A 133,245-nucleotide genomic window follows, 5' to 3' on the forward strand; every position below is an offset into this window, starting at 1 on the left:
ACCAAATTCAAATAGATATTAATTAAATTAACTAATTAAATGTCAGTGGAGAAAGATTGTTCAGAGCGTGGCCAACCTCCGGAATGAGGACAAATGAAAGACAAGACACCTGTAGTGGTCAGAAAATAGAAGCAGGAGGAGGCCATTCGGCCCTTCGAGCCTGCTCCACCATTCATTCTGATCATGGCTAATCATCAAATTCAATACCCTGATCCTGCCTCCACTACCCCCGGATCCCTTTAGAACTAAATCTAATTCCTTCGTGAAATTAAACAGCGTTTTGGCCTCAACTACTTTTCGTGGGAGTGAATTCCACATATTCACTACTCTCTGGTGAAGAAATTTCCCCTCACCTCAGTTCTAAAAGGTTTACCCCTTATTCCCAAACTGTAACCCCTCGTTCTGGACTCCCCCACCACCGGGAACATTCTTTCTGAATCTACCCTGTCTAATCCTGTTGGAATACGATTCTATGAGATCCCCTCTCACTCTTCTAAACTCCAATTAATATTATCCTAACCATACTTAGTCTCTCCTCATATGACAGTCCCACTATCCCAGGAATCAGCCTGGTAAACCTTTGCTGCACTCCCTCCATAGCAAGAACCTCCTTCCTCAGATAAGGACACCAAATCTGCACGCAATACATCAGGTTTTGTCTAACCAATGCCCTGTACAATCACAGTAAAACATCCCTATTCCTATCCTCAAATCCTCTCGCTATGAAGGCCCACATACCATTTGCCTTCTTTACTGCTGTTCCTGAGCACTTACTTTCAGCGTTTGATACATGAGGACACCAAAGTCTCGCTGAGTACAGTATCCACCTCTCCCAATTTACACCCATTCAACAAATAATTTGCTTTCCTGTTTTTGCTACCAAAGCTGAAACCTCACATTTATCCACATTATACTGCACCTACCATGTATATACCCACTCACTCAGCCTGTCCAAATCCTGCTGAAGCATCTCTGTATCCTCCTCGCAGTTCACCCGTTGCATCATTTATTTACTGTGTTACTGATACCGGCTCAGACCCCAATTTATATTAGGAATCCGGATGAGACCCCAATGTTTTTTAATTTATAAAACCGTGAGGAAAAGATACTTCACTCCCGGAGTGATTCCACTGACTAACAGCGATCTTTTATATTAAAACAAACTTTATTAGTAACACAATACCAACTAAACTAACATCACAGAGAATAGCTGCAATTAACAGTTAAACTATTCTTAATTACTACCTTAGACCTTTTATTCTCCAATTAACCAAAGGCCATTACTGGTCAAAAGCCACTTGGAAATAAAGTTAGCAAACACAGGGATCCTTGCTGTCCTCTGTGTAGAGTTGCTTTCAGTAAAAGTGAGACACCTTTCAGGTTTCCGTCTTTGACTCATTGGTTACATTTCGCTACCCCACTAACTGTCTTATTGCCATTTTAATAAGGCTAAACACAATTCCTCAATTATCTTAAACCCCGGTGGACCTTTCTATAAACTAGATTTCATTTGCCCAATTTAGAGAAACAATTAAATGGTTAGATTCAATGATTATCCCATTTTTACATTTTAATTGCATCTTTTGCAAACATACCATCTGCCTGTATGTTAGATTTATTGTCACGTGCAGAGATACAGTGAAAAGTATTATTCTGCATACAATCCAGGCAGATCGTTCCATGCGTGAAATAACATAGGACATACGATAAATACACAATGTAAATGCATAGACATAGGGTGACGCAGAGTACAGTGATACTGTAAATGTGCATTTTCAAAAATATTACTGCAATATATATAAAATTGTATATGTATAATAATTTCCTACATTCATCAGAATTGTCCAGGATAAAATTAATGCATTTCATCTGCTTCTGTTGATCATTTCAGTGGAAATGTGCCCTCGCTCAGAGATTCAGCCGACAGAAATTAAAATTGGGACACTGGCCAGTGCAACAGAAACCTCCCCCGACCCTCCCACTTCACCCACTGTCAGAATGAACGTGGGTCAGTCCTGGATGGGATTAACAGCAGCCACAACAGCAGAATCCAACCCCTGTAATGACTTGTGAACTCGGTGATGTTTCTGCAAGTGGGCTGTACTTCTGAATCCTTTCCCACACACAGAGCAGATAAACGGCTTCTCATCAGTGTGAAGTCGCTGGTGTGTTAACAAGTTGGATGAATTAACAAATCTCTTCCCACACACAGAGCAGGTGAACGGTCTCTCCCCAGTGTGTACTCGCTGGTGTGTCTGCAGGTTGGATAACTGAGTGAATCCTTTCCCACACACTGAGCAGGTGAACGGCTTCTCCCCAGTGTGAACCCGCTGGTGTCTCTGCAGGTGGATTGAATCAACAAATCTGTTTCCACAAACGGAGCAAGTAAACGGCTTCTCCCCAGTGTGAATTCGCTGGTGTCTGCTCAGGCTGGATGGATCTCCAAATCCTTTCCGACACACAGAGCAGGTAAATGGTCTCTCCCCAGAGTGAACTCGCTGGTGTCTCAGCAGGCTGGACAACTGAGTGAATCCCTTCCCACAGTCAGAACAGGTGTATGGCCTCTCCCCAGTGTGAACTCGGGAGTGTGTGTGCAGGTTGGATGAATCTCCGAATCCCTTCCCACACACGGAGCAGATAAACGGCATCTCCCGAGTGTGAATTCGCTGGTGCCTCAGCAGGCTGCATAACTGAGCAAATCCCTTCCCACAATCAGAACAGGTGAACGGCCTCTCCCCAGTGTGAATTCGTGAATGTGTGAGCAGTTTGGATGAATCTCCGAATCCTTTCCCGCACACAGAGCAGATAAATGGCATCTCAGTGTGAAGTTGCCAGTGTGTAAGCAGAATGAATGAAAGGACAAATCTCTCCCCAGTGTGAACTTGCTAGTGTTTGCGTAGACTGGATGAAGTAGTAAACCCGTTCCCTCACGGAGCAGGTGAACTGGGTGACCCCACTGGTGTGTCAGCAGATTGGATGAAGCAGTAAATCCTTTCCCACACTGAGAGCAGGTGAACGGTCTCTTGTGTGAGTGAGTCGATGAGTTTCCAGCTCAGATGGGGAAGTGAATCCCTTCCCACAATCCTCACAGTTTCCCCCTGGTGCGGGAGTCTCGGTGCTTTTCCAGTCACACTGATGGTAAAATGGCCGACTGTGTCAGATCTTGATGTGAAGTTTGGTTTGAGATTTCTTGCTGCAAATCCTCCCCTTTGAATATCCTGTTAAAGGAGTTTACAAATATCATCACGGTCAGTACAGCTCAGAAATTCAGAACAGACAATTCTAGTTACTGTCACACACACTCTATCTCTCTCTCCCTCCATTCTCACTCTGCTGTATCTAAGGTACACACTCCCTATTCTCCAGAAGTTGCTAATTCCCGCTGATCGACAGATCGACACTCAAGGTTTCCTGTTCTCGACCAAAAGATCTTATATCCTCAGAGATAAGAGTAGACCATTCAGCCCATCAAACCTGCTTTTCTATTTAATAAGATCATGGCTGATCGGATTGTGACCTGAACTTCATTTTCTTCCTATCACCATAATCCTCGACTCCCTTTTTGATCAAAACTCTAACTGGGCCTTGTATATATTTAATGATGCAGCCTCCACTGCTCTCTGGGGAAGAGAATTGCAAAGACTAACCCGCCTCTGAGGGAAGACATTGCTCCTCATCTCCATCAGAAATGGGGACCCTTTATTTTGACAATCTGCCCACTCGCTCCTGTATCCCCCATGAGGGGAAACATCCTCTCTTCATCTCCCCTATCATGTTACCTCAGAATCTTATATGTTTCAATATGATCACCTCTAAACGCCAATGAGTCCAGGCCCAACCTTTCCTCACAACACAGCACCTTCATCCCAGGAATCAGCCCGGTGATCCTTCTCTGATCTGCTCCCAATGCAAGAATCACCCTCCTTAGTGAAGGAGATTAAAAGTGTGCACCGTACTCCAGGTACTGTGATCTGATAGTCATTACAGAGACACGGCTGCAAGATGACAAAGGCTGCGACCTGAATATTCAAGGGTGCGTGACGTTTCAGAAGAACAGGAAACTGGGAATATGCGGAGAGACAGCTCTGTTAATTAAGGAAAACATTAGTACAATAGAGAGAGTTGACCTCAGTTCCGGAGATCAAGATGTAGAATCAGGTTACGATCAGAATCAGATAAGAAATGATAAACGTAGGAAGTCGCTTGTGGGAGTTGTTTCTAGGCCCCCCGAACAGTAACCACACTGCAGGGCGGAGAATACAGCGAGGAACAATGGCTTGTGAGAAAAGTACTGCAATAATCATGTGATTTTAATCTACATACAGGTTGCGCTAATCAGATTGGTAAAGGTAAACAGGCAGATGAGTTCATTTGAATTTTAAATTTAGAGTACCCAATTATTTTTTTCCAATTAAGGGAAAATTTAGCATGACCAATCCTGCGTATCTTTGGGTTGTGAGCGTGAAACCCATGCAGACACGGGGAAAATGTGCAAACTCCACACGGGCAGGGAGCCGGGGCTGAGATCAAACCCAGGTGCTCAGTGCTGTGCAACAGCAGTGCTAACCACTGCAACACCGTCCCGCACACAGAGGGAGTGTTTTTGGGACAGTTTCTTAAGTCTGCTGACCTCAGAGCAAACTAGTCTTGATCACTGAATCACTGAATTGTTAGGGTGCAGAAGGCCCATTGTGTCTGTACCGACTCTCCAAATGTGGATGACTTAGTGCCGTTCCCCGTACCTCCCTTGACAACTTCACATCTGAAATGATTGCTCAATACTGGGTTACAAAGTCCTCAGGGTTAAACCCAGCAGCTTCTCCTGCATCTCCATTCCAGCCAAACTGACACAACAAACCAATGGGAATTGGACAAAACCTTGGAAAGAAAAGATGCTGCAAGGAAGTGAAGAAAGGACAGGGCAATGGGATGAGGCAGCATGGGTATGATGGGCTGAATGGCCTCCATCTATATTGTAATCATTCAATGATTCTGCGACAAAGGACTGTAATTGGAGGCCAGATACTAACCTCCACAACCAACCCTTCCCAACACAAATCAGTTCTTAATTGGTCTATCTCTGCTTCTAGACTCGGTTCCATGAGAAATGCCTGTAACAGAATAAGAGCAAAATACTGTGGTTACTGAAAATCTGAAATAAAAAGAGCAAATACTGAAAATACTCATCATATCAGCAAGTAACTGTGGCAAGAGAAACAGAGTTAACATCACCGGGTGACAGAATAAATAAACATATGAACAAGGAGCAGGAGTCGCCATTCAGCCCCTCAAGTCTGCTCCACCATTTAGTAAGATCATGGCTGGTCTGATAGTAATCTCAAATCTTCAATTGCAGGGAATAAATATGGAGCAGAATTTGATGGTTAATATCAGCTGATCAGCAGAAGGAAAATGATCTCTGATGCTGGAAAAACAATTCCTGACCATGGGAAAATAAAGATGGTAAATCAGCAGCACATAGCCAAGCGATGGGCAGCAGTTAAATCTTTATTCAGGCACATTGGAAGAAATAACAGTAAAATACCAAACATGGTTAAAATAAATCCACTATTAGAGGCAGAAGACATTAGACAATGGCAGAGAGGTGATGAGGGAGGGCAGAGCACAAACAGAGCAACGGGTGAACATGGATTCATATCCACAGTGAAAGACCAAACCTGCCCCAGAGCCCTGGAACCAGAGCACAGATAACAAAACACACTAAAAAGTCTAAATTACAGATGAATGCTCAATAATACTCACCTCTGGAACTATTTCACTGTGTTAAAATTTAAACACTGCTGTTGGAGCTGCAGCTGGAAAGAATTCAGCAGCACTGGAATCAGAGAAAAATTGCAGTCTTCAAATCTTCCGGAGTGTGGCGGCTCGGGGCTTTTCACAGTAACTTCATTGCAGTGTTAATGTACACCTATTTGTGACAATAAAAAATGTGCTTATTATTAAGGTGTGCCCTGCAGCACCTTTCCCCCCTCGAAAGAGGGTGTCTGTAAACCAGACCTTTCAATCAATGAGTCATACATTTTCTCTCCTGGCCACTGGAACCCCGGCCCGGTGGCAGAGTGGTTTGCACTGCTGCCTCACAGCACCAGCGACCAGAGTTCAATTCCGGCCTTAGGTGACTGTGTGGAATTTGCACATTCTCCACGTGTCTGTGTAGGTTTCCTCCAGTGCTATGGTTTCCTTCCACAGGTCAGGTGGGGACAGGGTGAAGAGTGGGCCTAGGAAGGGTCTTTCGAAGGGACGGTGCAGTCTTGACAGGCCGAATGGCCTTTCTGCACTTCAGGGATTCTCTGATCAAAGAGGCCAGGATGAGCACGCATGCGCACTGCTCCCCGCCGAATGAAGATGGCGGCGGTGGAACTGGGCCTGATCCGGATAAATTCCCCGCAGCTGCAAACTCGGGAACTGAAGGGTTTTATTCCGGCCGTGGACCTTCACCGGGCGTTTATGAAGCCTCCTCTCCCTCACCACCCCCGACTCCCGGCTCCATTCCGCCCTCCGTCCCAATGACTCACCCGCCCAAACAGTCGCTCCCGCACTCGCAGACCTCCATGCAAAGTGACACTGCGCATGTTCCAGTTAGATCTCCACGCCTGCGCACTAGGCTCATGCGGAGGGAATAGAGCACATTCACATCAAGGGCACTGCTGGGTAATATCCGCACCATTGCAACATCCCAGTAAATACAATATAACTTTTTTTAAAAAACAATTTTTATTCACATTTTCACAAAAAAGAAAACAATAACAGAAAATTCTAAGAACAAAAAAAAACAGAACCCCCCCCCCCCCGCCGTAAATACAAAAGAGAAACAACAAATTAACGCCGGTCATTGGCAAATAACAGATATTCAACCCAAAACAAAAACAGAGAGACAACCCCCCCACCCCCCACCCCACCCCCCGTTGCTGCTGCTGCTGACCTTTTGTTTTTACCGTTCTGCCAGGAGATCTAGGAATGGTTGCCATCTCCTGAAAAACCCCTACACTGATCCCCTTAGGGCAAATTTCACCCTCTCCAATTTAATGAACCCCGCCATATCGTTGACCCAGGCCTCCACACTTGGGGGTCTTGCACCCTTCCACTGAAGTAAAATCCTCCGCCGGGCTACTAGGGACGCAAAGGCCAGAACACCGACCTCTTTCGCCTCCTGCACTCCCGGCTCCACTGCAACTCCAAATATTGCGAGTCCCCAGCCTGGATTGACCCTGGATCCTACCACCCTCAATACCGTCCTTGCTCCACCCTTCCAAAATTTCCCCAGCGCTGGGCATGCCCAGAACATGTGGACATGGTTTGCTGGGCTCCCTGAGCACCTAATACACCTGTCCTCGGTCCCAAAAAACCGGCTCATCCTTGTCCCGGTCATATGAGCCCTATGCAGTACCTTAAACTGTATGAGGCTAAGCCTCGCACACGAAGAGGAGGAGTTCACCCTTTCTAGGGCATCCACCCACGTCCCCTCCTCAATCTCCTCACCCAGCTCCTCCTCGCATTTATCTTTCAGCTCCTCCACCGAGGCCTCGTCTACCTCCTGCATCACCTGGTACACTTCCGAGATCCTCCCCTCTCCAACCCATACCCCCGAGAGCACCCTATCCTTGACCCCAGGCGGCAGCAGCAGGGCCCCGCCACCTGCCGCCTGACAAACGCCCTTACTTGCATGTACCTAAAGGTGTTCCCCGGGGGGAGCCTGAACTTCCCTTCCAGCTCACCCAGGCTTGCAAACATCCCGTCTATGAACAGGTCCCCCAGCCTCCTGACACCTGCCCTGGGCCAATTCAGGAACCCGCCATCAATTCTCCCCGGAACAAACCGGTGGTTCCCCCGTATCGGGGACCCCATCGAGGCCCCCACCTCCCCCCTGTGCCGCCTTAATTGCCCCCAAATCCTGAGGGTAGCTGCCACCACCGGGCTTGTGGTATACCTCGTTGGAGGGAGCAGCAGCGGAGCCGTTGCAAGCGCTTCCAGGCTCGTACCCACACAGGATGCCATCTCCAGCCTCTTCCATGCCGTCCCCTCCCCGTCCATTACACACTTATGCACCATCGCTGCGTTGGCAGCCCAATAATGCCCACAGAGGATGCCCCCCCCCCCCATCCCCATCCTTGCCCCGCTCCAAGAACACCCATCTCACCCTTGGAGTCCCGTGTGCCCACACAAACCCCGTAATGCTCCTGTTAGCCCGCCTGAAAAAGGCCTTCGGGATAAGGATGGGGAGGCACTGGAACAGGAACAGAAACCTCGGGAGCACCGTCATCTTGACTGACTGCACACTACCCGCCAAAGACAGCGGCAGCATGTCCCACCTCTTAAACTCCTCCTCCATTTGCTCCACCAGCGTTGTGAGGTTTAGCTCATGCAAGGACCCCCAGCTCCTGGCCACCTGAACCCCCAAGTACCTGAAGCTCCTCTCTGCCCTTTTCAGTGGGAGCCTCCCAATCCCCCCCTCCTGGTTCCCCGGGTGTACCACAAACAGCTCGCTTTTCCCAAAGTTAAGTTTATACCCTGAGAAACCCCAAATTCCCAGAGAATCCCCATCACCACTGGCATTCCCCCCACCGGGTCCGCCACATACAACAATAGGTCATCCGCACAGAGCGACACTCGGTGCTCCTCCCCACCCTGGACCAGCCCCCTCCAATCCCCCGACTCCCTCAGCGCCATAGCCAGGGGTTCAATTGCCAGCACAAAATGTAGGGGGGCAGGGGACACCCCTGCCTTGTCCCTCGGTATAGTCGAAAATACTCCGACCTCCTCTTATTCGTGGCCACACTCGCCATCGGGGCCTCATACAACAGCCTCACCCAACTGACAAACCCCTCCCTAAACCCGAACCTTCCCAGCACTTCCCACAAGTACCCCCACTCGACCCTATCAAAGGCCTTCTCCGCAACTAGCGCCACCACTATCTCCACCTCCCCTTCCACCGCTGGCATCATAATAACATTCAAGAGCCTCCGTATATTAGTGTTCAGCTGCCTCCCCTTCACATATTCGTTTGATCCTCGTGGATGACCTGCGGCACACAATCTTCTATCCTCGTGGCTAAGATCTTTGCCAACAACTTGGCGTCCACCTTAAGGAGTGAGATCGGCCTGTATGACCCACACCGCAGGGGATCCTTGTCTCGCTTAAGGATCAAGGAGATCAGCACCCAAAACATCATCAGGGGAAAAGCCCCCCCCCCCGCCTCGTTGAAGGTCCTAACCAACAGGGGGCCCAGCAGGTCTGCATACGCCTTGTAAAATTCAACCGGGAACCCATCCGGCCCCGGCGCCTTCCCCGACTGCATGTTCCCTATCCCTTTAACCAGCTCCTCAAGCTCAACTGGCGCCCCCAGACCCTCCACCCGTCCCATCTCCACCCTCGGGAATCTCAGCCGGTCCAAAAAGCACCCCATCCCCCCCTTCTCCGCCGGAGATTCGGACCGATATAGTCTCTCATAAAAGTCCCTGAAGACCCGGCGAAGTATTTTGCTACAGTGGAAGGACGCGAGGCCCCCAAGCGTGGAGACCTGGATCAATGACATGGCGGGCTTCATTAAGCTTGAGAAGGTTAAATTCGCCCGGAGAGGATGGGTGCAAGGGTTCTTTAAACGGTGGCAACCTTTCCTCGACTTTCTGGCTCAACGATAAGGTACTGGGACAGTAGCAGCAGCAACCCGGGGGGGGTGGGGGGGACATTGATTATGTTTGCTTATTTTATTTAAATTTGATTTATTTAATTTTAATTTATGGTTAAGTTCTCTTGTTGGGGGGCGGGGTGGGGGGAGTGTGATACATGTGATGTTACAGTATGGGGGGAATTGTGGGTGTTATGGGGCTGTTAGTTGCGTATTACTGCTCGTTGCTATACTTGTTATATTTTTATATTTTCTGTAAAAAATTCCAATAAAATTTATTTAAAAAAAAAAAAGTCCCTGAAGACCCCATTAATGTCTACCCCCCTCCGCACCACATTTCCTCGTCTGGGCAGAATATGATGTCTAGTGTTGTGTTCTGTGATCTATTCTTGCAATGACTCTACAGAATTGCTGATGACGTTGCCAGAACGATGATTTATTAATGTACACGTGGTCAGGTAATTATCAGAATGCTATACAGACCAAGTCATCACAGAGTTACATTCAACACTCTTGGAACTACCCTTATGTGCAACTGGCCTTGTGCACACTTTACAACCTTCTGCTGGTAGTTGAATGTCACCTGACTGATGCCTGACGCCACCTACTGGTGGGACGTCACACTGCTGAGTACATGTAATATTATATACAGGCTTTATCATCACATCTCGTAACTTCTCAAAATTATCGAGCAATTTATTTTTTTCAAACAAATTCTGATAGCTCTGCAGTTTCTGGAAACATTTTGGTTGATCGTGTTATTTTTAAAAATAAAGATCTAGTCTTTGCAATATAATTACCCAATACAACAATTCACTAATGATAATCAATGTTCACTACTGAATAATCATGAATATAATGATTGTTTTTTTGCTATGAAATCAATACATAGTTAATATAGAAAAGGTACAGAAGGTGAAATGGCTGCAGGAGGCCACGTGTTTGAGGTATAAAAGGGTTTCCTTGACCTTGTGAATACACTACAAAAATTACAATTTTAAAACTAAATGTGATTACACATGCGCATTTACAGCTTCCTACATTACAACAGTGAATATGTTTCAAAAGTACTCCATTGGCTTTAAAACACTCCAGGACGTCCAGTGGTAGTGCGAGGTTTTATAGAAATATACATTTATTCTAATTGTCCACAAGCTAGGATATATTATAGTTGGCGTCCTCACCAGAATCATTGATGAAGACTGAGTCTTAATTTTGTGTAATAACCACGGCGCTGACACCATTTTGAATACTCCGTGAAACTCCAGACACACCATAAGCACAATTATTTGTTGTAAAACACAGCGAATTGTTGTGATTTGGAATACACTGTCTGTAAATGGTGGTCGAGCCTCATTGGACTGTCATTTGATATATTCCGAAAAAGAAAACAAAATAGTCGATCTCTGGGATTAAATGGTTCGCTGAACAAAGAGCTGGCACGAGGAAAATGGGCCAAATAAACTCCTCTGTGCTCTAGGAGCCTTATGTCCATGTAAAACAAGTGGTAACAACCTGGAACCTACTGACTGTGAGGGTAGGACATACAGAGACGACAGAAGGATTTCAACAGGAAATTGGATGCGCACTGAGAGAAATAAACCTGCACAAATTTGGGGATAGAACAGGGCAATGGACAGACTGACTTCCTCCACAGGGAGCCAACATGGTCTCAAAGGGCTGAATGGCCCCATTCCCCACCCTCCAGATGTTGTGATCTCAGGAGAGAAATTCAGCTGCTCTAGACACGCCAACTAACTGGAGTCACTTATCCCTGGTGCCATTCTAGCACAATGGTTAACACTGTTGCTTCATAGCACCAGGGTCCCAGATTCGATTCCTGGTTTGAGTCAATGTCTGTGCGGAGTCTGCACGTTCTCCCCATGTCTGCGTGAGTTTCCTCCAGGCGCCGGAATGTGGCGACTAGGGGCTTTTCACAGTAACTTCATTGAAGCCTACTCATGACAATAAGCGATTTTCATTTCATTTCATTTCCTACCACAAGTCCCGAAAGATGTGCTTGTTCGGTGAATTGGAGATTCTGAATTCTCCCTCGGTGGAACCGAACAGGCACAGGAGTATGTCGACTAGGAGATTTTCACAGTAACTTCATTAATGTAAGCCTACTTGTGACAATAATAAAGATTATTATTATTGTAAATGTCCTCTGCACCCATTCTAAGAACTTTACATGTTTCTTGCAGTGTGAGGCTCATATCCAGGGTTCCATTCCAGAGGGATAGAATTGAAAAGCATGGAGGAAATGTTCAACTTGTTTAGAATTAGGGTTAGACAACACTGGGAGCACTGTCAACATTGGTGATCTCCATTTAGAAAAGGAAAATAGAGGCACTGGATAAGGTGCAACAAAGATTCATAATAGACAGAACGGAGTGCATTTAACACTCATGATGTGGAGATGCCGACCATCAGGAGCATAGAGACACAGAGAGATCTGGGCATGCAAGTCCACAGATACTTAAAAGTGGCAGCACAGGTGGAAATGGTGGTGAAGAAAGCAGACAGCACGCTTGCCTTCATAGGACGGGGTATCGAGTATAAAAACTAAAAAATTACGTTACAATTACACAGCACGGCAGCACGGTGGCACAGTGGTTAGCATTGCTGCCTACGGTGCTGAGGACCCGGGTTCGAATCCCGGCCCTGGGTCACTGTCCGTGAGGAGTTTGCACATTCTCCCCGTGTCTGTGTGGGTTTCACCCCCACAACCCAAAGATGTGTAGGATAGGTGGATTGGCTATGCTAAATTGCCCCTTAATTGGAAAAGAAAATTGGGCACTAATAATTTTAAAAGGGCAGCAGGGTAGCATGGTGGTTAGCATAAATGCTTCACAGCTCCAGGGTCCCAGGTTCGATTCCCGGCTGGGTCACTGTCTGTGTGGAGTCTGCACGTCCTCCCCGTGTGCGTGGGTTTCCTCCGGGTGCTCCGGTTTCCTCCCACAGTCCAAAGATGTGCGGGTTAGGTGGATTGGCCATGCTAAATTGCCCGTCGTGTCCTAATAAAAGTAAGGTTAAGGGAGGGGGGTTGTTGGGTTCCGGGTATAGGGTGGATACGTGGGTTTGAGTAGGGTGATAGCGGGTGAGGGCGGATAGGTTCAGTGGAGATGTCCGTGTGGAGTTTGCACATTCTCCCCGTGTCTGCGTGGGTTTCGCCCCCACAATTGCCCCTTAATAGAAAAAATAATTGGGTAATCTAAATTTTTTTTTTAAAAAGCTATGAGGAGAGATTGAATAAGCGGGATTGTTCTCCCAAGAGAGACGGAGGCTGAGGGACAACCTGAAGTTTATAAAATTATTAGGGGTATAGATAGGGTGAACAGTTGGAGTCTTTTTCCCAGGGTGGAAATGAGAATTACAAGGGGCCACAAGTTCAAGGTGAGGGCGGATAGGTTCAGTGGAGATGTGCGGGGGAAGGGTTTTGCACAAAGGGTGGTGGTGGCCTGGAATGCGCTGCCAAGTAAGGTGGCTGAGGCAGATACGTTAGCGACCTGAAAGACTTATCTGGATAGGCACATGAACAGACGGAGTATAGAAGGATACAGGCAGTTGGTCTAGAGAGAACACGTGATCGGTGCAGGCTTGGAGGGCCAAAGGGCCTGTTCTTTGTTCTATACAGGGCCTTGGCTAGGCCATAGCTGGAATATTGTGAGCTGTTTTGGTCTCTGAGGAAGGATATTCTTGCTCGAGAGGAAGTGCAGAGCAGGTTTACCAGACTGATTCCTGGGATGGTGGGACTGACGTACGAGAGATTGAATCAGTTGGGATTGTATTCACTGGAGTTCAGAAGAATGAGGGATCATATAGAAACCTATAATATTCTAACAGGACTTGACAGGGTAGATGTAGGAAAGATTTTCCCGATGGTTGGAGTGTACAGAACCAGAGGTCGCAGTCTGAGGATACAAGGTTGACCATTTAGGACAGAGATGAGTAATTTCTTCAACCAGAGAGTGGTGAGCCTGTGGAATTTGTTACCACGGGAAATAGTTGAGGCCAATACATTGTATGTTTGCAAGAAGCAGTTGGATGTAGCACTGAGGGCAAAGGGGATCAAAGGATATGGAGGGAAAGCGGGATTAGGCTATGGAGAGTTGGATGATAAACTATGATCAGAATGAATGGCAGAGCAGGTGCAAAGGGCCAAATTATCTCTTCCTGCTCCTATTTTCTATGTAATCCCTTCCCACATTAAGAGCAGGTGAATGGTCTTTCCCCAGTGTGAACTCGCTGGTGCGTCTGCAGACTGGATAACTGTGTGAATCCCTTCCCACAGAGGGAGCAGGTGAATGGTTTCTCCCCAGTGTGAACTCGCTGATGTCTCTGCAGGATGGATGGATCAATAAATCCCTTCTCACACTGAGAGCAGGTGAACGGCCTCTCCCCAGTGTGAATTCGCTGGTGTGTCTGCAGACTGGATAAATCACTGAATGTGTTCCCACACAGAGAGCAGGTGAATGGCTTCTCCCCGGTGTGAATTTGCTGGTGTGTCTGCAGACTGGATAAATCACTGAATGTGTTCCCACACAGAGAGCAGGTGAATGCCGTCTCCCCAGTGTGAATTCGCTGATGGCTCCGCAGACAGGCTAACCGAGTCAATCCCTTCCCACACTGAGAGCAGGTGAATGGCTTTTCCCCAGTGTGAACTCGCAGGTGTCTCTTCAGGATGGATAACTGTGTGAATCCATTCCCACATTGAGAGCAGGCGAATGGCCTCTCCCCAGTGTGAACTCGCTGATGTGTCTTCAGGTGAGACAACTGAGTGAATCCCTTCTCACACTGAGAGCAGATAAATGGCCTCTCCCCAATGTGACTGCGTCGATGAGACTCCAGCTTAGATGGGCATCTGAATCTCTTCCCACAGTCCCCACATTTCCACGGTTTCTCCATGTTTTGGGTCTCGCCGTGTCTCTCCAGATTGGACAATCAGCGAAAGCCTCGTCTACACACAGAACATGTGCACTGTCTCTCCTCACTGTGAATGGTGTGATGTTTTTTCAGGCTGCGTAATAGTTGAAGCTCTTTCCAATCAGTTCACTGGAACACTCTCACTCGGGTGTGTATTGTGTGGGTTCTGGTGCTTTTCCAGTCACACTGATGTTTGAAATCTTTTGAAGCCGGTAGATCGGACAAACATTTCTCCTTCTCGCGATGATGTTCAGATCAGAAGGAATCGAGTGCGTTTGTCATATCGAGATGTGAAGTTTGAGATTTCTGTCTATAATTCCTCCTCTTCCAATATCCTTTAAAACAATTTACAAAAAATCATCATTGTTAGTTCAGGATAGAAATTCAGAATAGACAATTCTAGTTCCTATGGAACATTATTTCCTCTCTCGTTCTCCAAAAGCTGTAAATCTCCATCCCACACACTCTCCCTCCATTCTCACTCTGCTGTATCTAATATTCACCCTCCCAATTCTCCTGAAGGTGCTGATTCATGTTAATTGACAGATTCCAAGCTCAGCTCACTGCTTCCCGATCAGGACCAAGAGATTATAATAGGAACAAGAGTTGGCCATTCGGCCCACCGAGTCTGCTCAACCATTAAATGAGATCCTTAGCCAATCTACCTCAGCACCATTTTCCCACACAATCCCCATATCCCTCAATATCTTCGATATCTAGAAACCTGTCAATATTTGTCTTGAACATACCCGATGACTGAGGCTCCACATTCCTCTGGGATAGAGAATTCCCACAGACCCTCCTCTATATCCCCCCCCCCCCCCAAGCTCCTCCTCCCACGTATGCTTCAGCTCTTCGGTCTGCGTCTCCTCTGCCCCCATGAGTTATTTGCAGATGTCAGAGACGCTTCCCTCCCCCATCCATCCTCTGGAAACTACCCTGATCTGGATTCCCCTTCGTGGCAAGAGTGGAAGGATGATACCTGCCTACGCAGAAAGTCCCGCAGCAGTAAATATCTAAAATTATTCCCCCTCGCCAAACCAAACTTCTTCTCCAGTGCCCACAAGCTAGGAAAGCTCCCTTCTAAAAATAGGTCCCCATCCTCTGAATTTCTGCTCTCCTCCATATTTGGAACCCCCCAATCCAAGCTCCCCGGGTAAACTGGCGATTGTCATATATTGGGAACCAGATTGATGCCCCCATTGCTCCCCTCCACTGACCCCAGACCCGCCACCACTACAGGGCTGGTGGAGTACCGCGCCGGCGGGAATGGCAGATGCGCAGTTACCAATGCCACCAGACTGGTGCCCCTACACGATGCTGCTTCCATCTGCTCCCAGACCGACCCCACCCCCCCACCACCCATTTCCTTATCATGGCTATGTTGGCCGCCCAATAATTGCTAAAATTCGGTAGCACAAGCCCTCCTTTCCCCCGGTTCCGCTCAAGCATCACCTTCTTCACTTGCGGGGACTTACCTGCCCATACAAAGCCCAGGATAATTTTATTGACCCTCAGGGCAGCACGGTGGCGCAGTGGTAGCACTGCAGTCTCACGGTGGCGAGGTCCCAGCTCTGACTCACTGTCCGTGTGGAGTTTGCACATTTTCCCCGTGTTTGCGTGGGTTTCGCCCCCACAACCCAAAGAAGTGCAAGGTAGGTGGATTGAACATGCTAAATTGCCCCTTAATTGGGAAGAAATGAATTGGGTACTCTAAATTTATTTTTTAAAATTTATTGACCCTCATGAAAAAGGAATGCGGAATGAAAATGGGGAGACTGAAAAACGAACAAAAATCTCGGAAGGACCGGCATTTTAACCGTCTGCACTCTCCCAGTTAACAACAATGGGAGCGCATCCCACCTCCGAAACTCGCCCCTCATTTGTTCAACCAACCGGGACAGGTTCAACTTGTGTAACTGGCCCCAGACCCGCGCCACTTGTATCCCTAGATATCTGAAGCTGTCCCCAACCAACCAAAATGGCAGCTCCCTTAGCCGATCCTCCTGATCCCTCGCCTGGACTACGAACATCTCACTCTTTGCCATGTTCAATTTATACCCCGAAAACTGGCCAAATTCCCCCAAGATCGCCACGATTTCGCCCATCCCTGCCACCGGATCTGAAACGTATAGAGCAGGCCGCCTGCGTACAGCGAGACTCTATGTTCCACAACCCCCCCCCCCCCCCCCCCCACCAGCCCTTTGAAGCACTCAGAGCAATTGCCAGTGGCTCTATAGCTAGCGCAAACAGCAGTGTGGAGAGGGAGCACCCCTGTCTTGTCCCCGGTACAGTCTAAAGTAGTCAGAAGTCGTCCTATTCGTCCTCACACTAGCCTCCGGGGCCTGGTACAACAGCCTAACACAGCCGATAAAGCCCTTCCCGCACCCAAAACGTCCCAGCACCTCCCATAAATAGTCCTACTCTACCCGGTTGAACCCCTTTTCCGCATCCGTCGCCACAACTACCTCCACCTCCCTTTTTTCCAGGGGCATCATGATCACATTGAGCAGCTTCTTATATACACCACCAGCCCTCAACAAGCCCGGTTTGGTCCTCCATAATAACAGTCCATTATTAATGTAATTGCCGTGAAATGTCAGCCTTCACCTCAGCCAACCCACCCCTTTAATTGTGAACATTAGGAAAGAGGCAATCCTTTTTTGAAATAAATTTAGAGTACCCAATTCTTTTTTCCCCCGATTAAGGAGTAATTTTAGCTTGGCCAATTCACCTACATGCATATCTTTTTGTATTGTGGGGACCAGACCCACGCAGACACGGGGAGAATGTGCAAACTCCATACTGACCGTGACCCAGAACCGGGATCAAACCCGGGTCCTCGGCTAACCACTGAACCACCGTACTTGCCCCTACTGATGATTTTTGGAAACTCCTTTTACTGGACATTACAAGGGGAGGATTTACAGATGGAAACTCAAATCAAACTTCACATCAAGATTTAACAGAGTCGCTCCATTCATCAGAACCTGCATATCAGTGGCCTGTGAATGTGGAAGAAGAAATGTTTGGCTGTTCTGTCTGTAGGAAAATGTTTTCAAGATCTGTGTGACTGAAAAAAAAAAACCCAATACACACATGACTCGAGTGAGAGTGTTCCAGTGAACTGACTGTGGAAAGAGCTTTAACCAGTTGCACAGTCTGAAAAAACATCACACCATTCAGAGTGAGGAGAGACTGTACACATGCTCTCTGTGGGGACTTCAACTGATCGTCAACGTGGAAAGCAGCAAGGTCACCAGCAGCATGCTGAAAGCCTGGAAATATGGGGACTGTGGAAGGGATTCAGATCCCCATGTGAGCTGGAGACTGATCCCCAGTCATACCGCCGACAGACCATTCAGCTGTTCTGAGCGTGGGAAGGGATTCACCCAGTTATTCCAGTGAGGATTTATCCTCGAAGTGGGCAATATCATTGTTCTTTTTGTTCTGAGAGGGGTTGCCCTGCCAGGAGTAAGCTGGTGAATGAGAGTGAGATGAGGGCTGCAGCTGTTGAACCAGTTTCGGCTGGGTCAGGGCCTGGGGGGGGGGGGGGGGGGGGGGTTGGGTTGGTTTCAATTTCGTTGGTTGATTAGAGATCAGACCAGGGTGGCATGATGGCGCAGTGGTTAGCACTGCTCCCTCATGGCGCTGAGGTCCCAGGTTCGATCCTGGCCCCGCATCATTGGCTGTGTGGAGTTTGCTCATTCTCCCCATGTCTGCATGGGCTTCGCTCCACAACCCTAAATGGACTGGTCCAAGCTGATTCAACCGCTACAAAAACATGAAAAAGGAATGAAACCAGACGGACCACCCGGCATCGGCCCAGGCATCAGAAACGACAACGGCAAACCCAGCAAAAGATTTTTTTAAACTGTTCCCATCAGCAGATTGTAAAAGGGACACAGATTTAAGGTTGTGAACAAGATCTACAGGGGAGATAGGAGGTAGACATTTTGTACAGTGACTGATAATGATCTGGAACTCAATGCTTACACACAAAGGTTGATAATCTCCAGGTCCTGATAACTCAAACAGTGGTGTTAGAATTTGATGTGAGGATTGGTTGTGAGTTTCCTTTCTAAGTCCCTGTGAAAGAAGTTTACAAAGGCATCCCTGTCAGTCCAGAAATGTAATTCAGGAAAGATAAATATTTCTCCTGGTTTGAATTTGCTGTGTGTAAATCCTCCCCTACTAACCCACTTTAAAAGGAGATTCCAAAATTAATCACTGTCAGTCCAGGATAGAAATTCACATTTTCTTCTGCCCCCTGGTCCACAATGACCACTCATGCCCCGCCCCCGCTGCACACTGACCCTCGTCATCAGCAGTCCCCGGATTTGAGGGTGATTTTGACTCAGGGTTGCGAGTTTCCGCCCTGGGTCTTCATGTGGCTGAACAAAGCCGCAGAGCTTTGGACACACTGTACTGAATGATCTGTTGAGCTGCTTGCAGAAAAATACTTTTCACTGTACCTCGGTACACGTGACAATAAACAAATCCAATCCAATCCAATCCATAGGCAGGATGTCCAATGAGACAGTGAAATCCGGAGAGCAGGATTGGCTTCCTTTTCTTTCCATCTCTGCCACCGCTTTGCATCATCAATAAGACATTGGGACTGAAAGACTAATCCAGTTTGATGGACAAGTTGTCTCCATTCTGAACAATGGGGAACAAGCTCCTCCCACTCATTGAAACATCGGCCCGACAAAGATTAGAAACGCGCATGCGCCCTGATGCACATCCAAGAAAGATGGCGGCCGTTAACACGAGCCGAACATGAAGACTTGCAGTTCAGCTCGGTACAAACGGGTTCCGGGATCTCTTTCCCGCGATTTGCGGCTCCCAACAGCTTTGTACAACGTTTCCGCCCACCCCCGCGATCTCTCGCTCCCTCCATATTGTTAACAGCCTCTTACCACTTTCCGATCTGAAAAATACGTCCTTCTCCTTCGCCATTATCCACACTGCGCATGCTTCAATCACAGTCTGGCCCCGCCCCTCATTCACTCCGATTGGTTGGAGAACCAGCCGCCTTCATTTGGTCCTTCAGCCCCGCCGCCTCTTTCTATTGGTCGGGAGCCGCCATCAATCACTCGGTCATTGTGATGGTGAGAGCGGCCACTCGCTGATTGTTCCTGTCTCTGCCCCGCCCCTCCCCAATCCTGCTGCCCTCTGACCTCCCGCCCCTCTGCCTGAGGTGGGACCACCTGGGACTGCAGACCCTGCCCTCTGTCCTCCCACCCCTCTGCCTGAGGTGGGAGTGAAGATCAAGGGCTTTGTTTTGTGCCCCACAGGGTTGAAGACCGCCGTCCGCCTGCCTTTGACCACCTGTGGTGGGTGTGGGGCAGCCTGAGGCATTGTTTTAGGCCCCTCCAGGGCTGAAGAACGCTGCCCCGCTCTGCTGTTGCCCTGCAGCACCTTCCCTTGTGGCACCTGCTGTTGTGGTGCCACATCCACCCTCCCTCCCCCCCATCCTTGCCCTATTACCCTGGCCTTAGATACATGGCCGGCCAAGAACCTATGCAGGGACGGGAGCCTCTCGACCCTCCGCGGCCCCCTCACCTTTCTGCCTGCTAACACGGCAACTTGGGGTAAAATGTTATGCCCACCCCACCATGACCTTCGAGGTGGGCACTCGTGCGATGGCCGGGCTCTTTGGCCCCTCGGCCATCGTAGCCGCCTCCAGGATGTACGGCAAGGTCGTGTTTTTCCTGCGGGCCAAGCAGACGGTCCACCACGTCCTGGAAAGGGGGCTCACGGTGAGCGGGACACACGTGGCGGTGGACCCGCTGGAGGCCATCGCCGAATGTGTGGTTCTTTCAAACGTCCCGCCCTACCTCCCCACCAAGCTCCTCCTCCCCCATCTCAACCTACTGGGGGAGGTCAGTTCCGGGTTGGCACCACTGATACTCGGCCTGCGGGACCTCCCCCTCCGCCATGTATACTCCTTCCGGCATCAGGTTTTTGTCCGCCTGACCCTGGAGGAGGTCACAGAGGGAGGCTTTGTGGTCTCCCACCAAGGGGAGGACCGTAAAGTGTTCTGGTCTGCAGATGATCTGCGGTGCAATGCCTGCAGAGGGCTGGGGCATATTCGCCGGAATTGTCCCACCCTAACGGCTGCCAACAACACTACCTCGAGGGCGACCGCGGCTGGCACTGCCACCCCTCTCCTCTGCCACCTCTTTGTCTGCCCAGCAGCAGGCCCCTGGCAACACCGCGGCTGCTGGCAGCGGGGGGTGGGGGGGGGGGGGGGGCTCCGCTAGACCAGAGGCAGCCTAAAAATACCAAACACAAGACGGCACGCGGTCAGACCGGGCCCATCCACACCTTGGTCCCATCATGGGTACTGACCTCGTGACTGTCCCAACCAACTCAGAGGCCGCAGCCTCACCACAGGACACCACCGCCACCTCGCAACAACCTGAGGTGCCTGGAGAGACCTCTACACGGGCTCCGGAGGGTGGTGGGGAGCCTGTGTTTGTCCCCGGGCTGGAGGCTGTTCCCGCCTTGCCACAATCCCAGGGGCTGGCCGATGCGGGGGGGGGGGGGGGGGGGGGCGGAATGCTGCCGAGGGCCCTCCAGCAGTGGAGGCCCCGCAGCGAGATGAGCCTGCCCCCCCGCAAGCGCCGCCTGCCTGGGCTGGAACAGGTGGTGGATCTCGCTACGCCCTACCCAGGCAAGTGGGGTTGGTATCTCCTGTGTTTGTCCCCATCACCCTGACGCCCAGCCCCGTTAAAAAGAAAGTCAAGGCGGCCTCTGAGGCAGCCAAGGTGCCTGGGCTGCCATCGTCCGCCCAGCAGGGAGACCCGGGGCCGGGCAGAAACGTGACCCCCGAGGGCTTGTTCCGCCCGGTAGTTTTACTCCCCGGTCACCTCCTTTTGTTCGTCGCCGGGAGCTGGCGGCATCCACCAGTGTCCTTATATATTCGGGTCATGGGCGGGCGACGGCGAGGAAGGCTCCCCGCTCACAACACCCAAGCAGATGATGCCAGGTTCCCAGGGGTCTTCCGGGGTGTCTCCGAGGGCCCGGCATCGACGCCGGAGGGGGGCGGTCGGAGACGCTGCCATCCACGGACCCTGAATCGTGGGGGGACCTTGCAAGGAACCCACCTGAGGACGATCCTGGGGGTGGGATGAAATGAAAATCGCTTATTGTCACGAGTAAGCTTCAATGAAGTTACTATGAAAAGCCCCTAGTCGCCACATTCCGGCGCCTGTTCGGGAGCCTGGTACAGGAATTGAACTGTGCTGCTGGCCTGCCTTGGTCTGCTTCATAAGCTAGCTATTTAGCCCTGTGCTAAACCAGCCCTGGATCAACTCGAGGGCCGAAGGGCCTGTTCTGTGCTGTACTGTTCTTAAAAAAAAAGTAACTACATAAGCATTGGCATCGGTTGAAGCATATAGGGTGTAGTATTAATGAGGTCAGTCAATAAGAGGGTCATTTAGGAGTCTGGTGACAGTGGGGAAGAAGCTGTTTTTGAGCCTGTTCCTGTGTGTTCTCAGACTTCTGAATCTCCTGCCCGATGGAATAAGTTGGAAAAGTGAGTAAGCCGGGTGGGAGGGATCCTTGATTATGCTGCCCGCTTTCCCCCGGCAGCGGTAGGTGTAGATGGAGTCCATGGATGGGAGGCAGGATCGTGTGATGGACTGGGCAGTATTCGCGACTCTCTGAAGTTCCTTGCGGTCCTGGGTCGAGCAGTTGTCATACCAGGCTGTGATGCAGCCTGATAGGATGCTTTCTGTGGTGCATCTGTAAAAGTTGGTACAGGTTAATGTGGAAATGCCGAATTTCCTTAGGTTCTTGAGGAAGTATAGGCGCTGTTGTGCTTTCTTGGTGATAGTGTTGACGTGAGTGGACCAGGACAGATTTTTGGTGATGTACACCCCTAGGAATTTGAAACTGCTAACCATCTCCACCTCGGCCCCGTTGATGCTGACAGGGGTGTGTCCAGTACTTTGCTTCCTGAAGTTGATGATCAGGTCTTTTGTTTTGCTGGCATTGAGAGAGAGATTGTTGTTGTTACACCACTCCACTAGGTTCTCTATCTCCCTCCTGTATTCGGACTCATCGTTATTCGAGATCCGGCCCACTATGGTCTTATCGTTAGCAAACTTGTAGATGGAGTTGGAACCAAGTTTTGCCACGCAGTCGTGTGTGTACAGGGAGTATAGTTGAGGGCTAGGTACGCAGCCTTGCGGGGCACCGGTGTTGAGGACTACTGTGGAGGAGGTGGCAGAATGTCTAATTCACCTAACAACCATGTCTTTCAGGACTTGTGGGAGGAAACCCATACAGCCACTGGGAGAACATGTAGACTCTGCACAGACAGTGTCCCAAGTGGGAATTGAACCCCAGTGCTAAACACTGTACTGCCGTAAACAGTGCAGCTCATTGTTCTCAGATTAAAGAAGCTGAAGCGCCCATCGTCGGTCTTGAACCCACATCCCTGGGATTAAGAGTCCCATGCTCTACCGACTGAGCTAGCCGGGGTGATTTTCAAAATTTCATTTTGATCTCCCCTCAGTCTTTTCTGTTCCAAAGAAAACAGCCCCAGTTTATCCAAACTTTTCTCAGAGCAAACATTGTCAATTTCTGGTTGATGTTCTTAAATCCACTCTGTGCTCTCTCTAGTGCAATCTTCCTGTGCACAGGAATTTAGCTCTGGCCTAACTAGTCCTGTCCTGCCATTTATCATGAAATCCTTTGCCTTGTTTTCCCTCCAGCTTTCTTCCTCACTATCAAGTGTTCAATCATTTTTGTGTCAGAGGTAAACTTCTTCCTCATGTTCCTACATTTACTTTCAAGTCAATGATATAAACCAGGAGTGAAGGGACCAGTACTGATTCCTTGGAAACCGGCACTGGAAACAGCCCTTTGATTTTCTCTGTTCTTTATGGGATGTGAATGTCACGGGCAAACCAGCTTGGATGCCCATTCTTAATTGTCCTAAAACTGAGTGGCTTGCTAGGCAATTCAGAATTAACCATATTTCAGTGAGTTGGCCAGATCAGGTGATGCCGGTGCAGACTCGATGGGCTGAATGGTCGCCTTCTGCGCTGTAGATTCTATGATTAATTCCGACCTTGGGTCACTGTCTCTGTGGCGTTTTCCTGCATCTGCGTAGATTTCCTTTCTGGGTGCTCTGGATTCCTCCCACAGTCCAAAAATGTGCACATTAGGTGGATTGGCTGTGCTAAATTGTCCCTGGGAGATGTTACGGGGAGAGGGTGGGGAATTCCCCAAGGTCGGGTGCTCTTTCAGAGTAAGAAGTCTTACAACACCAGTTTAAAGTACAACATGTTTGTTTCAAACACGAGCTTTCACCTGAGGAAGGAGCAGTGCTCCGAAAGCTCGTGTTTGTAACAAACATGTTGGACTTTAACCATGTTTAACATGTTTGGACTGGTGTTGTAAGACTTATTACTGTGCTCACCCCAGTCCAACGCAGGCATTTCCACACCATGGCTCTTTCAGAGGGTTGCTACAGACTCAATGGGCCGAATGACCTCCTTCTGCACTGAGGGAATTCTATGATTCTACATTGGATCCAATTATGTGTTCACTCACACATTGCAGTCTGACTTATTATTGGAACATACACTGTGTTTGTTACTCTGAAAGTGAGTGAATCCTTTGTTGTTTCTCCTCTGGGCCCCATCTCCACTATTATTGTCTGATTGTCCCACTGAGACTCTCACTGTTATTATTGGACAATCAGCCAGTCAGCCTGAGCCTGTGGCCGCTCTCACCATCTGGAACCGTCACAATGCCCGGGTGATTGACGGCGGCTCCCGACCAATAGGACGAGGAGGGGCGAGACTGGAGGACCGACCAAGAGCGGCTCGTCCTCCAACCAATCGGAGTGAATGAGGGGCGGGGCCCGCTGTGATTGAAGCATGCGCAGTGTGGGTAATGGCGAAGGAGAAGGGCTGCGTATTCAGATCCGGAATTGGTAAAAGGCGTTTAACAGCATGGAGGGAGTGAGAGATCGCGGGAGTGGGCGGAAACGTTCTGTAAAGCTGTTGTAAGCTGCAATCCTCGGAAAAGAGGTTTCCGAATACAGTTTGTACTGAACGGGGCTGCAGTTAATGTTCGGCTCGGGTTGACGGCCGCCATCTTTATTGGATGTGCATCAGGGCGCATGCGCGTTTCTCATTTTTGTCGGGGCGACGTTTCAATGAGTGGGAGGAGCTTGTTCCCCATTGTTCAGAATGGAGACAACTTGTCCATCAAACTGGATTAGTCTTTCAGTCCCAATGTCTTATTGATGATGCAAAGCGGTGGCAGAGATGGAAAGAAAAGGAAGCCAATCCTGCTCTCCAGATTTCACTCTCTCATTGGAACTCCTGCCCCATGTGTCCAAAGCTCTGCGGCTCTGTTCAGCCACATGAAGACCCAGGGCGGAAATTCACAATCCTGAGTCAACATCACCCTCAAATCAGGGGACTGTTGATGACGAGAGGATCAGTGTGCAGCGGGGCAGGGGCAGGGGCAGGGGCAGGGGGGGGGGGGGGGCATGAGCGGTCATCCTGGACCCGTGAACAGGAGGGGAGAATGTTGTGAATTTCTATCCTGGACTGACGGTGATTAATTTTGGAATCTCCTTTTACAGGGGATTAGTAGGGGAGGATTTACACACAGCAAATTCAAACCAGGAGAAATGTTTATCTTTCCGGAATTTCATTTCTGGACTGACAGTGATGCCTTTGTAAACTTCTTTCATAGGGACTTAGAAAGGGATTTGCAGACAGGAAACTCACAACCAATCCTCACATCAAATTCTGACAGCACCATTCGAGTTATCAGGACCTGGAGATTATCGACCTTTGTGTGTAAGCATTGAGTTCCATATCATTATCACTCACTCTGTAAAATTTCTTCCTCGTATCCTCCCTGTAGATCTTGCTCACAATCTGAAATCTGTGTCCCACAATTCTTTTACAATCTACTGATGGGAACAGATTGATTTATCTTTTTTCCGGGTTCGCTGTTGTCGTTTCCGGTGCCTGGGTCATGTCAGATGGTCCGCCCAGATTCCACTCCGTTATTGTGTATTTATAGCGGTTAAATGGGCTTGGACCAGTCCATTTCCAGATCCAGTACACAAGTGAAGTCTCCGCCAAGCATTGATTGATGTGTATCCAGGTCTGGGATGGATCCCAACAATTTTTTTTACAAATGCCACATCGTCCCAGTTAGGGACTTAGCCATTCACCAGCACCACCAATGTACCTGCCAACGACCCACTGACCACCACGTATCTCCCATTAGCGTCCGCAATGATCCTAGTGACTGAAAGAGGGATCTGTTTATTGATTAGAATTGCAGCACCTCAAACCCTTTGTCAAAGCCCGAGTGAAACACTTGGCTCACCCCTCCGCAGTCTGGTCTGATCTCTAACCTGCAAATGAGTCTCCTGCAAGGATACCACACCAGCATTTTGATTCTTTAGGTGAGCGAAAACCCTTGACCTTCACTGGTCCACCCAATCCCCTTGCGTTCCAGATGACCAGCCCTGAATCAAGAGTCTCCGCACCAGCCCCCATCACGGAATCAGCCATTTCCACCGTGAGGGACTATCCAGCAAATCTTCAAAAAGTACAGGCCAAGGGTCCACCCAAGATGACTGCCACGCGCACACATCTTCAGAGTAAAACAAAAACAGTTTTATAGTCATCATCAGCAAACTAACCCCCCTGCCCCAGTTTTCACCAACGCCTCACCTAGACACACACATTGAATCCAAAACCACCCTCCCCCCCCGGCTCCGGCCCTGACGCTGAGCTTGTTGAACCAGCCAAAACTGGTTCACCAGCTGCAGCTACACCCCCCCCCAATCTCACTCCCATTCACCAGCTGACTGCTGGTAGGGAAACTCCTCTCAGGACAACAAGAAAATAAAAACAACAATATTGCCCACTGCGTGAATAAAACATATTTCAGAATGCAGTCCCTTACTAGACTCAATTTCCAATGGGGGCCGTCCTCCCCCCCCCCCCCCCCCTCCCCCCACCACCCACCCACACAGATCTGCGTTGTGCTTTGTAAAGAAAATCTCTCTTCATCCCCACACAGAAAAATAGATTCTATCAGAAAATGTCAAAAACTATATCGAGGATATCACAACACCCATCCCACCCCACAGGAATGTAGATCTTGTCCAATACAGATAACTAGACTCAGTCCATGCTTTACAATAAAGGCATTCGCCTCCACTAGTATCACGAAATGGAAGTCTTTGGACTGATTTGTAACCCGCAGCTTTGCTGGGTATACCGCCCCGAATCAAACTCCTTTCTTACATAGAGCAGCCTGAACCTTATTAAAGGCCGCTCGCTTCCTCACCAGCTCAGCTTCCATATCCTGGTAAATCCTCACCTCGGATAGCTGAGTGAATCCCTTCCCATACTTAGCAGGTGAATGCTCTGTCGCCGGTGTGACTACGGTGATGAATCTCCAGCTCACATGGGGACCTGAATCCCTTCCCACAGTCCCCACGTTTCCAAGTTTTCAACATGCTGCTGGTGTCCTTGTCCCTCTCCACGTTTGACGATCAGTTGAATACTAAATAGTAAACTTTATTAGTGTAACAAATGGGCTTATATTAACACTGCAATGACGTCACTGTGAAAAGCCCCAGTCGACACACTCTGGCGCCTGTTCGGGTACACAGAGGGAGAATTCAGAATGTCCAAATCACCAAACAAGCATGTTTTTTGGGACTTGTGGGAGGAAACAGGAACACCCGGAGGAAACCCACACAGACACGGGGAGAACGTGCAGACTCCGCACAGACAGTGGCCCAAATCGGGAATCGAACCCAAGTCCCTGGCGCTGAGAATCAACAGTGCTACACACTGTGCTACCGTGGCGCCCTTATCTCCACAGAGAGCACGTGTACGATCTCTCCTCTCTCTGGATGGTGTGATGTTTTTTCAGACTGGAACTGATTAAATCTCTTTCCACAGTCAGTTCAATGGAACACTCACTCGAGTCGAGTGTGTATTGGTTTTTTTTACAGTCACACTTATCTTGAAAATGTTTTCCTACAGACAGAACAGACAAACATTTCTTCTTCTACATTCACAGGCCAATGATATTCAGGTCCTGATGAATGGAGTGATTCTGTTAAAACTTGATGTGAAATTTGATTTGAGTTTCTATCTGTAAATTCTCCCCTTCTAATCCCCTATAAAAGGAGTTTACATAAGTCATCACTGTCAATGCAGGATAGAATTCGCAAAGAGACAAACCTTTCTGTTGGGTTCAGTTTGTTGTGTGCAAATTCTCCCATTCTAATCCCCTGTAAAAGGAGTTTACAAAAGCCATCACTGTCAGTCCAGGATAGAAATTCTGAACAGGCAATTCTAGTTTCTCTGGAACATTCTTTCCTCTCTTGTTCCCCCAAAGCTGTAAATCCTCGTCGCACACACTCTCCCTTCTCCCTGGGCTGAAATCCAAACCCATCTCACCATCTCACTCCCAGTTTTCTCCCTCCCTCTCCTCTGCCTGGGTTCAGTTCTCCAGCTCCTGTCTGCAGACTGACAAAATCAATGGATCTTATTGGGGGTTTGGGGCCTCCAGCGGGTGTTTGTGAATCCTCCCCGCCCACCTGCCAGGGTTCACTTCCTTGCCATCGGAGAGACCTCTGATTTATTGTTCTCCCTTGTCGTCCAGGTCTCCCCCTCAGCTTGACATATTTATTTGTCTGGTTAAAAGGATGGTTTCTTTCCTAATGTTCACAATTAAAGGGGTGGGTTCCCTAGGAGATGGCTGCCATTTCAGGGGACATTAAATTAACAATCGACAGAGATGTGTCTGGTGTTGTTACATGGTACAGATTAGATATATTATTTACCGTTCTGTAATAAAGCAAATGTATTATTATTTCTCGCCTTGTAATATAAGACTGTGGCTACGTTATAGATTTCCAGTCATCTCTTCCCTCAGAGGGTTGTTAGTCTTTGGATTTCTCTTCCACAGGGACCAGTTGTATCTGGGGGTCATTGAATATATTGAAGCACAAGTTTGACAGATATTTTATTGACAATGGAGTTAAGGGTTATGGGAAACGGGTAGGAAAATAGAGAGAAAGCTGAGGTGAGGAGGGATTTCTTCACTCGAGGATGTGGTGAAGCTTTGGAATTCTCTACCCCAGAGGAATGTGGAGCCTCAGTCATCAGATATGTTCAAGACAAATATTGATAGGTTTCTAGATATTGAAGATATCGAGGGATAGGGGATCGTGTGGGAAATGGTGCTGAGGTAGATCAGCCAAGGATCTCATTGAATGGTTGAGCAGACTCGGTGGGCCGAATGGCCTACTCTTACTCCTATTTTAATCCCTGTGTCCTGGTCAGGAAGCAGTGAGCTGAGGTTGAATCTGTCAATCAACGTGAATCAGCACCTTCAGGAGAATTGGGAGGGTGAATATTAGATACAGCAGAGTGAGAATGGGGTGGGGGGGTGGGGGGGGGGGGGGGGGGGTGGAGATTTACAGCTTTTGGAGAACGAGAGAGGCAATAATGTTCCATCGAAACTAGAATTGTCTGTTCTGAATTTCTATCCTGTACTAATTGATGACTTTCGTAAATTGTTTTTAAAGGATATTGGAAGGGGAGGAATTATAGACAGATTTCTCAAACTCACTCGATTCCTTCTGATCTGAATATCATCGGCGAGAAGAAGAAATGTTTGTCCGATCTGTGAGCTTCAAAAATTTTTTAATGTGAGTGTGACTGGAAAAGCACCGAGACCCACACAACACACACCCGAGTGAGAGTGTTCCAGTGAACTGACTGTGGAAAGAACTTCAACCAGATACACAGCCTGAAAACATCACACCATTCACAGTGAGGAGAGACAGTGAACATGTTCTGTGTGTAGCCAAGGCTTCCACTGATTGTCCAACCTGGAGAGACACGAGGAGACCCAAAACATGGAGAAACCATGGAAATGTGGGGACTGTGGGAAGGGATACAGATTCCCATCTAAGCTGGAGATTCATCGCCGCAGTCACACTGGAGAGAGACCGTTCACCTGCTCTCAGTGTGAGAAGGGATTTGCTCAGTCATCCACCCTGCAGACACACCAGCGAATTCACACTGGGGAGAAGCCATTCACCTGCTCTCGGTGTGGGAAGGGATTCACTCGATTATCCACCCTGCAGTTACACCAGCGAATTCACACTGGGGAGAAGCCGTTTACCTGCTCTCAATGTGGGAAGGGATTTATTGATTCATCCACCCTGCGGAGACATCAGCGAATTCACACTGGGGAGAGGCCATTCATCTGCTCTCAGTGTGTGAAAGGATTCATTGATTCATCCACCCTACTGAAACATCAGCGAGTTCACACTGGGGTGAAGCCATTCACCTGCTCCCTCTGTGGGAATGGATTCACACAGTTATCCAACCTGCAGAGACATCAGCGAGTTCACACTGGGGAGAGGCCATTCACCTGCTCTTAGTGTTTATAAGAGATCGGATGTATAATCATCTGGAAAGGAATAATTTGCTTAGAGATAGTCAACATGGTTTTGTGAAGGGTAGGTCGTGCCTCACAAACCTCATTGTGTTCTTCGAGAAGGTGACCAAACAGGTGGATGAGGGTAAAGCAGTTGATGTGGTGTAAATGGATTTCAGTAAAGCATTTGATAAGGTTCCCCACGGTAGGCTATTGCAGAAAATACAGAAGCATGGGATTCAGGGTGATTTAGCAGTTTGGATCAGAAATTGGCTAGCTGATAGAAGACAAAGGGTGGTGGTTGATGGGAAATGTTCTGACTGGTGTCCAGTTACTAGTGGTGTACCATAAGGATCTGTTTTGGGGCCGCTGCTGTTTGTCATTTTTATAAATGACCTGGAGGAGGGCGTAGAAGGATGGGTGAGTAAATTTGCAGATGATACTAAAGTCGGTGGAGTTGTGGACAGTGCAGAAGGATGTTACAAGTTACAGAGGGACATAGATAAGCTGTAGAGGTGGCAAATGGAGTTCAATGCAGAGAAGTGTGAGGTGATTCATTTTGGAAGGAATAACAGGAAGACAGAGTACTGGGCTAATGGTAAGATTCTTGGTAGTGTGGACGAGCAGAGAGATCTCGGTGTCCATGTACATAGATCCCTGAAAGTTGCCACCCAGGTTGAGAGGGTTGTTAAGAAGGCGTACGGTGTGTTAGCTTTTATTGGTAGAGGAATTTAGTTTCGGAGCCATGAGGTCATGTTGCAGTTGTACAAAACTCTGGTGCGGCCGCATTTGGAGTATTGCGTGCAGTTCTGGTCGCCACGTTATGTGGACGTATTGGAAAGGGTGCAGAGGAGATTTACAAGGATGTTGCCTGGTATCGAGGGAAGATCTTATGTGGAAAGGCTGAAGGACTTGAGGCTGTTTTCGTTAGAGAGAAGAAGGTTAAGAGGTGACTTAATTGAGGCATACAAGATGATCAGAGGATTAGATAGGGTGGACATTGAGAGCCTTTTTCCTCGGATGGTAATGTCCAGCACGAGCAGACATAGCTTTAAATTGAGGGGAGATAGATATAGGACAGATGTCAGAGGTATGTTCTTCACCCAGAGAGTAGTAAGGGCGTGGAATGCCCTGCCTGCAACAGTAGTGGACTCACCAACACTAAACGCATTCAAATGGTCATTGGATAGGCATATGGACGATAAGGGAATAGTGTAGAAGGACTTTAGAGGGGTTTCACAGGACGGCGCAACATCGTGGGCCTACGGGCCTGTACTGCGCTGTAATGTTCTATGTTCTAGTGTGGGAAGGGATTACATAGAAACATAGAAAATAGGTACAGGAAGAGACCATTTGGCCCTTTGCTCCTGCTCCGCCATTCATTATGATCATTGCTTATCATCCAACTCCATAGCCTAATCCCGCTTTCCCCTCCATATCCTTTGATCCCCTTTGCCCTCAGTGCGATATCTAACTGCTTCTTGAAAACATACAATGTATTGACCTCAACTATTTCCTGTGGTAACAAATTCCACAGTCTCACCACTCTCTGGTTGAAGAAATGTCTCCTCATCTCTGAACTCAGTGGTCTACCCCGTATCCTCAGACTGCAACCTCTGGTTCTGTACACTCCCACCATCGGGAAAATCTTTGCCACATCTACCCTGTCAAGTCCTGTTGGAATATTATAGATTTCTATGAGATCCCCCATTCTTCGGAACTCCAGCAAATACAAACCTAACTGATTCAATCTCTCATACGTCTGTCCCACCATCCCAGGAATCAGTCTGGTAAACCTTCTCTGCACTCCCTCTTGAGCAAGAACATCCTGCTTCAGATAAGGAGACCAAAACTGCTCACAATATTCCAGGTACGGCCTCGCCAAGACCCTGTATAATGACAGCAAGATATTCCTGCTCCTGTACCGCCTGCTGTAGCTGCATGTTTACCTTCAGTGACAGGTGTACGAGGATACCCAGGTCTCGTTGCACATTCCCCTCTCCTAATTTATGGCCATTCAGCTAATCGTCTGCCTTCTTGTTTTTGCTACAAAAGTGGATAACCTCGCATTTCTCCATATTTTACTGCATCCTTTCATTTGCCCACTCACTCAACTTGTGCAAGTCACTTCCTTTACATGTACACAAGGCTGCTAGAGCACAGAGGAGTCTATTTGGCCCATTTTTCCCATGCAAGCTCTTTGTCCAGCGACCCATTTAATCCCACAGTTCGACTATTTTGTTTTCTTTTTCGGAATGCAACAAATTCCCTTTCGGAAGTTACAGTTCAATGAGATTCTAGCACCATTTATGGACAGTGCATTCCAAATCACAACAACTCGCTGTGTTTTACAACAAATAATTGCCAGTGTTTATGTAGTTACATTGTGTACCTTGTGTTGCCCTATTATGCATTTATTTTACCTTATTTTCATGTACTTAATGATCTGTTGAGTTGTCGCATTCTTGGTACATGTGACAATAAACAAAATCCAAATCCAACCGCAGTTTTTCCAACCTAACATTGCAACTATAATCCCTCATCCTTGGAACCATTTTGGTAAATCTCCTTTGCACTGTCTCAAGGACCCTCACATCCTCCAGGCTGTGTGGTGATCACTGGTTTGCACCGACCCAGATGATCTGTCTTCCTGTCTGTGATGTCATCGCGCACCCACAATTGCACAGTGACATCACCCCCACTCCCCGGGTGACTCCTCAATGGTGTCACTAACAAGACCAACAGCAAATATTGCCAAACCCCAGTTGGTGAGATTATAACATTTGACCTTCTTGAACCGCTGCAGTCTGTGTGGTGAAGGTGCTCCCACAATGCTGTTAGATAAGGAGTTACAGGTTATTCACCCAGTGATGATGACGGAACAGCGGTGATATATGTCCAAATCATTATGCGCTAATCTATTTATATTGAGCCTTTACGGTAATAAAACATTCCTCAATATTTCACAGAAATGTTATCAAACAACATTGACATGAGCCACGTAAGCAGATATTAGGGCTGATGGCCAAAAGATGGATCAAAGAGGTAAGTTTGAAGGAATATCCTAAAGGAGGAAAGTTAGATTGAGGCGGAGAGAGTTAGGAAGGAAATTCCACAATTTATGGCCTTGGGGAAAATGAAGGTGCAGCCACAAATGGAGGCACAGTTAAAATCAGAATGTTCAGGAATTTGAGGAAGTGCAGATATCCCAGAGGGTTGTGAGGCTGGAGGAGATTACAGCGGTCAGTCAGTGAGCATAGGGGTGATGGGTGAACAGGATTTGGTGTGAGGAAGCACACAGGCAGTGACCCCCAGGACTACAGGGAGAATGAATCTGGGAGGCTGGCCCGGCGTGTGTAGGATAATAGAGGTAACAGGAATGGATGGGAGTTTCAGCAATAGATGAACTGGGATTAGGGTGCAGTTGGGTGAAGTTCCTGATGTGGAAATGGTGGTCTTGGTGATGGGGATATATGCTTGTACACTCACCTTGGGCTGAAATATTATTCTGAAGGTGTGAAGAGTTTGTGTCAATCTCACTCAGTTGCCAGGGAGAGGGTTGGAGTTGGTGTTCAGGGAGTGGAGTTTGGAGCGGGGACTGAAGACAATGACTTCATTTTCCCAGTATTTAAATGGAGGAGATTCCAGTTCCTCTTGTACTGGATGTCAGACTGGTCAGGGTGCTGTGTGATTTTGATGGGAACTTGTAGGCGATGGTGTTAACGTACATCACAAAGGGGCACACATTGGCGTAGTATTATTGTCACTGCACTTGTAATCCAGAGACCCAGGGTAATGCTCTGGGGAAATGGGTTTGAATCCCACCAGGCAGATGGTGGGATTTGAATTGAGTAAAAATATGGAATTTTAAAAGTTTAATGACGACCATGAAACTATTGTTGATTGTTGTAAAATCCCAGCTGGTAAATGTCCTTGAAGGAAATCTGCCATCCTTACCCAGTCTGGCCTCCATGTGGAAGCACCAACAGCAATGAGGCTGAGTCTGAAATAGCTGAGCTCTCAGCTCTTTCTTGGTGGTGGGAGAGCTTCAGAGTTTGGAGATTCTAAGTTCAGTTTGAGTTGAAGACATAAAGGACAGAGTCTTGTGTAGATCCACACTGGGTGGGAGGTTCTCTTCCCTGAAGGACATCAGTGATCCAGCTGGGTTTTTGTGACAATCCAGCCGTTTTCATGGTCACTTTTTCCCAGTGTCGGCCCCACAAATGACCAGGTTCATTCAGCTCAATTTCACAACCTGCCTTTGTGTTTTTGTGGGTTCTCTCACTACCTGTTTTCTGTTTTCAATCAATTTCACAGGATGTGAGATGGGGATTTGTTGGGAAACTCGAATCGAACATCGCATCAGGATCCGACAGTCACCCAATTTGTGACTTTATATCATCCAATTTCGAACATGGAAGGAAAAAGCATAGTTCGCAGTGGGGAGAAACCGTTCACGTGCTGTGTGTGTGGGCGAGGATTCAGTCGATCATCTGGACTGTCAAAACATAAATGCAGTCAGACCAGGCAGAAACCGTGGAAATGTGGGGAATGTGGGAAGGGATTCAGATACCCGTCTGAGTTGGAAACCCATTGACGCCGTCACACTGGAGAGAGGCCGTTCACCTGTTCTGTGTGTGCGAAGGGATTCATGAAGTCAAAGAGCCTGGTAAAACACCAGCAGATTCACACTGCAGAGAAACCTTTTAAGTGTCAAGAATGCAGGAAGTGCTTTAAAGGTTCCAGCGAATTGATGTCCCACCAACGTGTTCACACTGACGAGAAACCATTTAGGTGCTCTCACTGTGGGACTGGGTTCAAATGGTCATCTCAACTCACCGTACACCAACGCGCTCACACTGGGGAGAGACCTTTCAAATGCTCAGACTGTGAGAAGTGCTTCAAAAGTTCCTGGGAACTTATGCGACATCGACGTGTTCACACTGACAAGACACCGTACAGGTGCTCTCACTGTGGGACTGGGTTCCGATGGTCCTCTCAACTCACTGTACACCAGAGCGCCCACACTGGGGAGAGGCCATTCACCTGCTCCGAGTGTGGGAAGGGATTCCCTCGGTCATCCCACCTGGTTATACATCAGAGAGTTCACACTGGGGAGAAACCATTCACCTGTTCCCTGTGTGGGAAAGGATTTCACTACCTTATCTAACCAGCTGGTACACCAGCGCATTCACACTGGGGAGAGGCCATTCACCTGTACCATGTGTGGGAAGGGATTCATTGAGTCATCCGCCCTGCTGATACACCAGCGCACTCACACTGCGTTCGGCCCATTCACCTGCTCCAGGTGTGGGAAGAGAGTCACTACCTTATCCAGTCTGCGGACACACCAGCGGGTTCACACGGGGGAGAGGCCATTCACCTGCTTTGTGTGTAAGAAAAGATTCACTCACACATCCGCCCTGCTGAGACACCAGCGACTTCACGAGTAACAATAGTGATTGAGCTTTGCTGTTAATCACATCCAGGACTGAACTATGTTCATTGGGGGCTGTTTCTCCTGTTGGTAATGAACCCCAGCCAGTTATAGTAGCTAATCTTGTGGATAAAAGTGAAATAAGTCAACTTTCTATTTTACACACATCATGTTGAATCTTTTTAATATATCTAATACAAGTTAGATATGAAATGTTTTGAAATGTTCTCCCTCTTTCCTGTCTCCTCCATCCTCACCTCCAATCAGTGCGAGACAATCCGATCTGCTGCCTCTGCGGGTTTCCTCACTTCCACCAATCCACACGGACAAATATCTCTCCGTGTCCACTTCCTTCTCCACCCAGCCTCCCCCCACATACCAGTGAGTACATACTGCAGAGAGAGGGTTTAAATGCTGAGACTGTGACAGGAGCTGTAAAACCCACATTCACTGATGGTTCACCAGCGCAGTCACTCCGGTTCCACTCCATTCATCTGCTCTCAGTGCAGGAAGAGGTTCAGCCGTTGGTCCATCCTGCAGCAACACCAGTGAGTTCACACTGGGAAGAGGTCATTCACCTGCTCCATGAGTGGGGAGGGATTCACTGAGTTATTCAACCTGTTAACACACCAGTGAGTTCACACTGACTGAAGATATTCTAAATGTCTGGATTGTGGAAAGTATAAAATACACTAACAAGAGACTGTTCAGAATCTCTCACAGTGGGACTGGGTTCAGGTGATCATGTGGACTCTGTGTCCGCCAGCACACTCACACTGGGCAGAGGCTGTGCATCTGTTCCATGTGTGGGAAGAGATTCGCTCAGTCATCCCACCTCAACACACATCCACTTGTTCAGCTTTCAAAGTTCTGAGTGTGAACAGAGATTTAAAAGCAAATCGGATCTGCTGGCACACAAGCACATTCACACGAGTAAGAGGCTATTCACCCACTCTGTGTGGCAAGAGATTCACTTAGTCATCTCACCCACCGAGACACCAGCAAATTCATGGTGATTACAGGGGTTGGATTCTGCTGTTAATCACATCCAGGAGTGAACCATGTTCATTCCGACATTTGGGGTTTGTTTCTGCTGATGTTAACAATTCTAGTAACTGGAATGAAGTTTAATATTCTGGATTAATGTCAAATAAATCAACTTTGTTTAAATCTGTTGTGTATTTTGTCTTTCCCACCTAAGTGGTTAACTTTACCTGTCTGGAGCTCAGAAAGGACAATCTGGGGTTGGATCACACAGCAGGAACAGAACTTCAGCCTGGACACAGTCCTTCAGGGTCACACTGAGAGGGACAAACAACACGTTGGTCTTTCTCATCTCTCCACTGACAGCAAAGTCCCCGTGTGGGTTAATCCTGAGATTTGTAAGAAACGTGTCCAGCCTCTCGCTTCCATGATTCAGAGCTCCTGGACACGGAACAGAAGCTCCTTTACAACTGTGTTCAGAGTCAGGAAGAACAATGGTGAATACTGGAAATGTGCTGTCAGATCGGAGATTGGTGTAAAACTGGGATCTGTTCCTGACTGAAAGTGAAACGGCAGCTTTACTATTTACAGACTGGAAGCTTAAAGATTTAAAATGTCTGAATCTGCCAATGTAAGGTAATAAAATCAAATTTCATATGGAACCTTTAACCATCTCTCATACTCAGTAGCTGTGATCAAATTAGTGTTTATTATAGGTCCAGAATAACTGTTCTTTCACCTCCCATTTACTTCTAATGTAGTGGAAACTGACAGAATCCGCCAATATTTGAAAGATATTTACAAATAATTTCCGAGTTTCTTACAGTTGGGATCTTTTTCTGTTCTGTCCACTCGGTGTTTGATAACAAACTTTCCCCTGTGAATATCCAGCTGGAGTTTTGGGCCCTGATCTCTTTCCTTGTTCACCTTGCTGACTCTAAACATTGAATCTTGTGATTTCGGACACCATATAATTTAACTCCCAGCAACAGATTGTCTTTTACTGACAATCAGACCCACGCAGAATCTCTGGCTGTATTTCTTCAGAAGCTGCTTCTCAGTCACAGCTCCAGGATCCCAGGTTAGATTCCCGATTGGGTCACTGTGTGGAGTCTGCACGTTTTCCCTGTGTCTGCATAGGTTTCTTCCAGGCGCTCCGGTTTCCTCCCACAAGTCCCGAAAGACATGCTGTTAGGTGAATTGGACATTCTGAAATCTCCCTCTGTGTACCTGAACAGGCGCCGTAATGTGGCGACTAACTGCTTTTCTGCAAAATGCGTGCTACCTTAGCTCCTCCCATTAATTACATCATCTTACCAAGCTGAAATCTAATTAACTCCACAGGGAATCTCCTTAATCCAAACAAAACTCCATTAGCCGCATGTTTTTTTACAATGCCTTAATTACACCTCTCGCTCCCAAAATCTTTCAAACCTTAAAAATACTACTGCAGCAGTCTCACACACACTAACCCAGGCCTTTAACCCTTACAGCACCGTGACTGCAGCAGTCTCACACACACTAACCCAGGCCTTTAACCCTTACTGCACCATGACTGCAGCAGTCATACGCACACTAACCCAGGCCTTTAACCCTTAATACACCATGACTGCAGCAGTCATACACACACTAACCCATATCTTTAACCCTTACTGCACCATGACTGCAGCAGTCACACACACACTAACCCAGGCCTTTAACCCTTACTGCACCAAATACCTATAATACAATCTATCTGAAATCCCTCCATTCATCACAGGCCCATTGTCCCAAATGTCTAATTGTCGTATAGAAATCCTGTAGAGTTCTCACTGGGACAGGCACCTATCAATATGTTTTGAAAAATAAACTGCTGGTTTATGATTTTTATAGTGGGTGCAAAAGCTTTGAACACAGTTAATGAAAAGGATACAACGTGACACACAGCCTTAAACTAATACAGAAATTACAAAGTCATTTCAGACTTAAAACTTATACCAAGTGTGTGTAAAATCAGTGCTTAAAGGTGATCAGGGTGTAAATGTTGGGAGAACAAAATACAGCATGATATATTCAATTAATATATGTTGGTAAGCAGTAGGAGTTAAAATAACTAAAGAACTATGAAAACTAACTGGAGGGAATTATTTAAGTTCACATGCCAAAGGTGGTTCGATACTGTTACAGAAAGTGACTGCTTATTTCCAGAAACTGCAAGTTAAAGATTACACTAATTTCAGACACAAGGTTGAAGGTTTGAAACCTCAGTTTTCTTCACAGAACAGGGCCTCAAACCGAAGTATAACAGTTAATTATCAATGGCTGGAGTGTTTTTTTATAAATATTTTTATTCTCCTTTTTTCACATTTTCTCCCAAATTTACACTCACCAACAATAATCAACAATCAGTAACGAATGCAATGTCAATCCCCATATCAATAACAACAATCCCATCCTCCCACTAAGCCCCCAAACATTAGCCTGCATGTTAACATAAACAAATGATAAAAAGGAATCAGGAATCACTCAGTCACCATTATAACATAAAGGCCCCTCCCCCAACACTCCCAGCAGCCCGCCCCCTAATGTTCGATGTAATCCAATTCTCAAAAGTGTACAATGAATAACGCCCATGAATTGCAGAACCCCTCCATCCTTCTCTTCAGTTCAAATTTGACCTTCTCAAGAGTCAAGAATTCCAGCAGGTCCCCCCACCACGCCAGGGCACAGGGTGGGGAGGTTGGTCTCCGCCCTAACAGTATCCGCCTTCGGGCTCTCAACGAGGCGAAGGCTACAACATCTGCCTCCGCACCAGTTTCCAACCCCGGCTGGTCCGATACCCCGAATATGGCCTCCTGAGGGCCTGGGTCCAGTTTCACGTGCACCACTTTAGTGATTACCCTAAAAACCTCCTTCCAGTAATGCTCCATTTTTGGACAGAATCAAAACATATGAACGTGATTTGCGCCCCCCCCCCCCCCCCCAACAACGTTCACATACATCTTCTACCCCCTCAAAAAGCCGGCTCATCCTCGCCCATGTGAGGTGCGCTCCACCTTCAGCTCTATCAGCCCCAACCTCGTGCACGAGGTGGAGGAATTCACCCTCCGGAGCACCTCACACCAGAACCCCTCCTTCATACCCTCTCCCAACTCTTCATCCCACTTTACCTTGATCCCATCCAGCGGTGCCTTCTCCTCTTCCAAAATAGCCACGTAAACCGCCGACACTACCCCCTGCTCTAGTCCCCCTGTTGTCAGCACCTCCTCCATCAATGTGGAAGTCGGCTCTATCGGAAAGCTCTGTATCTCCTTTCTGGCAAGGTCTCGAACCTGCATATCTTTCAGTGTCCTAATTCCTTTCTCCTCCCATCTCCGAAAATTTCCATCCCTCTTCCCTGGCTCAAATCTATGGTTCCCCCAAATCGGCCTTTCCCTTGCCCCTGCCCCCAACCAGAAATGCTGGTGAAACTTCCTCCAAATTCGCAATGAAGCTATTACTACCGGACTCCCTGAGTATTTCCCTGGGGCTGTCAGGAGCAGCGCTGTTGCTAATGCCTTCAATCCCGACCCCCTACACAAACTCTCCTCCATTCTGACCCACTGGTAGTCAACCAATGGCTGGGGAGCTAACGGTTCCAGACCGTAGCTCACCCAACCTTTATGGGATTCGCAGCAGTTGTCCTGTAATTAAACCATTAAAGTGTAACTTTGTCCTGGCCTCGGGACATGGGATGTATTTCACTTGTTCACTTTGGCAGAAAGAATAGAAAAAACAATATTCTTGTGATCTTATGAAACAAAGTCCCATCTTCACACTGAGGATACCCTCCATTGTCCTGTGTGACACTATCACTGTGCCAAATGGGGTAGATTCAGAACACATCTCGATAAAAACAGGGTATCCAAGAGGTGCTGTGGGCCATCAGCAGCTTAATATTCAATTACAATCAAACCTCATAGGCCGGTATATCCCTCACTCTGCCATTACCATCAAGCCAAGGGACCAACTCTGGTTCAACATGGAGTGGAGGAGAACATGTCAGGAGCAGCACCAGGTTTCCCTAAAGCACATTCCAATCTGTGACCCTATAACATGGGACAATTAGCAAAATAAGCAGATAAACAGCTTGCTCGAGGCAGGAGTAAGCAATCCCAAAAACAATGGATCAGATCAAAGCTGCAGTCATTGAATCCCTACAGTATAGGAGGCTTTTCAATTCATCAAGTCTCCACTGACCCTCTGAAAGAGCACTCCATCTAAGCCCAAACCCCACCCTATCCCCTAACCCCACCGAAGAGCAATTTACCTAACCTGCACATCTTTGGACAGTGGGAGGAAACCGGAGCACCCGGAGGAAACCCACGCAGACACGGGGAGAATGTGCAAGCTCCACACAGACAGTAACCCAAGGTCAGAATTAGACCCTGGTGCCTGGCGCTGTGAGGCAGCAGTGCTAACCACTGTGCCATTGTGCAGCCCGGCTACATCCAGTCGTAAATGGTGGTGAACAATTAAATAAATCAGAGGAGCAGGACGTTACACAAACAACAACATTGTCAATAATTGGGGAGACAATGTGTTGCCCTCTCCCTAGCGGGCAGGGTCCAGTCGGTCAAAATGACGGTGCTCACGAGGTTTCTGTTCCTCTTCCAGTGTCTACCTATCATGATCCCGAAGGCTTTTTTCAGGAGGGTCAGGAGGAGCATTACGGGGTTTGTGTGGGCGCAGAAGACCCCGAGGGTGAGGAGGGTATTCCTGGAGCGGGGTAGGGAAGTGGGGGGGGGGGGGGGGGTTGGCGCTGCCCAACCTGTGTAGGTACTGCTGGGCTGCGAACATGGGGATGATACGTAGGTGGGTGATGGAGGGGGAGGGGGCGGCATGGAAGAGGTTGGAGGCGGCGTCTGTGTGGGCACGAGCCTAGAGGCGCTGGTGATGGTGCCGCTGCCACTCCCCCCGGCAAGGTATTCTACGAGTCCGGTGGTGGTGGCTACCCTCAAAAGATGGGGGCAGTGGAGGCGGCATAGGAGGGAGGTGAAGGCTTCACTTTGGTCCCCGCTATGGGGGAGCCACCGGTTTGTACCAGGGAGGATGGATGGAGGGTTTTTGAGCTGGCACAGGGCAGGTATCAGGCGGATGGGGGACCTCCTTCTCGGTGGGAAGTTTGCGACTTTAGAGGAGTTGGAGGGGAGGTGGGGTCTACCCCCAGGGAATATCTTCAGGTATATGCAGATTAGGGTGTTTGTTAGGCGGCAGGTGGCGGAGTTTCCACTATTGCCGCCAAGGGGGGTTCAGGACAGGGTGCTCTCGGGGACGTGGGTTGGAGAGGGGAGGATCTCGGCAATCTACCAAGTGATGCAGGAAGGGGAGGAGGCCTCGGTGGAAGAGCTGAAAGATGTGGGAGGAGGAGCTGGTAGAGGAGATTGACGAGGGGATGTGGGTGGATGCTTTGGGGAGGTTGAATTCCTCCTCCTCTTGCGCGTGGCTTAGTTTAATCCAACTAAAGGTGCTGCATAGGGCGCATATGACTGGGACAAGGCTGAGCCAGTTCTTTGGGGGAGAGGACAGGTGTGGCAGGTGTTTGGGGAGCCCAGCAAACCACACCCACATGTTCTCGGCATGTTCTGCATTGGAGGGCTTTTGGAGGGGTGTTGCGGGGACGTTGTCAAGGGTGGTTGGCTCCAGGGTGGAGCCGGGCTGGGGGCTTGCAATTTTCGGGGTAGCATTGGAGCCGGGAACACAGGAGGTGAAAGAGGCCGGTATTCTGGCCATTGCGCCCCTGGTAGCCCGGCGCAAGATTCTTTTACAGTGGAAGGATGTGAAGCCCCCAAGCGCGGAATCCTGGATCAACGACATGGCCGGGTTCATCAAACTGGTTACTGTTTTTCTTTGTTTTGTTGGTTAAAATTTGAATAAAAATTACTTTTAAAAACAAAAAATAATTGGGGAGACAAGCACATCAGTGCAAATGACTCTGTTTTATGTTTAGTGATCCCTCCGCCTACTCACTGTCACATCACAATAACGTCCCTGAATCCCAAGACTAAGAGAGACACTCTGGGAGGAATGCAGAGCTGGGACTAGTCCATGGAGTAACTCAAGGTGTCAGAACTGAAATAACCCGGAGTTAGAAAGGAGAAAAGTTCCCAAAATGCAGCAGTCTGTATCAGAACATCAATTAATCTTCTCTTATCCTGAAGAAATGAAGGTCTCGACTGTGTGTCTGAAACAACATTAGTTCACTTGACATTTATCCAGAGGATTTTCAACCCCAACCCAGTAATAGGGATTATTATCAGAAATAAACTCCCAACAATCAGAATGCAGAAGGTTCAGTCCGGGATGTGATTAACAGCAGCAATAACTGCAGAATCCAACCCCTGCGGTCTCCCCTTGCTGCGGCTGCGTTGGTGAGCCAGCAGGTGGAATGAGCGAGTGAATCTCTTCCCACACTTGGAGCAGGTGAACGGCCTCTCCCCAGTGTGAATCTGCTGGTGTGTCAGTAAATTAGATCTACAAGTGAATCCATTTCCACAGTCAGAGCAGATAAATGGTTTATCCCCAGTGTGAACTTGCTGGTGTGACAGCAGGTGGGATGACTGAGTGAATCCCTTCCCACACTTGGAGCAGGTAAATGGTTTCTCCCCTGTGTGAACCCGCTGGTGAGACAGCAGGTGAAATGAGCGAGTGAATCCCTTCCCACAGTCAGAGCAGGAGAATGGTTTCTCCCCTGTGTGAACCTGCTGGTGAGCCAGCAGGTGGAATGAGCGAGTGAATCCCTTCCCACAGTCAGAGCAGGTGAACGGCCTCTCCCCAGTGTGAATCCGCTGGTGACTCAGTAAGTAGGCTATACAAACAAATCCCTTCCCACATTTGGAGCAAATGAAGGGTTTATCCACAGTGTGAGTGCACTGGTGTGTCAGCAGGTTGGATGAGATACTGAATCCCTTCCCACACTTTGAGCAGGTGAACGGTTTCTCCCCAGTGTGAACTCGCTGGTGCATCACCAGGTGGGATGAGCAAGTGAATCCCTTCCCACAGTCAGAGCAGGTGAACAGCCTCTCCCCAGTGTGAATCTGCTGGTGTCTCAGCAGATCATTTGTGAATTTAAAGCTCTTCCCACATTCAGAGCATTGGAAAGGATTCTTATCCGAGTGAACAAGTTGGTGTGATCTGAGGCTGGTTAAATAAATGAATCCTTTTCCACATAAGGAGCAGGTGAATGGCCTCTCCCCAGTGTGAACTCGCTGGTGTTTCTGGAGGCTGGAAGACTGAGTGAACCCCTTTCCACACACAGATCAGGTGAATGGCCTCTCCCCAGTGTGAGTACGTTCATGTTCAATGAGTGTCTGTGATCGTTTAAACAGCTTCCCACAGTGAGAGCAGCTGAAATGTCTCTCAGTGCGAACAACCTGGTGCTTGACCAGGTCCTCGGAGCTTTTATTGTTATCACAGTCTGACTGGTTAAACAGCCCCTCATCAATGTGAACTTGCTGGTGGGTCCGCAGGTGGGATGACTGAATGAATCCCTTCCCACACATGGAGCAGGTGAACGTCCTCTCTCCAGTGTGACTGTGTCGATGCATTTCCAGCAGGGATGGGTAATTGAATCCCTTCCCACAGTCCCCACATTTCCACGGTTTTTCCATGGTGTTCATGTCCTTGTCTCTCCAGGTTGGATGATCAGTTGAAGCTTCGTCCACACACAGAACACGTGTACGGTTTCTCTCCGCTGTGAATGGCGTGATGTTTTTTCAGGCTGTGTAACTGGTTAAAGCTCTTTCCACAGTCAGTTCACTGGAACACTCTCTCAGGTGTGTAGATCTCTGCTTTTTCAGTCACACTGATAGAACATAGAACAGTACAGCACAGAACAGGCCCTTCGGCCCTCGATGTTGTGCCGAGCAATGATCACCCTACTTAAACCCACGTAACCCGTATACCCGTAACCCAACAATCCCCCCATTAACCTTACACTACGGGCAATTTAGCATGGCCAATCCACCTAACCCGCACATCTTTGGACTGTGGGAGGAAACCGGAGCACCCGGAGGAAACCCACGCACACACGGGGAGGACGTGCAGACTCCACACAGACAGTGACCCAGCCGGAAATCGAACCTGGGACCCTGGAGCTGTGAAGCATTGATGCTAACCACCATGCTACCGTGAGGCTTTCCCACAGACAGAACAAACAAACATTTCTCCTTCCACATTCAAAGACCGACGGTATTCAGGTTCTGATAAATTGAGTGACTCTGTCAGATCTTAATGTGATGTTTGGTTTGAGTTTCCCATCTGCAAATCAACGTCCTCTTGAACCTTGTAAAAGACATTGACAGTGTCAGTATTACCATTAGTACAGGATAGAAATTTAGAAATGACAATTCCAGTTTCTATGGTTTTTGTCTCTCTCGTTTCCTAAACTTGTGCTTCTCAACTAAACCAGAAAGTTGGGCAGCATGGTGGCGCAGTGGGTTAGCCCTGCTGCCTCACGGCGCCGGGGTTCCAGATTCGATCCCAGCTCTGGGTCACTGTCCGTGTGGAGTTTGCACATTCTCCCCGTGTTTGCATGGGTTTCGTGCAACACAACCCAAAGATGTGCAGGGTAGCTGGATTGGCCACGCTAAATTGCCTTTTAATTGGAAAAAATGAATTGGGTACACTAAATTTATTTTAAAAACTAAACCAGAATGTTGTTTTCAGTGTCTATGAGACATTCTGCAGGTATCCACCAGTGTGGAAGGTCTCAAGTGTTCCAGGACCACACGGGCACAGAAAAGGGGCCGACAGCCAGAGTTACCCCCTGCCACTCTGTAAATTGCTGTTTTAACCAGGCCCAAGAGCAGGTCCAGGAGCAGATTCTCTGACTTTCCCAGTCCCCTCCACACAGGGCAGGCAGTGATTCGGAGTGTGGGGTCGAAGTGCAAACAAGGTGGAGAAGTAGTTCCTTCAGGTGACTATACGGAGACTCTAACCTCTCACTGAATATAAATATATGGCCCAAAGACTCCTGGAGGCCCCGGACATCATGCTCAGCCTGAGAGCTGTTTAAAAACTTGTTCCCTCATTGTTAAACCTGCCGGACAATAGGACCCGGTGATAACTGAAACCCTGAAGCTCCGCCTACTTACTGTGACGTCATGCGGCGAATGCGCTCGACATTGACCCAAAATTATGACCTTTGGCCGGAACCTGGGTCTGGGGGAAAAAGACCCGGAGTTGGAAACGCGGGACCTGCAGAGTCTCATTCAGGGTTTGAGGCCCTCACCAGGTGTTTAGAAACCCTCCCTATCCAGATCCGGCTCCGTCAGAGTTTCCGAATCCTTCCCTGATGCAGAGATGACAAAACAACACCACCCCCTCTTGACCATTACTCACAGTGCGCATGCTCCCATACTGGGCGCTACTGCGCCTGCGCTTGTTGTCCTCTGGTGTCAATAGGGGACATTCACTGCTGGGGGGAATGCTGGGTAAATACACCAACATCGAATACCCTAATTAGAGACTCGTAATCTTTTTCCTGCGATGTGGATATTGGGGGAGAATCGAGAAATTAATAAAACTAGGAACCAGGTTATAATGTGCACAGACCCTTCATGGGCAGCACAAGTGAATAGCACTGTGGCTTCACAGCGCCAGGGTTCCAGGTTCAATTCCCTGCTGGGTCACTGTCTGTGCGGAGTCTGCACGTTCTCCCTGTGTCTGTGTGGGTTTCCTCCGGGTGCTCCAGTTTCCTCCCACAGTCCAAAGACGTGCAAGTTAGATTGATTGGCCATGATAAATTTCCCTTAGTGACCAAAAAGGTTGGGACGGGTTATTGGGTTATAGTAATAGGGGGGAAGTTGGTCGGTGCAGACTCAATGGGCCGAATGGCCTCCTATGATTATCCATCAGAAAGATGGAGTAGGAATTGGTGGAGAATTTCAAATTCCCAAACGCTTTCCAGACAGCAGCTCCAGTCAAATGTAAACTCAGAGGGTGGGGTGACTGAGTTAAGTATTTGAGTTAAATATTTCAGTGAAGCATTTTGGTGCTGCAGTGGTTAGCATTGTTGCCTCAGTGGTTAGCATTGTTGCCTCACAGTGGTTAGCATTGTTGCCTCACAGTGATTAGCACTGTTGCCTCACAGTGCCAGTGCCTCAAATTCAATTCCGGCCTTGGTTGAGTGTGTGGAGATCGCACTTTCTCCCCATATCTGTGTTTTTCCTCTGGGTGCTCCGGTTTGCTCCCACAGTCCAAAGATGTGCAGGTTAGGTGGATTGGCAATGCTAAATTGCCCCTTAATATCCACAGATGTTGGGTGGCACAGTGCTTAGCACTATTGCCTCACAGCGGCAGAGACTCGAGTTCAATTCTGGCCTTAGGTGACTGTGGAGATCGCACTTTCTCTCTGTGTCTGCGAGGGTTTCCTCTGGGTGCTCCGGTTTTCTCCCACCAATGCAGGTTCGGTGGATTGGCTATGCTAAATTGCCCTTTAGTGTCCTGTCTTCTCCCCATTATCCCTGAACCCTTATTAATCAAGAAATACACTTTTCGGGTGACATGGTGTCGCAGTGGCATCACAGCGCCAAGGAGTCAGGTTCGATCACAGCCCCAGGTCACTGTCCATGTGGAGTTTGCACAATCTCCCCATGTCTGCGCGGGTTTCACCCCTACAACCCAATGATGTGCAGGGTTGGTCATGCTAAATTTCCCCTTAATTGGAGAACATTAGGAAAAAGAGATATCCTCTTCCAAATAAAGAAAACCAGTTTTGTGCTTGAGGTGCTGTTACCTACAGGGCTACAGTTCTTTCCTAGAACATGAGAACCAGGAGTAGGCAATTTAGCCTCTTGAGCCGGCTCCCTCATTCAATACGATCATGGCTGATCTTATCATGGCCTCATCTCCATCTCCACTGTCCTCCCTTTCACCATAACCCGTCAATCCATCTCCACTGTCCTGCCCTTTCACCGTAACCCGTCAATCCATCTCCACTGTCCTCCCTTTCACCATAACCCGTCAATCCATCTCCACTGTCCTCCCTTTCACCATAACCCGTCAATCCATCTCCACTGTCCTCCCTTTCACCATAACCCATCAATCCATCTCCACTGTCCTCCCTTTCACCATAACCCGTCAATCCATCTCCACTGTCCTGCCTGTTCACCATGACCCGTCAATCCATCTCCACTGTCCTCCCTTTCACCATAACCCGTCAATCCATCTCCACTGTCCTGCCCTTTCACCATAACCCGTCAATCCATCTCCACTGTCCTCCCTTTCACCATAACCCATCAATCCATCTCCACTGTCCTGCCCTTTCACCATAACCAGTCAATCCATCTCCACTGTCCTGCCCTTTCACCATAACCCGTCAATCCATCTCCACTGTCCTCCCTTTCACCATAACCCATCAATCCATCTCCACTGTCCTCCCTTTCACCATAGCCCGTCAATCCATCTCCACTGTCCTCCCTTTCACCATAACCCATCAATCCATCTCCACTGTCCTCCCTTTCACCATAACCCATCAATCCATCTCCACTGTCCTGCACTTTCACCATAACCCATCAATCCATCTCCACTGTCCTCCCTTTCACCATAACCAGTCAATCCATCTCCACTGTCCTCCCTTTCACCATAACCCGTCAATCCATCTCCACTGTCCTCCCTTTCACCATAACCAGTCAATCCATCTCCACTGTCCTGCCCTTTCACCATAACCCGTCAATCCATCTCCACTCTCCTCCCTTTCACCATAACCCGTCAATCCATCTCCACTGTCCTGCCCTCTCACCATAACCCGTCAATCCATCTCCACTGTCCTGTCCTTTCACCATAACCCATCAATCCATCTCCACTGTCCTCCCTTTCACCATAACCCGTCAATCCATCTCCACTGTCCTCCCTTTCACCATAACCCGTCAATCCATCTCCACTGTCCTGCCCTCTCACCATAACCCGTCAATCCATCTCCACTGTCCTGCCCTTTCACCATAACCCGTCAACCCATCTCCACTGTCCTGCCCTTTCACCATAACCCGTCAATCCATCTCCACTGTCCTGCCTGTTCACCATAACCCATCAATCCATCTCCACTGTCCTCTCTTTCACCATAACCCGTCAACCCATCTCCACTGTCCTCCCTTTCACCATAGCCCGTCAATCCATCTCCACTGTCCTGCCTGTTCACCATAACCCATCAATCCATCTCCACTGTCCTGCCCTTTCACCATAACCCGTCAATCCATCTCCACTGTCCTTCCCTTTCACCATAACCCGTCAATCCATCTCCACTGTCCTCTCTTTCACCATAACCCGTCAATCCATCTCCACTGTCCTCTCTTTCACCATAACCCGTCAATCCATCTCCACTGTCCTGCCTTTTCACCGTAACCCGTCAATCCATCTCCACTGTCCTCCCTTTCACCATAACCCATCAATCCATCTCCACTGTCCTGCCCTTTCACCATAACCAGTCAATCCATCTCCACTGTCCTGCCCTTTCACCATAACCCGTCAATCCATCACCACTGTCCTCCCTTTCACCATAACCCATCAATCCATCTCCACTGTCCTCCCTTTCACCATAGCCCGTCAATCCATCTCCACTGTCCTCCCTTTCACCATAACCCATCAATCCATCTCCACTGTCCTCCCTTTCACCATAACCCATCAATCCATCTCCACTGTCCTGCACTTTCACCATAACCCATCAATCCATCTCCACTGTCCTGCACTTTCACCATAACCCATCAATCCATCTCCACTGTCCTCCCTTTCACCATAACCAGTCAATCCATCTCCACTGTCCTCCCTTTCACCATAACCCGTCAATCCATCTCCACTGTCCTCCCTTTCACCATAACCAGTCAATCCATCTCCACTGTCCTGCCCTTTCACCATAACCCGTCAATCCATCTCCACTGTCCTCCCTTTCACCATAACCCGTCAATCCATCTCCACTGTCCTGCCCTCTCACCATAACCCATCAATCCATCTCCACTGTCCTGTCCTTTCACCATAACCCATCAATCCATCTCCACTGTCCTCCCTTTCACCATAACCCGTCAATCCATCTCCACTGTCCTCCCTTTCACCATAACCCGTCAATCCATCTCCACTGTCCTGCCCTCTCACCATAACCCGTCAATCCATCTCCACTGTCCTGCCCTTTCACCATAACCCGTCAACCCATCTCCACTGTCCTGCCCTTTCACCATAACCCGTCAATCCATCTCCACTGTCCTGCCTGTTCACCATAACCCATCAATCCATCTCCACTGTCCTCTCTTTCACCATAACCCGTCAACCCATCTCCACTGTCCTGCCCTTTCACCATAGCCCGTCAATCCATCTCCACTGTCCTGCCTGTTCACCATAACCCATCAATCCATCTCCACTGTCCTGCCCTTTCACCATAACCCGTCAATCCATCTCCACTGTCCTTCCCTTTCACCATAACCCGTCAATCCATCTCCACTGTCCTCTCTTTCACCATAACCCGTCAATCCATCTCCACTGTCCTCTCTTTCACCATAACCCGTCAATCCATCTCCACTGTCCTGCCCTTTCACCGTAACCCGTCAATCCATTACTGATTAAAAATCTGGAGGGCGACACGGCGGTGTAGTGGTTAGCACTGCTGCTTCACGGCGCTGAGGACCCAGGTTTCGTCCCAGCCTAGGGTCACTATCCATGGGGATTTTGCACATTCTCCCCATGTCTGTGTGGGTTTCACCCCCACAGGGTAGGTGCACTGGTCATGGTAAATTGCCCCTTAATTGGTAATTTTAAAAAAAATCTGTCCACCTCCTCCTTAAATTTATTGACTGTCCCAGCACCCACCACACTCTTCAGTAGCGAAGTCCACAGATTTATGACGACCCTTTGAGAAGTAGTTTCTCCTCATTTGGGCAGTACGGTAGCATTGTGGATAGCGCAATTGCTTCACAGCTCCAGGGTCCCAGGTTCGATTCCGGCTTGGGTCACTGTCTGTGCGGAGTCTGCACATCCTCCCCGTGTGTACGTGGGTTTCTTCCGGGTGCTCTGGTTTCCTCCCACAGTCCAAAGATGTGCAGGTTAGGTGGATTGGCCATGATAAATTGCCCTCAGTGTCCAAAAGTGTTCTTAGTTTTGGGTGGGGTTACTGGGTTATGGGGATAGGGTGGAGGTCCTTGGGTAGGGTGCTCTCTCCAGGAGCCGGTGCAGACTCAATGGGCCGAATAGCCTCCTTCTGCACTGTAAATTCTATCTCTATTTGAAATTTGCTATCCCTATCTTGAGACAATGACCTCGCGTTCTACAATGACCCACAAGAGGAAACATCCGCTCCACGTCTAATTTATCCATACATTTTATCAGGTACCTGCTGCTATTGTCTCTCTTGATGGTGGAAGTCATGGGTTTGGAAGGTGCTAAGGAGCTTTGGTGAATTACTATAGTGCAACTTGTAGACAGTACATGAAGTTAAAACTCACCACTATTCTTAGAATTCCCCCTATACCAAAAAAAAGGTCGATATTCTAGATGGTGAACAGGGATTCTCACTCCCTGACTCCAATGCAGGCTTCTGTGGGTGCTATTCAGGTCAAACTATCTTTTCAAGTTATCCCCCGGTATAACCCATACCTTCACCGAAGAATTTTACCTACTTACCCCTTAATAGCATTGATGTCCTGGGTCCTGCGTTATTAAGGAAGTGAAGTAAGCTAATAACCACTTTTTCAGGTTAAGTTATTTTTATTATTATATATTTTCTTTTAAAAGCTGCAAACACTTTCTTTACAGAAAGGAAAAAAGATCTTGCTTCTAGCTGCTGCTGGTTGGTTGTACAGACCTTCAGTCCCACCTTGTCAATCGATCTTCTTAAAATCTGGTCTTCTTGAGTTGTATTCGCTGGTGAACTCGGTTGCTGTGTCCGGTCCTTCCCATGCACCGAGCTGTGAGAGTTGGCTCTGGCTCTTGTTTAAATTCTAGTCTTCCTTAGATGTATAACTGTTTAAACTCGGCTGCTTGCCTTGTCTTTCCCATGACCGAGCTCTCTCTCTCTCTCTCTCTCTGAGTTCTCCTCCCCTTCTCTCCTGTTGCTGGTTTCCTCTGTCCTGTCCTCTGCTGCTCCCTGGGTTTATATTCTCTTTCTGAGAGTTATTAAGTTTTAACGACTTTATTGTAAATGAGCTTGTTTCACTTTGATAGTTTAAAAGTATCTTTGATGTAAACATTTTACTACAACTAATTATTCATTTTGGGCATATCGTCTCCTCTCAGATCTGATTAAACAATGCTTTGGTTTCAATAGTTAACTTTTATTTCTGTGATTTCGAATCGTTTAATTTTCCAATTGTCCCCAGCTCATAACTTTGCCTTTGATTTTGACTTAAATGATGTTTCTCGTAGACAGGTCGTCTCCAATTTCTTTTAATTGACTTGATGTTCGTAGAATTTTACACTTTAAAATTGACACCAAATTCGACTGGGCATCTTCCATCCTTTCCAGCTGTTTACTAAGAGAGTTTATTTCAATTAAGGTGTGAAACTTTGCTTTTAGCTGTATGCTAAAATTTAACTTGGTTATGACTTGAAAGACTTGCCTGTTTTAAACATTCGTCACTTAATGCAATTGAAACTCTCATCCATGCTTTTTCAGATGCTTCCTGAGATAGTTACATTCCATGAAGGTGTGAGCCATTGTTTTAGCTTACCACATGAAACCTGTGTGTCTGCAAAACCTGCTTGTGAGCAAGAATCTGCATTTTATAACCCTGCTCTTTGCAGCTGCTATTAACCTTTTGTGGGATCTTTCCCTGTACCCTCTCAAACCAGATATTGCCAGACTTCCATGTTTCAAATGACACATTTTTCTGTATTTTCAAGAACATACACATGGCTGTCACTGTTCGCCAATGGTAGAGGGATTGAATATTTGTGGATGGGGTGCCAATCAAATGGGTTTGTTTGTACTGGATGGTATGAGCTTCTTGAATATTGTTGGTGCTACACTCATCCAGTCAAAAGGAGAGTATTCCATCACACTCCTGACTTGTGGCTTTTCGATGGTGGTCTGGCCTTGCGGAGCCAGGAGGTGAATTACTCGCCGCAGGATTCCTCGCCTCTGAGCTGCTCTGGTAGCCACAGTATTTATATATTTGTATTATTTTATTCATTTACAGGATATGGATGTCGCTAGTTGGACCAGCATTTATTGCCCATCCCGAGTTGCCCTTCAGAAGATGGTGGTGAGTTGCCTTCTTCAACCTCTAGTCCAGTTCAGTTTCTGTTCAATGGTAACCCCCAGGATGTTGATAGTATAGGACTCAATGATGGTAATGCCTTTAAATGTTTAGGGATGATCATAAGTTTCTCTCTTGTTGGAGATGGTCATTGCCTGGCAGTTGTGTGGCATGAATGTTACTTGCCACTTGTCAGCCCAAGCCCGGATATTGCCCAGGTTGCTGCATTTGGACATGAACTGCTTCAGTGTCTGAGGAGTCGTGAGTGATGCTGAACATCCCCACGTCTGACCTTATGATGGAAGGAAGGTCATTGATGAAGCAGCTGAAGAAGGTTAGACCTTGGACAGGACCCCGAGGAGCTCCTGCAGTGATGTCCTGAAGCTGAGATGATTGACCTCCAAAAACCATCTTTCTTTGTGCCAGGTTTGACTCCAACCAGCGGACAGTTTACCCGATTCCCATTGACAGCAATTTTGCTGGGACTCCCTGATGCCACACTCGGTCAAATACTGCCGTGGTATCAATAAGTCACTCTCAGATCACCTCTGGAGTTGAGCTCTTTTGTCTATGTTTGAACCAAGGACATAATGAGGTCAGGAGCTGAGTGACCCTGCCAGAACGCAACCTGGCATCAGTGAGGAGGTTATTGCTGAGCATGTGCCACTTGATAGCACTGTTGATGATCCCTCCATCACTTTACTGATGATTGAGAGAAGACTGATGAGGCAGTAATGGGCTGGGTTTGACCTGCTCTTTGTGTACAAGACATTCCTGGATAATTTTCCACACTGCTGGATAATCAGTAATTTACTAAGATTCATGATAGCTTCCTTTCATTTGTTCACCATGTCTACATTAATAAACCAAGGACCCTATTAAACAGCTTCATCAACTCCGCTTGTCATAATAAATCAATTTTGTACATTTACCCCCTAGTATTGTTGATGCTACACTCTGTTTAAAATTGCACCATTTATATACAGCCTCTCCTCCATCTTCCTTCCAAAATCTACCCTTGACTGTGCCTTGGGGTCAATAACAGTCCCTGTCAGATCTTTCTCTTTTACAGCTGATTTAAATTTGTAGATTTTGCTCCAAAGATTAAATTGGGATTGATATTCAAATTAAACTATTTTACTGCAGAAACAGCTTCAGCTGGGAGTCTGAATGAAGAGGAAAGATCCCAGACAGCGGGTCTCCCAGGTTCACTGCAGGCCCGACAGCTCAATCAGCTCCATTCTTAGCTCAGGAGAGCTCAGCAGCTCCACACACTGTCCACAGGGGAGATCTCCTGGTCCAGTGGGACCAACATTCATGTTTTAACTGACACCATCAATAAAACTGTTAAAAACTCCATTGCTCTTATAACTGGATGGGAAGATGCCAGAATAGAACCCTGGTTCAAAAGACCGGAACATTTTTTAATCAAATGTGGATGAAGAGTCACTGGAACCCCGCTAATTAGTTTGAAAAATATTGACAAGGTGGATGTAGGTGAACAGAGAGCTGGAGAATCATTAAAGTCCGTGCATGAACTTTTGTTCAATCGATATTTAAAACATATTTTATGTTCTATTTACAGCATGTCAATAATTTAGAATTGTGAGGGATGATCTGCAGGTGGGGCGGATGAATCTGAGTCAATGGTTATCACATTTTACTGGAAATATTTGACTTGTATTCGTGATGATGGCTCAAGGGTTTGTGCTGCTGATTGTCATCATTCTGGTGACTTTTCTTTGTTATCTACAGTTTATAATCAAGAAATTAGGAAAACAAGCTCACAGCTTAGAAATAACTGGGTTAGTCAGAAATCAGTTGTGAGCAGTCAATAAGGATATTCCCTTCTCCAGGTAAGACATCATTGTCCAATAGTGTTATAAAATCTTAAGAAATGTATTGTGAAGAAAGATTCCTGATTTGACAAACACAGGACAGTGATGGTCTGTTATCGTGCCAAGGACATGTCTCCAGCACAGAACCTGAATCAAGATAAACTTGATCAGTTGGGGAGGATCTCAGGACCCATATGTAAACCAGACACCTGGGTAAAGGTTAAACAGGATGTCCAAGGAAGAAATGAGCCAGAATGAAAAGCCGCACCGACCTCCTCAGAAAACGATCACAGGACACGACCGACAGAATACCCTTCGTCGTCCAGTACTTCCCTGGAGTGGAGAAACTACGACATCTCCGTCGGAGCATTCAACATGTCAATGATGACGACGAATATCACGGCAAGGCCATCCCCACACCCCCACTACTTGCCTTCAATCAACTGCCTAACCTCAAACAGACCATTGTTCGCAGCAAAAAGCCTTCAGGAGAACAGTGACACCACACAACCTGCCACGGCAATGTCTGCAAGACACGCCGGATCATCAACATGGATACCACCATTACACATGAGAACACCATCCACCAGGTACACAGTACATACTCATGCAACTCGGCCAACATTGTCTACCTCACATTGTTTGTACCTGTAAAGACTCACATTCCAACCATTCTTCACATTCCAATCTGTAATTATCTCGCAATTGTGACTCTGCCTATATATACTGTGGAGATGCCGGCATTGGACTGGGGTAGGCACAGTAAGAAGTCTTACAACACCAGGTTAAAGTCCAACAGGTTTGTTTCGAATCACTAGCTTTTGGAGCGCAGCTCCTTCCTCGGGTGAATGATCTATTTATACAGCATTTGTGAACCTGCCTCCACTGATGAAGGAGCAGCTCTCTGAAAGCTTGTGATTTCAAATAAATTTGTTGGACTTTAACCTGGTGTTGTGAGACTTCTTAAACGGCCCTGAGAACCAACCTCCAGCTATTCGTCTAGAACAAGTTTCAGAGTCTCATGAGAATTCATAGAATCTACAGCGCAGAAAGAGACCATTCGAGTCAGCACTGTCACTTGGAAAGAGCACTCTCCTTCAGCCCACACCTCCACCTGGGGGGTGGTTTAGCACAGGGCTAAATAGCTGGCTTTTAAAGGAGACCAAGGCAGGCCAGCAGCATGGGTTCAATTCCTGGACCAGCCTCCCCGACCAGGCGCCGGAATGTGGCGACTGGGGGCTTTTCACAGTAACTTCATTTTTTGAAGCCTACTTGTGACAATAAGCGATTTTCATTTAATTCCCCCCCCCCCATCCCCGTAACCCGGTAACCGTACCTAACCTTTTTGGATACGAAGGACAATTTAACATAGCCAATCTACCTAACCTGCACATCTTTGGACATGGGAGGAAACCAAAGCACCCGGAGGAAACCCACGCACACACAGGGAGGACATGCAGATTCCACATTTACAGTGACCCAAGCGGTAATCAAACCTGGGACCTGCTGCTGTGAAGCAACAGTATTATTCACTGTGCTACCGTACCACCCAGAAATGATTTGTTTCTGAGAACGCTTCACTCCAACTAAAGGAACAGCTCGACAATACCTGCAGCGATATACAGATTGCAGAACACATTCCATATTCACAATTCCAGCCTCAACTCGATCTGCATCTAATTTCTGTGTATGAGTCAGTGAGTGTGAAAGAGACGAGGGACTGAGATGTTCAAACATCCGGGGAAACTGTGATAGTAAATAACCTTCTTTCCTTATAAAAATCGCCAGAAAGCCTGCTGCTGAAATGTATCTTAAATTAAGACAAACCACCCTGACGGTAAGAAAATATCACACAAACATGCTGACAATGGACTGGAAAGGACCACACAAATCCTGTGGGTTACAATGAGTAAATCTCCTGACTCATTCAACGTCCCCACCCAGTCCTGAGGAGCCTGCGGCTGAAGTGTAACCAAAAGTTGTATAACCCTTTCAGGTAGCGAGGCAGGGCTGCAGCCTCTCACACTGAATATATTAATGACTCAGAGTCCTCCAGGCTGCAAACATCAGCGCAGCCTGGGAGTGGGAGGTTTAAAAAATAGTTGTCCTTCAATGTCGCCACCTGGCGCTAGGACCCGGCTGGGAACAGAAATCTTGATGTTCCGCCCACTCTGTTGCATCACCAAGACGCCAGCGCATGCGCTGTGCTCCACGCTGAAGCAAGATGGCGGCCGTTAACCAGAGTCTTGTCCCGGGAGAAAGATTGGGAGCAGCAAACACGGGATCTGCAGGTTCGTATTCGAGGTTTGAAGCCTTTGCCAGATATTTATAAATCCTACCCGCCGACTGTATGGCTCCCTCCACGTTTCCACATCCTCACTGGCTGCTGATGACGTGGAGATGCCGGTGTTGGACTGGGGTGAGCTCAGTAAGTCTGACACCAGGTTAAAGTCCAACAGATTTGATTTGAATCACTAGATTTCGGAGCACAGCTCCTTCCTCAGGTGAATGAAGAGGTAGGTTCCAGGAACATATATATATACACCTCTTCATTCACCTGAGGAAGAAGCAATGCTCCGAAATCTAGTGATTCGAAACAAATCTGTTGGACATTAACCTGGTGTCAGACTTCTTACTGAGTTCACCCCAGTCCAACACCGGCATCTCCACATCATCTTTGTTCAGGACGCCGGAGGTGGGGGTGTTGTGAATTTCTCTCCTGGACTGCCATGATAGATTTTGGAAACTCCTTTACTGGGGGTTGGAAGGGGAGGATTTAGATACAGCAACCTCAAACCAAGAGAAATGTTTGTCTCTTTTGAATTTAGTTTCTGGACTGACAGTGATGGTTTTTGTAAACCTCCATTTAGAGGGTATTAGAAGAGGATTTGCAGACAGGAAACTTGAACCAAGTTTCACATCAAAATCTGGCCACATTATTTGATTAATCAGCACCTGAATTTAATCGCCCTTTTAGCATAATGATCGAGTTCCAGGTCATTGACATTCACTGTGTAAATCTGCCATCCTTAGTTGGGTGATGTTATTGAGGTGGAAATAGTCAATAATGGTGATGATGTTGATATCTGGTTGAAAGCTCAAGCTTAAGGTGAAATATTCAGTCTGGTTCGGTCTCTGGCAGTTCCGAGGAGAAGGGGTGAAGATAGTGGCTGGCGGGAACTGCAGACAATATGAAAATGGAGGAAATTTCTGTTCTTCCAGTATTGGATGTTGAACAAGTCAGAATGGTGTGTAAGTTGGAGGAGAACTTGATGGTGATGGTGTTCACAACCACCTGCTACCCTGGTCCTTCTAGGTGGAGGAAGATAGGAGTTTTTGGAAGTTCCATCAAATGTATTGTTGAGTTGTAGATATATAAAATACCTCTACTTCATTCCTTGCCTCTCCTTTCCTGCTCCTCCCCTCCCCTCTATTGCTCTCCTCCCAGCGAGACCAGAGAATTGTATAGGTCCAGACCAAGTGGCAGGTTCCCTTCCTTGAAAGGCATATGAACCAGTTCATTCATGGTCACGTTTTCCAAGTGCCAGTCCCACAAATGTTGAGATTCATTCAGCTCAATTTCACAACCTACCATTGTGTTTTTGTTGGGTCTCTCTTACTCAATCTTTTCTGTTTTAAATCAATTTCACAGGGTATTAGAAGGGGAGGATTTGCAGTCGGGAAACTGAAATCAGTTTATTGCAACCTGTATACCACCATATTTGAAACATGGAAGGAAAAAGCACCGTTCACAGTGAAAAGAAACCGGACACATGTTCTGTGTATGGACAAGACTTTAGTCCGTCATCTGGTCTGACAAACCATAACTGCAGTCACCACAGAGAGAAGCCGTGGAAATGCGGAGACTGTGGGAAGAGCTTTAATTACCCATCTGATCTGGGGAATCATCAGGGTAGTCACAGTGGGGAGAGACCGTTCACCTGCTCTGAGTGTGGGAAGGGATTCACTTGTTCATCCTCCCTGCTGCAACACCGACAAGTTCACACAGACGAGAGACCTTTTAAATGTCCAGACTGCGGGAAGTGCTATAAAAGTTCCCGGGAACTGACTGGTCATCGACGTGTTCACAGTGATGAGAGACCTTTCAAGTGCTCTCACTGCAGGACTGGTTTCAAGACATTATCTGTCCTCACTGTCCACCAGCGAATTCACACTGGGGAGAGGCCGTTCATCTGCTCCACGTGTGGCAAAGGATTTGCTCACTCATCCCACCTGCGGATACACCAGCGAATTCACACCGGGGAGAGACCTTTTAAATGTCAGGACTGTGAGAAGGGCTATACAAGTTCCTGGGAACTGATGTTTCATCAACGTGTTCACACTGGAGAGAGGCCGTTCAGATGTTCTCACTGTGGGACTGGGTTCAGGCGATCATCTGATCTGATTGTACATCAGCGAATTCACACTGGGGAGAGACCCTTCAACTGCTCTGAATGTGGGAAGGGATTTACTCGGTTATCCACCCTGCTGGAACATCAGCGCATCCACAGTGGAGAGAGGCCGTTCACCTGCTCCCAGTGTGGGAAGGGATTCACTCGGTCATCCCACCTACTGACACACCAGCGAGTTCATACTGGGGAGAGGCCATTCACCTGCTCGGAGTGTGGGAAAGGATTCAGTCAATCATCCCATCTGGTGACACATCGGCGCATTCACACTGGGGAGAGGCCGTTCACCTGCCCTGAGTGTGGGAAGGGATTCACACAGTCAGCCAACCTGCTGCTACACCAGCAACTTCACAGGTAACTGTGATTGAATTGTTCTGTTAATTGTATCCGGGGGTGAACCATATTCATTGGGTCAGTTTCTGCTGGTGTTAATAAACTCCAGTTCTGGTGGTTAACATTTCACATAAAAGTCAAATAAACCAGCTTTATGTTAAACAGTGTTTAACATAAATTTTTTAGTATCTCTAACAGATTAATTCCCTTTGAAAGGTTCCCCAGTCTCTTCCATCCTCACCTCCAAGTGTGAGGAGCTTGTGGAGCTTCTTTGTTACTGAGATTGAGACAATCCGATCAGCTGCCTCTGCTACTTCCCTCCCTCCCACTAACCCACCAGGCCAAACCATTTCTAAATTTCTTCAAAGTCTGAGCCCTGAATCTGCATCTTTCTCCAGTTTCACTCCTATCTTCAATCTTCCTCAGAACTCATCTTGTCAGACACCTTCTGCTCCTTGACTCCATTCGCACTAAACATCCTGACCATGTTAGCTTCTCCGTGTTAGCTGACATTGTTAACGTTTCTCTCTCTCTTTTGGTACTGTCACTCTCACCTTTAAATCCACCATCATCACCTATCCTTTAAAAAAAAACTTTTACGACTGTTGTTGCAAAGTACCGCCTATCTCATATAGCTTTCCTCTCCAAAGTCCGTGTACTCAGTGTTCCCCAAGGATCTACCCTCGGCCCCTCCTATTTCCCATCTACAAGCTGCCACTAGGTGACATCATCCCAAAGCACCGTGTTAGTTTTCACATGTACACTGACAACACCCAGCTCTACCTCACCCCCATCCCTCTCCGTTCCTCCACTGTTTCTAAATTATCAAACTGCTTATCCCACATCCAGCATTGGATGAGCAGAAAGTTCTTCCAATTAAAAATTGGGAAGACCAAAGCCATTGTATTCAGTCACCATCAGAAATTCCGTTCTCTAACTCCCGAGTCCATCACTCTCCCTGGGAACTGTCTGAGGCTGAACCACACTCTGCACAATCATAGAATCTCTACAGTGCAGGATGAGGCCATTTGGCCCATCGAGTCTGCACTGACCCTCTAAACGAGCCCCCTACCTATGCCCACTGCCCCGCCCTATCCGCAAAACCCCATCTAACCTGCACATCTTTTGGACCTAAAGGGTAATTTAGCCTGGCCAATCCACCTAACCTGCACATCTGTGGACTGAGGAAACCCACACAGAAAACCTACGGAAAGGATGTGTAAACTCCACACAGTCACCCAAGGCCAGAATTGAATCCAGGTTCCTGGTGCTATGAGGCAGCAGTGCTAACCACTGTGCCACCATGCTGAGCTGAGATTCTGACCACATATTCACACTATCGCTCATACCAGATATTTCAAAATCCATAATGTCGCCCGTCTCCACCCCACCCCAGCTCGGCTGCTGCTGAAACCCACATCCATTCCCCTGTTTAAATTCCTGGTCAACCTCCCATTCAGTCCGCACTTCCCCTGACCAGAACGTGTCAGCATCCACATCGCTATTGCCCATGTGCTCTCTCACGTCAGGTCCTGTTCACTTCCCCGCCCTGTGCTGGCTGTAAGATTCCACAACCAGCATCTGACGAGTGACCGATTACTCAGGTTGTTTTGGTGTTAAAGCAAAATGTTGCTCCCGCTGCACCAGGAGAACTCCGGTGTAAACAGTGTCTGCAGTTGCTGAGCTCTCCTGAGATGAGAATGGAGCTGCCAGGGCTGCAGTGAACCTTGAAGAACTGCTGTCTGGGATCATTCCTCTGAATTCACTGACTCCCCGCTGAACCTTAGGAATAGAGTAGACCTGAACAACTTACCAAATACTCAACAAATGATTTCCCAGTAGTAGAGTAAGAATCAATTTGTGCAGGACGAGAAAGGTAGAAAAGGAACAAACACCTCCTTCACCGAATTCCTCCACTCACCAGACTCTCGGGGTTACACTCAGTTTGCCAAGGCTGCACTAAGGAACCTTGTATTTATAACCAACTCTTTCTGCAGTAAAATAGTTAAACTTTGACTGTCAATCCCATTTAAACCTTCCAGAGCAAAATCTACAACCTAAGTCAGCTGTAAATGTGATAGAAAATACTTGTGTTCATTTTGCATCTTTTACAAGCTCACAACATCCCAAAGCGATTCAAATCGAGGATGTATTTGGAATGAGGAAGCATGGCGGTGCAGTGGTTAGCACTGCTGCCTCACGGCACCGAGGTCCCAGGTTCGAGCCCAGCTCTGGGTCACTGTCCGTATGGAGTTTGCACATTCTCCCTGTGTCTGCGTGGGTTTCACCCCCACAACCCAAAGATACACAGGGTAGGTGGATTAGCCACGCTAAATTTCCCTTAATTGGAAAAAATGAATTGGGTACACTGAATTTATTTTTAAAAAATATTTCAAAACATTTTTTAAAAAAAGGATGTATTTGGAAGGAAGAATGAGGAGAGGCAAAGTAAACTAAACGGTACAATTTTAAACAGAATGCAGGTCGAGTGACCCAGGAGTGAATATAAAGATATATTTCAATGCAACAGGACAGGTCCATAAGACCATAAGACATATGAGCAGAATTAGGCCACTCGGCCTATCGAGTCTGCTCCGCCGTTCAATCATGGCTGATATTCTGATATTCCCATTCTCTTGCCTTCTCGCCATAAACCCTGATCCCCTCATTGATCAAGAACCTATCTATCTCTCACTTAAAGACACTCTGATTTGGCCTCCAGCATTCTGCAGCAAAGAAATTCCTCCTCATCTCTGTTTTAAAGGATCGTCCCTTTAATCTGAGATTGTGTTCTCTGGTTCTAGTTTTTCCTACAAGTTGAAACATCCTCTCCACATCCACTCTATCCAAGTCTCGCAGTATCCTGTAAGTTTCAATAAGATCCTCCCCTCATCCTTCTAAACTCCAACAAGTACAGACACAGAGTCCTCAACCGCTCCTCATACGACAAGCTCTTCATTCCAGGGATCATTCTTGTGAACCTCCTCTGCACCCTTTCCAAGGCCAGCATATCCTTCCTTAGATACAGGGCCCAAAACTGCTCACAATACTCCAAATGGAGTCTGACCAGAGCCGTATACAGCCTCAGATGTACATCCCTGCTCTTGTATTCTCACCCTCTCGACATAAATGCTAGCATTGCATTTGCCTTCCTAACTGCCAACTGAACCTGCACGTTCACCTTAAGAAAATCTTGAACAAGGACTCCCAAGACACTTTGCTAACTTATTTAATAGTAGGGCGGCATGTGGTGCAGTGGATAGCACTGGGACTGCGGCGCTGAGGACCCGGATTGGAATTCCGGCCCTGGGTGACTGTCCGTGTGGAGTTTGCACATTCATAGATTTACATAGAATTTACAGTGCAGAAGGAGGCCATTCGGCCCATCGAGCCTGCACCTGCTCTTGGAAAGAGCACCCTACCCAAGGTCAACACCTCCACCCTATCCCCATAACTCAGTAACCCCACCCAACACTAAGGGCAATTTTGGACACTAAGGGCAATTTATGATAGCCAATCCACCTAACCCGCACATCTTTGGACTGTGGGAGGAAACCGGAGCACCCGGAGGAAACCCACGGACACACGGGGAGGATGTGCAGACTCCGCACAGACAGTGACCCAAGCCGGAATCGAACTTGGGACCCTGGAGCTGTGAAGCGATTGTGCTATCCACAATGCTACCGTGCTTCCCCTTTGTTTATTGTCTCCCCATGTCTGCATGGGTTTCACCCCCACAACCCAAAGATGTGCAAGTGAGGTGGATTGGCCGTGCTAAATTGCCACTATATTGGAAAATAAAATTAATTGGGTACTCAAAATTGATTTTTAAAAACTTATTTAATTGTTTCCTATGCGGCACCTTGTCAAAGGCCTTCTGGTCGATCAACTTGGTTAAAACATCCTAATTGGGTCTTTGGTTTATTGGAGGAAAAGAGTGTAAAAAACAAGTTATACTGAATCTTTCTAAATCACTGGTTAATCCACATCGGAAATATTTTGTTCAATTCTGAGCACCGCACCTTAGGAAAGATATCAAGGAATTGGAGAGGGTACAGGGAAGCCTCACTAGAACAGTATCAGTGATGGGAGGTTTCTGTTCTGTGAAGAGACCTGTGAAGCCGGGATTGTTCTCCCAGTATCAGAGAAGGTGAAGGAAAGATTTAATCGAGAGACTGAAATGCTTGAGGGGTTTTCATCAACATGGAGAGACGTGTTTCCATTGGCAGGGTGGTTGGTAACAACAGAAGACAACTTTAAAATAATTGTCATAACAGCCAGGATGGACACGAGTAGAGATGATTTTACTCAGTGAATTCTGGTGATCTGGAACACTAGAATATCTGGTGGAAGCAGCTCCAGTGCTAAATGATTTTTACTGTATTGAAGGTGCAATAAATATCAAGGTCTTGTTGACTGTCGATAGGAATTCAGTGATCAGCCTGAAATTCATGAGTGTCAGCACAACAGGGAGAATGAGAGGGAGGGAGCGAGAGAGAGAGAGGCAGACAGAGAACGTTAAAGACTGAGTGTTGATTCACTCAGTCATTCCATTCACTGAGACAGCAGCATAAAGTCTGGGACAGAGGAGGCGAGGCTGTGGCAGAGTTAAAAAAGTAACTTAATAAGGAGCAGGAGAGCTTTGAGCTGGTGGAGTCAGTGAAATCCGAGACTCGTTTTCCTTTCCAGTCATTTCACAGAGGCCCAGTTTTGCTGAAATTCTTTATTTTCACAGTTACAGGATCATTGAAAAGACATTGCAGCTTCTTTACAGCAGAGCCAAACTCGCACTGACTGAATATTTCTCCACTCACCTCGAGGTTATCGATTCGCCTCCAGCGGCCTCGGTTCACTCCTATAATCGGGCACAGTCTCAGAGTTGGGAGGGGTCAGAAGTGCACCCTGACCATTAGGACCCCCCCCCCCCCCCCCCCCCCCCCCCGACCACCACCACACCAGCCCCACCAACAGAAGAGGAACAATTCAAACACAATCATTAAATAAAGTGAAAGCAGATTGTCAAGAACTGTCAGAAACTCCTGGAGATGCTGCAGCCACTTCACACACCAGATGAGGTTAATGGGGAAGCTCAGTGACAGTACAGAGTATCAGAGTGGAACACATTCAGGCACAATGTCCAGACTGACTTTAGAGCAAATCTCTTCTGGAACCTGGGAAGGGCAATTGAAAGACCAGACACACATCCATTGGCACACATGTACTCATCCGTAGGCACACTCACACACGCACCTAGCCACCCTCGCACACACAATATGCTGGGTACACTTGCGCATGCGCGTGCACCCACACACACGCATAGGCACACCCACACACATACAGGCGCATGCATACACATACACAGAAAAAAACATAGGCACACACATATACAAACGTAGACACACATACACATAGACATGCACGTATGTGTGCCCACTCACAGATATGCAAGCACTAAATATTCAATAACATAGAACATACAGTGCAGATGGAGGCCATTCAGCCCATCGAGTCTGCACCGACCCACTTAAGCCCTCACTTCCACCCTATCCCCGTAACCCAATAACCCCTCCTCACCTTATTGGTCACTAAGGGCAATTTAGCATGGCCAAACCACCTAACCTGCACGTCTTTGGACTGTGGGAGGAAACCGGAGCACCCGGGGTAAACCCACACAGACACGGGGAGAACGTGCAGACTCCGCACAGACAGTGACCCAGCAGAGAATCGATCGTGGGACCCTGGCGCTGTGAAGCCACAGTGCTATCCACTGTGCTACCGTGCTGCCCTACCGTGCCTCCTGTTGTCAGTACTGTGGGACATAAACTAGGTTCCCTGTCATATTGTGCCCCCTCAGGTGGATGTACAAGATCCCGAGGCCAATGTGATGGAGAGAAGGACGGCAGCAACTACCCAGCCCAATCCTTTCCCCAGCCTGGTGTCCGAGCAGCAATATTATCCTTCAGACAGCCTGATGTAGTACCTGGTGGTAATCGGAGTGTTTGTGGGATCTTGCTGTGCAGTCCCTGCCGAGTTTCCCATGTGAAAACAGTGACTGTGCTTCAAATATAAAAAGCTGCCGTGTTGATTGAAAGCTCTGGGCCAGTCTGAAAAGGCACAGGAGGAAGACAATCTCTTCCTTTCGACGGGTCACTCCCGCAGTGTAGCCCCCGCCATTCTGTGGGAGGAGACGGCGACTGCTATGTGCACAGCAAGATCCCACATAGCATTATGCAACACACGGTCAGGAAGCTAATTTCAGTGAGGGTTTGAGGGACACCGGAGATAACTTCCCTCCCCATCCTGCTGTTGCTGCTTATATTTTACATCCACTCGAGGGGGTGGAGGGCCTCGGTTTGACATCTCACTGACACAGCGGCACTCCCTCAGCTCTGCTGGCTGGAATGACAGCCCCCATTACAGCAGCTTGACTCTCAGGTTACAAACCTGTGACCTTCCGGCCCAGGTGGGATGGAGAGCAAGAGCCACCGGGATCATCCGGGAATGACTGATTCAGGAGCCTCCCATCCCATCGTCAGCCCCAACACATCCCTCGTTCGTGGCTCAGCAAAGGGAGTTGAAGAATCAACGAATGAATAACCAGTGACAAAATACACAGTCCCTGCTGCCAACATTTCCGGCCATTCCGACAGTGGTCACAGGTACACGGGCCAGCTGTCTGTCTCTTTCTGTCAGTGTGTGTGTGGGGGGCAGCGGCGGGAGGGCAGGTTACCTGGAGCCTGCCTGGTCCGACGTTAACCAGGAGGAAGCAGATTCAGTCCAGTGTCGATCATCCTCGGGCGTTGTCTCTCCGAGCGATGGGAGGAGAGTGGGACCATCACAGGACCAGCCCCCCGCCCATGTACTCCACTCTCTGTGAAAGGAGAGGAACATCAGGAATAGGAGTGGGAATAGCTCCTGGCGAGCCTGCTCCACTATTCAACAAGATTACGGCTCATCATCGACCTCAGCTCCACTCTCCCTGCACTCCTCCCGCCCCATAATTCTCAAAGATATCTCCACCTCAGCCTTGAACACACTCAACGACCGAACATCCAGGATTCCCTGGGATAGAGAATTCCAAAGATTCACAAACCCTCTGGGTGAAGAAAGTCTCCCTCGTCACAGTCCAAAATGGCCGCCCCCTTATCGAGACTGTGTCCCCGACTCTCCGGGATTTAGCCTCTCCACATCGACCTTACGGAGTCTCCTCAGAATTTCACACCTTTCAATCGGGTGATCTAAACTCCAGGGAACGTTGGACCCGTCGCTCAGGCTCCAGAGCGCTGAACGGTCTCCTTCTCTTCCTATTTTCCTAACTCCCCCTCACGTTCCGAGTTCAGATCTTACCTGGGGCGGCTGGAGGAATGCCAGCCAGTCGGAGGAGTGTGTGGGCAGCAGCCCCATCACCTGGCACTTGTAGACGGCGAGGGCCAACCCCAGCAGGTTGCCGATGAAGTAGAGCAGACACTGCAGCCAGTGCTGAGTCGAATTCCCCAGGACCTTAAAGACTGGGAGTGAGAATGGGAAAAACAGAAAGGTCAGGAACAGGAGAGAGACTGAAATGTTCACAGAGGATTGAGGGATCCTTGTACTCGAATCACAAACAGTCAGCATGGAGATACAGCAAGAAATTGGGACGGCAGGTATTCCGTTAGCCTTCACCGAGGGATGGCGCCAGGGACCCGGGTTTGATTACAGCTTCGGCTGACTGCCAGTGCAGAGTCTGTACGTTCACCCCCTGTCTGCGTGGGTTTCCTCCGGGTTCTCCGGTTTCCTCCCACAGTCCAAAGACGTACAGGTTCGGTGGATTGGCCATGCTAAATTGCCCCTCAAGTGTCCAAAAGGTCAGGTGGGGTTACAGGGATAGGGAGGGAATTGGGTCTCTGTATGGTGGCCTTTCAAATGGTTGGTGCAGACTCGATGGGCCAAATGGCCTCCTTCTGCACTATAGGGTTTCTATGATTCACTGGAGTTTGAGTGAGGAAATCTTTCTGCAATTGTACAAATTGCAGTTTTGGTCAAACACAGCAGGAAAAACTTATGCAGTTTGGGTCTCCTTATCTACAGAATTGCCCAGGAGGGAGGGTAACAAAGGTTCACCTGATTGGTTCCTGGGATGACAGGATTGTCCAACGAGGAGAGATTGGGAAGAATGAGCCTTTACTCTCTTGTGTTTACGAGACTGAGAGTTGATCCGATTGAAGCAGATATAATTGTAAATAGGGTTTGACAGGGAGATGTGGAGACACTGTTTCCTCTGGCTGCAGAATCCGTAACAGAGACACAGGATCAGGGGCAGCCAGTTCGGACTGAGCTGAAGTGGAATTTCCTCACCCCATGAGTTGTCTGTAGTTGACAAGAGAGTTATGGATGTTCAATCACTGATTAAATTCCAAACTGACATCAATGGATTGTTGGACACCAAGAGAAATCTCAGGGAGATATCTGTACAGTGACTGGTGTCTCTGTCCCCTCTCTCCCCCAGGGAGATATCTGTACACTCACTGGTGTCTCTCAGGGCGATATCTGGAAACTGACTGGTGTCTCTGTCCCCTCTCAGGGGGATATCTGTACACTGACTGGTGTCTCTGTCCCCTCTCTCTCAGGTGGATATCTGTACACTGACTGGTGTCTCTATCCCCTCTCTCCCCCAGGGGGATATCTGTACAGTGACTGGTGTCTCTGTCCCCTCTCTCTCCCAGGGGGATATCTGTACATTGGAGGTATAAACCTACCGTGCCACCCCTAATATGTTTTACTTTTGTTTTTATATATTTTATCAACCTTACAACCAGTTGCTACAGTATTTTGAGCCATAGAAATAGAATAACCCCATGTCACTTGGCAGTTACTCACTAACAAACTAACTTCTTCTCCTGTAGCAGAGTAAGATCACTTCTTGAAGGCCAAGAAATCTGGAAAGTAAAAGAGCTCCTCTTTCCCATCCTTCCCGAACTCCCTCATTCACCGAGCTCTCAGCACTCTATTCTAAGTCCCATTCAAATGATACCAGTTCAGAGCGGTTTCACAGCTGCAGAATCAATACAATACTCACTTGCCGACATGGACATCAGTGCCTGTATGGGTCTCCAGGCCATCATGCAAACCATCATGATAGGGAAGATGGAGATGTTGTTGCCAGCCGTGTACATAATGAACAGATTCATGGGCAGCTGCTTCAATGGAGCCAAGGCGATGTCCCAGCAGAACTGAAAACAGAAAGCAAGCAGAGCATCAGTAAAGGGAGCCAGGTTGGGGAAGGTCACACCCAGGCCTGGAAATAAGGATGACGGTTAACCTCACAAAAGGTCCCTTTACCACATAGGGTGTAGCGGTTCACCAACCTAGTTAACCACTGTTGACAAACCAAGCCTGGCTAGCTGGACACCGAGGACACATTCAAATCCAACTTACTTTCTCAACCACGATCCGGTCTGTTTCTTGGACGCGGATGTCTGGAAGCTGTTTGTCTGAATATGCGACTGGGCACATGGAGTCGCCCTGACCATTCTGTTTATCACGGCTCCTGCGAGAAACAGAGAACACAAATTGGTCACCTCAGCAACCCTTTCAGGACCCTCTCTAAAGAGGGAGTCTCTCCATCAGGGACCCCACCGTGGTGGCAATACTGCCAGCATGAACCAAACCATGAGCAAGCCAAGAGCACACAGTACCACTGCATCCACCAAACTGCCATGGTAATGGACGGCCACAAAAGTGGTTGGAGTCAACTGACAATCAGGGTGTCAATCCCCTTGTCCAGTCCTCCATCAAATGGCAATCACACCGAATCACCGGAGGAACTAAATTTTAGCTTGAAAGTGAACGATGTTGAATGTCGAGAGAGAGCCAGTGCAGCACCCGGCCCTAGAAACGAGCAATCGTTCCTCCAGCCAACACCGCAGTTGGCACCCGATCAGGTGGGGGGGCTGAAACCAAGATGGTGTCTCAGGGTCGTGACCCCAGGAAAAGAAGCCAGGTGGGGTCGGAGTGGTTTCTAGGAGATTTGAAAAGCTGCTTTCTGCCAAGGGGTCGAGTGAGGGGTGAAAGGACCCTGGAAAACCGTGGGGTGTAAAGTTTTAGGTTGGTGCCCACATCCCCGGGTCAGTGTGCGGTGCCCTCCCCGCGGGTCAGGCAGGCTGGCCCGGTCTGCGCCTCCTACTCGAGCCCCAAGCTCCCCGCGCGGCCTCTGCACCTGCTGCTGCCGCTCGGGTTGAGCTCGAGGGTCCACTTATGCCAACGCGCGCGGTTGGCGAGCGCCGCAGCCATGGCAACGCCGGCGACCGTTAACCGTCCCCCCTCAAATCTGATCCGGGGAATAGTCCGCGCGCTTCCGTCAACAAACCACACCCGCTGCAATGCGCATGCGCTGCTGTCCGGAAGTCCTCGGCGAAATGCACATAGCTCGCGTCTTCCCCATCTTTGTTCGGGGCACGTCGATCCCGATTCCATTAACTCTGACCTAATGGAGCTCTGCCCCGCACAAAGATGGACACCACGCGCTGTCAGAGACATTGAGATATTGCTTCCTTTTTCCCTCACTCCGTCTTCAAACGTACAAATGAAGTCCAAAGGACCAGATCACCGTTAACATTCTGCAACCAAAAACATAGCAACCAAATGTTAACGGTTTCTTCACAAATGATGCGAGACTTGCTGAGTTTATCCAGCATTTTGTTTTTATTTCAGATTTCTAGCAACTGCAATATTTTACTTCTATTCCCGTCCCATTTCTACCTCACATGTAACTGGGTATCATGAGTGAAGCTACCACCAGGCTCAGGGCTAACCCTTCCAGCCAAGTTGCAACGGGCAATGGAATATTGTGCCTTCCTGGAGGTGCTGGAACTGATGGGAGGACAATTTGTACACATTGGTCAATAGCAATGTTGCTGTAAAGGTTGATTAGAATCACAATATCACTGTTGTAACCAATTAATTGGAATGAAGTAATGACAGCGATCTCATTGATCCGAATAAGTTTGATCTTTAATTGATTTGAAATAAATCATCTCAAAGAACAGGTGTTGAAAATTGCTTATTGTCACAAGTAGGCTTCAAATGAAGTTACTGTGAAACGCCCCGAGTCGCCACATTCCGGCACCTGTTCGGGGAGGCTGTTACGGGAATTGAACCGTGCTGCTGGCCTGCTTTCAAAGCCAGCGATTTAGCCCTATGCTAAACAACCTGTGTTGAATGTAGATGGAGATGTCCTGTTTAATAATAATCTTCATTAGTGTTACAAGTAGACTTATATTAACACTGCGATGAATTTACTGTGAAAAGCACCTAGTTGCCACACTCTGATGCCTGTTCAGGTACACTGAGGGAGAATTCAGAATGTTTAAATCACCGAGTAAGAAGTCTTTCGGAACTTGTGGGAGGAAACCGGAGCACCCGGAGGAAACCCACAAAGACATGGGGAGAACGTGCAGACTCCGCACAGACAGTGATCAAGCCTGGAATCGAACCCGGGTCCCTGGCGCTGTGAAGCAACAGTGCTTACCACTGCTACCGTGCTGCCCATATTTCACTCACTGTCATGAATTAGACTGAGCTTGGTGACGGGGTGGGTTCTGATTAATCTTCCACTGGGGACATAAAAAGGGTAAGATTTGTTCTGGTTATCCCCTATCAGTGGCATATCAAATAGAGCAGAAAAATATAAGGGCATGAAATCTGACTTCTCTCTTCAGAGCTGATGAGAGCTGTCTGTGGACACATTGTCTGGACGTTATTGTCTATTAAATGCTAGAACTCCACATAACTTCCGCCACAGCGCACTGCTCCATTCATCATGTCCCACTGCAACGGTATTTTTGTATGAGGTTCCCTCTGGTTCCTGTCACTGAGTCTCTTAGCCTGCAGTAATACATCGAGCTGTCAGACAGCCGGAGCTCACTGATCATTCCTCACTTATCCCCACACATTTCAAACTGACGAATGATGCAGAAAATCGAGTCCCCCACCCACTGCAACTTTCTACTGAACTTTGGGGAAGTGTACAGGTGACCCCCCCCCCGATGCCCCACAATGTCAGCAGCTCAGACTCCAGCTCAATAACCCTGAGCCCAGATTCTGCAAGTTACAGACACTCCCGCAGATATGATTGTCCAGGATGGCAATGTTCTCCAAAAACTCCCACATACTGCAATCCCGGCACATCACCTGTCCTGTGGACAACATCAAACTCCAGCCCACATATAGGGGTTATTAACTTGAACAGAAATAAACAAAGGATGCGATTATCATAGATAGAATTTACAGTGCAGAAGGAGGCCATTCGGCCCATCGAGTCTGTACCAGCTCTTGGAAAGAGCACCCTACCCAAGGTCAACACCTCCACCTTATCCCCATATCCCAGTGACCCCACCCAACACTAAGGGAAATTTTGGACACTAAGGACAATTTATCATGGCCAATCCACCTAACCTGCACATCTTTGGACTGTGGGAAGAAACTGGAGCACCCGGGGGAAACCCATGCACACACGGGGAGGATTTGCAGACTTCACACAGACAGTGACCCAAGCCGGAATCGAACCTGGGACCCTGGAGCTGTGAAGCAATTGTGCTATCCACAAGGCTACCGTGTTACCCAACACCCAACTCCTGCAGTCACACATGAACCCGCTGGTGTCTCAGCAGGTTGGATGATCGATTGAATCCCTTCCCACACTCGGGGCAGGTGAACGGCTTCTCCCCACTGTGAGTGCATTGGTGTGTCTGGAGATTGGATGATTGAGTGAATTGTTTCCCACACACGGAGCAGGTGAATATCCTTTCCCCAGTGTGAATTCGCTGGTGTTGAATAAGGTGAGACGATTGTCTGAATCTCTTCTCACACTGAGAGCAACTGAATGGTCTCTTGTCAGTGTGAACAAGCTGGTGTTTGATTAGATCTAGCGAGGTTTTAAAGGAATCCCCACAGTAAAAGCATTTAAAAGGTCTCTCATCACTGTGAACTCTCTGATCCGACCCCAGGCTGGCTGACTTTGTGAATCCCTTCCCACACATGGAGCAGGTGAACGGTCTCTCCCCAGTGTGACTGCGCCGATGGCTCTCCAGCTGGGATGGGTAACTGAATCCCTCCCCACATTTCCAAGGTTTCTCCATGGTGCCAGTGTCCTTGTGTCTCTCCAGGATGGATGATCAGTTGCAATCTTGATCAGACATAGAACATGTGCACTGTCTCTCCTCACTGTGAATGGTGTAATGTTTCTTCAGGCTGTGTAACTGGTAAAGCTCTTTCCACAGTCAGTTCACTGGAACACTCTCACTCGGGTGTGTGTTGTGTGGGTCTCGGTGCATTTCCAATCACACTGATATTTGAAATCTTTTCCCACAGACAGAACAAACATTTCTCCTTCCACATTCAAAGGCTGATGATATTCAGGTCCTGATGAATCAAGTGACTGTGTCAGATCTTGACATTATGTTCAGTTTGCGTTACTCATCTTGAATCCTCCTTGTACTCTCCTCACAATGCATATTCTCACCTAGTTTTGAGTCATCAGCAAACATGGAAATATTGCATTTGGTCCCCACATCCAAATCATTGATGTAGATTGTGAATAGCTGGAGCCCAAGTACTGATCCTTCCCGTACCTCACTATTCAGTCTGCCAACCTGAAAATGACCTGATTATTCCTACTCTCTGTTTTCTGTGAATCCTCAATCCGTGCCATTATACTCCCCCCACTCTTATGTTTACTAACCTTCTCTGTGAGAGTTTATCAAAAGTCTTCTGAAGATCCAAATGCACCACATCCATTGGTTCCCCTTATCTATTCGGTAATAATATTATTAAACAAAATCTCCGAGCACTGTTAGAAGGACAGTAGGGGGAGTTCTCACTGCTCTCTGACTAATAGTTTACTCTCAATCAATCTCACTAAAAAGATCACTGGTCATTATCGCATTTCTGTTTTTGGAGGCTTACTGTACACAGAGATATCCGAAGTTGTGAAAGGCACTATATACTACAACGGCACTATAATACCATGTGCGGCATGGTAGCACAGCGGTTAGCACTGTTGATTCACAGCGCCAGAGTCCCAGGTTCGATTCCCTGCTTAGGGCACTGTCAGTGCAGAGTTCTCCCTGTGTCTGTGTTGTTTACCTCTGGGTGCTCTGGTTTCCTCCCACAATCCAGAAAGACATGCTGTTAGGTAATTTAGACATTCTGAATTCTCCCGCCGTGTACCCGAACAGGCGCTGGAATGTGGTGACGAGGGGATTTTCATAGTAACTTCATTGCAGTGTTAATGTAAGCCTACGTGTGACAATAAAGATTATTATTATAAATGCAAAGTCTTCCAACTGCAACCCGGTTACTGTGGCTATCAGCAATAGCATAGACACTCCCCTGTTTCATAATGAACACGTTTTACTCCTAAATCTGATTAACAGCAGGAATAACTGTAGAATTGGAACATTGCAGTCACTTGTGAACTCGCTGGTGTCTCACAAGGTTGGATGATTGAGTGAATCCCCTCCCACACACAGAGCAGGGGAATGGCCTCTCCCCAGTGTGAACCCTGCTGGTGTCTCAGCAGGATTGATGACTCAGTAAATTCCTTCCCACACACAGAGCAGGTGAATGGCCTCTCCCCAGTGTGAACTCGCTGGTGTCTCACAAGGTTGGATGATTGAGTGAATCCTCTCCCACACACAGAGCAGGGGAATGGCCTCTCCCCAGTGTGAACCCGCTGGTGTCTCAGCAGGATTGATGACTCAGTGAATCTCTTTTCACACACTGAGCAAGTGAATGGCCTCTCTCCAGTGTGGACACGTTGATGTGTCAGCAAGTGGGATGACTGAGTGAATCCCTTTCCGCACTGGGAGCAATTGAAGGGTTTCTCCCCGGTGTGAACCTGCTGGTGTCGCAACATATTTGAAAATCGAGTGAATCTCTTGTCACACTGTGGGCAGGTGAATGGCCTTGTCCCGGTGTGACTGTATCGATAAATATCCTGATCAGAGGGATGACAACTCAATCCCTTCCCAACACCTACACATTGTCCAGACAGACCTTCCCTTTTCCGGTCACACGTGTGCCTTCCCATATTGGTCGAATGGTTAAATCCAGGTCCACACGCTGAAGACGTGTACGGATTGCCTGCGCTGTGAATGCCGCTCTCCCCTTCCATATGGCCAATCTTACTGAGTCCTGATCAAGTGACTCGGTTAGATTGATGTGGTGTCTGGGAGTCAGAGCTTCCTGTCTGTGAATCCACTCCTTGTTTAATAATTTATATCAGTACTTCCAGCAAAGAAAAAAATGCAGAAATTGAGGGTGGACAGTTTTTCTAACTTTACATTATTTTTGAAGCCACCAAACCTATTCTCCCTTATCTGCGTTCAAATGAGGCTCGCAACATCTGACCCTTTAAATTGCAACAGCAAAGGGACACTGACCCTTTAAATATGCCGAGTACATGTCAGAGCCACGCATGCTCAGTCGGTTCAAGTCAAACGGGCTGGCAAAGCGCCTGCGCATTGGCCAAATCCCCAATGGAAAGTGTAGGGATTCTATGGATTGTAGTGCCATCATGTCGGTGAGAAATAGGAGGGGCCAAGGAGAGATCCTTGTTGGAGAGGAAAGGGAGGTTGGAGATGGGATGGCCGTTTGCAAGGAGGTTGGGCATCAAGGGTTGTTTTCTCAGGAACGGTGAGGATAGTGTAGTGGCAAAACTAGAAGAAAGCGAGATCTGTTAACAATAACAGTTAATGTGGGGAAGTTGGATGGTCAGCGGTTAAGTGAGAATCGGGTCAAGGGAGCAGAAGTCAGGTCTCATAAACAAGGTGAGATTGAACAGGACATGACAGGAGATCGGAGAGAAACCGGAGATAGATCTGAGTTCACACTCAGACGAGGGGGATTTTTAGTGACAGTTTGGCCTGGTGGAGCTAGTGGAAAGGAGGGAAGCAGCAGAGGCAGCTGATCAGATTGTCCACTCACTGTAATTACTTGTGAATTCGCTGGTGTGTCAGCAGGCTGGCTGACTGAGTGAATCTCTTCCCACACTGGGAGCAGGTGAACGGCCTCTCCCCAGTGTGAGTTCGCTGGTGTACAGTGAGGTCAGATGATGTCTTGAACCCAGTTCCGCAGTCGGAGCACCTGAACGGTTTCTCATCAGTGTGAATATGTTGATGACGCATCAGTTCCCCGGAACTTTTAAAGCACTTCTCACAGTCTGGGCATTAAAAACATCTCTCATCAGTGTGAACACGCGATGGTGGAGCAGTTCCCGGGAACTTTTATAGCACTTACTGCAGTCTGCATATTTAAATGGTCTCTTCTCATTGTGAACACTCTGGTGATTCAGCAGAGTGGATAACTGAGTGAATCCCTTTCCACACTCAGAGCAAGTGTAAGGTCTCTCCCCAGAGTGAACCCATTGGTGTGTCCGCAGGTTTGATGACCTACTGAACCCACTGCCACACACGGAGCAGGTGAACGGCCTCTCCCCAGTGTGAGTGCGCTGGTGTTCACTGAGTTGAGATGACTGCTTGAACCCAGTCCCACAGTGAGAGCATCTGAACGGTCACTCGTTGGTGTGAACACGTTGATGGAGTATCAGGTCCCGGCAACATTTAAAGCACTTCCCACAGTCTGGACATTTAAATGGTCTCTCATCCATGTGAACTTGCTGGTGTGTCTTCAAGTCAGATGACCGAGTGAATCCTTTCCCACACACAGAGCAGGTGAATGGTCTCTTCCCAGTGTGAACTCGCTGGTGTCTCAGCAGGTTGGATGAGTGAGCGAATCCCTTCCCACACACGGAGCAGCTGAATGGTTTCTCCCCGCTGTGCACTCGCTGGTGTTGCAGCAGGCTGGATGATCGAGAGAATCCCTTCCCACAATCGGAGCAAGTGAATGACCTCTCCCCAGAGTGTCTGGGATGATGAATTTCCAGTTGAGATGTGTTTTTGAATCCCTCCTCCTCACATTCCCAGGGTTTTTCCTCACTGTGAACGCTGCTTTTTCCTTCCATGGTCAAAATTCACCAATATTCAGGTTACGGTGAATTCGGTGACTTTGTCTGATGCTGATGTAATGTTTGATCTGAGTTTCCTGACTGCAAATCCTCCCCTTCTAACTCTGAAATTGATTTAAAACAGAAAAAAGGGAATGAGAGAGAACCCACAAAAACACATAGGCAGGTTGTGAAATTGAGCTGAATGAATCTGGTCATTTGTGGGGCCGGCAATGGGAAAAAGCGACCATGAAAACTGTTGAACCTTTTGTGAAAAGTGAACTAGTTTGTTAATGTCCTTCAGGGAAGGGAACCTGCCACATGGCCTGAGCCCACACAAGATTTGGGCCTTTGCAAGAACACAAGAATAGGAGAAGTAGACCATTCGGCCCGTCGACCTGCTCTGCCATTGAACACGATTGTGCCTGATCTCAGTCTTCATTTCCACTTTTCCATTAGCTTTCTCTGTCCTTTGACTTCCTGAGAGACCAAAAATCTCATAATCTCAGCCTTCAATATATTCATTGATGGATCATCCACAACCCTCTGGGCGAGAGAATTCTCTGCAAGAAACCGAGAGAGAAAGTCAAAAAGAATGAGGGAAAGGGAGAGAGAGTGAGAACAGAGTGGTGGAGGCGGGAGGGGGGGGGGGGGGGGGGGGGGGGGGGGGGGGGGGGGAGGGGGGGGTGATAGGTGGCATTGGAGAGGCATTTTCCCGACTGACAACTGAATCACAATTTGACAGAATCGCCTAAATACTTGACCTCCACCACCTGGATGGACCAGGACAGCAGATGTATGTGAACATCACCACCTGCAAGTTCCCTTCCAAGACACACACTGTCCGATCTTGTCAGACATCCAGTGCTGGAGGAGCAGAACTTTCCTCTATTTAAATATTGACAAGACTGAACCCATTCCCGTCCACCGGGCCCACATGACAGTGGCCCAGATGAGTAAATGTTTTGTAGTGGAGGACAAATGCGCGAGGAGTGCGGGAGGGCCAGCAAATCACATCAACATAGAACATAGAACATAGAACACTACTGCGCAGTACGGGCCCTTCGGCCCTCGATGTTGCGCCGACCTGTGAAACCATCTGAAGCCTATCTGACCTACACTATTCCATTTTCATCCATATGTCTATCCAGTGACCACTTAAATGCCCTTAAAGTTGGCGAGTCTACTACTGTTGCAGGCAGGGCGTTCCACACCCCTACTACTCTCTGAGTAAAGAAACTGCCTCTGACATCTGTCCTATATCTCTCACCCCTCAATTTAAAGCTATGTCCCCTCGTGTTGGTCATCACCATCCGAGGAAAAAGACTCTCACTGTCCACCCTATCTAACCCTCTGACTATCTTATATGTCTCTACTAATGTCTCTACATCTCTACATCTCTCTACATCTCTACATCTTCTGGGCATGCCCAAAACTTAGGAGATACTGGGAGGGAGTTGCGGACGTCGTGTCCCAGATACTGAAAACCAGGGTGGTGATGAGTCCAGTGGTGGCAATTCTTGGGGTCTCGGAAGACCCGGGTGTCCAGGAGGAGAGGGAGGCCGACGTCTTGGCCTTTGCTTCCCTGGTAGCCTGGCGATGTACACTGCTGGCATAGAGGGACTCAAAGCCCCCAAAGACCGAAGCAAGGCTCTCAGACATGTCGAGCTTTTTAGGGCTGGAAAAAATAAGTTCGCCTTAAGAGGATCTGTATTAGGGTTCGCCCGAAGGTGGCAACCATTCATCGACTTCTTCGCTGGGAATTAAATGTCAGCAGGGTGGGGGGGGGGGGGGGGGGGGTGGGGGGGGAGGAGAGATTAGAGTAGAATAGGGGGGATGAATAGGCGGGTACTGTTTATGAGAGAGGAGTGGTCTTTTGCACTATGTTTCTGCTTTGTGTTGATATTTGCACATTACTGTAACTGTTTACAATGCCAAAAATACCTCAAGATTGCCGATTTCCACCTCAGGAACATAGCTCAACTCCACCTTAGTCTCTGTTCATCTGCTGCAGGAACCATCATCCATTTTTCTGTTACCTCTCAAACAAATTATTCCAACGCACTTGCAGCCGGACTCCAACATTAAACAACCCCCTCCATCCCATCCCAAACTCTGCTACCCATGTGCTTACTCACGCCAGCATCTGTGCCCACTGATCCACTGAAATGCTTCCTTTTAAAAGGCACAAAAAGTTTAAATTTCTCTTTATTCTTTTCCTCCATGGTAATGATCATCCCTGATCTCTGTAATCTCCTCCACACACACCCCTTTGAGATCTCTGCACTCATTTAATTCCAGCCATTTGAGAATTCCTGATTTGAATCTGTCCACCATTACTGCGTTGCCAAGGCCTCAATTTCTGGAATTTCCTCCTTAAAACTCCGACTCTCAAACTCACTTTCCTCAGTTAAGATTCTCCTTAAAATCTAATATCTCCTCATGTGACTCTGTGTCAATTGTTATTTTGTAATGTTTCTCTGAACATTTCTCTGAAAAGTTATATTCTGTTCAAGTCATAATATAAATTCGAATTATTGTCACTGTTCTGGACATATATTTTGCCCCATAAATAGGAATTTGTAACTCAGAGTGAAGCAGTTTGCTGGACACTGTCATGAAGAAACGTTTCAAAAATGTTGCCCCCAACAATGATGGCGACTGAGCATGCGCTCTGCTGTTCGTGCCCCAATAAAGATGGTGGGTGCGCATGCGCACCACTGCCAGTACCAAATAACGATGGCGGCCGCATAGTCTGGTCTGCAATAAAGCTGCGGCCTCCGCTCAGTTCCCCAGGCACCGGTAGGTTATTTTCCGGATTTTCGGTGCAAATAACAAGTTCCCGAAGCGCACCTAACGACCCGCGTAATCGAGCTCTCCCTCCGTCCCGCCATTCCCACCTTCACGGATTGTGGATCCGAGAACGAACGTTTTTCTGCATCGCCATTAATCACACTGCGTGTGCTTCATTCAGCCGATCGGTCCTCCGGACCCGTCCACTCTGCCTATTGGTCGGTGCTGCCGTCAATCACTTCGCGCATTGTCAGGTGTAAGGTGTCGGGGGCGGGGTTTACAAATCCCGGGCGCGGCCCCAGAGCCGAACGTGAAACAATGAACATTCTCCACTCTCACTTTCCGTCACTTCCGGTTTCTCTCCACAAACAACCTCATGGAGACCAGGAGAGAGACACTGACCCAGTGACAATGTCACTGCATTAGTCACCCAGAGAGACAGGAGAATGTTCTGGGGACATCGGCTCCAATCCATTCAATTAATAAAATCTGGAATTTAAAGTTAGTCTCAATGATGGTGACTGAGGGTCACTGAGAAAATCTCCAATGTCACTGGATTAGGTCAGAAAGTAGGAAACTAGTTAGTTTAATGCGTGTTGTTGGGAAACTATTGGAATCTATTATTGAGGAAGTAACTGGACATTTGGAAAGTCGAACTCCAATCCATCAGAGTCAGTGTGGTTTTGTGAAGGGTAAATCATGTTTGACTCATTTTGTGCAGTTCTTGGAAGATGTAACAAGCCAAGTGGATAATGGGGTCCTGTAGATGTATTTGGACTCCCGGAATACATTTGATAAGGTGTCACACAAAAGGTAATAATCAACGTAAAATCCCACTGGGTTGAGAGATAATATATTAGCTTGGATAGAGGATTGGCTAACCAGCAGACAGCAGAGAGTGGGGATTAGATTTATTGACAAATGTACTGAAGACAAATGTTTTTACCCAAAGGGTGGTGACGGCCTGGAATGCACTGCCTTCGGAGGGTGATGGAGACGGTTTGCCTCACATCCTCTAAAAAGGTACCTGGATGAAGACTGGCACGTCATAACATCGAAGGCTGTGAGACAAGTGCTGGCAAATGGGATTAGGTAGGTGGGTCAGGTTTATCATGTGTCAGTGCTAACCCGATGGACTAAAGGGCCTCTTCTGCACTGTGAAAAAAATGAAACGAAAATGAAATTAAAATCGCTTATTGTCACAAGTAGGCTTCAAATGAAGTTACTGTGAAAAGTCCCTAGTCGCCACATTCCGGTGCCTGTTTAGGGAGGCTGATACGGGAATTGAACCATGCTGCTGGCCTGCCTTGGTCTGCTTTAAAAGCCAGCGATTTAGCCCAGTATGCTAAACCAGCCCCTCTGAGTTGCTGATGATACAAAGTTCGGTGGCACCATAGACAGCATAGATGATTGCATTAAATTGCAAGAAGATATTGACTGACAGACAAGGTGAATGGGCAAGATTGTGGCATTATAAACAAGTGTGAGGTTATCTGTTTTGAACCAAAACAGGATCGAACTGAGTACTTTCTGAATGGAAAGAGGTTCAGTACAGTCGGTGTCCAAAGAGACTTGGGGTTCATAGAATCTACAGAATGGAGACAGGCCCTTCGGCCCAAACTGGTCCATGCCAACCAAAAGGCCCATCTAAGCCAATCCCATTGGCCTGTATTTGGCCCATATCCCTCTGAACCTTTCCTATCCATGCATCTGTCCAAATGCCTTTTAGTGTTGGAAATGTCCCTCCTCAACTCCTTCCTCTGGCAGCTCATTCCGTACTATCCTCTGTGTAAAACCGTTGATTCTTAGGTTCCCATTAATTCTTTCCCCTCTTAACATAAACCTGTGCCCTCTGGTTCTCGATTTCCCAACACTGGGGAAAAGACTGAGTGCATTCACCCTGTCCATGCCTCTCATGATCTTATGCACCTCAATAAAATCACCCCTCAGTCCCCTACGATCCAAAGATAAAGGTCCTGGCCTGTCGAATCTCTCAGTCCCTTGAGTCCTGGCAACATCCTTGTAAATCTCTTCTGCGCTTTCTCCAGTCTAATAACATCTTTCCTATAGCAAGGCGACCAAAACTGAACACCTGCCGACTGGGCCGTGAATCCCCGAGGTAAGTTATTTATATTTACTGTTCCGAAGCTCCTCCTGCTCGGGTTCACACCAACTCCGCTCCCTGTGTTGGTGAGATTCATACCTGGGTGTCTGGAAAATCGTTAGGACAGTAACTGTCCTGTAAGGTAATGAGTCCTTTTCCCAATTGGCTGAGGAAGGCAGTGTGTCACAAGGATGGATGTGTTGACCGATTAATGGCTGGAGGATGGGGGCAGGTTATGTGATCAAACCTCCAGGAATACATTTAATCAAAGTTGGCGAGGAGAGAATGTTGTGAATTTCTATCCTAAACTGACAGTAAGGTTTCTGTAAATTTACAGGATACTGGAAGAGGAGGTTTAACAGACGGGAAACGCAAACCAAATGTCACATCGCGATCTGACAGAGTCACTCGATTCATCAGAACCTGAATATCTGCAGCATCTGGGTGTGGAAGGTAAAATGTTTGTCTGTTCTGTCTGTGAGGGAAGATTTCAGGTCTCAGTGTGACTGGAAAAGCCCCGAGATTCACAAACCCTGGTTAGACCAAACCTGGAGAACTGTGTTCAGTTCTGGGCAACAGACCTGAGGAAGGATAGAATGGCCTCGGAGGGAGTGTAGCACAGATTTACCTGAGTGATATCTGAACCCTCCGTGGTTAAATTACAAAACTAGATTACACAAAGAGTCAGAGACATGATGCACAGAGAATGGCATTCGGCCCATTGAATCCATGCTAGCTCTCTGGAGCAATCCAGTCAGTGCCATTCTCCTGCTCCCTGTATCCTCACAGGTTTATTTCCCTCAGATGTCTATCCAATTTCCTTTTGAAATCAAATCATTCATTGTGTCTATTTTCAAACTCCCTCATGGGCAGCAAGTTTCAGGTCATTGCCGCTCGCTGTGTAAAAACATATCTCATATCACCTCATATCTCCTGTACCTTTTACATACAAACTAGGAACAGGCCACTCGGCCCTTCGAGCCTGCTCAGCATTCAATTAGATTGCGGCTGATCTCATTCTAACCTCAACTCCACATTCCTGCCTCCCCCCGATAACCTTTCACCCCCTTGCTCGTCAAGAATCTATCCAGCTCTGCCTTAAAAATATTCAAGGACTCTGCTTCCTCTGCCTTTTAAGGACGTGAGTTCCAAAGTCTGATAACCCTCAAGAGAATAAAAAATCCTCATCTCCATCTGAAATGGGTGACTTCTTATTTTGCAACAGTGACACCCTCGTTCTCGATTCTCCCACAAGAGGAAACATCCTCTCCACATCAGGATCTTGTGTAGTTCAATCCAGGTTTTACCCAAAACTTTAAATCTGTGTCCCTAGTGCTTGTACGATCAGTGAATGGAAACAGTTTCTTTGCCCACCTGATCAAAACTTGGCATAACCTTGTGGACCTGAATCAAATCTCCCCTCAACCTCCTTTGCTGGAACCATTCTGGTAAATCTCCTCTGCACCTTCTCCAAGAATCTTCACATCCTTCCTGAAGAGTGATGACCAGAGCTTTATAAAGATTCATAGAATAGAATTAGAACCATAAAATTTCTACAGTGCAGAAGGAGGGCTATTCGGCCCATCAAGTCTGCACTGATTCTCTGAAAGGGCACACTGCCTAGGCCCACACCTCTACCCTGTCCCTGTAACCTCATAGCCCCACCGAACCCGCACATCCCTGGACACTAACGGACAATTTATCAAGGCCAATCCACCTAACTTTCCCTTCTTTGGACTGTTGGAAGAAACCTGAGCACCGGGTGGAAACCCACGCAGACACAGGGAGAAACTGCAAACTCCACACAGACAGTCACCAACGCCGAAATTGAACCTGGGTCCCTGGCTCTGTGAGACAGCAGTGCTAATCACTGTGCCACCAGAAGCATTGTTTCGGTATCAGTATTACTGTTTATGAAGCTCGAGATCGAATTCACTTTGCCAACTATTCTCTTATTATGTCTTGTAGATGTACAAAATCCCTCTTCACCTCTTTCTCTCTCCTCCCAAAGAGGCCAGTTGGATTTTTATGACAATCCAGCAGTTTTCATGGTCACTTTTTCCCAGTGCCGGCCCCACAAATGACCCAATTCATTCAGCTCAATTTCACAACCTGCCTTTGTGTTTTTGTGGGTTTTCTCTCATTCCCTATTTTCTGTTTTCAATCAATTTCACAGGGTGTTCGAAGGGGAGGCTTCAAAGTCCGGAAACGCAAACCAAACATCACATCAGGATCTGACAGAGTCCTCAATTCATCATATCCTGAATATCATCGATCATGGAAGGAAAAAGCATTGTTCTCAGTGGGGAGAAACCGTACACGTGTTGTGTGTGTGGACGAGGATTCAGTCGATCATCAGGCCTCACGAGACACAAATGCAGTCACACTGAGGAGAAACCGTGGAAATGTGTGGACTGTGGGAAAGGATTCACTTCCCCATCCAAGCTGGAAATTCATCGACGCAGTCACACTGGGGAGAGACCATTCACTTGCTCCAAGTGTGGGAAGGGATTCACTCAGTCATCCAACTTGCGGAATCATCAGCGAGTTCACACTGATGAGAGACCATTCACCTGCTCAAAGTGTGGGATGGGATTTGCTATTTCAGCCAACCTGCTGAGTCACCAGCGAGTTCACACTGGGGAGAGACCATTTCAGTGTCCAGACTGCGGGAAATGCTATAAACGTTCTGGGGAACTGAGGAGTCATCAACGTGTTCACACTAATGAGAAGCCGTTCAAGTGCTCTCACTGTGGGACTGGGTTCAGACAATCATCTGACCTCATTGTACATCAGCGAATTCACACTGGGGAGAGGCCATTCACCTGCTCCAAGTGTGGGAAGGGATTCACTCAGTCAACCAACTTGCTGACACATCAGCGAATTCACACTCGGGAGAGACCATTCACCTGCTCCAAGTGTGGGAAGGGATTCACTGAGTCATCCGCTCTGTCCACACACCTGCGAGTTCACACTGGGGAGAAACCATTCACCTGCTCAGTGTGTGGGAAGGGATTTACTATTTCAGCCAACCTGCTGAGTCACCAGCGGGTTCACACTGATGCGAGGCCATTTCAATGTCCAGACTGCAGGAAGTGCTTTAAACGTTCTGGGGATCTGATGAGCCATCAGCGTGTTCACACTGACGAGAGACTGTTCAAGTGCTCTCACTGCGGGACTGGGTTCAGGCACTCATCTCACCTCACTGTACATCAGCGAATTCACACCGGAGAGAGACCATTCACCTGCTCCGAGTGTGGGAAGAGATTCACTGAGTCATCCAACCTGCTGAAGCACCAGCGAATTCACACTCGGGAAAGGCCATTCACCTGTGAGTGTGGGAAGGGATTCACCACTTCATCCCACCTGCTGAGACACCAACGAAGCCACAAGTAACGACAGTGATTGGGTTTTTCTGTTCCTCACATTCAGGACTGAACCATGATCATTTGGGTCTCTTTCTGCTGATAACAAACTCCAGCCCATTTACAGAGGCTAATATTCTGGCTAAAAGTTAAATAAATTAGATTTGTGTTAAATGCGCAGTGTGTTGAAACTTTTTAATCTCTCTGACACAAGTTATTTCCTTTTGAAGTTCTCTCACTCTCCCCTGTCTCTTCCATCCTCACCTCCAACAAGAAGTGTGAGGAGCTTGTGGAGCTTCTTTGTGACTGAGATTGAGTAAATCTGATCAGCTGCCTCTGCTGCTTCCCTCCCTTCCACGAGCCGACCGGACCAAACTGTCTCTAAATGTCATCCTTTCCCGAGCCCTGAACCCACATCTTTCTCTAGTTTCTCTCCCATCTCCCCTCATGCCCTCTCAGGGCTCATCTTGTCCATGAGACCCAGCTCCTGCTCCATCGACCCTATTCCCACTGAGCTACTGATCGGCCAACTTTCCTGTGTCCATGGATATTGTCAACATTTCTCTCTCTTCAGGTACTGTCTCTCTGTCCTTCAAATCTGCCATCCTGCTTCAACCACTGGAGGGTGGTTCACATTAGAGGATGGGGGAGGAGGGATAATAAATAAGAGCTTACACTTTGCACTCAAATCAATGAGGACTCTGATCTCTGGCAAGGAAGGAAACCCTGGCAGGTGGGCGGGGAGGATTCACAAAAACCCGCTGGAGGACTCAAACCCCCAATAAGACCCATTGGTTTTATTGTCAGTCTGCAGACAGGAGCTGGAGAACTGAACCCAGGCAGAGGAGAGGGAGGGAGAAAACTGGGAGTGGACGAAAGAAATGGTGCAGATAGTGAGATGGGTTTGGATTTCAGCCCAGGGAGGAGGGAGTGTGTGTGGGACGGGGATTTACAACTTTGGGGGAACAAGAGAGGAAAAAATGTTCCAGAGAAACTAGAATTGTCTCTTCAGAATTTCTATTCTGTACTGAGAGTGATGGATTTTGTAAATTCCTTTTGCAAGGTATTAAAAGGGGAGGATTCAAAGACTGGAAACTCGAACCAAATATTACAAGAACATTTGGCTGAGTTAATGGCTTCATCAATAGCTGGTAATCCACGGCCTTTGAATGTGGAAGGAGAAATGTTTGTCTGTTCTATCTGTGGGAGAACAGTTCAAACAGCAGTGTGACTGGAAAAGGACAGAGGCACAGACACATCTGAGTGACAGTGTTCCAGTGAACTGACTGCAAAGTGCAGGTTTGGTGGATTGAATTGCCCGTTGGTGTCCAATAGTGAAGTGGGGTTACGGGGAGAGGGCAGGTGAAGTGCGCCTGGGTAGGGTGTTCTTTTGCAGGGTAGGTGCAAACCCGATGGGCCAAATGGCCTCCTTCTGCACTTGTAGGGGTTCGATGCCAGACCTGTTGAGTTAATCGCATTTTCTGTTTTCACTCTACATTACACACATTTTTAGTCCACTAATTATATTTATTGGACCACTGAACCATCAACTACTAGGAGCAGTGTGTTGATGTTTCAGCTACTTTGTAGGATTTTCTCAGTCTGATGGGTCTGCCTGGTGGTATTTCCCTGGTACTGTCCATGTGTTTGGGTGTTTGGTATTTTAGAGAGCAGGTAGAACTTCCTTGGTTCTACTTGTTGTCCCCTCAGATATTCCACCTGTTTTTGGTTAATGTGTCTGGAGTCTTTGAGTTCTTCCAGTCCGTCTCCAATTCTCCTTCCTGTCTGGGGTATATGGGTCTAGGGAGCTTGGTGTGATTCATGTTGTTTGGTTCTCTGTCTGTCTCCAGCAGGTATTGTTGTCTCTCGATAATGACTGTGCTGCTACCCTTGTCTTCTGGTCTTATGGACATATCCGTGTTGGATCCAAGCTCCCGGATTGCCTGTCTTTCTCTCCGGGTGAGGTTCTGTTTGTCTCTTGTATTTCACTGTGATAGGGCAGAGACCTGATTGAAGGGTTCAACCATGGGAATTCTGGGAAAGATAGTCAAGGATTTGGGAGGTGACAACACTTTTAAAGAGTTTGGAAAGGAGAGGGAGGTTGAAGATGAGGCAGTAATTTGTAAGGATGGCTTGAACCAAATACACAGCCTGCACCATTCGCGTGGAGGAGGAAACATCCATGTATTCTGTGTGCACAAGGCTTCAACTGATTGTCTGAACTAGAGATTTACAAGGACACCTGGATCATGAAGACATGGAAATGTGGGGAATGTGGGAAGGGATTCGATTATCGATGCCTGCTGTAAACTCACCAACATATTCACACAGGAGACCATTCACCTGCTCTGAATGTGGGAAAGGATTTACTCAATCAGCTGGCCTCCTGTTACACTAATGAATTCATGCAGAAGACAAACCATTCAGCTGCACTTCCTGTGAAAGTTCAAAGCATTCCTCTTCCCTCACAGCACATCAATACACTCACACTGGGGAGCGACCGTTCGCCTGCTGCACTTGTGGGAAGCAATTCACATATTCTTCCGCCAGCACAACAGTGAGTTCACACTGGAGAGAGGCCATTCACCTGCTACAATTATGGGAAGGGATTCACTCCAACCTGCATACACGCCAGCGGGTTTGTGTTGAGAAGAGGCTGTTCACCTGTTCTGTGTGTGGGAAGGGATTCACTCAGTCAGCTAGACTCATGTTACACCAATGAATTCACTCTGAGGACAGAGCATTCAGCTGCATGTCTTGTGGAATGAGGTTCACGTTGTCATCTCAGTATACACAATTGTGTTCACACCCCAGGGAGAGACCATTTATCTCCTCAGTGTGCGGGAAGGGATTTACTCAATCATCCAGTCTGCTCAGACACCAGTGAAGTTACTATGGAGAAGCCGTTCAGCTGCAGTTTAATTGGAAAGACACTCAGGAAGTCATCCACCTTCAGTGCACACCAACAAATTCACAAAGGGCCGAGACCGACCATCGACACTGTGGGAAGGGATTCACTCAATAACGATATGAGCTGAGACATCAGCAAGTTGGCAAGTGACTGCAAGGGTTGGATTTTGCTGTTTATGCTGCTGTTATTCACATCCAGGATTGATGGTCTGACAATATCTGGTTTGATTCTGCTGATATTAACAAACCCTAGAACTGGCTGCAGTTTAATATTTTCAGATGTCACTGATTCTCGGGGCTGCAATGTCCCATTTTTAAAGCAGCATCTGTGATATTCTCCTTCATTCAAGAACTCTTAACAGGATCGTCCTAAATTGATGTTTGATCCAAAATCTACAATTCAGAGTTTGACAGGTTCTACTAATTAACATCTCCAATTAGAAAGTGCTGATTAATCCTTGCTGACAATTGTTAGCGACTCACACATTCCTCACAGTAACATGTCCATTGTGAAATTAAATAATCAAAGAACATTAAACAAAACAGTGAAACATTTCATACTCACATCAATAAAAACTTCATCAATCAACATTGATATTGATGAAGCTTGGAAGTCACTGAGTTCAATCATTTCGGACACAGCAGCACCAGCCAGGGTTGGGGGAGAGAGTGGGGGAGTGGGCTGAGGTGGAGTGCTCTTTGACAGGGTCGCTGCAGACTCGATGGGCCAAATGGCCTCCCTCTGTACTGTAAAGACCTACAGGATTCTATGGTAAAGGTGGAACCCACAACACAGACTGGTTTGAGATCCACTCAGCAGAGGTAGATGAAATGAAATGAAAATCGCTTATTGTCACAAGTGGGCTTCAAATGAAGTTACTGTGAAAAGCCCCTAGTCACCACATTTCTGCGCCTGTTCGGGGAGGCTGGTATGGGAATTGAACAATGCTGCTGGCCTGCCTTGGTCTGCTTTAAAAGCCAGCGATTTAGACCTATGCGAAACCAGCCCCTATAACATCTGTCATTGAAGCAAAAAGCAAATGTGCAACATGGACCCAACACCGAGAACACTGCATCACTGAAAGCAGCCAAGGCAGTTATGTAAAAAATGGCAAGATTGTACAAATAAACACTAGACAGCCAACGTCAGTAATTCCACACTGCCTGTGATAACAGAAATGGAGGGCTGCACAGTGGCTCAGTGGTTAGCAGTGGGGCTGAGGACCCGGGTTTGATCCCGGCCCCAGGTCACTGTCTGTGTGGCGTTTTCATTCTCCGTGTCTGCATGGATCTCCCCCCCCCCCCCCACAACCCAAAGATGTACCGGTTAGCTGGATTGTCCACGTTGAATTGCCCTTAATTGGAAAGTAATTGGCTACTCTAAATTTATGTAAAAAATGATAATGGAAATCTGTGTGTGATGGGAAGAAGAAAGCTCCGCGTCTGACCATCACCAAAGTCATTCCCCTGAAATCCAACATGGTGACATCCTGACAGATGTAAACAGATGCCCCGCTGGGTTGAACACGACTGTCAGCTGTCCTCAGTCAGACGGGCATCTCCCAGTCGCTGTCTGACTCTCCTGCAGCTGCCTCTCATGGCTGAGCTGGAAAAGGCTAATATTTTGACCACGTTATGAGCCTCTTCCATTGATCGAATGGGATCTTTAACTTTTCTTGTTAGCCAAGGTTGCATCACTTTTCCTGTTGGATTTTTATTCCTCAAAGGAATTGATATTTGTTATTTATATGTGAAATAAAAGTCACAAAAATCCCTGAGGACCATAAGCTGCACTCCCCTTTGACAGAGAGAGAGCTGGCTGGAGGTGATTTAACCTGAGGGTCAGCCACCTCGGGCGAGGAGCCTGGTTGAGAAGGCCGGGCCTTCATGAATAAACTCAGCCAGTACGGGAGTTGGATCCATGGTGTAGGCTTTGCTCTGCATCACAAACCACTTGTCCAGCCAACTGAGCAAACCTACGCCCGATAAATATGAAATAATTCCTTAAATATTAGGTATTCCCTGGACCAATCAGTTTCCCATCCACCTCAGACAACTTGCCCCTCATACCCTGATAGTTTGCTTGTGTGAGGAACACCCAGATAAATTAAACAGAAGAATGATGTAACCACCAGGGCCCATCTCCATGGCAATGTGGCATGTTTTGTGGTGTTCCAAACAGAAATGGAAACTAAATATCTTCAATCTTCCAAACACCCTTGTACAATTTGAAGCCAGGTATTAGCAACAAGGCTCAAAGAGCATCAGCCCACTGGAGGCAAAGTGGTGAGATCGGCCAGTCCAGCAGAAAGAAACCTTCCGACCATCCCCACTGACCGCCTGTCAGAATGAACAAAATGCTGTCCTGGGTGCAGAGCAGGAACAATAACAGCAGAATCCAAGCCCTGTAATCGATTGTGAAATTGTTGGTGTCACTGCAGGTGTGGTGAAACATGCAATCCCATCTCACATTGAGAGCAGGTGAATGGCCTCTTCCCAGTGTGAACTCGCTGGTGTCTCCGCAGGTTGGATAACCTAGTGAATCCCTTCCCACACTTAGAGCAGGTGAACGGCCTCTCCCCAGTGTGAACTCGCTGGTGTCTCCGCAGGGTGGATAATTGAGTAAATCCTTTCCCACATTGGGAGCAGGTGAATGACCTCTTCCCCCGTCTGAATTCGCTGGTGTGTCTGCAGGTTATTTAACTGAGTGAATCCCTTCCCACACTGAGCGCAGGTGTATGGACTCTCTCCAGTGTGAACCCGCTGGTGTGTCTGCAGGTTGGATAACTGCGTGAAGCCCTTCCCACACTGAGAGCAGGTGAATGGCCTCTCCCCAGTGTGAACTCGCTGGTGTAACTGCAGACTGGATAACCAAGCAAATCCCTTCCCACACTGAGAGCAGGTGAATGGCCTCTCCCCAGTGTGAACTCGCTGGTGTGAATGCAGGTGAGATAACCGACTGAATCCGTTCCCACACACAGGGCAGGTGAATGGTCTCTCCCCAGTGTGAACTCTCTGATGTTTCTGCAGGCTGGATAACCGAGTGAATCCCTTCGCACATTGAGAGCGGTGAATGGCCTCTCCCCAGTGTGACCGCGTCGATGAGTTTCCAACTCTGATGGGACTCTGAATCCCTTCCCGCAGTCCTCACATTTCCATGGTTTCTCCATGTTTTGGGTCCCCTGGTGTCTCTCCAGGCTGGTCAATCAGTTAAAGTCTCTTCCACAGACACAACACAGGTATGGTCTTCCCTCACTGAGTATATTGTGGTGCTTTTCAGGCTGTGTAACTGGTTAAGGATCTTTCCACAGTCAGTTCACTGGAACACTCTCACTCGGGTGTATGTTGTGTGGGTCTCGGTGCTTTTCCAGTTACACTGATGTTTCCACAGTCAGTTCACTGGAACTCTCTCACTCGATTGTGTGTTGTGTGGGTCTCGGTGCCTTTCCAGTCACACTGATGTTTGAAATCTTTAGCTGACAGTCTGGGCAAACTTTCTCCTTCTAGATTCAAAGGCCGATGAGATTCAGGTTCCAGGGAATCGAGTAACTGTTAGATCGAGACGTGACGTTTGAGATTTCTGTCTGTAATTCCTCCTCATCTAATATCCTGTAAAAACAATTTACAAAACTCATCACTGTCAGTACAGGATAGAAATTCAGTACAGACAATTCTTGTTCCTATGGAACATTATTTTCTCTCTTATTCCCCGAAAGCTGTAAATCTCCATCCCACACAATCTCCCTCCATTCTCACTCTGCTGTATCTAATATTCACCCTCCCTATTCTCCTGAAGGTGCTGATTCAGGGTGACTGACAAATCCAAGCTCACAGCTTCCTGTCCAGGAGATCAAAACAAATATGAGCTGCAGTCAGCCATTCGGCCCATCCAGGGAGGCTTTGGTGCCTGGGGCCAATGTGGAATGCTGTTCAGGCAGGGATTCGCCCAGACGGGATACCACCACTCAACTGTGCGTCCTCCAAACCGCAAGTGGGGTAACAACCAGCCCATTCCTCCGCCACCCAGCAGGTCCAAGATCCTGGTTAGCCCAGCAGCCACAGCTTGCTCCTCCGCCAGCCACTCGAAATGGTATTGGTGGAGGTGCAGATTCCTGAGCAGAGCAGGTGCTGGTAAAAGATGGGCAGCGCCAGCGGAGGGTAACGAAGACCCTGCAGATCTATGAATAGGAGCTATATGTCATAATTCAGGCCGTCCACTTGGCAGAAGAAATGCGTCGCCAGGACACACTATCATGGAGGGGGTCAACGTAAAGGTATCACTGCAGAGTCTGAAGGCGGAAGGTCGCCACCTGGCCGCCCTCCCTACATGGGAGACTCAGAATGTCAGCAGCGACCCAGTGCAGTCTCTTGTCCCACAAGAACTCTACAAGCATTCTCTGGAACTTTGTGACAACGTCAGGGGGAGGGTTCAAAGTGAACAGCTGGTACCACAACATGAAGGCTATCAGCTGGTTTATGACAAGAACTCGACCCCTGTAAGACAGCACTCGGAGCAGTCCTGTCCAATGTTTCCTGCAAGCAGTGACCTTGGCCTCCAGCTCCTGCCAGTTAGCCGGCCAGGATTCCTCAGCCGGGCAAAGGTGGTCTCCCAAGTAGAGGAGGCTGGTCCTGCTTCAGGTCAAAGGCCTGAGCTCCTCTGGGAGGGGTCCATTTGCCACAGACCAACCAGGAGTCTGGAACACTTGGCATAGTTGATCCTGGCAGAGGATGCGGCAGACACCCAGCCTGGCACTCTCACATCCTCCGCAGGTCAGCAGGGTCAGTGAACATGAGGAGCACGTCATCCGAGCGGACCACCCCAATGCCCAGCCCACGCAGAAGCAGCCCTGATAACCTCCTCCGCATGAGGTGCAGGAAAGGCTCCACGCAAATAGAATAGTGTTGACCAGACAAGGGGCACCCTTGTTGCACTCCTCCCCCAAAGTGAAGAGGTGCCATCAGGGACCCGTTCACCTTAACGAGACACTCCGCGGCAGTTTACAGAAGTCGGATCCCGGCGACAAAATGCATCCCGAACCCGAATGCTTGCAGAGTCCTGAATAAATATTCGTGATCCACCCTGTCGAACGCCTTCTCCTGATCAAGGGGCAGGAAGATGCTCGGCATACCAGTCCTCTGGGAATGATGGGCCAGATGCCGGACCAGATGAATGTTGCTATGGATCGTGCTGCCCGGGACCGTGTAGAACTGGTCGGGGTGGATCATGTGGCCCAGCACAGTGTCAAGGCGCTAACACATCACCTTGGCGAAGATCTTCTAATCCGTGCTGAGGAGAGAGACCGGACGCCAGTTTTTAAGATGGCGGAGATTCCCCCCTCTCTTTGGCAGCAGGGCAGGTGGCTCTGCGCCATGAGAAGGACATCTCCCCGGTCGCGATACTTTTCCCCAGGACCGCTGCATGGTCGCTCCCCAGGACGTCCCAGAATACCCTGAGGAACTTCACGGTCAGCCCATACACCCCTGCGGTTTTGCCCCTGGACAGACTGTCGAGGGTGCTGGTCAGCTCCCCAGGCCCATAGGGGTAGCAAGCCTCCCGGCGCCCTCTGGGCCGACCTGCGGCAGGTCCTCCCAGAAAACTCTGCAAGCACCTGCTGCACAGAGGCCATCGGGACATGGGGCAGGTACACCCTTGAAATGTACAGCGGTCGATTCTGGATGCTCCAACCCCAGGCCTCACAAAAGTGCAGATGCTGAAGTCAGGATGGATAGTCCACCAGACATCCGCCAAGTCAAAGAACCCGAGCAGGTTCCTTAACTTCACCACCGCACGAGAGCTGCACTGGATACCGAGGCGGTCCTTTGTCCCGAGGGTGCAATTAAAATTCCACCCCCAGGATGATGCACCCGCCTGCGGCAATGGTGCCAAGGTGAGTGGACACTTGCTCGAGGAAAGTCGTCTGCTGCTGTCCAGCTTGGGGAGGGTAGACATTCACAAGGTGAAGTACCTCGATCCCTTCACGGACCTTCAGGTCTGGCACTGGCCCCTTGACCCCAAAGATCTCCGCTGAAAATGTGGGGCCCACAAGATAGCCACTTTGCCTGAATGTGAGGTTAGGTGACTCATGTAGAACCCCCCCCCCCCCCCCCCCCCCTCACCACTCCAGCAGCCACGTGGCTTCATCTCCCGAGCGGTGTGGGTTTCTTGCAGGAAGCACACCGCATACTTCCCGTTCCAGAGGACCGAAAAGTTCTGGAATCTGCAGAGCATGTTCCCGCTGCCTTTGATGTTGACGTTGACTATGGTCACCTCCATGTCAGCAGTAAAGTGCTACCTTTACGTTTTTAGTGTTCGGAGGGAGCAGATGTGTGCGTGTCCCTCTTCTCCCTCAGGAGTCCGGCGAAGAAAGGTTTCAGCCAATGCTGCTCAGTCACATTCGTGTCTCCCACCTCTTTAACGTAGGCGAGGGAAGACGCAACGAGCAGTGCTACAGTAGCACAGTGGTTAGCACTGCTGCTTCACAGTGCCAGGGTCCCAGGTTCGATTCCCAGCTTGGGCCATTGTCTGTGCAGAGTCAGCACGTTCTCCCTGTGTCTGCATGGGTTTCCTCCGGCTGCTCCAGTTTCTTCCCATGAGTCCTGAAAGACGTCCTGTTCGGTGGATTAGACATTATGAATTCTCCCACTGTACCCGAACAGGCGCTGGAGTGTGGCAACTAGGGGCTTTTCACAATAACTTCATTGCAGTGTTAATGTCAGCCTACTTGTGACAATAAAGATTATTATTATATTTTTATGTCCAACCACAGGTCGAGGACTAGCTGCACTCGGTTTCGGTGACTAAGGTTGGCAAATAGAAAATCCCGGTGTTCCCCTCAGGGGATGAGGGGCGACTTGGTCTCGGGCGCGAGGGAAACCACCGCCTCGCTACAGAGGGACTCAAAATCATCCCCCTTGCTCCCCACCAAACAGCCGTTCTCATCGGGGCAGCCGGACCAACTTCTCAAGAGCAATTACTGTTGAGCAATGACTACTGGCAAACCAGTGAAGCCCACCTCCTGTGAATGAATAAAAGAATATTTAATGCTGATTTATATAGATTTTTGATCGACAAGAGAGTCAAGTGTAATGGGGACAGACAAGAAAGTGGAGTTGGGGCCATAATCGGGTCAGTCATGATTTAATTAAATGGCAAACAGGCTCTTGGGTTCAAATGGCATGTTCCTGCTCCCAATTCCTGTGTTCTTCTGGTTTTACAGAAATAATGGGGGAAATAGGACAAATTGGATTACTCCATCAAAGAGCTGGCACAGACCTAATGGGCCAAATGGCCTCCTTGTGTTGCAGTATTCTGTGACTTTTAAAAATTAATTTGTGGGAAGTGGGCTTCGCTGGCTAGGCCAGCATTTATTGCCCATTCCTAAAGGCCCTTGAACTGATTACTCATCAGCATATCCTTCCTTTTTAAATACTCTATGCTCAATCATTACTGCCTTAATTTGCAGCTATTTTCTGACCATCACCAATTTCACAGATCCCACCTTTCCCCATTTACCGACGCTCCCTAAATTATAATTTGCCTACATTTTTACAGTAAGAAGTCTAACAACACCAGGTTAAAGTCCAACAGGTTTATTTCAATCACAATTTTTCAGAGGACTGCTCCTTCCTCAGGTGAATGGAGAGGTATGTTCTAAAAAGAAATATATAGTCAAATTCAAAGATGCCAGACAATGACTAGAATACGAGCATTTGCAGGTAATCAAGCCTTTACAGATCCAGAGATATGGGTAACCCAGGTTAAAGAGGTGTGAATTGTCTCAAGCCAGTGGTCCGAAAGCTAGTGTTTGTCACAAACCTGTTAGACTTTAACCTGGTGTTGTAAGACTTCTTATTGTGCTCTGTCCAACGCTGGCATCTCCACTTCATTTTTACAGATGCTCCCTGAGTGAGCTCCACACTGCGCATGCAAGAGAGGGACCTGGAAGCCAGGGATGTAAGCGGGGAGCTGAGATTGATGCGGGAAACAATATTGATGGTTTTATAGTCATGTGTGAGATAGAAAATGTTGACGATTTTATTTTGGACTCGGTCCACACTCGCTCTTCGGACAATATCCGTTTTAAACCCGCTCGCTCGGCCGCACATACCAACTGCTGCCATGGCCTGCGCATGCTCAGTTCACCCTGCCAGGGAGTGATTGACAGGAAAAGGGGCAGGGTCGGAGGACCAAGCCGGTGCGTCCGATCCTCCAGCCAATCGGAGAGAATGAGGGGCGGGGCTGAATGTGAGCAGTTTCTTCCAATAACAGCTGATGGAAAGCTGGACCAGTCTCTTAGTGTCAACTTGCTCCTGTGACAAAATGCGCATTAAATTGCTCCCCATATTCAACACAGTTCTCTCCAGATGAACTCTCTGGTGTTTCAGAAGGTTGGATTATAGAGTGAATCCCTTCCCACAGGCGGAGTAGGTGAACGGCCTCTCCCTAGTGTGAATACACCACATAATTTCCAGGTCAGGTGGGCTAAATCGCTGGCTTTTAAAGCAGACCAAGGCAGGCCAGCAGCAGGGTTCGATTCCCGTACCAGCCTCCCCGAACAGGCGCCGGAATGTGGTGACTAGGGGCTTTTCACAGTAAATTCATTGAAGCCTACTCGTGACAATAAGCAATTTTCATTTCATTTTTTCATTTCATAATTAAATCCATTTCCATAGTCCCCACATTTCCAGTGGTTGGGAAATGTTTCTTGGACACCCCAGGTTTATCCCACATCTGATTGAAAGTGAAGAGAGCCAAGAAAGGCCAAAGTGCCTTTTGTCACTCAGTATAGCTCTTATCCAAAGAGGTGCATGTATATGAGGAGAGGGAATCAGGAATGGCCCACTCCCACGACCCAAAGGACAACAGTGCATCACACAATCCTTATTTCCATTTAAATAGTTATTTTGAAAAATTATTTTTAAATCTAGAGTACCCAATTATTTTTTTCCAATTAAGGGACAATTGAGCCTGAGCAATCCACCTTTCCTGCACACCTTTCGGTTGTGGGGGTGAATCACACGCAAACACGGGGAGAATGTGCAAACTCCACACGGACAGTGACCCAGGGCTGGGATTGAACCTGGGACCTTGGCGCTGTGAGGCAGCAGTGCTAACCAAGGCACCACCGTGCCGCCCCTTGTTGAAAACAGTTTTTTTTAAATTTTAGAGTACCCACTTATTTTTTCCAATTGAGGGGCAATTTTAGCGTGGCCAATCCGTCTATCCTGCACATCTTTGGGTTGTGGGGGTGAAACCCACGCAGACACGGGGAGAATGTGCAAACTCCACAAGGACAGAGACCCAGGGCCGGGATTTGAACCCAGATCCTCAGCGCCGTAGGCAGCAATGTTAACCACTGTGTCACCGTACTGCCCCTTGTTGAAAAAGGTCTTGATTACGTTTTTGGATGAGGTTAACAGAGAGACTGGATGACAGCATTGTCATTCTGAAGAAGAGTCAGACGGATTCAAAACGTTAACTCTGTTTCTCTCTCCACAGATGAATCCAGACCTGCTATATCTTTCCAGCATTTTCTGTTTTTATTGCAGTTTATGTTGTGTATGTGAATATTAGATCAAGTACCATTTATTAAGCATCTAGCAAACTTGAAGCCCACAGGATTAAATTGTCAGCAGAAGCATGGATACAAAATAAGCCATGGGATGAAATCAGAGCTGTGGTGAATGGTTATTTTTCATAAAGGAGTAAGGGATACAGTGGACCTCGCTATGGTTAAGTATCAGGGTCACTGCCTTTTTGATTCGATATCACTGACATCCATAAAAATCAATATTCATAGAAACCTTACAATGCAGAAGGAGGCCATTCAGTCTGCACTGATCCTCTGAAGGAGCACCCTACCTAAGCCCTCTTCTCCACCCTGTAACTCCACCTAACCTACATATCTTTGGACACGAAGGAGCAATTTAACATGGTCAATCCACCTAACCTGCACATTTTTGGACTGTGGGAGAAAACCGAGCACCCGGAGGAAACCCACCCAGACACGGGGAGAAAGTGCAACCACGGAGAGTCACCCATGGCCAGAATTGAAGCTGGGTCCCTGGCTCTGTGAGGCAATCATGCTAACCACTGTGCCACCATGCCATCCTTCTGACTTGGATTAGAGGTTACAGGAACAATATCAATATTTTCAGATGACACAAAAGTTGAAAGTATCGGTGAGGAAGAGAGTGAGAGATTTGAGTAGGACAGAAGCGGAATGGTGAGCTCACGGCAGATGAAATTCAACACAGCAAACTGGGAGGTGATCGACTCTGGGTGGAGGAATGAGGAGAAATAATCCAAAGAAGAGCAGAATTTTGTTAGAATTTCGAATGCACAGCCCGATCGGATGGTGGATACAGATTCAATAATTACCCGCAAAAAGGAATTAGATTAAAAACTCAAAGCCGCAACTAGGGAAATGGGGAAATTGGACAAACTGGATTGGTTTTATAAAGAGATAATACAGAATCGATCTGCTGAATGACCACTATTTTACTGTACTATGATTCTTACAATTCTGCAATATTGTCTTTTTATTTAGCTCTTGCTGAATAGAGCAAACTCAGGGGCTGGGTTTCTTTCCAATCAGAGAGGCTGCTCTGTGTATCAATCCACTTCCTGAGATTGTTAAACTAGCTGCAGCACCTCAACCAATTTCCTGTCTGTTCAGACATGTCCTGTTTGTTTTTCCAATGGCTTCAGTCAATGTAGTTTTGTTTTTAAACAACACATTACTCTATATCCATCCTGTGGGATCTGACTTATTTCCTCTTTATCAATTGTTTTTAAACGCTGTTCCTGTTTTTATCCTGAATCAAACTGCACAAACTGTTTCATTTCAGATTACATTCACCAGGGCTTCCTGGGTCCTTTCTCTCCTTCTTCACGGTGTCATAGTCAGTTTTACAGTGTGCTCTTTCCAAGGGCGGGCGCCGACTCGATGGCCTGAATGGCCTCCTTCTGCACTGTAAATTCTATGATCTATGATCCTATGTTCCCCTTTAGCTTTCTCTGCTCCAAGGAAAACAATCCCCGCCTATCCAGCCACCCTGAACCGCTCCAGCCCAGGCAACATCCTGGTGAGTTTCCTCTGAACTCTTTCCAGAAAAATCAAATGTTGACTCTGACAGGGTTCAGTTCTACATTCACTGGTCACTGGTTCTACTCCAGCCCCTTGTTCAAGTGCTCAATATTACAGAAGCTCAATTCTCCAGCCACTTGAACCCGGGGGCCTGATATCAGCATCTGGAGTTGACCTGACTTGATGCAATGCACCATGTAAACAAAACAAGGTCCCTTTAACTACGGTGATTGAAAATTATGTCTGTTTCTTTAAGAGCTGATCTCACTCCCTACTTTCCTTCAATGTGTGGAATATGTCCCTTTAAGAACTGCTCTCACTCCGACGCTTCCTGCGATGTTTGAAAAGCAGCACATTTTACTCACCAATGTTAAACTATGTCTCCACTCCAGCAAGTTGACTTCTTGAAACAATAGATTGTTGAACTATTTCTGAGTTGGGTAAAGCCAGAGGCGGCAGGAGATCCTGGACCCTGATCCACTAAACCCGACCCCACCCACTGACAGTTCACAATGGCCGGGGAATGATTGACGGCAACTCCGGACCAATAGGGGGTCTGAAGGACCGAGTGTGGCGATTGGTCGTCCAACCAATCGGAGTGAATGAGGGGCGGGGCTGAACCCGGACCCTCTCATTGGCTGAGACTCTATCATTTTGAAGCCGATTTGTCTCCAACTCGAGGAGAAAACTGGACTTTTCTATTTCTGGCTTTAAACAGATGAAACCCAGTGGGTGTGGAGCAAACATTTCAATATTTGTTACTGAAATGGATTCCTTCAGAACAGACAGTCGAGATTACTTGAGGGTTGTGGGGTCAGTCAGTTGAGTTGGCTGGTTCATGCTGTGGAGCGTCGCCAACAGCGTGGGTTCAATTCCAGTGCCTGCTGTGGTTATTCATGAAGGTCCACCTTCTCAACCTTGAGAGTGATGAGCATCGGAGATGTGCGAGGTCCAGACTTGGAGGAGCAGAAAGATCTGGGTGGGATGCCGGGCTGGAGGTGGTTATAGAGAGAGGGAGGAGCGACATCAGGCAGGGATTTGAAATCAAATCTGAGCATTGTAAAAAAACTGATGCATTGTTGGACCGTGAACCAATGTCGATCAGTGAGTACAGAGGTAATCAGTGAATGGGACTAACTGTGAGTTAGGATACAGAGAGATGGAGGGGTCACGATAATGTCACTGGACTAATAATCCAGAGGCCCAGATAAATATTCTGGAACATCGGATTAAATCCCAATATGGATTGGTGGAATTTAAATTCCATTAATAAAATCTAGCCTCAATAATGGTGACCATGAAATTAACATGAATTTTCGTAAAACCCCTGGTCTAGCCTACATGTGACTTCAGACCGAGAGCTATGTGATCGACTATTAACTGCCCTGAAATGGCACCCCCCCTCAGGACTAAGAAAAAGGAAATCCACACAAAACAAATGTTCCAGTGCTCAGCATCAGTGCAGAGGACAAAGCCTAACCTCCAATATTGGAGCAAGTGATATCTACTCACACTCCTTTCCCTGTCTCTTAACATTTTTGATCTGAAACACCGTGAATTTTGTGAAGTACGTCAGGTAACATCGAAAAATACATATATCGAATCCCAGGAAGTCCCCAAGCCTTTAAAAAATGAAATGCTGTTGAATTTGACTCACTGTTGCAATGCAGAAGGCATGGGAGCCCCCACAAACAGCAATGTGCTGATGACCAGCAAAGCTGGTGGCCACCCAATACAGGCAGATGGGAACTCACTGGTGTGTCTGAGTGAATCCCTTCCACACTCTTCCACAATATTTTATTGTTTTGCTTCATGTTCCTTGACAATTTATTTTCACAACGGAGGTGTCACTGTGAATAATGTGCAAATCAGTAAGAATTCTCAGCTAGGATTAATCAGCACTTTCTAACTGGAGATGTTAATCAGTGGAACCTTTCAGAAACTGAATTGTAGATTTTTACCCAAGATCAATTTCAGATTGCAGTAAAGGTTCATGTGCTGGATTCTCCATCCCGCCGTGCCACATTTCTGTTTCAGCACGCCTGCTGGATGCTCTGTTACGCTGGCCGGTCAATGGGGTTTCCATTGTGGGGCAGCCCCACGCCGTCGGGAAACCCCCGGGCGCCGGCAAAAAGGGAGCATCCCACCTGCGGAGAATCCAGCCCCATAATTGTATTAGAATGGAGTATCTGTCATGGGTTCTTGAATTAAGCAGAAAATTCACAGATGAAGTTTTTTTAAAAGGGAGACTGTGGTCCTCAAAATCAGTGGCTCCTCCAGAATATTCAACTCAAGCCAATTATTCTTAATATCAGCAGAAACAAACCAAATATTCTCAGATGACCAATTCTTGACGTAATTAACAGCAGCAGTTACAGCAGAATTCAACAACTGCTGTCGCTTGTGAACTTGCTGAGGTGACAGTAGGTGTTGTGACTGAGTGGATCCCTTCCCACTCACAGAGCAGGTTCCCCAGTGTGAACTCTCTGGTGTGTCAGCAGATGAGAGCATTGAGTGAATCCTTTCCCACACTGGGAGCAGATGAATGGTCTCTCCCCAGTGTGAGTGCACTGATGTGCAGTGAGGACAGAAGAATGTCTGAAGCTCTTTCCACAGATAGTGCAGCTGAATGGCTTCTCCTCGGTGTGAATTTGCCGGTGTGACCAGAGGCCAGATGAATGAGTGAATCTCTTCCCACATACGGAGCAGATGAATGGTGTCTCTCCAGTGTGAATTCGCTGGTGTCTAGTGAGGTCGGAAGACTGCCCGAACCTCTTCCCACAGTAAGAGCAGCTGAATGGTTTCTTCCCAGTGTGAGTGCGTTGGTGTACCAGCAGGGTGGAGGACTGAGTGAATCGCTTCCCACGCACGAGACAGCTGAATGGCCTCTCCGCGGTGTGAACCCGCTAGTGTTCAGTGAGGTTGGTTAACTGCCTGAAACTCTTTCCACAGTCAGTGCAGCTGAAGACCTTCTCCTCAGTGTGATTTCGCTGGTGTCTCAGCAGAGTGGTTGACTTCATAAATCCCTTCCCACACACAGAACAGGTGAATGGCTTCTCCCGAGTGTGATTGCATCGATGGATGTCCAGCAGATATATGAAATTAAATCCTTTGCCACAGTCCTCACATTTGCACAGTTTCTGCATGGTCCCTCCCCCAGTGTGGCTGCAGTGATGGTATTCCAGCAGGGATAGGTAATTGAATCCTTTCCCACATTTCTCACATTTCCATATTGTCTCCCCAGTAGGACTGTCAATGGTTTTCCAACAAGCAGGCATAATTGAATCCTTTCCCACATTCTTCACATTTCCAGGGTCTCTCTCCCATGTGACTGCGTCGGTGAATTTCCAGCAGGGATGGATAATTGAATCCTTTCCTACATTCCTCAAATTTCCAGGGTGTCTCTCCCATGTGACTGCGTCGGTGAAGTTCCAACAGGGATGGATAATTGAATCCCTTCCCACAGTCCTCACATTTTCAGGGTGTCTCTCCCATGTGACTGCGTCGGTGAATTTCCAGCAGGGAAGGATAATTGAATCCCTTCCCACAGTCCTCTCACTTCCAGGGTTTCTCCATTATGCCAGCCCCAGTGTGACTGCGAACATGGATTTCCAGTCGGGATGGATAATTAAATCCCTTCCCACATTCTCCACATTTCCACGGTTTCTCTCCAGGTTGGATGATCAGCTGAAACCTCGTCCACACACACAATACGTGTTCGTTTTCTCTCCACTGTCAGGCTTTGCAACCAGAGAAACCTCTTTCCAGTCAGTATACTGGATTCTTTCACTCCGGAGTGAGTGCTTCCAGATCCTGTTATAAAAGAATAGAATGAGACAAAGTCACAGCACAGAAGGAGACAGTCACCCTGAAGTTAGAATTCTTTTAGTTCTGAGACAAATCAGGATTTCACAAAAATCATCACTGTCAGTACAGACAGAAATTCAGAAACAATTCTAGTTTCTATGGACCATTTCTCCCTCACTTGTTGCACCGAAGTTTTAAATCCCCATCCTGCAGTTTTTGTTCCTTCCTGCGCTGAAATCATAGACTTTTACACAAAAAGACACCCATTGTGTCTGTGCTGACCATCAAACACCCATCTATACTAATGCCAGTTTTAGGACTTGGTCCAAAGTCATGCATGCTATTCCATATCAAGACCACATGCCATAGGAGCAGGATTAGGCTACTTGACCCATCAAGTCTGCTCTGCCATTCAATCATGGCTGATATTTTTCTCATCCCCACTATCCTGCCTTCTCCGCATAACCCAAGATCCCCTTATTAATCAAGAACCTATCTATCTCTGTCTTAAAGACACTCAGTGATTTGGCCTACACAGCCTTTTGCGGTAATGGGTTCCACAGATTCACCACCGTCTGGCAGAAGAAATTCCTCCTTATCTCTATTTTAAAGGATTGTCTCTTTGGTCTGAGATTGTGCCCTTTGGTTCTAGTTTTTCCTACAAGTGGAAACATCCTCTCCACATCCACTCTATCAAGTGCTCATTAAGTGATTCTTAAATGTTGTGGGTGTTCCTGCCTCGAGCACCCTTTCAGGTAGTGAGTTCCAGATTCCCACCAGCCTGTGGGTTAAAAAACATTCCCTCAAATCCCCTAACCTAAATCTACATCCCCTGGATATTGATCTCTCTACTATGGGGACAAGCACTTCCCTATCTATGTCCCTCATAAATATTGTACACCTCGATTATGCCCCACTCAGCTTTCTCTCCTCTGGGGAAAACAACCCCAATTTAGTCAGACTCTCTTCATAACTGAAACATTCCAGTTCAGGCAACATACTAGTGAATCTCTGTACCCTTTCTGGTACAATCACATCTTCCTATAGTGTGGCAACCAGAACTGCACACAATATTCCAGCTGTGACCGAACAAGTGTTTCAAACAGATCGATCAGAACCTCCCTGCTCTTATATTATATGCTTTGGCAACTCGGGAATCACCTGGGGAAGGAGCAGTGCTCCGAAAGCTAGTGATTCGAAACAAACCTGTTGGACTTTAACCTGGTGTTGTAAGACTTTTTACTGTGCCCTCCCCAGTCCAACGTCCGCATCTCCTCATCTCTGCTAATGAAGCCAAGTGTCCCATCTGCCTTCTGAACCAGCTGATGTCCCTGTGCTGCTCCCTCTGACCCTCCACTACCCAGCGTCCTGCCCTTCATTGTTACGTCACAAAGATGCGTGCGCTCTGCTCCCCGCTGGAAAAAGATGGCGGCCGTTAATCTCGGCCTGTTCCCGGGGAAAGCATCAACGCTACAAACGCGGGAGCTGCAGGTTGTTATTGGGGGTTTGCGGCCTGCACCGGGTGTTAATGAACTGTCTTCTCACCCACACAATCGCAGGACCCCCCTCCCGCCGCTGCTACCGCCTCTTACCGGTTGCCGAGCGACAAACAGGCGTCTCGCCTTCACTATCATTCAACCTGCGCATGCTCGGAACACTGGAGGAATCGCGCATGCGTTCAGATCTCCAGCTGATGGAGGGCATTCCCACCGCGGGGAAGGCTGGGTAAAATCCCCGCCATTAGAGCTCCCTGTTTGTTTATATTCGCTGCTCCTGAGGCTGCGCTAATGATCGTCTCAGCTTCCTGCAGCCGTGCATGCTCCGGAAAGAAGGCGGAGCTTTCGTGGAATCACCCATTCATAGAGAGAAACATCGGGCGAAATTCTCCCCCCCCCCCCCCCCCCACGACGGGTGGGAGAATAGCGGGAGGGCCTTCCCGACTTTTTTGACGCCCTCCCGCTATTCTCCCGCCCCCCCGCCGAAATCCCGACAAGAATCGCTGCCGCCGTTTTTTTACGGCCGGCAGCGATTCTCAGCTGTTAGAAGGGCCGAAGTCCCAGCCCTTTACGACCTTTTTACGAACGGCAAACACACCTGGTCCTGCCGTTCGTAAAAACGTCGTGACAAACTCGCAAAAAATAACCATGGCACCGATTGGCACGGCAGTACCACGGCCGTGCCAAGGGTGCCATGGGCCCGCGATCGGTGGGCACCGATCGCGGGCAGCGGGCCCGATGCCCGCGCACTATTTGTCCTTCCGCCGCCCCGCAGTATCAATACGCGGGGCGGCTGAGGGGCACCCCGGCCCGCGCATGCGCGGGTTTCGCGCAAACCGCGATGACGTCACCCGCGCATGCGCGGGTGGAGTCTTCCCACCTGCGCATGCGCGGCTGACGTCATATGTCGCGTCAGCCGGCGCTAACTCCGGCAAGCGGACTTAAAGATTTTCGTTTAGTCCGACTTGTCGGAGCCTCCGACGTCGGGCTGCTAGCCCCGACCGGGGACCAGAATCGGTCCCCCGTCGGGAAGGGGCGCTGCCGTAAAACCCGCGGTTTTACGGCAGTTTTACGATTTCTCCCGTTTTGGGAGAATTTCGCCCATCGTGTGTCATTGAAAAATAAAATGTTATAAGTCATGGCCTCATTTTGTTTCATCCTCCAAGACCCTGAACTTTATCTGACAGTGTAATGTTAGCGAGTGTTGATCGATTGTCCTGGAAGCCAACAGGAAGAGAACTCAGAGGTCAGAGGAGTAAGGGAGCAGCGAGTTCTGTAACAAATTACGGGGCAAGAACCTTGTTCCCAATTTATCTTTCGCCGTTTTATTTTCCACCTGGACCAAATCAGTTGTCCACCAATCTCCTGATTTGACAGCCTGTTTCTGACATTTTCTGTTCTTCTTCCTGGCTCTGAGCACAGTTGTAAAACAGTCTTCAGTTCCATGTCGAAGAGCTGGGAAAGAGAGAGGAGCCGGGAAACATTTATTTTCAGTTACCGCACATTGTTAGTGAAGAGAGATGAGAAAGACCAAAGTGCACGTTCGTCTCTCTGTGTGACCGTGAAGAACTGTCCAGGCTGAAGCTCTGTTATTGCTGTATGATCCTCCCCAGATTATCCTTTCTGAGCTCCAGATAGTTGATGCTGAACCATCAGGTAGGAAAGACACGAGGTTCAAAACCCTTATGGGGATTATCAACAGAAGCAAAGGCGAACTGTCAGAATGAAAATGATTCAGTCCTAGATGGGATTACAAAGAAAAACACGGCACAGGATCAAGCCCTTCGGCCGCCAAGCCTGTGCTGATCATGATGCGCTAACTAAAAACCTTCTGCCCTGACTCGGTCCTCTATTTCCTCCCTATTCATGTACCCATCCAGAAGCCTCTTAAATGTTGTTAATGTGCCTGCTTCCACCAAATCCTCTGATAACACGTTCCAGGCACTCACCACTAAGCTTAGCCCGCACATCTCCCTTAAACTTTCCCCCTCTCACCTGGAGCCTGTGCCCCATTTGTAATTGACACTGCACCCTGTTGTTGAAAATACAGAAAAATGTGTCATTTGAAACATGGAAGTCTGGCAATATCTGGTCTGAGAGAAACATGAGAGGATACAGGGAAAGATCCCACGAAGGGTTAATAGCAGCTACAAAGAGCAGGATTATAAAATGCAAATTCTTTCTCTCAAGCAGGCTCAGCAAACACACAGGATTCTTGTATTAAGTTTTAAAACAATGGTTCACACCTTCATTGAAATTAACTCTCTTAGTAAACAACTGGAAAGGAAAGGATTAGGTTAGGTTGAATTTGGTGTCACATAGTGTTACATAGAATTTACAGTGCAGAAGGAGGCCATTTGGCCCATCGAGTCTTCACCGGCTCCCGGAAAGAGCACCGCACCCAAGGTTAACACCTCTACCCTATCCCCATAACCCAGTAACCCCACCCAACACTAAGGGCAATTTATCATGTCCAATCCACCTAACTTGCACATCTTTGGACTGTGGGAGGAAACCAGAGCACCCAGAGAAATCCCACGCACACATGGGGAGAATGTGCAGACTCCGCACAGACAGTGTCAATTCTAGGTGTGAAATTCTACTAACATCAAGTAAATTGAAAGAACATTGGAGACTATCAGTCTACGAGAAACATAATTTAAAGTCAAAATCAAATGTAAAGTTATGAGCTGGGGACAATTGGAAAATTAAAATTTTGAAATGACAAGAATTAAAAGTAACACCTCTATTGAAACCAAAAAGCATTTTGAACATCACAAAGGACAATTTAATCAGATCTGAGAGGTGAGGTCATGCCCAAAATGAATACTTAGTTGTATTAGAATGTTTAGATCAAAGATACTTTTTACAATCAAAGTGAAATAAGTTAATTTACAATAAGGTCATAAAAACGTAACTGTTAGAAAGAGAATTTAAACCCAGAGACCAGAGCAGAAGCAGCATCACAACTCAGAGAGAGAAGGAACAAGAGAAGCAGATTCAGCTTTCACAGCTCGGTCATGGGAAAGATGAGACAAGCAGACGAGGGTAAACAGCTATACATCTAAGGAAGACTAGAATTTAAACAAGAGTCAGAGTCAGATGAGAGATAGCAAGCAGAGCCAGCTCTTATAGCTCAGTACATGGGATCGACAAGACACAGCAATGGAGCTAACCAGCGAATACATCTCATGAAATCCAGGCTTTAAAGAAGATTGATTGTGAAGGTGGGCCTGAAGGTCCCTTCAGCCAACCAGAAGGATCCAGAAGTAAGATGTTTTTACCTTTCTGTAAAGCAAGTGTTTGCAGCTTTTAAAAGAAAAAAATATATATAATCAAATAACTTAATTGAACCTGAAATAGTGGTTATTCCTAAAGTCTACTTTACTTACTTAACAACGCAGGACCCAGGACATCGATGCTACTAAGTGGGAAGTAGATAAAATCTTCGGTGAAGGTATAGGTTATACCGGGGGATAACTTGAACATATAGTTTGACCTGAATAGCACCACTGAAGCCTGCATCGGAGTCAGGGAGTGAGAATCTCTGTTCACCATTTAGAATGTCGGCCCTTTTTGGTATCGGGGGAATTCTAAGAATAATGGTGTGTTTTCAAAAACAACCTTTGGAAAAAACCTCCGCCTATCCATCCTGTCTATCCCTCTCATAATTTTGTAGGCCTCCATCAGGTCCCTCCTCAGCCTCCATCTTTCCAGTGAAAACAAACCTAGTTTATTCAACCTCTCCTCGAGATCAGGCAACATTCTGGTGAACCTGCTTTGCACTCTCTCCAAAGATTCCACGTTCTTCTGATAATATGGTGACCAGAACTGCACGCAATCCAAATGTGGGCTAACCAAGTTTTTATATAGCTGCAACATGATTTCCCAACTTCTATACTCAATGCCCCAGCTGATGAAGGCAAGCATGCCGCATTATCAGCAGCAATGACAGCAGAATCGAATTCTTGCAGTCACTTGTGCATTGGCGGGTCAGTTAGTGAGTTGACAAACTGAATCTCTTCTCACACAGAGCAGGTGAACAGACTCTCACCAGTATGAATGTGTTTGGGTTCAGTCCTAGTCACTGATTGCCCTCTAGTACATTAACAAGTGGTTATTTTGAGCTTGTGATCCTACAGAATGAGCTGCCAGCATTTCAACTTTGGGGCAGGGGGTCGAGACGGGAATCTGTATTCCTCGTCTGATTCTCACGTCCGGAACGATCTGCCCGGACTGCACGCGGAACAATACTTTTCACCGCACCTCGGTACCGGCGACAATAAATCCAAATCGATCCGTCAAAGGGCCGGCACGGGCACAAGGGGCCGACTGGCCTCCCGTCGCCGCCGTGACGCTCCGGCTCACCCAGCAGCAGGTTGACCCACTTTGAGGCCTAACGTGAATATTAAAGCAGCACAGTAAACCAGGCGGGGCGGGAAACCCGTCCTCAGCGGGAAACCCGCCTGACTGGGTTAAAATCGCGCCCCATTCCCCCCACCCCCCCCCCCCCCTTTGGCCGTGTATCCAGAATCATCCCCACCCCTTTTCCCTTTCCCTCTCTGTTTCCTCGAGTGTCGAATTTCCATCAAAAGTGTCTGTTTGTGCGGAGGGGCTGTTCGACTGAGCGGGGCATCGCCGGCATGGAGGGCGCATGCGCAAGTACCGGCACCCGCCCGGGTCCGGTGGGAGAGGCGCATCCTCGGCGCGCGCTTGCTGGCACCACCGGGACCGGCGCATGCTCGGTGCGCGCGTTCGTGTGGAGGGTTGGTGGGGGACGCTCGCGTCCCTTTTAAAAGTCAACGGCTGGGCCCGGTGGCGTCGCAAGAAGGGGGCGGGTCCGGGCGATGTCACAATCGGCGGAGTCCCCTCCCTCAGTCCCGCGCCCTGGGACGCATGCGCGGACATGGCAGTGCCCCGAGGAAGGCGGCGCTGGTCGGCGAGGGGGAGGCGCTCCGTCGTCGCCGTTCAGAGATCAAAAAGGTAGAAAGGTTGTGGGGCCCCGCCCACTCGTAAATTCCCTCCTCTTGTCACTGACTCGCAAAGCTCTTTGATTCCCCGTCACGGGACCATCTCTCCCATTTAAAGGGGAGGTTCCTCTGGCCCCCGCCGCCTTAAAGGGGAGGTTCGCCAACTGTCGGCCGTTTTGTTTTCCTTTTGGCCACAGCATTTATTCTTCCCCCCCCCCCCCCCCAAACACACCTACACAGTGAGGATATATATAAATATACACCAGGCAGGTCTGATTATAGAATTTACAGTGCAGGAGACCATTCGGCCCATCGAGTCTGCACCGGCTCTTGGAAGAGCTCCCTACATAAGAACTAGGAGCAGAAGTAGACCGTCCGGCCCTTCGAGCTCCGCCATTCTATAAGATCACGGCTGATCTTTTCCTGGTCTCAGAACCACTTACCCGCATTCTCGCCATATCCCGTAATTCCTTTATTTTTCAAAAAAAAATCTACCCTATCTTTAAATATATTCAATGAAGTAGCGGCTACTGCTCCTTTCGGTAGGGAATTCCATACTTTAACCACCCTCTGAGTGAAGAAGTTCCTCCTTGATTCAGTCCTAAATCTGCTCCCCCTAATCTTGAGGCTATGCCGGCTTGTCCTACTTTCACCTACCAGTGGAAACATCCTTTCTACTTCTATCTTATCCAGTCCCTTCAAAATTTTATATGTTTCTATTAGATCCCCCCTCAGCCTTCTGAATTCCAGTGAATATAATCCCAACCTACTCAACGTCTCCTCATACGATAACCCCCTCAACTCCGGAATCAGCCTAGTGAACCTCCTCTGCACCCCCTCTAGTGCTAGCACATCCTTTCTCAAGTGTGGAGACCAAAACTGCACACAGTACTCCAGCTGTGGCCTCACCAAAGTTCGATACAACTCCAACATGGCCTCCCTGCTTTTGTAATCGATGTCTCGATTGATAAAGGCGAGTGTCCCATGTGCCTTTTTCACCAGCCTATTAACCTGCCCTCCTGCCTTCAGATATCTTTGGACAAACACGCCCGAGGTCACTTTGCTCCTCGGACGTTCCCAGTATCAGGCCATTCGTTGAACACTTCCCGGTCACATTACTCCTTCCAAAGTGCATCGCCTCGCACTTTTCAGGGTTAAATTCCATTATCTGCCCAGTTGACCATCCCGTCTCCATCCTCCTGCCACCCAAGACCCTCAACCTCACTGTTAACCATGCGGCCAATCTTTGTGCCATCTGCAAACTTACTGATCCTACCCCCCCCCCCCCCAACATAGTCACCTATGCCGTTTATATAAATGACACAACAATAGGGGCCACAGCACAGATCCCTGCGATTTGCGTGATGCCAGAGGAATGCTTTTCAATGGAGACAAGATCCCCACCAACATCAGGGACAATGCCGCCTCTGTGCGCCGGAATTGAGGGCCTGCTGGAACTGGGTGGGGGCGGTGAGGCGGGAGGGGATTGTTGCGGAGGATTTCAGCTGGGGTTACGGCGATCGTGACAGCCCAGACACAGCCCATCCGCTGTGCCGGCGTCTTCTACCCCACATGGGCCTCCTTTCACACCGCCCCCCCCCACCCCGCCCACTCACACCGCCCCCCCCCCCCCACTCACACCACCCCCCCACCCCGCCCACTCACACCGCCCCCCCACCCCCCCCCCCGCCCAATCAGCATATCCTTCTTCCCCGGTGGGTGCATCGAATCACGGAATCCCGCAGCGCAGCCATTGGGCCCATCAGTCTGCACCCACCCTCTGAAAGAGCGCCTCCGTCTCGGCCCACTCCCCCCGCCCTATTCCCGTAACCCAACCTAATCTTTTGGACACTTAAGGGGGCAATTTATCACGGCCGATCCACCTAACATCAGGGGCTGGTTTAGCACAGTGGGCTAAACAGCTGGCTTGCAATACAGAACAAGGCCAGCGGCGCGGGTTCAATTCCCTTACCGGACTCCCCGAACGGGCGCCGGAATGTGGCGACGAGGGGCTTTTCACAGTAACTTCATTTGAAGCCGGCTTGTGACGATAAGCGATTATTATTATTAATCTGCACATCGTCGGACGGTGGGTGGAAACTGGAGCACCCGGGGGAAACCCACGCAGATGCAGGGGGAGAACGTGCAGACTCCGCCACAGACAGTGACCTGCAACGGTAATGAAACCCGGGTCCCTGGCGCCGTGAGGCAGCGGTGCTGTCCCCTGTGCCACTCATCCAGCTGCCCTTTCTGTGGCCACAAAATCGCCTGACCTCCCCCTACCCACCCCCCACCCCCACTCACTGCAGAGGTTCCAGTGAGACCCTGCCACCTGCACCCCTGTTCAAAGGCCCCGGGGCCCTTGCCCCAGTAAACATTGGCCAGTTTCTTGCCCAGCCTCCATTTTGAAGTCATCGGAAGGGTAGGCTTTGGCTGGAGGAAGCCAGGATAGTAACAGACTTAGATCTCGGACGAGACATGGGGGAAGGGGGTTGGGGTTGGGGGGGTGGGACACATGATGGATTAGCGAGGGTTGGGTGGAGATACCATCAGCAGCCACATAAAGTTGATTCGAGGGTGAACTGGCTGCGGGGAGGGAGGGCTCAGGAGCCGCGGGGGCCGTGTTCCCCGCCCGAATTGGGGGTGGGGAGAGATGAGAGACCCTGTCAACGGCATATCCTGGCCATTACTTTAAAAGCAGCCGGGTCCCTCGCCGGCCCCTTCCCTCATTTAGGGAGCAGAACTGCCCCTTAAAAAAATCGAGAAACAAACAAAAGGAAGTTGGGTAAACGCTTAAAGAAGAAGAGGAAAAAAAAAATCAGGCTTTCCGAGGAAAGAGTGGGCGGCGTGGGGCCACGCGGATCACCCACCGAAAGAACTGGCACTGATTTGATGGGCCGAATGGCCTACCTGTGCTGTACCGTTCTACGATTTTGGTTTTATTTGTCGCTGGCAAGGTCTGTGTTCACTGTGCACCCGTAATCACTGACTTGAGTGGCTTGCTGGGCCATTTGAGAGCGAATCTGGAGGGACATGTGGCCCAGACGGGAGTAAGAACAGCAAGATATCTGCTTCCCCCCCCAAAGGGGACGTCGGTGAACCAGGTGGGTTTAGAAAACCTTCTAGAACATAGAACATACAGTGCAGAAGGAGGCCATTCGGCCCATTGAGTCTGCACCAACCCACTTAAAGCCCTCACTTCCACCCTATCCCCGTAACCCAATAACCCCATCGGACCTTTTGGACACTGAGGGCAATTTATCATGGCCAATCCACCTCACCTGCACATCTTTGGACTGTGGGAGGAAACCGGAGCACCCGGAGGAAACCCAGGGAGACACGGGGAGAACGTGCAGACTCCGCACACACAGTAACCCAGCGGGGAACCCAACCTGGGACCCTGGAGCTATGAAGCAACAGTGCTACCCCACTATACGACCGTGCCACCCTTTATTCAACGACAGTCGGCGACGGCTCCGAGGTCTTTTCATTCCAGATTGAACTCGAAGAACGTGCATGGGGTGGGGTGCGGGGCTTCGAACCGGGGGGGGTCCCGTCCGCCATCCAGCGACACCACCACCAACCTCACCCCCTCCCCTCGTCGTGTCGTCGAACACCAGTGTCGCCGCTTGATCTTCTCCGGGGAGGACGCAGTTGCCTTCGGGGAGGTCACCGATCTGCGCATGCGCGAGATGCTCCTTGCTTGTAAGTTAGGCGGAGTCAGAGGGGCAGGGGGTGGAGACGGGAATCTGTATTCCTCGTCTGATTCTCACGTCTGGAACGATCTGCCCGGACTGCACGTGGAACGATACTTTTCACCCCACCTCGGAACCGGCGACAATAAATCCAAATCGATCCATCAAAGGGCCGGCACGGGCGCGAGGGGCCAACTGGCCTCCCGTCGACGCCGTGACGCTCCGGCTCACCCAGCAGCAGCAGATTGACCCACTTTGAGGCTTAACGTCAATATTAAAGCAGCACAGTAAATCAGGCGGGGCGGGAAACCCGCCTGACTGGGTTAAAATCGCGCCCCATTCCCCCCCCCCCCCCCTTTAGCCGTGTATCCAGAATCATCCCCACCCCTTTCCCTCTGTTTCCTCGAGTGTCGAATTTCCATCAAAAGTGTCTGTTTGTGCGGATGAGCTGTTCGACTGAGCGGGGCATCGCCGGCATGGATTGAGCATGCGCGAGTGCCGGCACCCGCCTGGGTCCGGTGGGGTACGCGCATGCTCGGTGCGCGCTGGCCGGCACCACCGGGTTCGGCGCATGCTCGGTGCGCGCGTTCGTTTGGAGGGTTGGTGGGGGACGCTCGCGTCCCTTTTAAAAGTCAACGGCTGGGCCCGGTGGCGTCGCAAGAAGGGGGCGGGTCCGGGCGATGTCACAATAGGCGGAGGCCCCTCGCTCAGCCACGCCCACTCGGGCGCATGCGCGGACATGGCAGTGGCCCAAGGAAGGCGGTGCTGGTCGGCGAGGGGGAGGCGCTCCGTCGCCCAAAGCCGCTGTTCAGAGATCAAAAAGGTAGAAAGGTTGTGGGGCCCCGCCCACTCGTGAATTCCCTCCTCTTGTCACTGACTCGCAAAGCTCTTTGATTCCCCGTCACGGGACCATCTCTCCCATTTAAAGGGGAGGTTCCTCTGGCCCCGCCGCCTTAAAGGGGAGGTTCGCCAACTGTCGGCCGTTTTGTTTTCCTTTTGGCCACAGCATTTATTCCCCCCCTCCCCAAACACACCTACACCGTGAGGATATATATAAATATACACCAGGCAGGTCTGATTATAGAATTTACAGCGCAGGAGGCCATTCGGCCCATCGAGTCTGCACCGGCTCTTGGAAAGAGCGCCCTACATAAGAACTAGGAGCAGAAGTAGACCGTCCGGCCCTTCGAGCTCCGCCATTCTATAAGATCACGGCTGATCTTTTCCTGGTCTCAGAACCACTTACCCACATTCTCGCCATATCCCGTAATTCCTTTATTTTTCAAAAAAAAATCTACCGTATCTTTAAATATATTCAATGAAGTAGCGGCTACTACTCCTTTCGGTAGGGAATTCCATACTTTAACCACCCTCTGAGTGAAGAAGTTCCTCCTTGATTCAGTCCTAAATCTGCTCCCCCTAATCTTGAGGCTATGCCGTCTTGTCCTACTTTCACCTACCAGTGGAAACATCCTTTCTACTTCTATCTTATCCATTCCCTTCAAAATGTTATATGTTTCTATTAGATCCCCCCTCAACCTTCTGAATTCCAGTGAATATAATCCCAACCTACTCAATGTCTCCTCATACGATAACTCCGGAATCAGCCTAGTGAACCTCCTCTGCACCCCTTCTAGTGCTAGCACATCCTTTCTCAAGTGTGGAGACCAAAACTGTACACAGTACTCCAGGTGTGGCCTCACCAGCACCTTGTATAACTGCAACATTACCTCTCTACTTTTAAACTCAATCCCCTTCGCAATGAAGGACAAAATTCCATTTGCCTTCCTAATTACTTGTTGCACCTGCAGACCAACCTTCTCTGACTCATGCACAAGTACACCCAGGTCCCTCTCCATAGCAGCTGCAACTTTTTACCATTTAAGTAATAATCCGTTCTATTGTTACTCCTACCAAAATGCATGACTTCACACTTATTGACATTATACTCCATCTGCCAGACCTTTGCCCACTCACTCAATTTGTCAATGTTCCTCTGTAAGGTTTTACAGTCCTCAGTACACTTTGCTCTGCCACACACCTTCGTGTCATCTGCAAACGTGGATACCTTGCACGTAGTTCCCAACTCCAAATCGTCTATATAAATTGTAAATAATTGTGGTCCCAACACCGATCCCTGAGGCACACCACTCGTCACTGATTGCCAGCCAGAACAGCACTCATTTATTCCCACTCTTTGTTTCCTGTTAGACAGCCAATCCTCTATCCATGCTAGTACTCTACCCTTAACACCATGCATCCTTAACTTATGCAGCAGCCTCTTGTGCGGTACCTTGTCAAAGGCCTTTTGGAAATCTAGCTTCACCACATCCACAGACTTTTGTCTACCTTGCTCGAAATGTCTTCATAGAATTCTAAGAGATTCGTCAAGCATGACCTACCCTTCATGAATCCATGCTGCATCCGTCCAATGGGACAATTTCTATCGAGGTGCCCTCCTATCTCTTTATTGATAATAGACTCAAGCATCTGCCCCACGACAGAGGTTAAGCTAACCGGTCTATAATTCCCCATCTTTTGTCTACTTCCCTTTTTAAACAGTGGCGTCACATTTGCTGTTTTCCACTCCTCTGGGACTGCCCCAGTGTTCAGCGAATTTTGGAATATTACTGCCAGTGCATCTGCTATTACTCCAGCCATCTCTTTCAGTACCCTGGGATGCATCCAATCAGGGCCAGGAGACTTATCTATCCTGAGCTCCATTCGCTTGCCCAACACTTGCTCTTTTGTGATAGTAATGGTTTCCAGGTCCTCACCTACCTTCTTCTCTCGGTCAATTGCTGGCATGTCATTAGTGTCCTCCACTGTGAAGACCGATACAAAATATTTGTTCAATGCCTCCGCCATTTCATCATATCCCATAACTAAATGACCACTCTCATCCTCTAACGGACCAATGTTTACTTTAGCCACTCGTTTTAGTTTTATTTAATTATAAAAACTTTTGCTATCTATCCTTATATTCTGTGCCAGTTTTTTTTCGTGTTCTATCTTACTTTTCTTTATGGCTTTTTTCGTGGATTTCTGCTGACCTTTAAAGTTTTCCCAATCTTCTAGTTTCCCGCTGATCTTGGCCACTTTGTAAGCCTTCTCTTTCAATTTGACAGCCTCATGTATCTCCTTAGACACCTATGGTCGATTACCTCTTCTTACAATTCTTCCTTCTCAGTGGAATATACTTTTGTTGAGCACTATGAAAGATTTCTTTGAAAGTACTCCACTGCTCCTCAACTGTCCGACCATAAAATATTTGTTTCCAGTCTACTTTAGCGAGGTCCTTCCTCATTTTATCGTAGTCCCCTCTGTTCAAGCATCGGACCCTGGTATTGGATTCTATCATCACACTCTCCACCCTATCTCTACCCCTCATCATTTTATAAACTTTGATGAAATCTCCCCTCGGGCCTCTTCTCTTCCAAAGAAAACATTCCCCGCAGCCTCTCCAGCCTTTCCCCACGGCTGAAACTCTCCTAGTCTGGGCACCTTCTTGGTAAATTCCACCATGAAAACTCTCCTCCTGGTTTTCAAATCCGTTGATGGCCTCGCCCCCTCCCCCGTATTTGTAATCCCCCCCCCCCCCCCCCACTCTGAATCAACAGCCCCCTGAGGTCTCTGCGCTCCTCCAATTCTCACCTCTCGTGCCATTGGTGATCTTCCCACCATCGGCGGGCAGGCCTTCAGCTGCCTGGTCCCCCCCCCCCCACCCCCCACCCCCCACAACACGCCGGCAAAGCCCCTCGGGATGTTTCATTACGTAAAGGCACCATCTAGATGCAAGTTGTTGTTGTACTTGCTTACACTCTCATTGCCAGCCCATTGGCTATTGAGCACCAATTAACGATGTCCAAGAGGTGAGGGAAAGGAAGTTCCTGGCTGTTCTCCCTGCCCGTAAGCAGTGTATATCAGGGGGCTTGGACAGAGGACTGTGCCCTCGGGGTCCAAGGCCACCCGCACCACTCCTCCCCTCCGCTGCACAGCGCGTTTGGACTGGCCCAGCCCCCTCCCCCCTGGTAGGGGGTCACACAGCAGCAGCCCAGAGCAACAAACCCTGCCTTCTCCTGTCTCCCGTCACGACTAGGTCTGGAGCCGCCGCCGATTACTACGCCATCCTGGGAATCAAATCGGACGCGACGCTTAAGCTGATCAAGCAGGCTTTCCTCGACAAGCCCAGGAAGGTAGGCAAAACGCAGATGTGCGGAAACGGTGGCGTCGTGGTAATGTCGCGCGATTAGTAATCATAGAATTTACAGTGCAGGAGGAGGCCATTCGGCCCATCGAGTCGGCACCGACTCTTGGAAAGAGCACCCCACTTAAGCCCTCACTTCCACCCTATCCCCGTAACCCAGTAACCCCTCCTAACCTTTTTGGGCACTAAGGGGCAATTTAGCGCGGCCAATCCACCCAACCTGCACATCTTTGGACTGTGGGAGGAAACCGGAGCGACCGGAGGAAACCCACGCACACACGGTGAAGAACATGCAGAGTCCACACAGACAGTAACCCAAGCCTGAGACCCTGGAGCTGTGAAGCAACTGCGCTAACCACTGTGCTACCGTGCTGCCCCCATGTAGGAAATGCGGCAGCCATTTTGTGCACAGCCAGCTCCCACAGACAGCATTGTGGCACTTTGTTTTTTTTTAATGATGTGGATTGAGGTTGAGGCGGTTGTGTAGTGGGAATGTCACTGGGCTAGCAATCCGGGGAGGCCCCTGGGTAAATGTTCCGGGCGGGGGGGGGGGGAACACGGGTTCAAATCCAACCCCGGCAGCTGGAATTATAAAGCTGAGCCTCCATTCTCGAATACGGGGTCTCCCATTTCAGACAGAGATGAGGAGGAATTTTGTCCGGCATCTCTGGAATTCTCGCCCCTGAGGGCGGTGGAGGCTGCGGGGTCGTTGAATATTTTCCAGGCTGATGTAGACAGGGTTTCGATCAACAGGGTCGATCAACATTCCGGCGCCTCAACGAGGATGTACTCCCTCACTGGCTGTAAAGCGTCTTGGGTCCGTCCTGAGGATGTGTGCGGCCGGCCCAGCCCAGACCTCCGTACGAAACATTGAATTGTGAGCGATCTGTAACCGAGTCATAGAACGGGTGAGAGGACAGAAGGAGGCCGTTTGTCCTGTCGTGTGTGCGTACGTGTTCCGACTGAGCCTCCGTGTCACTCTCCCTGGCCTTCTCCCCAAAGCCCTGACCATTCTCCCTTTCCTCAAAATAAAGAACAATACTGTACAGGAACAGGCCCTTCGGCCCTCCAAGCCTGTACTGTCCATGGTAGCTGCCTGAACTAAAGCCGCCAAGAATAGGTTGATTCGATCTTAGTTTCAGCCCAGTTCGGCACAACATTGTGGGCCGAAGGGCCTGCACTGTGCTGTACAGTTCTATGTCTGCACTAACTGAATCCGTAGCCTTCCGTTCCCACCCTATTCATATATTTGCCTCGAAAACTAACTGCCCGTTTGAAACAGTATGGAGGTCTAGTATATTTGGATATGAAGCTTTGTGGACTGGCCCTGAAGAACACTGGTATTATATTTCTCAGCCTGCACAAACTAGACTGGCTCTGCGTTAACATATGCCGTTTATCAGCAAGTATTTGAACTCCCAGAAAGTCTGAAATTTAATGAATATTTGCTTACATTAGGACGGTATGTTATATACATATATAGACGCAGTAATTTCCAGAGTTTAGTTCTGTCCTCCGTATGTTCTCCCGCGTATACCGAACTAAACCCTGATGGTTCCCACTGCCAAACAGCTGGGAGTAGAGTCAGACACACAGCCAGCACTCGCGTCCAATCAACACTCCACTTTCCAAGGATGAAGATTTTTTATTTTTAATGCAGGGGATGTGAGCTTTCGGTTCCACGTTTTTTTATTTGTGGCGAGGTTCGAACCGAGGGCCCTCGGAACATCACCCTGGGCCTCTTCGTTACTCATCCTTCGGTTAAGTAAGACGTCCCCGAGGTGCTTGACAGGAGTTTTATCGAACACACAGAGCCACATGAGGAGATATCGAGACAGAGACCACAGCCTCGATCAGGATGGTGGCAGGCTGACGTTATTCATGAAGGCCCCAAGGGCAGCACGGTGGCGCAGTGAGTTAGCCTCTGCAGCCTCACGGCACCGAGGTCCCAGGTTCGATCCCGGCCCTGGGTCACTGTCCGTGTGGAGTTTGCACATTCTCCCCGTGTCTGCGTGGGTTTCGCCCCCACAACCCAAAGATGTGCGGGTTAGGTGGATTGGCCATGCTAAATTGCCCGTAGTGTCTTAATAAAGTAAGGTTAAGGGGGGGGGGGTTATTGGGTTACGGGTATAGGGTGGATACGTGGGTTTGAGTAGGGTGATCATGGCTCGGCACAACATCGAGGGCCGAAGGGCCTGTTCTGTGCTGTACTGTACTATGTTCTATGTGCAGAGTAGGTGGATTGGCCATGCTCAAGTGCCCCTTAATTGGTAAAAAAAAATGAATTGGGTACTCTAAATTTAAAAAAAAAATTCATGAAGGCCCCAGTCTGAATCTTGCCCTTCGCCTGAGGTGTGGTGATCTTCAGGTTAGCACTGCTGCCTGACGGCGGCAGTGATCCCGGTTCGATTCCGGCTTAGGGTGACTGTGTGGAGTTTGCACGTTCTCCCCCCCGCGTCTGCGTGGGTTCCTCCGGGTGCTCCGGTTTCCTCCCACAGTCCAAAGGTTATTAGGGGCTGGTTTAGCACAGGGCTAAAGAGCTGGCTTTTAAAGCAGACCAAGGCAGGCCAGCATCACGGTTCAATTCCCGTACCAGCCTCCCCGAACAGGCGCCAGAATGTGGCAACTAGGGGCTTTTCACAGTAACTTCATTTGAAGCCGACTTGTGACAATAAACGATTTTCATTTCATTTTTCTTTTTTTTAAATTATTCAATTATATTTTTCCAATTAAGGGGCAATTTAGTGTGACCAATTCACCTATCCTGCACATCTTTGGGTTGTGGGGGTGAGACCCACGCAGACACGGGAAGAATGTATAAACTTCACACGGACAGTGACCCAGGGCCGGGGTTCGAACCCAGGTCCTCAGCGCCGTAGGCAACAATGCTAACCACTGTGCCGACGTGCTGCCCTGCCCACAGTCCAAAGATGTGCAGGTTAGGTGGATTGGCCGTGCTGAATTGTCCCTTACTGTCCAAAGATGTGCAGGTTGGGTGGGGTTACAGGGATAGTGCTGGGGAGTGGACCTACGTAAGACGCTCTTTCAGAGGGTCGGTACAGACTCGATAGGCCGAATGGCCTCCAACAAAGAGGTTGGTTTTAATGAAGATCTGAGAGGAGGGGAGATAGAGGTTTACAGAGGGAAATCCAGAGCATGGGGCCCCAGGCCGCCCGTCCGCCCCCAGACAAGGTGAAGCGATGGGAATCGGGGACGGCCAAGGCCCCAGAATTGGACGGGTGTCTGATCCGGTGCCCATGTCGACGCCAGGCGACCTGTCCGCCTCGAATCTCAGTCATGCTTTATCTCACAGAGGTTACACCCCCCCTGCCCCCCGGACACACCCCAGAGAGCAAAGGGCTGGATGAGGGACGCGGAGGTTGCGATTGTGAACCGGAATCTTCCACATTTGTAAATTGGAGCTGATTGCCTTTCAGGAAACTTGAAGAATTTCACAAGAGCTTCATGGACAACAAGGACCAGGTCATAACAAAGATCTACAATGAGACCAAGGAGCGAGCAAGGTAACTGAGTCCCTATTGACCCCGCGTTATTTTGAACACCCATAGGATCCCTACAGTGCAGAAGGAGGCCATTCGGCCCATCGCGTTTGCACCGACCCTTTGAAAGAGCTCCCTAACTCGGCCCACTCCTGCCTAACCCGCACATTGTGGACGCTAAGGGGCAATTTTAGGGCGGCCAATCCACCTAAGCTGCACAAAGTTGGACTGTGGAAGGAAACCGGAGCACCCGGATGAAACCCACCCAGACACGGGGAGAATGTGCAGACTCCCACACAGACAGGAACTCCCCCCCCCCGGCGCATGGAGACCGGGTTTTCCTGCAGTCCTGGACGCTGCGACTCTCCCAGCGCTGGACACTGCGACTCCCCCAGCGCTGGACACTGTGACTCCCTCAGCGCTGGACACTGCGACTCCCCCAGCACTGGACACTGTGACTCCCTCAGTGCTGGACACTGCGACTCCCCCAGCGCTGGACACTGCGACTCCCCCAGCGCTGGACACTGCGACTCCCCCAGCGCTGGAAACTGCGACTCCCCCAGCGCTGGACACTGCGACTCCCCCAGCGTTGGACACTGCGACTCCCCCAGCGTTGGACACTGCGACTCCCCCAGCGTTGGACACTGCGACTCCCCAGTGCTGGACACTGCGACTCCCCCAGTGCTGGACACTGCGATTCCCCCAGTGCTGGACACTGCGACTCCCCCAGTGCTGGACACTGCAACTCCCCCAGCGCTGGACACTGCGACTCCCCCAGTGCCGGACACTGCATCTCCCCCAGTGCTGGACACTGCGACTCCCCCAGCGCTGGACACTGCGACTCCCCCAGTGCGGGACACTGCGATTCCCCCAGTGCTGAACACTGTGACTACCCCAGCTCTGGAAACTGCGACTCCCCCAGCTCTGGAAACTGTGACTCCACCAGTGCTGGACACTGCGTCTCCCTCAGCGCTGGATACTGCGACTCCCCCAGCGCTGGACACTGAGATTCCCCCAGCGCTGAAAACTGAGATTCCCCCAGCATTGGACACTGCGATTACCCCAGTGCTGAATGACTGCGACTCTCCCAGTGCTGGACACTACGACTCCCCAGTGCCGGACACTGCGACTCCCCCAGTGCTGAACACTACGACTCCCCCAGCGCTAAAAACTGAGATTCCCCCAGCGCTGAAAACTGAGATTGCCCCAGTGCTGGACACTGCGACTCCCCCAGCGCTGAACACTGCGACTCCCCCAGCGCTGAAAACTGAGATTCCCCCAGCGCTGGACACTGCGATTCCCCCAGTGCTGGACACTGCGATTCCTCCAGTGCTGGACCCTGCGACTCTCCCAGTGCTGGACACTGTGACTCCCCCAGCGCTGGACACTGCCACTCACCCAGTGCTGGACAATGCGACTCACCCAGCGCTGGACACTGCCACTCACCCAGTGCTGGACACTGCGACTCCCCCAGCGCTGGACACTGCGACTCCCCCAGTGCTGGACACTCCGACTCCACCAGTGCTGGACACTGCGACTCCCCCAGCGCTGGACACTACGACTCCCCCAGCGCTGGACACTACGACTCCCCCAGAGCTGGACACTGCGACTCCCCCAGCGCTGGACACTGAGATTCCCCCAGCGCTGAAAACTGAGATTCCCCGAGCGTTGGACACTGCGATTCCCCCAGCGCTGGACACTGCGATTCCCCCAGCGCTGGACACTGCGATTCCCCCAGCGCTGGACACTGCGATTCCTCCAGCGCTGGACACTGCAATTCCTCCAGCGCTGGACACTGCGATTCCCCCAGTGCTGCACACTGCGACTCACCCAGTGCTGGACACTTCGAGTCCCCCAGTGCTGGACACTTCGAGTCGTCCAGCGCTGGACACTGCGACTCCCCCAGTGCCGGACACTGCGACTCTCCCAGTGCCGAAGACTGCGACTCCCCCAGTGCTGAATGACTGCGACTCCCCCAGTGCTGAACCACTACGACTCCCCCAGTGCTGGACACTGCGACACACCCAGTGCTGGACACTGCGACTCCCCCAGTGCCGAAGACTGCGACTCCCCCAGTGCTGAAGACTGCGACTCCCCCAGTGCTGAATGACTGCGACTCCCCCAGTGCTGAACACTACGACTCCCCCAGTGCTGGACACTGCGACACACCCAGTGCTGGACACTGCGACTCCCCCAGCGCTGGACACTGCGACTACCCCAGTGCTGAACACTGTGACTCCCACAGCTCTGGAAACTGAGATTCCCCCAGCGCTGGACACTGAGATTCCCCCAGCACTGAAAACTGAGATTCCCCCAGCGCTAGACACTGCGATTCCCCTAGTGCTGGACACTGCGACTCTCCCAGTGCTGGACACTGTGACTCCCCCAGCGCTGGACACTGCCACTCACACAGTGCTGGACACTGCGACTCACCCAGCGCTGGACACTGCCACTCACCCAGTGCTGGGCACTGCGACTCCTCCAGTGCTGGTCACTGCGACTCCCCCAGTGCTGGACACTGCGACTCCCCCAGCGCTGGACACTGCGACTCCCCCAGCGCTGGACACTGAGATTCCCCCAGCGCTGAAAACTCAGATTCCCCCAGCATTGGACACTGCGATTCCCCCAGTGCTGAATGACTGCGACTCCCCCAGTGCTGGACACTGCGACACACCCAGTGCTGGATACTGCGACATCCCCAGCATTGGACACTGTGACTCCCCCAGCGCTGGACACTGCGACTCCCCCAGCGCTGGACACTGCGACTCCCCCAGTGCTGGGCACTGCGACTCCCCCAGTGCTCGACACTGCGACTCCCCCAGTGCTGGACACTGCGACTCCCCCAGTGCTGGACACTGCGACTCCCCCAGTGCTGGACACTGCGACTCCCCAGTGCTGGACACTGCGAGTTACCCAGTGCTGGACACTGCGACTTACCCAGTGCTGGACACTGCGACTCCCCCAATGCTGGACACTGCGACTCACCCAATGCTGGACACTGCGACTCCCCCAGTGCTGGACACTGTGACTCTCCCAGTGCTGGACACTGTGACTCTCCCAGTGCTGAAGACTGCGACTCCCCCAGTGCTGAAGACTGCGACTCCCCCAGTGCTGGACACTGCGACTCCCCCAGTGCCGAACACTACGACTCCCCCAGTGCCGGACACTGCGACTACCCCAGTGCTGAACACTGTGACTCCCACAGCTCTGGAAACTGCGACTCCCCAGTGCTGGACACTGCGACACACCCAGTGCTGGAAACTGCGACATCCCCAGCATTGGACACTGCAACTCCCCCAGCGCTGAAAACTGAGATTCCCCCAGCGCTGAAAACTGAGATTCCCCCAGTGCTGGACACTGCGACTCCCCCAGCATTGGACACTGCGACTCCCCCAGCGCTGAAAACTGAGATTCCCCCAGCATTGGACACTGCGACTCCCCCAGCGCTGAAAACCGAGATTCCCCCAGCGCTGGACACTGCGACTCCCCCAGTGCTGGACACTGCGACTCCCCCAGCGCTGGACACTGCGACTCCCCCAGTGCTGGACAATGTGACTCACCCAGCGCTGGACACTGCCACTCACCCAGCGCTGGACACTGCGACTCCCCCAGCGCTGGACACTGCGACTCCCCCAGTGCTGGACACTGTGACTCCCTCAGCGCTGGACACTACGACTCCCCCAGCGCTGGACACTGCGACTCCCCCAGCGCTGGACACTGAGATTCCCCCAGCGCTGAAAACTGAGATTCCCCCAGCATTGGACACTGCGATTCCCCCAGCGCTGGACACTGCGATTCCCCCAGCGCTGGACACTACGATTCCCCCACCGCTGGACACTGCGATTCCTCCAGCGCTGGACACTGCGATTCCCCCAGTGCTGCACACTGCGATTCCCCCAGTGCTGGATACTGCGATTCCCCCAATGCTGCACACTGCGACTCACCCAGTGCTGGACACTGCGAGTCCCCCAGTGCTGGACACTGCGAGTCCCCCAGTGCTGGACACTGCGAGTCCCCCAGTGCTGGACACTGCGACTCCCCCAGTGCTGGACACTGCGACTCTCCCAGTGCTGAAGACTGCGACTCCCCCAGTGCTGGACACTGCGACTCCCCCAGTGCTGGACACTGTGACTCCCCCAGTGCTGGACACTGCGACTCCCCAGTGCTGGACACTGCGACTTACCCAGTGCTGGACACTGTGACTCCCCCAGTGCTGGACACTGTGACTCCCCCAGTGCTGGACACTGCGACTTACCCAGTGCTGGACACTGCGACTCCCCCAATGCTGGACACTGCGACTCCCCCAGTGCTGGACACTGCGACTCCCCCAGTGCTGAAGACTGCGACTCCCCCAGTGCTGAACACTGTGACTCCCACAGCTCTGGAAACTGCGACACACCCAGTGCTGGACACTGCGATTCCCCCAGCGCTGAAAACTGAGATTCCCCCAGCGCTGGACACTGCGATTCCCCCAGTGCTGGACACTGCGACTCTCCCAGTGCTGGACACTGTGACTCCTCCAGCGCTGGACACTGCCACTCACCCAGTGCTGGACACTGCGACTCCCCCAGTGCTGGACACTGCGACTCTCCCAGTGCTGGACACTGTGACTCCCCCAGTGCTGGACACTGCGACTCCCCCAGTGCTGGACACTGCGACTCCCCCAGTGCTGAAGACTGCGACTCCCCCAGTGCTGAATGACTGCGACTCCCCCAGTGCTGAACACTACGACTCCCCCAGTGCTGGACACTGCGACTCCCCCAGCGCTGGACACTGCGACTACCCCAGTGCTGAACACTGTGACTCCCACAGCTCTGGAAACTGAGATTCCCCCAGTGCTGGACTCTGAGATTCCCCCAGCACTGAAAACTGAGATTCCCCCAGCACTGAAAACTGAGATTCCCCCAGCGCTGGACACTGCGATTCCCCCCAGTGCTGGACACTGCGACTCTCCCAGTGCTGGACACTGCGACTCTCCCAGTGCTGGACACTGTGACTCCCCCAGCGCTGGACACTGCCACTCACCCAGTGCTGGACACTGCGACTCACCCAGCGCTGGACACTGCCACTCCTCCAGCGCTGGACACTGCGACTCCCCCAGTGCTGGACACTGCGACTCCCCCAGTGCTGGACACTGCGACTCCCCCAGTGCTGGACACTGCGACTCCCCCAGTGCTGGACACTGCGACTCCCCCAGTGCTGGACACTGCGACTCCCCCAGTGCTGGACACTGCGACTCCCCCAGCGCTGGACACTGCGACTCCCCCAGCGCTGGACACTGAGATTCCCCCAGCGCTGGACACTGAGATTCCCCCAGCGCTGAAAACTGAGATTCCCCCAGCATTGGACACTGCGATTCCCCCAGTGCTGAATGACTGTGACTCCCCCAGTGCTGGACACTGCGACACACCCAGTGCTGGATACTGTGATTCCCCCAGCGCTGGACACTGCGACTCCCCCAGCGCTGGACACTGCGACTCCCCCAGTGCTGGACACTGCGACTCCCCAGCGCTGGACACTGCGACTCCCCCAGCGCTGGACACTGCGACATCCCCAGTGCTGGACACTGCGACTCCCCCAGCGCTGGACACTGCGACTCCCCCAGTGCTGGACACTGCGACTCCCCCAGTGCTGGACACTGCGACTCCCCCAGTGCTGGACACTGCGACTCCCCCAGTGCTGGACACTGCGACTCCCCCAGTGCTGGACACTGCGACTCCCCCAGTGCTGGACACTGCGACTCCCCAGTGCTGGACACTGCGACTTACCCAGTGCTGGACACTGTGACTCCCCCAGTGCTGGACACTGTGACTTACCCAGTGCTGGACACTGCGACTCCCCCAGTGCTGGACACTGCGACTTACCCAGTGCTGGACACTGCGACTCCCCCAGTGCTGGACACTGCGACTCCCCCAGTGCTGGACACTGCAACTCCCCCAGTGCTGGACACTGCAACTCCCCCAGTGCTGGACACTGCAACTTACCCAGTGCTGGACACTGCAACTTACCCAGTGCTGGACACTGCAACTTACCCAGTGCTGGACACTGCAACTTACCCAGTGCTGGACACTGCAACTTACCCAGTGCTGGACACTGCAACTTACCCAGTGCTGGACACTGCAACTTACCCAGTGCTGGACACTGCAACTTACCCAGTGCTGGACACTGCAACTTACCCAGTGCTGGACACTGCAACTTACCCAGTGCTGGACACTGCAACTTACCCAGTGCTGGACACTGCAACTTACCCAGTGCTGGACACTGCAACTTACCCAGTGCTGGACACTGCAACTTACCCAGTGCTGGACACTGCAACTTACCCAGTGCTGGACACTGCAACTTACCCAGTGCTGGACACTGCAACTTACCCAGTGCTGGACACTGCAACTTACCCAGTGCTGGACACTGCAACTTACCCAGTGCTGGACACTGCAACTTACCCAGTGCTGGACACTGCGACTTACCCAGTGCTGGACACTGCGACTTACCCAGTGCTGGACACTGTGACTTACCCAGTGCTGGACACTGCGACTTACCCAGTGCTGGACACTGCAACTCCCCTAGTGCTGGACACTGCAACTCCCCTAGTGCTGGACACTGCGACTCTCCCAGTGCTGGACACTGCGACTCCCCCAGTGCTGGACACTGCGACTCCCCCAGTGCTGGACACTGCGACTCCCCCAGTGCTAGACACTGCGACTCCCCCAGTGCTGGACACTGCGACTCCCCAGTGCTGGACACTGCGACTCCCCCAGTGCCGGACACTGCGACTCCCCCAGTGCCGGACACTGCGACTCCCCCAGTGCCGGACACTGCGACTCCCCCAGTGCCGGACACTGCGACTCCCCCAGTGCTGGACACTGCGTCTCCCCCAGTGCTGGACACTGCGACTCCCCCAGTGCTGGACACTGCGACTCCCCCAGTGCTGGACACTGCGACTCCCCCAGTGCTGGACACTGCGACTCCCCCAGTGCTGGACACTGCGACTCCCCCAGTGCTGGACACTGCGACTCCCCCAGTGCTGGACACTGCGACTCCCCCAGTGCTGGACAACGCATCTGCCCCCCCAGTGCCGGACACTGCGACTCCCCCAATGCCGGACACTGCGACTCCCCCAGTGCCGGACACTGCAACTCTCCCAGTGCCGGACACTGCGACTCCCCCAGTGCCGGACACTGCGACTCCCCCAGTGCCGGACACTGCGACTCCCCCAGTGCCGGACACAGCGACTCCCCCAGTGCCGAACACTGCGACTCCCCCAGTGCCGAACACTGCGACTCCCCCAGTGCCGAACACTGCGACTCTCCCAGTGCCGAACACTGCGATTCCCCCAGTGCCGGACACTGCGACTCTCCCAGTGCCGAACACTGCAATTCCCCCAGTGCTGGACACTGCGGCTCCCTCAGCGCCGGACACTGCGGCTCCCCCAGTGCCGGACACTGGGGGAGTCGCAGTGTCCAGCGCTGGGGGAGTCGCAGTGTCCAGCACTGGGAGAGTCGCAGTGTCCAGCACTGGAGGAGTCGCAGTATCCAGCACTGGAGGAGTCGCAGTGTCCAGCACTGGGGGAGTCGCAGTGTCCGGCACTGGGGGAGTCGCAGTGTCCGGCACTGGGAGAGTCGCAGTGTCCGGCACTGGGAGAGTCGCAGTGTCCGGCACTGGGGGAGTCGCAGTGTCCGGCACTGGGGGAGTCGCAGTGTCCGGCACTGGGGGAGTCGCAGTGTCCGGCACTGGGAGAGTCGCAGTGTCCGGCACTGGGGTAGTCGCAGTGTCCGGCACTGGAGTAGTCGCAGTGTCCAGCACTGGGGGAGTCGCAGTGTCCAGCACTGGGGGAGTCGCAGTGTCCAGCACGGGGAGAGTCGCAGTGTCCAGCACCGGGGGAGTCGCAGTGTCCGGCACCGGGGGGGTCGCAGTGTCCGGCACTGGGGGAGTCGCAGTGTCCAGCACTGGGGGAGTCGCAGTGTCCAGCACTGGGGGAGTCGCAGTGTCCAGCACTGGGGGAGTCGCAGTGTCCAGCACTGGGGGAAGTCACAGTGTCCGGCACTGGGGGAGTCGCAGTGTCCGGCACTGGGGGAGTCGCAGTGTCCGGCACTGGGGGAGTCGCAGTGTCCAGCACTGGGGGAGTCACAGTGTCCAGCACTGGGGGAGTCGCAGTGTCCAGCACTGGGGGAGTCACAGTGTCCAGCACTGGGGGAGCCGCAGTGTCCAGCACTGGGGGAGTCGCAGTGTCCCGCACTGGGGGTGTCGCAGTGTCCCGCACTGGGGTAGGCGCAGTGTCCAGCACTGGAATAGCCGCAGTGTCCAGCACTGTGTGTGTGTGTGTATTTCTGTGTGTGTGTGTATTTCTGTGTGTGTGTGTATTTCTGCGTGTGTGTATTTCTGTGTGTGTGTATTTCTGTGTGTGTGTGTATTTCTGTGTGTGTGTATTTCTGTGTGTATGTGTATTTCTGTGTGCGTATTTCTGTGTGTGCGCGTATTTCTGTGTGTATATTTCTGTGTGTGTGTGTATTTCTGTATGTGTGTGTGTGTGTATTTCTCTGTGTGTGTGTGTGAATCTGTCCTGGGAGTGTTTGATGGGGTCAGTGTAGAAGGAGCTTCACTCTGTATCTAACCCCACTCAGTACCTGTCCTGGGAGTGCTTGATGGGGACAGTGTAGAGGGAGCTTTACTCTGTATCTAACCCCGCGCTGTACCTGTCCTAGGAGTGTTTGATGGGGACAGTGTAGAAGGAGCTTTACTCTATATCTAACCCCGTGCTGTACCTGTCCTGGGAGTGTTTGATGGGGACAGTGTAGAAGGAGCTTTACTCTATATCTAACCCCGTGCTGTACCTGTCCTGGGAGTGTTTGATGAGGACATTGCAGAAGGAGCTTTACTCTGTATCTAACCCCGTGCTGTACCTGTCCTGGGAGTGTTTGATGAGGACAGTGTAGAAGGAGCTTTACTCTATATCTAACCCCGTGCTGTATCTATCCTGGGAGTGTTTGATGAGGACAGTGTAGAAGGAGCTTTACTCTGTATCTAACCCCGTGCTGTACCTGTCCTGGGAATGTTTGATGGGGACAGTGTAGAGCAGGGGTGGGCAAACTTTTCCGTGCAAGGGCCACGTTCAGAAATTCACAATTTTAAAGGGCCACATAGTATATTAAGTAAAATAATTAATATTTAAAATAGCCAGAATAAAAGGTTTTTTCAGGGGGAAAAAGCAATTAATTTTTATTAATTAATATTTTAAAGTAGTAACTTTATACGAAACACATTTATTTGAAAAACAAAGTAACTCCGTTTAAAGAAAAAAAAGCAATTAATTTTTATGAATTCATATTTTAAAGTAGATACTTCACATGAAACACATGTTGTGCCGAGCAATGATCACCCTACTCAAGTCAACGTATCCACCCTATACCAGTAACCCAACAGTCCCACCCCCCCCATTTTTTTTAATGAGTTGATCTTGGTGGGCCGCATAAAGACCTTTGGCGGGCCGTAGTTTGCCCACCCCTGGTGTAGAGGGAGCTTTACTCTGTATCTAACCCCATGTTGTACTTGTCCTGGGAGTGTTTGATGGGGACAGTGTAGAGGGAGCTTTACTCTGTATCTAACCCCATGCTGTACCTGTCCTGGGAGTGTTTGATGGGGACAGTGTAGAGGGAGCTTTACTCTGTATCTAACCCCACAAACACATAGACATACACACAGATACACATACACACATACACACACACATTCAAACACATTGACACACATGCACAAACACACAGACATACACATAAATATACACGCACATTCACACATACACACACATATACACAGATAGATATACACACACACATATATACACACACACATATACACACGCATACACACATCTACACCCACACACATACATATATTCACACGTGTACACCTACACACACACATACACATATATACACACATATACCCAGACACACAAAACTGCCTTCACAATCTCTCTTTTTCCACAGGGCAAATGGCTTGAAGAAACAGCAGGAAATCCTTCGGCAGAAGCACGCCGAGTTTGTGGAGAAATACAAACTGAAGAAAGGAGGAGGGGGCGAGGATTGACTGACAAAAAAAGACGGGGAGGGCGGCCGTGGACCGGCCGCTCGTGTTCCCACCGCTGTCTGAGCGAGCGCAGTGACATCCTCTGTGGTTAAACTGGCTCCTGCAAAGACGGGAGAACAAAGTCTAAACCTTTGTTGTGTCCCGAGGAGGAGGGGGTGGGGGGGGGGGGGGGGGATTTATCGTCCAACGCTCGGTGGGTCCCCCCTCCCCTCCATTGTGGGCGCTCTTTCAATATATTTAGTCGCTGTCGCAGTTTAAGACGACTGCTGTCTTCCTCGGTCACGTCCGCATTGGGTGTCACAGGTGGGGCCCGGATGAGGGGTTATGGGGGGCACTCGAATGGCTACCTGACAGCTGCCAGCTCATTTTTGGTTGGCCCCGCTTCTTATTCCGGACATGGCCGAAAACTGCATTTAAACAGCGGAGGGATTTATGCCCTGGGCGTGACAGGTCCATGGTGATCCAACACAACGGTCCTTCCAATCAGCCGAGGCCCCTCTCATCGGAGTGACTCCCGATTGACCACCGGTTCAGTGGCTGATTGGCGTGAGTCGGCAGGGCGAATTCGGCCGCCCCATTCGCGCAGGGGCTCTGCGGAATCGCACACCCGGATTCAGCCGCCGTTTGGTTTCAGCAGCGTTGGGTCTGCAGATTGTTACTTGGCCCATGAAAATAAATTTCACTGGGGACAGAAATCCTCTCCTCGCCTTTCTCCCCCTGCCCACTCTGCAGCCGGCACGTCCCGTGAAACTTCATGGATTTGGGGGTGGGCGATCGGAGACCGTGGAATACCGCCCACCACCTCAGGGTGGCCCCTGGATCGGACGTCAGACACGTCTCTGTCACGTCAGCAAAGGTAAACATTGAAATGCGCCGCGCAGACAGCCCACGCGGAGGCCATTCAGCCCGTCTTCACCATGCCAGAGTTCATACCAATTAAGAAAGCCACTCGGCCCCTCGAGCCAGCTACGCCATTCAGTAAGATCATGGCTCAGCTGATTGGACCTCCACTTCACATTCCCGCCTCACCTCCCGATAGTTCACCCCCCTCCCTTATCAAGAATCTATCAAGCCAGGCTTCCGGTGTGCACCATGGAGTGAGTGTCACACAGAGGCAGCTCCTGCCCAAGGTTACAGAAAAGAGCTCTTTTTTAAGCAACACGGGTTGGAATTTCGATGAAAAGGCGTAGATGAATGTTGGAGGAGTACTTTCCCCCAGGAATGGTATGTTTCTTGGTTATCAGACCCTCAGAAACAGTGAAAGATTTGGCTGAAGCAGCAGCAGACAAAAGCCTCTGCAAGCATGCAGGCGGGGGACGGGCCAGCTTAAAGGCCTCAAGCTGACTTGACGGCCTTTATGAAAACCGAATTCTAGCAGCAGAGGGAAGAACTGTGAAAAGATCTCACCAAGGCCATTGAAGAAGCGGGGACGGACTTCCGGGGCTCTTTTAAGGGGCCATAGTGGTGCTGTTTGGACTTTTCCCCGTGTGGGAACACTCCTCAGATTCTCCACCGGTGGATGGCCTGGACTAGGAGTGGAGCAGTCAGAAAATCGGCTTTGGAGCAGAGAAAGGAGCGAGGCAGAAGAAGCAAGATGGCGGCGGGCGGGGAAGCAGCAGCGTGGCAGCAGTGGGCGCGGGAGCAGTAGAAGCTGCTTCAGCGCTCCTTTAAGGAGCTGAAGGCAGAGATTCTGGAGCCGTTTAAGGCCTCCCTGGACAAGGTCATGGCGACCCAGACGGCTCAGGGTGCGGAGATCCGAGAGCTTCGACAAAAGGCCTCGGAGAGCGAGGATGAACTTCTGGGCCTGGCAGTGAAGGTGGGGTCGCACGAGGCGCTCCATAAGAAGTGGTCAGCGAGGCTGGAGGAGATGGAGAACCGGGCCCGTCGGAAGAACCTGCGGATTCTGGGCCTCCCAGAGGGGCTGGAAGGTTCGGATTTGGAGGCCTATGTGGACTATGATGCTGAACACGCTAATGGGTGCGAGGTCGTTCCAGGGACCCTTCGAGCTGGAGGATGCCCATCGGGTGCTGCTGAGGAAACCCAGGCCAAATGAGCCGCCTCGGGCGGTGCTGGTCCGTTTTCACCGCTTCGTCGACCGTGAGTATGTGCTGAGATGGGCGAAGAAGGAGAAGAGTAGCAAGTGGGAGAATACGGTGATCTGGATCTACCAGGACTGGAGTGCGGAGGTGGCGAAGAGAAGGGCTGGTTTTAACTGGGCGAAGGCAGTGCTCCACAAGAAAGGGGTCAAGTTTGGCCTGTTGCAGCCGGCACGCCTGTGGGTCACTTATAAAGACCGCCAGCTCTACTTTGACTCCCCGGAGGAGGCCTGGTCTTTTGTCCAGGCAGAGAAGCTGGACTTGAACTGGGGGCTGGGGAACGGTGTACACAGCCCGGAGGTTTTGCCCTCCTTGGTATCCTTTTGTTTTATCGGTTCTGTTGGATGATGTTGGTTTTTTGCCGTTCTGCTTTTTTTTTGCCTTTTGGGACTGTTATCTGTTTACTTGGGCGTTTGTTTTCTTTGGATTTTTATTTTCCTTCACCGGTTGGGAGGTTGGGTGGGGTTCGCGGTCCTGTTGGGTCATATGCCCGCCTTTTCCCACGTTTTGGGTCAGGGGGTTGGGGGGGGGGGGGTTGGGAGGGAAGCGCGGGCTTTGTTCCCCGCGCTCGAGGAATAGTGGGCGGGACCGTCAGTGGGGGAGGTAGTTGTGTTGCAATGGGGAGGGTCTTTGGGGTGGCGGGAGCAGCCGGGGTCAGCAGGAAGTCGGCTGGCTTACGGAAGTATAATAGAAGGGGTTACGCGGCCTGGGGGGGCCCAGCTTGGGGGGAGGGGTGGTGGGAAGTTTAGGGGGGGGAAAAGGGGGGGTACCGGGTTGCTGCTGAAGTGGCGAAGGAGATGGAGCAGGTAGAGGGGGTCGGGATGGGGATTTGCCGCTGTGGGGAACGGACAGCGCTGGCCCTAGGGGTCGGGGGGGTCGGGGTGGGGGGGGGTCGGGGTCGGGGGTGG

The 133,245-nt window shown here is 49.5% G+C and overlaps 3 protein-coding genes and 1 long non-coding RNA gene across 10 annotated transcripts; 1 reads left to right on the top strand and 3 right to left on the bottom strand.

Moving 5' to 3' along the window:
* Window positions 1-2,628: 2,628 nt before the first annotated feature.
* On the bottom strand, window positions 2,629-6,580 carry LOC119960314. Its single transcript, XR_005459375.1, has 4 exons — window positions 6,537-6,580; window positions 5,764-5,929; window positions 5,031-5,111; window positions 2,629-3,218 (listed from the first exon to the last, which is right to left on the bottom strand). It is a non-coding gene; the product is annotated as an uncharacterized LOC119960314 (long non-coding RNA).
* Window positions 6,581-42,376: 35,796 nt separating this feature from the next.
* LOC119960370 (gastrula zinc finger protein XlCGF8.2DB-like) lies at window positions 42,377-43,564 on the bottom strand (the record flags this gene model as incomplete). Its single annotated transcript, XM_038788108.1, has 1 exon — window positions 42,377-43,564. A coding segment is annotated over one exon (789 nt), but the record flags the coding sequence as incomplete, so codon positions are not given.
* Window positions 43,565-56,154: 12,590 nt separating this feature from the next.
* On the top strand, window positions 56,155-84,657 carry LOC119960365 (zinc finger protein 271-like). Of its 6 annotated transcripts, XM_038788102.1 has the most exons (3): window positions 56,155-56,802; window positions 58,254-59,261; window positions 83,584-84,657. In XM_038788102.1, the coding sequence occupies exons 1-3, from the start codon at window positions 56,723-56,725 to the stop codon at window positions 84,512-84,514; spliced, it is 2,019 nt and encodes a 672-aa protein (XP_038644030.1). In that variant the 5' UTR covers window positions 56,155-56,722; the 3' UTR covers window positions 84,515-84,657. The 6 variants fall into 6 exon arrangements, 1 of the variants encoding a protein (XP_038644030.1); XR_005459392.1 differs by lacking the exon at window positions 83,584-84,657 and having other exon boundaries at window positions 56,713-56,789; window positions 58,254-58,384; XR_005459393.1 differs by lacking the exons at window positions 58,254-59,261; window positions 83,584-84,657 and adding an exon at window positions 79,967-80,230 and having other exon boundaries at window positions 56,718-56,789.
* LOC119960367 (ER membrane protein complex subunit 4-like) lies at window positions 65,267-69,601 on the bottom strand. 2 transcript variants are annotated; one of them, XM_038788105.1, is made up of 5 exons: window positions 69,436-69,595; window positions 68,655-68,766; window positions 68,296-68,449; window positions 66,588-66,748; window positions 65,267-66,111 (listed from the first exon to the last, which is right to left on the bottom strand). In XM_038788105.1, exons 1-5 carry the CDS (start codon window positions 69,507-69,509, stop codon window positions 66,076-66,078), a joined length of 537 nt encoding a protein of 178 aa, XP_038644033.1. In that variant the 5' UTR covers window positions 69,510-69,595; the 3' UTR covers window positions 65,267-66,075. The 2 variants fall into 2 exon arrangements, with proteins under 2 accessions (XP_038644033.1, XP_038644034.1); XM_038788106.1 differs by lacking the exon at window positions 66,588-66,748 and having other exon boundaries at window positions 69,436-69,601.
* Window positions 84,658-133,245: the final 48,588 nt, after the last annotated feature.

Source organism: Scyliorhinus canicula, unplaced genomic scaffold (assembly GCF_902713615.1).
Source record: "Scyliorhinus canicula unplaced genomic scaffold, sScyCan1.1, whole genome shotgun sequence".
NCBI classification, from domain to species: Eukaryota; Metazoa; Chordata; class Chondrichthyes; order Carcharhiniformes; family Scyliorhinidae; genus Scyliorhinus; species Scyliorhinus canicula.

What these genes read in the sequence shown, in the direction of transcription:
- LOC119960365 (XM_038788102.1), top strand. Translation starts at nt 56,723, where the DNA reads ATGGCGGCCGTTAACCAGAGTCTTGTCCCGGGAGAAAGATTGGGAGCA. An exon ending in TCTGCAGGTTCGTATTCGAG is followed by an intron (nt 56,803 to 58,253) that starts GTTTGAAGCCTT and finishes CACCGTTCACAG; the next exon opens with TGAAAAGAAACCGGACACAT. An exon ending in CTACACCAGCAACTTCACAG is followed by an intron (nt 59,262 to 83,583) that starts GTAACTGTGATT and finishes TCATCGACGCAG; the next exon opens with TCACACTGGGGAGAGACCAT.
- LOC119960367 (XM_038788105.1), bottom strand. Translation starts at nt 69,509, where the DNA reads ATGGCTGCGGCGCTCGCCAACCGCGCGCGTTGGCATAAGTGGACCCTC. An exon ending in AACCCGAGCGGCAGCAGCAG is followed by an intron (nt 68,767 to 69,435) that starts GTGCAGAGGCCG and finishes TGTTTCTCGCAG; the next exon opens with GAGCCGTGATAAACAGAATG. An exon ending in ACCGGATCGTGGTTGAGAAA is followed by an intron (nt 68,450 to 68,654) that starts GTAAGTTGGATT and finishes TTCTGTTTTCAG; the next exon opens with TTCTGCTGGGACATCGCCTT.